The sequence below is a fragment of the Puma concolor genome, chromosome D1 (assembly GCF_028749965.1).
Source record: "Puma concolor isolate L17-30 chromosome D1, mPumCon1.1.hap2, whole genome shotgun sequence".
Taxonomy (NCBI): domain Eukaryota; kingdom Metazoa; phylum Chordata; class Mammalia; order Carnivora; family Felidae; genus Puma; species Puma concolor.
In genome coordinates this window covers 115,771,361-115,913,746 of record NC_141676.1, presented here as the reverse complement: position 1 = coordinate 115,913,746, position 142,386 = coordinate 115,771,361, and the positions used below count along the sequence as shown (strand labels likewise).

The 142,386-nt window shown below is 47.6% G+C and overlaps 3 protein-coding genes and 3 long non-coding RNA genes across 7 annotated transcripts; 3 read left to right on the top strand and 3 right to left on the bottom strand.

Annotated features, from left to right (window-relative positions):
- Window positions 1–151: 151 nt before the first annotated feature.
- Window positions 152–27,407, top strand: BIRC2 (baculoviral IAP repeat containing 2). Of its 2 annotated transcripts, none has more exons than XM_025928940.2 (9): window positions 152–290; window positions 1,772–3,918; window positions 4,010–4,109; window positions 7,671–7,749; window positions 8,348–8,396; window positions 23,611–23,853; window positions 25,892–26,146; window positions 26,421–26,462; window positions 26,572–27,407. In XM_025928940.2, the coding sequence occupies exons 2-9, from the start codon at window positions 3,021–3,023 to the stop codon at window positions 26,763–26,765; spliced, it is 1,860 nt and encodes a 619-aa protein (XP_025784725.1). In that variant the 5' UTR covers window positions 152–290; window positions 1,772–3,020; the 3' UTR covers window positions 26,766–27,407. The 2 variants fall into 2 exon arrangements, with proteins under 2 accessions (XP_025784725.1, XP_086535399.1); XM_086679273.1 differs by lacking the exon at window positions 152–290 and adding an exon at window positions 979–1,299.
- Window positions 27,408–32,733: 5,326 nt separating this feature from the next.
- TMEM123 (transmembrane protein 123) lies at window positions 32,734–89,865 on the bottom strand. Its single transcript, XM_086679274.1, has 6 exons — window positions 89,674–89,865; window positions 84,359–84,415; window positions 37,185–37,445; window positions 36,141–36,294; window positions 34,503–34,622; window positions 32,734–34,465 (listed from the first exon to the last, which is right to left on the bottom strand). Exons 1-5 carry the CDS (start codon window positions 89,771–89,773, stop codon window positions 34,598–34,600), a joined length of 597 nt encoding a protein of 198 aa, XP_086535400.1. The 5' UTR covers window positions 89,774–89,865; the 3' UTR covers window positions 32,734–34,465; window positions 34,503–34,597.
- Window positions 89,866–92,970: 3,105 nt separating this feature from the next.
- Window positions 92,971–95,105, top strand: LOC147577013 (uncharacterized). The gene is made up of 2 exons (XR_015241392.1): window positions 92,971–94,807; window positions 94,886–95,105. It is a non-coding gene; the product is annotated as an uncharacterized LOC147577013 (long non-coding RNA).
- A 9,321-nt stretch (window positions 95,106–104,426) lies between these two features.
- On the bottom strand, window positions 104,427–111,931 carry LOC147577012 (uncharacterized). Its single transcript, XR_015240606.1, has 3 exons — window positions 111,504–111,931; window positions 104,763–104,855; window positions 104,427–104,567 (listed from the first exon to the last, which is right to left on the bottom strand). It is a non-coding gene; the product is annotated as an uncharacterized LOC147577012 (long non-coding RNA).
- On the top strand, window positions 111,586–113,167 carry LOC147577011 (uncharacterized). The gene is made up of 3 exons (XR_015240605.1): window positions 111,586–112,100; window positions 112,619–112,699; window positions 112,984–113,167. It is a non-coding gene; the product is annotated as an uncharacterized LOC147577011 (long non-coding RNA).
- An 8,895-nt stretch (window positions 113,168–122,062) lies between these two features.
- Window positions 122,063–130,129, bottom strand: MMP7 (matrix metallopeptidase 7). Its single transcript, XM_025928587.2, has 6 exons — window positions 130,006–130,129; window positions 127,583–127,809; window positions 127,348–127,496; window positions 125,814–125,942; window positions 123,939–124,100; window positions 122,063–122,381 (listed from the first exon to the last, which is right to left on the bottom strand). Exons 1-6 carry the CDS (start codon window positions 130,111–130,113, stop codon window positions 122,353–122,355), a joined length of 804 nt encoding a protein of 267 aa, XP_025784372.2. The 5' UTR covers window positions 130,114–130,129; the 3' UTR covers window positions 122,063–122,352.
- Window positions 130,130–142,386: the final 12,257 nt, after the last annotated feature.

Genomic DNA, 142,386 nt, shown 5'->3' with positions numbered 1-142,386 from the left:
CGGGCTCCCACAGCGCAAGCGCAAGCGCAGGCGCAGACGCAGGCGCCGACGCAGCTCCGGAGGAATTCCGCGGGGCGTGCCCCGCCCCTCGGGAGGAAGTGAGTCCGGGGCGCCAGCTGGCGTGAGGCCCCGCCCTCTCACGCGAACCCCGGCGTCGCGCTGACGTCAGCGTGCGTCAGCGCGTGCCCCGCCTGGGCGGGGGCTCGGGACGCCGGAGCGGTGCCGGCCGGCCGCATCTCCGGTGGACGCCGCCGCTCGGGCCCTCTGGAGGCCGGCGCGCCGTGTCCGCGGTGAGGGCGGCCCCGGTCTGGGTGCGGGGCGGGTTCGGGGCGGTCGGGGCGCGCAGGCTGGGTGGGGGGAGGGGAAGGCTGCGGGTCCCTCGGCCAGGCGCCTGGGCTCTGTGCTCTCGGTCGCCGACGCTCCCGTGCGGCTCGAGAGCCCGGCCCCGAGGCTCGCGGGCGGGGGGAGTCAGAGCCGAGCTGCCGGGAGGTGCGCTCCGGCCGCCGCCCCCGCATCGTCGGTCGGACTCCGGCAGAGCCGCGCGCTCAGCGTCCCCGCGGGGGCTGGTCGGCTGCAGCCTCTGGAGGGCGGGGTTCCGGGCGCGAGACCTGAGGTGCGGGGTCCTTCGGTTGCGGTCTCCGGAGGGCGGGGTCCGGGTCGCGGGATCTGGGGTGCGGGGGGCCGGGCCGCCGGGTCCCTCGGCTGCGGCCTCGGGAGGGCGGGGTCCGGGGCGCTGGGGGCGGGCCGCCGGGTCCCTCGGCTGCGGCCTGCGGAGGGCGGGGTCCCTCGGCTGCGGCCTCAGGAGAGCGGGGTCCGGGGCGTGCGGGGTCCCTCGGTCGCGGCCTCGGGAGGGCGGGGGCGGGCCGCAGGGCGTCTCTCGGCTGCGGCCTCGGGAGGGCGGGGTCTGGGGCGCGCGGGGTCCCTCGGCCGCGGCCTCCGGAGGGCGGCGCGGCGGGGGGGGGGGGGTCCTTCGCCCGCGGCCTCGGGAGGGCGGGGTCCGAGGTGAGGGAAGCCTCTCGCGGGCTGCGGTGTGTGCGGGTTTTCTGGCTGCTCTGTGCGCGCGGGTGAGGTGTTGAGAGGGGCGCGCTCTCGCTGCCTCTCTTCTTAACTGCCAGTCGCCTGGCCCTGCAGGTTAGCACAGCGTGACTGTGAGGTTACTGCTGTTCGTGTGCCTCTTAGGGACCGCAGGCTCCCTCCTCCGCTGCCGTCTTTTGCGTCCAGCAAACTGCCAGACGTGTCCTGAAGCTGTTAGAAGTGGTCACCAGAAGTGGGGGGACCAACAGCAGCGTAGCTTTCGAGGTGCTAATGTCTGTCCTCATCACTGTTTGTGGTTTACAAATCATCCTAGTGCTGGGGCGCCTGGGTGGCTCCGTCGGTTAGGCGCGGGACTCTTGATTGCTCAGGTGGTGCTCCCGGGGTCGTGGCATCCAGCCCTGCCTCGGGCTCTGCTGGGGTGGAGCCTGCTGGAGATTCTGGCCTTCTCTCCGCCCCTCCCCTGCTCGTCTGTGTCTCCCTCTCAAAATAAACATTTTTAAAAAAGGAACAGAGAAATAAATACTAAAATTATTTTTAAAAAAGGTATAATCAGTGCTCATGGGGTATGTTGCATTTTTTTTAATTAAGAGTTTTTCTAGTTGGAAAATTTTGGTGACTGTTTCTGGAGTTATCTGAAGTGTAAATCGTTTTTAGACTTAGTGAATGCCCTGAACAGCCTATTAGTTGTTTACCATGAAAGTACAGTTTTCTAAAATAGCTTTTTTCTTCTTTCCAGATTTTCAGCCTTGAAGAGTCGACTCCTCCCCCCCCCCCCCCCCCATTTCTTTCCCCTGCAGTAATCCCGTTATGGAGACTCCCATTAGGGAGGAACTTTATAAAGGGATATAGTTTGAATTCTATAGAGTGTAATTTTGTGTGTGAATTACAGTTTTAAAACATTAAGCGTTTTCAGACAATAGCCTAGTAGGGTCAGTTACTGGTACATGTGCACAAATAGTAATTCTGTTTATGATGTTTTGTTAAGCATTTGTGGTAACACTAGAAACAATAAGCTGTTATCTTCGTAAGTTGATTTATCTCTACAAAATGAATATATACATGATTTCTAAATGAAAGATAGTTTATTGGCTTTTTAAATGCAGTGTAGAAGTTTCTCTTGTGGGAATTTTATGGTTAAGTAGTTGATGAAGAAAATACCTTCAACTGGTCAAGTATAATAAATTGGTAGGCAGAGTTAGGAAGAAAGACAACATAAGGATGCTGCAGGAAGTAGAAACAGATATAGACAATATTTAACCAAGGTGGAAGAGTTCGCTTTAGGGAGATTTCGTTTCGTTTGACATCATACACGCTAAACAGGCTATAGGTTCAATAAAGCTTGTGGGTGTTGATATCCCCAGAAGTAGGTACTGAAGTTAATGTAACCCACTTAAATGAATATTGTGATAACCTATGTGAAATTAGCTTTTAGATAATATGACTCTATGAAGACTTTAATTCTTGTTTATTAGAATAAAACAAGTTTTTAAAAAAAAATGTTAAAGTGCTTGAAAGAAATCTGAGTATAGGTTTTCCCTCTTGAGGCATAATCAGTAATTGTCTTGATAAACAGGCTTTGTCCCTTATAACTAAGAGTAAATTAAAGGCATAATTAAGGTACGTTGTTAATTTAGAATTTTGGGAATATCAGCCTCCTTGCAGAATCCAGCAGTTTTAACATACTTTCATTCGTGTATCAGCTTCTTTGAGGCCTTTATGTTAGTATAACACCAAATGATGTTATAATCTTAAACAGTACTAAATAGTACCTTGATACTTAAGGAAAGATATTCATCCCACCTGAGTGTAAACTCAGGTATAAATCCTGTAAAGAGGGTGTGGTGAACTTCACATAAGTAGGACCTTACTTGATTCTTTTTTACGGTAAAAAAAAACAAAAAAACCAAAAAAAAAAACCTAATATAGGGCGAAGAGTTGAGAAATTTCATGTGAAGGTTTTTAGCCATCAAAAAGTGAAATCACTCATGCACAAAACTACTTCCCAGAGACTCGTGCCAGGTTCTTCTTGTCAGAGAATTAAGAGTACAATGGAAGATAGCACGATCTTCGCAAATCGGACAGTCGGCAGCAAGCAAAGAATACAGTATGACCTTTCATGTGAACTGTATAGGATGTCCACGTATTCGACGTTTCCCGCCGGTGTTCCTGTCTCGGAAAGGAGTCTCGCGCGTGCTGGGTTTTACTACACTGGTGTGAAGGACAAGGTTAGATGCTTCTGCTGTGGCCTGATGCTGGACAACTGGAAGCATGGAGACAGTCCTATTGAAAAGCATAAACAGCTGTATCCCAGCTGTAGTTTTATTCACAGTCTGGTTTCTCTTACTAGTCTGGAATCCACCTCTAAGAATGCTTCTCCAATGAGAAACAGTTTTCCACATTTGCTGTCTCCCACTTTGGAACACGGTGGCACATTCAGTGGTTCTCATTCCAACCTTTCACCAAACCCTGTGAATTCTAGAGCACTCGAAGACTTCTCCCCATTGAGGACTAACCCCTACAGTTACGCGATGAGTACTGAGGAAGCTCGATTTCTGACTTACCACATGTGGCCATTAACCTTCTTGTCACCCTCAGAGTTGGCGAGAGCCGGCTTCTATTACATAGGGCCTGGGGACAAGGTGGCCTGCTTTGCTTGCGGTGGCACTCTCAGTAACTGGGAGCCGAAGGATGACGCTCTGTCAGAGCATCGGAGACATTTTCCCAACTGCCCGTTTCTGGAAAATTCTCTGGAGACGTTGAGGTTTAGCATTTCAAACCTGAGCATGCAGACGCACGCAGCTCGGCTGAGAACGTTCGTGTGCTGGCCGTTGAGCGTCCCGGTCCAACCCGAGCAGCTCGCCAGTGCCGGCTTCTATTACGTGGGTGAGAGCCTAGCACAGCTGTGTGTTTTCTCCCGTTCACTTCTGTTTACGTATTAGAACCTGCATGTTGAACTTCGGTCTGTTTTCTTTAGGTCGCAATGATGACGTCAAATGCTTTTGTTGTGATGGTGGCTTAAGGTGTTGGGAATCTGGAGACGACCCGTGGGTGGAGCACGCCAAGTGGTTTCCAAGGTAATTCTTCTGAAAGGTATTTCTGCACAAAACCCTGGGCTTACAAGGGGTAGACGTCCTTGAGTGGTTTATGTTTACGTTTCAGTATATCAAAGCTGCTTTTATGCCATTGGGGAACATTTTAAAACCCCGAATGTTAGCGTTAATTATTTTGATGAAAAGTGTTTCAGAATGTTCTCTTCTTTTGTAAGCCATGTATTCAGGATGTAGTTTAACTTACTCTTGATGATTGGTTTACCATTTTGGCCCTGCGTTTTATTTATGAGGTTCCCATTTTGCTTTAAAGAAATCTTAAGGATTACAAGGACATGTAAAATAGCACGAAAGAACATACATAGGAAAAAAGGAAAAAGAATAAGAAGGGACATAAAATGATTTAGAGAAGACCTACAAATACATAGAATAAAAGCTGATTAAGTTTGGTTATGATTGTAAATTATTTTTTTCTCTACGGTTTATCTTCTTTTTTTTTTTTAACTGTATTTATTTATTTTTAGAGAATATGCTGGTCAGGGGCAGAGAGGGATGGGGATAGAGGATCTGAAGCAGGCTTTGTGCTGACAGCAGAGAGCCCAGTGTGGGACCTCGAACTCCGGAACCGTGGGAGCATGACCTGAACTGACATTGGATGCTTTACTGACTGAGCCCCCCGGGTGCCCCCTTTACGGGTTATCTGTGATCTGTTGCTCATCTCCTGTTAGTCACGGTGTCTCTAGTGGTGTCTCTTGTTTTATACTGTCGCCTACAAAGAATTGAGAGGCCCTGTTGTTAGTGGAAATAGAACTAGAAATTTTTCGTTTTTGAGGAGCTGTGTGAACTTGGATGGACGGCGTGTGACCCATTTGAAACTCTGTCCTCATCTCTATAATGGGGGCGTTGGATTAGACAATTTTTTTACATTGTGGTTAAGAACAGATAACAAAATTTATCACTTTTACCATTTTTGCCATTTTTAAGTCTGTAGTTCTGTGGCATTAAGTGCGTTCACATCGTTCCTCGTCATTATCACCCTCCATTTCCAGATTTTCTCACCTTCCCAAGCTGTCACCTGTACCCATTGCTCCCACCAGGACTCTCCTTCCTGTCTCTGAATCTGACTGAGCTAGTTACCTCATGTAGGTGGGATTGCACAGCACAGTGTTGTGACCTGTGAGTGCCTTTCACAGTAATGAGTCGTCTCTTGAACCCCTTGAAGAAATTGAAACATCCTTTTGTCATTTTTGTGTGATACAGTAAAAAAGAAACCTGAAGTAAGAAATATTTTATTATGGATCAGTACATTGTTAAAAGTTATGTTTTAAAATTTTATCTTTAAATTCATAATAGAACATTTGACTTTTTAACTCTCAAAGTGACCTATATCTTGGTTATTATTTAGGAAAAAGCATATTGTCAGAATTTTAAATGATTTGATTATGCCTAGCTCCAGGGGGTTGTGTACACGTAAGTTGAAATTTAATACTGTATGAAAAAAACAAAAACAGCTTTCCTGTTCCAGTGTTTGAATTACTGCATTTTGTCCTTTATAAAGTAAAACCAAACCAAACCTTGGTTTATTTCTGTCATTTGTGTTTTTAGATGGCTAAATAAGGGAAAAGGGTGCTTTTAGTAAACCGTCTGAAAACAGCAAATTTCAATTGGGGATAACCTTTAATCTCAGTAAATGAGAAACCAAAATGGATTAATTGCTAATCACTGTATTGTAACAGTTCATTCGTCAAATATTTGAGTGCCTGCTGGATGCTATTGTAGATACCGGAGACATAGCAGTGACTAAGACAAATCTGTCTTTATCAGATTTTTTTAAAAATTTTTTTTTTTTTTAACGTTTATTTATTTTTTTGGGACAGAGAGAGACAGAGCATGAACGGGGGAGGGGCAGAGAGAGAGGGAGACACAGAATCGGAAACAGGCTCCAGGCTCTGAGCCATCAGCCCAGAGCCAGACGCGGGGCTCGAACTCACGGACCGCGAGATCGTGACCTGGCTGAAGTCGGGCGCTTAACCGACTGCGCCACCCAGGCGCCCCTTTATCAGATTTATTAGAGGAGGGGAGATATATTAACCAGGGTTCATTTTACTTCCTGCTCTAATCATCAGGAATATAAATTGATTGGTCCCAGAATAAAAATAAATTAAAACCGTGTGAAGACCGAGAACATAGTGACAACCAGCTGTTTTATCTCGTTGACAATAAACTTAAGTTTTGAGCAAGCCTTGGATGATGTCTGTTGATTTTACCCAGTCACCAGGTGAAGGGCATTTGGGTTTTTCTCACTGTCGAGTGATACTGAATAAAGCCACTGTAAACAATTGGGAACATACGTTTTCCTTTTGCTTGGGTGGATAGTTGGGCGTGAGATTGGTGAGTTGTAAGGCAAGTTTTACATTCCTGAGAACCCCTCTATTGTTTTCGGAAGCCCGCCCGCGGTGTGGGAGATCCCCAGGCGCTCATGTTCTTCCCTGCGATTGGGATCAGCAGGTGGTTTTATTTTAGCCATTCTCGGAGGTATGTCGTGGTATTTCGCTGCGATTTCAGCGAGCATTTCCTTAATGGTTAATGATGGTGAGCTTCTTATTTGTCATCTACATATGTTTTTTGGTGAAATGTCCAAATCTTCTTGCCCATTTTAGTTTTAATTGTTAAGCTTTGAAAAGTTCTTAAATTCTGGGTACACGTTCTTTATCAAGAGTGTTTTGCCAGCTTTCGGCTTGTGGCTGGTCTTTTCATTGTTTTAACAGTGGGTTTTAAGGATGGTAGTTTTTCAGTTTTATCTGGATTATGCTTTTGATCTCTTTGCTAAGAAGTCTTAATTGACCTAGGGACAAGAGAATTTTCTACTGTTTTTCTTCTAGAAGTTACATTGCCTTAGGGTTAAAGCTTAGTTCTGTGTTTCTTTGTTAGTTGACTTTTGCCTGTAGTATGGCAAACAAAGGTGGAGGTTTTTTTTTTTTTTTTGCACATGGGTATTGAGTTGTTTAGAACCAATTTATTGAAAAACAAAAGGAACGGAATGCAGGTTACTGGGACCGTCTTTAACAAGTTGTGGTTTGTAAGCAAGAATTTGGGAGGCACTGTATGTAGCTAGAAATACTTGCGTATTTTTTGGAGGGAGGGTTTGTGCTTCACCTGTAATCACATATAATGGAAGAGTGGACCCTGGAGAAAGATCATTAGTTACTTTGTTGTGAAAGACTATATCTTAGAAATACCAAATTACAGTTTCTGAAACTATGTGAAACCCCAAAAGTGAACTGACCAGAACAGCATTTTTCAAGGTTTACCTTGTGCTCCCTTTGAGTTTCAAACCCTTCCATTGTTGTTGTGTGTTAATGTGGTTAAATAGAAAATACCAGAATGCATCAATACGTAGTAAGAGTTAGTAGTGTTATACGAGGATTTTTTTTTTCTGTTTGATATGTACAAATGCATACATATTTGTGTTGTGATGTAAAATATTTATACTCGGGGGCACAGTTTGAAAGCCACTTTTCTAGAATGATCAGGTTATATTTTTGGTATATAATACTTGTTAAAAGTAATTTTTCTCCTTTTTTTTAGGTGTGAGTTCTTGATTCGCATGAAGGGGCAGGATTTTGTTGATGAGATTCAAGCTCGATACCCTCACCTTCTTGAGCAGGTGAGTAAGTTATATTTGGCAACACTGAATTCTCTTAAATAATAATAACCAAAAATTATTATGAATAATATTTACATCTGTTTTCCTGTAAATTATGGTTAATTTATGTCCAGTTAGTGAGATCTGTAGTTTTACTTTTTGTAACTACGTTGTTCAAGGCTTTTTAGAAAAGGTTTTTTGCTTTTAGTCTTTTGAAAAATCATTCTGCCCCTGTACAGATTTGTGGTGCAATTGGAGGAGGATCTGTAGTGTTTCCTCTATCTTTTCAAGAAAAAACAAACCAAGCAACTTGTTAGGAGTTTGGAATCACTGACAGTGACCTAGTTGAAATACACCTTTTCAGTGGAATGAGAAGCCATTCATATTTGTTCCTCCTTTCCTGAAACTACAGAAATACTTGAACTTTAATTTGGAAGTAGGTGAAGTTTATGGGGATTTTTATGGCGGTTAAGGTGAAACAAAGCAAAGTAAGTTTATAAATTATCTAGTTGTCGGATGATTATGTACATTACTTAAGGTACACTGATCTTAATGGTGCGCTGTTCAAGGTTGTTTGAGAGTTCCGATTTTACCTATTAATTTTTCTTTTGTTTCATAGCTTTTGTCAACTTCAGATACTCCTGGAGATGAAAATACTGATCCACCAAGTACGTATGAAAATATTCCAAATATAGAATGGACATTTTTATAAGAATGTTAAACATGAAAGGATGTAAAGAGAATTTGATTTATGAGGACATAGGAAAAAGTGTAGGGAAGTTAACAAATACGACGTATTTACTAAGATTCATGACCCTTTTAGAGGATTCTGGCAGGTATACTAATCTTTGTTCTTAAAGTGCTGACGTTGCAACTGGGGAGACCAGACGCCTGCAGAAGAGACCTGAGCATCACAGGTAGCTCACAGGTACCAGATTAGAGGTGTGAGCAATACGCCCCCCGTAGAGGGGAAGCTTGCCACGAGCTGGTGTTTTTGAAAAGGGTCAGTTGACATGATGGAAGACTTACGCTACACGTTAGTTATTTATGAGGTATGTAGTATTCTAGTGCAAGGATAGGCATTTAGTTAACATATGTAAGTTACATACGTTAGTGTGTCCAAAATAGTGAAGGTGACAGTCCATGGTTTCTGCCCTGCACTGAGAAAGGGGTGTTCTTTTGGTGGCACGCCACTGAAAGGAATATTGTCAGAATTGCAGCAGGACCAGAACGAGGTGACCATGATGCATATGGGTCTTGGGAACCATGACATGGGAGGGTTGTTGAGGGTTTGGAATTGGTGTTTGACATAACTCCTTCCTGTATGTTAGAACTGGAAAAGCTACCGGGGCCGAGTGGTCTTGGGCCGCCCTGCCATGATTCCCTCAGAAAATGACATTGCCTCTCTCCCTAAGTTTCGACACCCTCTTCCCTGACTTCCTCGCAGCTCATAGCCTTGCTTCACGGGTGCAGAGAGAACTGCTCCGTCTCCCCTAGCAGAGTCAGCGTCCGCAGGCCATCCTAACGTCTCCTGTCCATTCCCTCTTGAAAGAACTGAGGCCAGCTCTTGCACTTGGCCTTTGTCCTCGTATCTCAGACCTGCTGCCAGTGTTAAGATCTTGGCTGGGGCAGTGACCTTCCCTTTCTGTCTCCAAGTTACTTACTTCATCGTGCAAACTTCCTGTGCCATCGCCACCCTAACAGGACCTTTTCTTGCACCTGTGTTGTCTTCTAGCTGTTGTCTCACTTCTTGGCTTCCTTTTACAACAAAGGAAGAATTTAATCTGAGCTTACGCTCTTCTTTGTCATTTTTTCTTCAGCTTACTCGACTGTAGGCTGTTCTTGTCAGGGTCACCAAGAACCGCCAGGTCAGTAAATGTACTGCTCTGTCCTCAGCCTTAGAAACAGTTCAGTGCTTCATCCCTTTCGTCCCAGCTTTATTGGGATGTAACTGACATGCAGCACCATGTAAGTCTACGGTGTGAAGTGCACAGTTGAGCCACATTAAGATGAACACATTGGTCTCCTCACGTAATTTTAGTTTTTTTGTGAGATAAGAGCATTTAAGGGTTACTTTTTTAGTGACTTCAGAGTGTGTAATACAGTGTTGTCAGCTGTCGCCAGTACACCGTACATCAGATCCTCACAGCATACTCCTCTGATAAAGTCCACCCGTGTTGCAAATGGTAGGGTTTCCTTCTTTTTTATGGGTTAATAATACTCCACTGTGTGCGTGTGCCTCCGCCTCCATTTTCTGTATTCATATCTGTTGATGGACACTTAGAGGTCGTCATGAACTGGCTATTGTGAATCCTGCTGCAGTACACACGGGAGCGCAGATAAATGTTTGAGAGAGTGATTCCATTTCCTTCAGATACATATGCCGAAGTGGGATTTCTGGATCATTGGGAAGTTCTGTTTGTAATGTTTTCAGGAATCTTCCATGATGTTATCCACAGTGGCTGCATCAATTTACATGTCCACCAACCGTGCACCAGGGTTCCCTTTTCTACATTCTTGCTAGGACTTGTTATTTCTTGTCTTTTTGATTCTAGACATTTCACCGGGTGTGAGGTGATACCTCATTGTGGTTTTGATTTGCATTTCCCATTGATTGGTGATGTTGAGCATCTTTTCATATGTCTCTTGGCCATCTGTATGTCTTTGGAAAAATACCTTCAGCTCCTCTGCCCATGTTTAAATTTTTTTTTTTTCCCTTGGAGTTCTGGGAGTTCATATACTTTTCGATATTAACCACTTCTCTCATACATGTTTGCAGATACTTTCTTTCACATACTTCCAGATACTTTCTTGCAGATACTTTTTGATACAGTGCCCTTGACTGGTTTTTGCTTTTGTTTCTTGGGCTCTTTAGCATCCTATCCAAAAAATTCTGGTCACGGCCAGTGTCTGGGAACTTTTTATCTGTATTTCCTCCTAGGAGTTGTATGGTGTCAGAACTTATATTTAACTCTTTAATCCATTTTGAGTTAATTTTTGTGGTGGTAGAAGGTTTGGGTCCAATTTCATTCTTTTGCATATGAGTCTCTCGTTTTCCCAGCACTTTGTTGAAGACTCGCTTTTCCCTGTTGAATATTTTTGGCTCCCTTGTGAAATATTAGTTAACTATATGCACGAATTTATTTTTTTTCTGAGCTCTCTGTTCTATGGACCTTATATGTCTCTCTTTCATCCAATACCATACTGTTCTGATTCCTGTAGCTTTGTGATTAAGTTTGAAATCAGGAAGTGTGATGCCTCCAGGCTTGGTTGTTTTTTTTTTGTTTTTGTTTTTTTCCTCCGTGATGATTGCTTTGGCTGTTTGGGATGAATTTGAGAATTTTTCTTTTCTATTTCTGTGAAAAAGTAACATTGGGATTTTGATAGGGATTGCATGGACTCTATAGATGGCTTTGGGTAGTATGGATATTTTAACAGTATTTTTCCAGTTCGTGAACATGGCATATCTTTCCACTTATTTTGTCTTCCAGTTTTTTGTTTGTTTTTTTAAATCCGTGTCAGTGTACAGATCTTTAACCCCCCGGGCTAAATATTTTTCTTAAGTATTTTATTGTTTTATTGAGATACAGTTGCTTTAATGCTATTATAAATGGGATTTTTTTCTTTCAGTTACTATGTTGTTAGTGTATAGAAATGTGACTTTTTAGTTCTACGGCTTTGTGAATTTGCTTATTGTAACTTTTTTGTTGGAGTCTTTAGGATTTTGAATATATAAGATCATGTCATCTTCAAACATACACAATTAAAACTTCATTTTTATTTCTCTTGTCTAATTGCTATGGCTAGGACTTCCAGTACTAATAAAAGTGGGGAGAGTGGATACCCTTGTTTTATTCCTGATTTTAGAGGAAAAGCTTCTAGCTTTTCACCATTTAGCATGTTAGCTGCAGGTTTGTTATATATGGCTTTCATGTTGTGTCCTTCCATGTCCATGTTTGTCCTTTCTATATGCAATTTGTTGAGAACTTTTGTTGTGAAAGGGTGTTGCCTTTCACATGCAGATTTCTCAAATTTTGCATCTATTGAGTATTGAAACGATCATGCGCTTTTTATCCTTTTTTCTATTAATGTTGTTTATCGTGCTTACTGATTTGCATATGTTGAACTATCCTTGCATCCCTGGGATGAATCCCACTTCATCATATATGTGATCTTTTTTTAAAAAAAAATTTTTTTTTAATGTTTATTTATTTTTGAGACAGGGAGAGACAGAGAGCGTGAATGGGGGAGGGTCAGAGAGAGAGGGAGACACAGAATCTGAAACAGGCTCCAGGCTCTGAGCGGTCAGCACAGAGCCCGATGTGGGGCTCGAACTCACAGACCGCGAGATCGTGACCTGAGCCGAAGTCGGACGCCCAACCGACTGAGCCACCCAGGCACCCCTATGTGATCTTTTTAATAGGCTGTTGAATTCAGTTTGGTAGTATTTTGTTGATAATTTTTTTTTAAGTTTTTATTTAAATTCCCATTAACATATGTATAGTGTATTATCATACACTAGTTTCAGGTGTACAGTATAGTGATTCGACACTTCCACACATCACCCGGTGCTCATCATAGCAAGTGTCCCTCCGCTTATCCCCATTACCTGTTTTCCCCATCCCCCCACCCACCCTTACTCTGGTGACCATCAGTCTGTTCTCTGTAGTTAAGAGTCTATTTCTTGGTTGGCTGTCTATTTTCTTCCATTTTCTTGTTTGTTGCTTAAATTTCACATGAGTAAAAGCATACGATATTTGTCCTTCTGACTTACTTTGCTTAGCATAATACACTCTAGGTCTATCCATGTTGTTGCACATGGCAAGATCTCATTCTTTTTGATGGCTGAGTAATACTCTGTTACGTATACATACCACATCTTATTTCTTCATTCATCAGTTGGTGGACACTTGGGCTGTTTCCATAATTCAGCTGTTGTTGATAGTGCTGCTGTAAACATTGGGGTGCATCTGTCCCTTGGAATTAGTGTATCTGTATCCTTTGGGTAAATACCTAGTAGCACAATTGCTGGATGGTAGAATAAGTTCTATTTATAACTTTTTGAGGGACCTCCATACTGTTTTCCAGAGTGGCTGCACCAGTTTGCTTTTGCACCATCATCAGTGCAACATCTGTTGTTTTCTGTGTTAATTTTAGCCATTCTGACCAGTGTGAGGTGATACCTCATTGTGGTTTTGATTTGTATTTCTGTGATGATGAGTGCTGTTGAGCATCTTTTCATGTGTCTGTTAGCCGTCTGGATGTCTTCTTTGGAGAAGTGTCTATTCATGTCTTCTGCCCATTAAAAAAATTTTTTTTAATGTTTATTTTTGAGAGACAGAGTGTGAGCAGGGGAGGGACAGAGAGAGAAGGAGACACAGAATCTGAAGCAGGCTCCAGGCTCTGAGCTGTCAGCACAGAGCCTGATTTGGGGCTCGAACCCCCAAGCCACCAGATCATGACCTGAGCCAAAGTCGGACGCTTCACCAACTGAGCCACCCAGGTGTCTTCTGCCCTTTTTTTTTTTTTTTTACAAGTTTTTTTTATATGTTTTGGACACTAAAGCTTTATTAGATAACGTCATTTGCAAATATTTTCTCTTTAGGTTGCCTATTAGTTTTTTTGATTGCTTCCTTTGCAGAAGCCTTTTGATGATGTCCCCATAGATTATTTTTGCTTTTATTTTCCTTGCCTCAGGAGACATATCTAACAAGTTGGTATAGCAGATGTCAGAGGTTGTTGCGTGTGTTCTCTAGAATTTTCATGGTTTCCTGTCTCACTTTAGTCTTTCATCCATTTTGAATTTAGTTTGGCCGAAAAGTGGTCCAGTTTCATTCTTTTGCATGTTGCCATCCAGTTTTCCCAACACCATTTGTTGAAGGGACATTCTTCGTCCCATTGGATATTCTTTCCTGCTTTGACACAGATTAATTGACCATATCGTGGTGGGTCCATTTCTGGGTTTTCGATTTGTTTCATTGTGCGATGTGTCTACTTTCGTGCCAGTTCCATAGTGTTTCCATTACTACAGCTGTGTTATAGAACTTGAAGTCCGGAATTGTGATGTTTCCAGCATTGTTTTTTTGTGTTTTTTTGTTTGTTTGTTTGTTTGTTTTGTTTTCTAAGGTTGCTTTTGCTATTGGGGGTCTCTTGTGGTTAGAGATTGCAAATGTTCAGATTGCTTTGGGTAGTATTGACGTTTTCACAATATTTGTTTTTATGATCCTTGAGTATGGAATGTTTTCCCATTTTTTTTGTCTCATCTTCGGTTTGTTTCATCAGTATTTTATAGTTTTCAGAGTACAGATAGTTCATCTCTTTGGTTAGGTTTATTCTTAGGTAACTTATTCTTGATGCAATTTTAAATGGGATTGATTCCTGAATTTTTCTTTCTTTTTAATTATTGATGTATAGAAATGCAACAGATTTCTGTACATTGATTTTGTATCCTGTGACTTCACTGAACTTGTGTATCAGTTCTAGCAGTTGTTTGCTGGAGTCTTTTGGGTTTTCTATCTAGAGTGTCATGGTATCTGCACATAGTGAAAATTTGACCTCTTCATTGCTGATCTGGATGACTTATTTCTTTTTGTTGATTAATTGCTGTGGCTAGGACTTCTAGTACTGTATTAAATAACAAGGTGAGAGTGGACATCCCTGTCTTCCTGACAATAGAGGGAAAGCTCTCAGTTTTTCTTCCTTGATTATGATAGTAGCTGTGGGATTTGCATATATGGCCTTGATGATGTTGAGTTGTATTGCTTCCAAACGTACTTTATTGAGGCTTTTTTCATGAATGGATGTTATAATTTGTCAGATGCTTTTTCTGTGTCTGTTGAAAAGATCATATTGTTCTTACCTTTTATTAATGTGGTGTATCAAATTGAGTGATTTGTGAATATTGAACTATCGTTGCAACCCAGGAATAAATCTCACTTGATCATGGTGAATGATTGTTTTAATGTATTGTTGGATTTGATTTGCTCATATTTTGTGGAGAATTTTGCAACCATGTTCATCAGGCGTATTGGCTTGTAATTGTCTTTAGTGGATATTTTTGTCTGATTTTGGTATCAGGGTAAAGCTGGACTAATAAAAGGAATTTGGAAATTTTCCTTCCCCTTTTATTTTTTGGAATAGTTTGAGAAGAATAGTATTCACTCATCTTCAAATGTTGGTAAGAACTCACCTGGGAAGCCATCCGGCCCTGGACTTGTGTTTGTGGGGAGTTTTCTGATTACTGATTGAATTCCTTTGCTGGTTATTGGTCTCTTCAAGTATTCTATTCTTCCTGTTTCAGTTTAGGTAGTTTATATGTTCCTAGGAATTTATCCATTTCTTTCAGGGTTGTCCAATTTGTTGCATATAGTTGTTCATCATATTCTGTTACACTTGTTTGTATTTCTGTGGTGTTGGTTCTTTTTCCTCTCTCATTTGTGATTTTATTTATTTTTAGGTCCTCTTTCTTTTCTTTTTTTGATAAGTCTGGCTGGGGGGTTATCACTTTTAACTAAGTTTTTCAAAGAACCAGCTCCTGGTTTCATTGATCTGTTCAATTTTTTTAGTTTCTATATCATTTATTTCTGCTCTGGTCTTTATTTCCCTTTTTGTGCTGCCTTTAGACTTTGTCGTTCTTTTTCTAGCTCCTTTAGGTGTAATGTTTGGTTGTGTATTGGAGATTTTTCTTGCTTCTTGAGCATGTTCTTTTTTTTTTTTTTTTAACGTTTATTTAATTTTATAGAGAGGAAGAGTGCACGAGCATGAGCAGAGGGGAGGGGCAGAGACAGGGGAGACTGAGAATCCCAAGCAGGCACAGGCCTCCATCTCAAGAATTGTGAGCTCATGACCTGAGCTGAAATCAAAGTTGGGTGCTTAACTGACTGAGCCCACCCAGGTACCCCTGGTAGCATGTTCTTTAACCTCCGTGTATTTGTGGTCTTTTAGTTTTTTCTTGCGGTTGACTTCTAATTTCATAGCAGTGTTGTCAGAACACATGCATGATGATCTCACTTTTTTGTGCTTGTTGATTTGTGACCTAATATCTCATCTCTTCTGGAGAATGTCCCATGTGCACTTGAAAAGTATGTGTGTTTTAAGAGACTCTTAAATACTGAGAACAAACTGAGGGTTGACGGGGGGTGGGGAAGAGGGGAAAGTGGTGATGGGCATTGAGGAGGGCACCTGTTGGGATGAGGTCTGGGTGTTGTATGGAAACCAGTTTGACATTAAATAATATTTAACATATAATTCTGTTTAGGTGATGTGTCCATTGATGTAAGTGGGGTGTTAAAGTCCTCTACTATTATAGAACTATAATCAATGAGTCCCTTTCTGTTATTAAGAGTTTTATATATTTGGGTGCTCCCGTGTTGGGGACATAAATATATAGTTGTTATCTTGTTGATTGTCTCCTTTGTTGTGATATAATGCCTTTCTTCATCTGTTGTTACAGTCTTCTGTTAAAAATCTAGTTTTATATAAGTAGTGCTACCATTTCTTTAGACGTTTAGACCGTTTTCTTTAGACGCCATTTGCATGATAAATGTTTCTCTATCCCCACTTTTTCAAAAAAAATTTTAAATGTTTTTTTGTTTATTTTTGAGAGTCAACGAGAGTGAGAGCGAGCACAAGCAGGAGAGGGGCAGAGAGGGGGGGAGACACACAGTCCAAAGCAGGCGCCAGGCTCCGAGCTGTCAGCACAGAGCCTGTCCGTGGGACTTGAACTCATGAACCATGAGATCATGATCTCAGCCAAGTAACCAACTGAGCCACCCAGTCGCCCCTCTATCCTGCTTTGAATCTGCAGGTGTCTTTAGGTCCAAAAGTCTTATAGTCAGCATATAGATAAATCTTGTGTGTTGTTGTTGTTGTTTTTTAATCCATTCTGATACCTTTTTTTTTTTTTTTTACTGGAGACTTTAGTACATTTACATTCAGAATAATTGTCAATAGATAGGAATTCAGTGCTTTTTTATTACTTTGTTTCTGGAGGTTTTCTCTATTCCTTTGTTATCTTTGTCACTTTTGGTCTCTCCTTTCCACTCAGAGTCCCCTTTAATATTTCTTGCAGGGCTGTGGGCAGTGTTTGGTCCCTGGCCTGAGTGTAGCGAGTTTTAACGATGTTTACTCTGGTCTGCTTGTGAAGTGAGACCTGTCACCACCTCCATTGGAACTAAAGCTCTGCAGAGCTCTCTGGTTCGGAGATGTGGTGTGGGTGGGTGTTTTCTATGTGGTGTGGGCAGGTGTTTCTGTCTGTCTTCTGAGGAAGGAGTCGCCCACACTGGGATTGAGGCAAACCTGACTGAGAAGGGTAGTACTGGTAGAGCGCAGGGGCGTGGGATCTGGTGTAAGCAGGTTAGGCAGCCAGTGTGGGCGCTGTGCTGTTTACTGCAGGTGGCTCTCTGTTGACGCTGAGAGGCAGGGGAGGGAAATGGCAGCAGCTGGCTGCTTTTTCCCCTGGGAGGGAGCTGGCTGCTTTTTCCCCTGTCTCCCAGAATGCTGCCTCACAGGCAAGCCACGTGTGCCCCAGGCATTTTTCAGATCCTGTTTCCATGCTGTCTGCCTCCAGGTTGTTTGCCTGCCTTTTCCCCAGGTAACTCTTAGGGGCTCCATCTCAGTCAAGCCCTCTGACCTTTGAAACTCCAGGCTTTAAGCCCTCCTGGTGGTAAGAATTCATGAAAATCAGCCCCTCTCATTTTCCAAGCCAATGGCTTTGGGGAAACATTCTCCTTGTGCATTCACCTGTGTGTTCCTCTCTCTCTCTCCCTTCTCTGCGACCATGCCCAACCCCCCCCCCCCCATCCACAGCACCTGTGATCCATTTCCCCCCCAAACCACGTCTGTACACTTGTTACCTTCCTCAGTGGTGATTTCTTCTCTCCCTTGAGTTGTGGAGTTTGTTCTGTTAGTCTTCAGGTTGATTTCTGGATATGGAGGATAATTTGATAGTTACCGAGTTGTGTTGGAGGGATGAGATGAGCCTGGGGTCCTCCTACTCCACTGCCATTTTAGCCCTCACCGTCCCCAAGAATTTTAGTGTCTGTGTTCATTAAGGATATTGGCCTGTGGTTCCTATTCATGTAGTGTCCTCATCTGTCTTTAGTGTCTTGCTGCCTCATGAAATGAGTCTAGGATTGTTCCCTCGCTTCATCTTTTTGAAAGAGTTTGAGAAGGATTGGTGTTAATCCTTTTTAAAATATTTGGTAGAATTCATGAATTCAGTCATCTAATATTTGGCTTTTCTTTGTTGTGAGGTTTTTATTACTGCTTCAGTCATCTTAGTTGTTATTGGTCGGTTCAGATATTTTATGTTTTCCTGATTTCAGTCGTGGTTACGTTGTAGGTTTTTAGGGATTTGTCCATTTCATATAGATTGTTTAGTTTGTAATGTTCACAGTAGTCTCTTAGGATCTTCTGCATTTTTGGATGTGTTTTAATGTGTTCTCTTTCATTTATAATTTTGTATGAGTCTTTTTTTCTAGGTTAGTCTTGCTAGAGGTTTGTCATGTTTTTGTATATCTTTTCAAAAAAACCCAACTGTTAGTGTCACTGTTTTTTCCTATGGTCTTTACAGTTTCTGTGTCACTTACTTCTGCTCTAATCTTTAATATTATCTTCTTTCTGCCCACCATGGGCTTAGTTCATTCTTTTTTTGCATTCTTTTTTGTTTTTTGTTTTTTAAAAAATATTCAAGTGTTCTGTGTCTTTTAATTAGAGAACTTAGTTCATTTACGTTTTAAAGTCATTACTGGTAATGTAAAGACATTTGAATTCCTTTGTTCATTTCTTCCTCTCTGGCTGCAGTTCTTTTTAATTTATTTTTTGTAGTGGTATGGTTTTAATTAATTTTTCTTTACATTTTGTGTATCTATTCTAGGTTTTTTCTTTGTGTTCACATGAGGTTTAACCTAAAACAAAGTATAGATGTAAGTCTGTTTTAAGCTGGTAACAACTTCCACTTTTATTATCTTTACGGTACATTTTACACTGTTGATGCCATACTTTATATCTTTTCCTATTTTGTATCTATTCAAGTTATTTTAGCTATAGGTATTATTTACTTAGTTATTTTTTAAGTAGGCTCCACACTCATCATGGAACTTGAACTCACAACCCTGAGATTAAGACCAGAGCTGAGGTCAAGAGTCGGGTGCTTAACCGACTGAGCCACTCAGGTGCTCCTAGCTGTACTTATTATTACTACTGTCCTTTAGCTTTTATACCAGAGGAATGGTTACATGGTAGGGAATCCTGAATTTGGCTGACTGTCTACCTTCACCAGTAAATTGTGTGCTTGTCTATGTTTTCATGTTACTGAGTGTCCCTTCAGCTTGCCCAACTCCCTTTAGCATTACTTGTGGGGCAGGTCTAGGGTGAAGAACTCCTTCAACTTTTGTCTGGAATGTTTTTACCTTTTCTTATTTTCTGAAGGACAGTTTTGCAGTTATTCCTAGTGTGGTTCTTGTCTTTTCATTCTTTAATGTATCCTGTCAGTCTCACCTGGCCTGCAGGGTTTCTCCAGAGTCTGCAGGTAGCCTGAGGGTGCCCCTTGTATACAAGGAATCTTTTTTTCCCTCAGTTTTCAAAGTTCCCTCTTTATCTTTGACTCTCAACATTTTGATTATTGCCTATCTAGAGGAATGTTTGGGTTGATCATGTTTAGGGTTCTCGGATTTTACTGTTGCTGGGTATCCATATCTGTCTCCTGATTTGGGACTTTTTAGTTCTTATTTCTTTAAATAAGTTTTCTCCTGCTTTTTCTCTTCTGGAACCCCTGTGATGGGATATTCACTTGTTCGGTGGTGTCCTGTAATTCACATAGGCTCTCTTCACTTTTTTGTTCCTATAACCGGCTAATTTCAGATAATCTCCCTTCACTCTCAGATTCTTTCTTCTCTGTGGTCAAGGCAGTTACTTAAAGACCTGTGCTGAATTTTTCAGTGTATTTTTCAGCCCTAGGATTTTTTTTTGTGTGTGGTTTCTGTTTATTAAATTTCTAATTTTGTTCACGTATTATTTCATTTAGTTGCCTTCCTTTGTTCTCTTAAATTTCATTAAGTGTAAGATGATAACAAATTGTAGATCTCTATTCATTTCTTTGGGGTAAATTCCTGGACCTTTATTGGTTTTCTTTGGTGTTGTCCTTTTGCCTGTTTTGCATGATCCGAGTAGCATTTCGGTGGTGTCCGCATTTGAAGGAAGAACCATCTTTTCTGGTCTTTACACTGGTTTTTGGCAGATAAAGACCTTTTCCTGTCTTTTCCCTTGGCCGATGCTTGGTTGGAGCCAGTTTCAAAGCTGTTGCTAGGTCTGTGGTGGAATCCGTGGTTGGTCTTGTTTCCAGCGGCTGGGGTTGGCATGGATCCTGTCTGGTCCATCCCTTGTTGGGCGGTACTGCCTCCAGTGCCAGTACATTCTTCTGTAGGATGTTGGGATAAGGGTCTGCTTCAGTGTCCACAGTTGGGTCCTCAGACAGCACGACCGTTACCATATACACAGATGGGCGTGGCTCCCTCTGGGTCCTCGGGAGGGCTCCTGTTTGGTCACTGATGGGTTCCTGGGTTGGCGGGACTGGCCCTGGACAATGGCTGAGAGGGGTTGGAACTGAGTCCCAGGGCTGTTTCAGGTCCTACAGCCAAGATTGAGGTCTGTAGACCTGGCTGTGGAGACACGGGTGGCCTTGTCTCCCGCTAGATGGCTTGGGGGGCAGGACTGTTTCCTGATGGCATTTGGAGGCTGGAGCCGTTTCAGGATCTTCTGAGGTGGAGACAGGAGTGTCCTATGCCAGTTGTATTGCTGTGGACCGAGACTAGGGGAGCTGGAGCCAAGTACAGGGGTCCCTCAGGCACTCTAGGTGTGTACTGGGGATGTCTCTTGCTGGGTCCCGGGGCTAGCAGGCCTGTCTGCAGATTGCAGCTGGGATAGGTTGGAGCCTCTTTACGAGGTCCTTTCATAGTCTGCATTTTGACTGAATTTGGTGTGTTTATCTCTCGTGGCTCCCACACTATGCCAGATCCAGTTCACAGGCAGTTTCAGTGTCTACAGACCTGTCTCTATGCCACAGCGTGGGTAGGCCTAGCTCCTCCTCATTCTGTGTGTGGTGGGATGCTGGTGCAGGGTCAGGCCGTGTGGGGTGCTGGTGCAGGACCAAGACGTGGGGGGTGCTGGTGCAGGGTCAGGCCGTGTGGGGTGCTGGTGTAGGACCAGGACGTGGGGGGTGCTGGTGCAGGGTCAGGCCGTGTGGGATGCTGGTGCAGGGTCAGACCGTGTGGGGTGCTGGAGTAGGACCAAGACGTGGGGGGTGCTGGTGCAGGGTCAGGTCATGTGGGATGCTGGTTCATGGTCAGGCCGTGTGGGGTGCTGGTGTAGGACCAAGACGTGGGGGGTGCTGGTGCAGGGTCAGGCCGTGTGGGATGCTGGTGCAGGGTCAGGCCATGTGGGGTGCTGGAGTAGGACCAAGACGTGGGGGGTGCTGGTGTAGGACCAAGACGTGGGGGGTGCTGGTGCAGGGTCAGGTCATGTGGGATGCTGGTTCATGGTCAGGCCGTGTGGGGTGCTGGTGTAGGACCAAGACGTGGGGGGTGCTGGTGCAGGGTCAGGCCGTGTGGGATGCTGGTGCAGGGTCAGGCCATGTGGGGTGCTGGAGTAGGACCAAGACGTGGGGGGTGCTGGTGTAGGACCAAGACGTGGGGGGTGCTGGTGCAGGGTCAGGTCATGTGGGATGCTGGTTCATGGTCAGGCCGTGTGGGGTGGTGGTGTAGGACCAAGACGTGGGGGGTGCTGGTGCAGGGTCAGGCCGTGTGGGGTGCTGGAGTAGGACCAAGACGGGGGGGGGGTGCTGGTGTAGGACCAAGACGTGGGGGGTGCTGGTGCAGGGTCAGGTCATGTGGGATACTGGTTCATGGTCAGGCTGTGTGGGGTGCTGGTGTAGGACCAAGACGTGGGGGGTGCTGGTGCAGGACCAAGCCAGATGGCCTGTATCCACGTCCTGAAGGGTATGGAGTTGTGCGTGGGTCTGTAGCCAGGACTGTCAGCCCTGTGGGTGCCCGCCCGTCTTGTGAAAACAGTTCTTGGTTTTGTACTCCACTGGGGTTTCAAAATCTGCCTGCATCTCAAAGCTTGCTCAGAAGTGCTGTTGTTGACAGGTGGATTCCAAGTTGCTGTTGAGTCAAGATACATGTGGGGGGACATCTTACTCAGAACTGTTGCTGACATGATTGTTCTGCATCCTTCTTAAGACATCTTCTCTGCTTGGCTTCCTGGACACCACATTCTTGGTTTTCCGCTATTTCTCTGTTTAATCATGAACAGTCTCCTTTGTGGCTCCTTTTTCAAACCACAAATGATAGAGTATCCCTCAACACTTGGCCCAAATTTATTTCTTCATTTTATGAGCTTCAGGCTGGCATGTCCACCTACATGTTTGAATCTCTACTTGACTATAGTGGGTATTTCAGGGTTAATATGACCAAAGTAAATCTTTTCTCTTGTCCATCATCCCTTGGATTTGTTCCTTGTCTGGTCTTCCCTAGCTCTGTTAACGGCCCCCACCTGTTAAGGTCAAAAAGTTGACTCTGGGTAGGCATCATCCCAGTTTTTCTCTTTACTTTGTATATTTAATCCATGGAGGTCTTTCCATCTCCTGCCTTCATACTGTGCCGCAGAGCTCGGCGCCCCTGCCCAGCACGACCGTCCACGTGCCTTCATTGCCTGTGCCCCACCCAGATCTCAGTGCCCCCGTCCACCTGATGGAGACCTGTCATCATTGTCTGTCATAGTGTCCTGATTGGTCTCCTCATCCCATCCTACCTCATGAGAGTTGATCACAGAGCTGCCAGAGTCACCTTTGGGAAAAACAAATCAAATTTCATCTTTCTTCTGCTTAAAGTGTTTGCATAACATTCTAGCACATAGTAAAATACAAATGTGCAAGGCTCTACATGATCTGGGGATCATTGTATCTCTTGACTACTTGTCACTTATACACTTCTTGTATACATTGAGATGATTTTTGTCTTGTTTAGGGCTTTTACGGTTGCTTTTCTGTTTGCCTAGAGATTTTTTTCCAATACTCCTGGAGCTCCTTCTTCTGGTTCCCATGTGTGTTCTGGTGTTACCTTCAGACAGCTTTTCCCCAGATGTTTGAACAAGGGAGTTGTTATTATGCCAGTTCTCCAGTAGGTGGCAGTCAGGTTTCTTTGTAATTTTCACGCAAGTGTCCCTGTAATGCTTTCCTGGCCACCCCCCCCCCCCCCATCATTTCCATTGTCTACCTGCCTCCTAGTTTATCTTACTCGTTTTCTTGTTTTCCACACCTGTCACTGTCTGATATCACATTACTTCTTCACCCACATTTTACATCTTGAGACATATTTTGCACAAACTGGTCTCCCATGTCACTCTCCTTCCCATATTGTTCTGATTCGTCTGTTCACCTCTGTAGATGCTGTTTATCCTTCAAGTCCAAACTCTGATGCCATCTTTAATGAAGTCTTTGTTGATCCCCCCCGCTTTCCTGGACTGTACCTACGTTTGTATAGTGTATTGTTCCCTAAAATGGCCGTGCCTCAGAATCATTTCGGGGATTTAAAAAAGACATGAATTCCTGAGTGCTGTCCTTAGCGAGTCTCTCATCAAGTAGGTTCCAGGACACAGCCCAGGAAGTGATATTTTGGAAAAGTGTATTACACTTGTTATAGTCTCACTTGTTATTACAGTCTCACTTGAACCTTCTTGAGTTGATACTTTTGTTGGAATTATAGGTAATTGGTGCATATAGCTCATATCCCGTACCAGGATATATGCCTGGTAAGGGACATACTGTTTTTCTCCGTATTTTTATGTTTGTGGAACTTACGATTGGTAACCTGTCTTTTCAAATAGTTGTTCATTTTGGGCCTGGAGAAAATTCCTCCGAAGATGCCGTCATGATGAACACACCCGTGGTGAAAGCGGCCTTGGAGATGGGCTTCAGTAGAAACCTGGTGAAGCAGACCGTTCAGAGCAAGATCCTGACGAGCGGGGAGAATTACAAAACAGTCAGTGATATTGTGTTGGCACTTCTTGATGCTGAAGATGAGACCAGAGAAGAAGAGAAGGAAAGACAAACTGAAGAGTTGGCATCAGGTATTGGGGAGTGTTAGTCACCTGCCTTATTGCCATGAGGATCCTGGGACTGGGTGACCCGATGCAGGCCTACCCGCCTCTGCTCACTGCTGGCGGCCGCGCGTCGTCTCCTTCTGCCCTGTGGGCTGTGCTGACGATCATTGACTGTGGCTTTCTAGGCTTTCTAAAATATGTTTATCTTTCAGTAACACCTGAGACTTATGCTAATCAGAGGATCTTAGCATCACTTTTCTTGAGCCGTATTGCTTTTCTTCTTGATATAGAACAATTTTAAATTGAGAAAGGAAGATTTTAAAGTTGAGTGCAGGTTGTGTTTTTGTTTTTTTTTAAGATCACCATCTTCAAATCGTATTCTTAAAGCAGTATTTTTTTTTTTTAATTTTTTTTTCAACGTTTTTTATTTATTTTTGGGACAGAGAGAAACAGAGCATGAACGGGGGAGGGGCAGAGAGAGAGGGAGACACAGCATCGGAAACAGGCTCCAGGCTCCGAGCCATCAGCCCAGAGCCTGACGCGGGGCTCGAACTCACGGACCGCGAGATCGTGACCTGGCTGAAGTCGGACGCTTAACCGACTGCGCCACCCAGGCGCCCCTTAAAGCAGTATTTTAACTCTCTGATCCTTGCTGAGTGGTCCTTATACAGAAAATAGAGCTAGTGATGAAGTCCTAGGACTTGGTGAGCAGCCCCGGTGCAAGGGCACTATCTTGGTGTCCGTCCAGGTCAGGCTAAGCCCCCCGAGTGATCGCTCCTTCTGCAGTGTTAACTGAGCGCGAGCACCTGTGTCAAGTACTGTGCCGACTGTGGTGCTTGCTCGGGGCTCCCAGACTCGGTGTGGGGTCTAGGGGAGGCCCCGAGTTGAGCCGGCAGAGGGGAGGGAGGTGATGTCTGTAGTGTCCACTGGGGTTTGGGCTGGAGCTTTCGAGGAACCACAGGAGGATTTGAGGACCTTACTCTGTCACGTAGGAAAGTATTTCAGGTCTGGTTTCTCAGTTGGTACAGATTTGTGTTTAAATCTGGGCTCTGTCAGCACGCTGCAGTTTCCGTAACCAGACGTCGGCCGTGTCCCCTGTGGAGTGGAGAGGACAGTGGCACACGCTGTGTGGGTCGCTCTAGGATGAAGGGAGAAGCTGCAAGCACCTGAAGACGCCTTGTGTTCACTTGATTGACCCGGAAGGGGTTGCGCTCAGGGCAGGCAGCCAGGGGGCCTGGGGGGGGGGGGGAGGCTCCGCGGTAGCCATGGACTCGGAGGGAGGAGCACTCTGCTGGGATGCTGGCTCTGCTACCGGTGCTTTCTCTGACCGCAGGGATGGCAGTCGTTGCTGAGGCGGTGGTGTCCGTATTTGAAAGTGAGAACCGTCATACCTGCCTTGTTTACCTGACGGGATCTTTTTATCAAATAAGGCAGTTGATATGAAAGTGCTAATGAAATTAAAGTGATATAATGCAAATAGAAGTCAGTATTATTAGGGGCGCCTGCGTGGCTCAGTCGGTAAAGTGTCCAACTTCAGCTCAGGTCATGGTCCCACAGTTCTTGGGTTCGAGTCCCACTTCAGGCTGTGTGCTGACAGCTCGGAGCTTGGAACCTGCTTCGGATTCTGTGTCTCCCTCCCTCTGTGCCCTTCCTCCACTTGCGTGTGTGCGATCTCTCAAAAATAAACGTTAAAAAAACTTAAGTCAGTATTATCAGTTTCGCTGAGGGGTGGAGAAGTAGAGGTGGGAAGTTTCTACTGTCCTTTAAAATTCTCTTAGGTAGCAGGGTCATGAGACATGTAAGTATGTAGACTTTTAGAAGTGACAGGAACAGACACTGTGTGTTGTGTGCGCTACACAATATGCCCTAGCTGTATCTTCCAGAAGTTTTCTAGATGATAGGCATTAAATCGCAAACAGGTAATTTTGTGCTTCTTTTTCAAGCTCCTGTGTATTTACTGCCTGAACTGTTTGTAGGCTTGGTTGTTAGTGACTGTGTGTGTGCACACGGTTGGAACGTTTTAAAATCTAACGGATTTTTTTCCTTTTTTCTTTTTTAAATGAAGATGATCTGTCATTAATTCGGAGGAACAGAATGGCTCTTTTTCAACAGTTGACGTGTGTGCTTCCTATCCTGGATAATCTTTTAAAGGCCAATGTCATTAATAAACAGGAACATGAAATTATTAAGCAAAAAACACAGATACCTTTGCAAGCAAGAGAACTGATTGATACCGTTTTGGTCAAAGGAAATGCTGCTGCCAACATCTTCAAAAGCTGCTTAAAAGAAATTGACCCTACATTATATAAGAACTTATTTGGTGAGTTTTTGGTAAAATTATTTTAGAAACCTTTCAGATGATGTTCACTTTTAAGTTTGACAAACAAGATAAATGTAATTCACAAACTGTAGTCGATAAATGTAACTCGCTCTAAGAAAAGGAAGATTTCATCACGGACGTAGTAGGGCTACGTGCTTCTTGACAGTCTGTAGGTAGAACCTGTGTTCACTAGACAGCGGGTGGGGCAGAACGAGCAGGTGAAGCCACCTTCTGTTTGGTAGAATAATGCTTTTTGTTGTTTTTCTTTCCTTAGTGGACAAGAATATGAAGTATATTCCAACAGAAGATGTTTCAGGTAAAACAAAATTCAGACCCAAGACCAACCTGAAATACTACCGTGGTTAAAATTTCTAACGGGAATTAAGTAGGAACTGAATTTCACTCAAGTGTTCTGTTCGTCTCAGGTCTGTCGCTGGAAGAGCAGCTGAGGAGGCTGCAGGAGGAAAGAACCTGCAAAGTGTGCCTGGACCGAGAAGTGTCCATAGTGTTCATTCCCTGCGGCCACCTGGTGGTGTGCCAAGACTGCGCCCCTTCCCTCAGAAAATGCCCCATTTGCAGGGGTATAATCAAGGGCACCGTCCGGACCTTTCTCTCATAAAAGAAAAACCGTATGTTTGCTTATGTAGAAAAGTGTCGAAAACATTGTTGAACATTTGAAGCCATCCGGAGTATAGAAAGAATGATTGTTCTTTAATTATGACACTTGTAATCTGCTTTGGTACTAGTGGTCTTGTTTCAAAAAATAGTATCATTTATCCTATTTAATGCTAGTCTTTATTGCTACAAAAGGGGAGGTTTCCGTTTGACGGGCCCTAGTGCCATACGTGTGTGAGCACAGGCGTAGCCTCAGCGCTGGGGAGTCACTGCAGCAGTGCCTGGTGTTGGAATTCTTTCTGGAGGCTTTGAGTGCTGCATTAGCATGTAGTGTAAAAGAAACGGACACCAGGAGCTCTGGACTTTCCCCAAATCCTGGTGCCAAATTCTCTCTGGTGTTTTTTCATTTGTGTTTTGAAATAAGTGTGTTTTTCTTACTGGTACATAAGCTTTTTCTTAATTTGTGAGAAACATCTTAATAAAGTTCTTTAAAAAGATTGCACCATCATTTTTTTCTCTTAAAAATTATTTTCTATATGCCTTATGAGATTTAAATGAGTTAATAATGTACATAACTGTAGTGTCTGTCACCCTGTAAGCACTCAGATGTTAGCTGTTAAATAAAAAATTGAATTCATAAAACAGATTACTAAGAAGTGTTTAATGTGATCTATGAAATTCTTTTAGATGACAGTATCTAGTTGCTTTTATATTATAGATACTATTTTTTTCTTTTAATGTTTATTTTTGAGAGGGAGAGAGAGAGAGAGTGTAAGCAGGGGAGGGGCAGAGGGAGAGGGAGGCACAGAATTCAAAGCAGGCTCCAGGCTCCGAGCTGTCAGCACAGATCCTGACGGGCTCGAACCCACAAACCGTGAGGTCATGACCTGAGCCAAAGTTGGACGCTTAACCACCTGAGCCACCCAGGTGCCCTTATATTATAGAAATTATTAAAATGCATATTAAAACAAATTTGGTAAATCTGCATTGGGATTTAAAAACGACTGTGATGGCTTTGCTGCGTGGGTGTTGGTGAGCTGAGGAGGTGGGAATGCAGGCAGTGGTGGGGGACTCCTCCTTGGGCCCGGCTTACTGTCCCAGATCTGGTCGATGGCTGAGGTCCCATGGAAAGCTCAGATACTTTAGATGCTCCGTATTTCTTCTTACCCTGTAACTCCTTAGAGCCCTTAGAGACTGGGAAGAGTCCAGATTTCTCCATCCTCCAGTCTCTTCCCACCTTTGTTTCCAGCAGGAGGTGCTGATGGAGTTGGTAGGTCCGCGTGCGTGTGTCTGCAGGTAAGTCGGTCCCTGCCCTTCCAGAAGGAGTTGAGAGCACATTAAATCATTTTAGAAACTGTTCTGTTTCTTTTGCTTGATCGCTGCTGTATATGTTGAGGATCCACTGTGTGCCAGGCTCAGTGCTGTATTCTTTAAACAATTAGGATGCGGTCCCGGGCTGTTATGCTCCCCATCCTTCTCTCCCTAGTACCTGGGAATGGAAGTGTATTTCTAGGTGGGGCCTTTAAAGAGGTAATGATGGCAAAGTGAGGTCCGGTGAGCCCAAGTGTAGGAGGATTGGTGTCTTCACAAGAGATCTGAATGCAGACACACCCAGAGATAGCAGAGGAACGTGGCCATCAGCAGTCTCGGTGAGAAGCCTCCGAAGAAACCAGATCTTGTAGCCTGTTGACTCCAGAAACGGTGAGAAAGTAAGTTTCTGTTTAAGTCACTCAGTCTGGCGCTCTGTTACGGTGGCCCTCGAAGACAAAGCAATGTGCGAGAAGCACGTTAGCCCGAATCCTGTCAACAGCCATAAAGGAAAATTTGAACATGGGTCTGCCTGGCTCCTTAGCCTGTGCTTTTTGGACAAATTATTCTAGTAAGTTGCGTTAATATTTTTAAAAATTGCACGGACTGTGATCCAGCATAAGAACCAAGTGTTTAAATTTGAATTCTGTGTATTTGAAAGTTTATCTGTCTTGGCTTTGTTCAGCTAGCCCATTGTAATGTGTAAGAACGTCTTGTGTTCGGTAAAAATATTAAGTGGTAACGTGATTCACATTTTATCTACTTGCTGAGTCCTGTCCGCCTAGATCAGGGTGAGTCGGTTTTAGTCGCTTCCTTTTTGCTCTCCTAACAATGATAATCATAACAGGTGTACTTGAACCAAGAGGCAAATGTCAGATGCTTTGTTAATTGCTTTAATTAATGCTTAAAACCCTAGGAGACTTGTAAACGGTGCAAATTTAGGCTCAGTGAAGTGTAGATTGTTGGAGGCCTGGGTGGCGGTCTACACATGGTACGGATGAGCCTTGAACAGCACACACATACTGTGTGAGACCAGTATATGCGGATTTTTTTTTTTTTTTTATGTTGATGTTTGAGTGCACGCGAGTTGGGGAGGGGCAGAGAGAGAGGGAGACACAGAATCTGAAGCAGGCTCCAGGCTGTCAGCACAGAGCCTGATGCTGGGCTCTAACTCATGAACTAACTGTGAAATCAAGACCTGAGCCGAAGTCTGATGCTTAAGCACGTGAGCCACCCAGGGGCCCCTATGCAGATTTTTAAAGTAAGTCACTTGAGGGGTGCCTGGGAGGTTGTTGGTTGAGCGTCGGACTCTTGATTTCAGCTCAGGTCATGATCTCACAGTTCATGGACTCAGGCCCCACATGTCAGGATCTGTGCTGACAGCGTGGCTCCTGCTTGGGATTCTCTGTCTCCCTCAAGATAAATACACTTAAAAAAAATATATATATATGTAAGTGTATATATATATAAAATATGTAAGTATATATATATAGGACACTTTTTTTGAGATGTGTGACATCTGTTAGCCATCTGGATATCTTCTTTGGAAAAAGGTCTATTCATGTCTTCTGCCCGTTTGATTAGTTCTTTATAGAGTTAGGATACTATCCCTTTATTGGGTCTGTCTTTTGCAAACATCTTCTAACATTTAGTAGGTCGTCTTTTAGTTTTGTTGATTGTTTCCTTCACTAGGCAGAAGGTCTTTGTCTTGATGAGGTCCCAATAGTTCACGTTTGCTTTTGTTTCCCTGCCTTTGGAGACACGTCTACTAAGAAGTTGCTACAGCTGATGTCAAAGAGGTTGCTGCCTGTGTTCTCTAGGATTTTGGTGGTTTCTTGTCTCACATTTAGGCCTTTCAACCATTTTGAATTTATTTTTGTATATGGTGTAAGGAAGTGGTACAGGGGGTGCCTGGGTGGCTCAGTTAAGTGTCCGCCTTTGGTTAATGTCATGTTCTCACAGCTCGTTGGTTCCAGCCTGGAGCCTGCTTCGAATTCTGTGTCTTCCTCTCTCTGCCCCTCCCCCACTCGCGTTCTGTCTCTCAGAAACAAACATTAAAAAAAAAGAGGTGGTACGGTTTCATTCTCCTGCATGTCAACCATCCAGTTTTCCCGTCACTTTTTGTTGAAGAGACTTTTTTCCATTGTGTATTCTTTTCTGCTTTGCCGAAGATGAGCTGACCATATAGGTGTGGGTCCATTTCTGGGTTTTGTAGTCTGTCAATGTCATTGATTTTTGTCTACTGTTGGCTATCAAGGATTAAGTAGGATTAGAGTATGCTGAATTGGAGAACAGAGGTATTTTCCAGGCAGAGGGAGAAATATGAAGAAAGACAAAAATGGATGAGGCATTTTTGGAAAGAGAAAGTGAATACGGAGACGAGAAACAAGGCTGGACAGGCAGGATGGGTACCAGGTTTAACAGGACTACAGATTATGGGTTTTGCCAGCATTAATTCTGCCAATCCATGAACACAGGATACCTTTCTGTTTATGTTTTCCGTGTCTTTCCCCAGTGTCTTGTAGTCTTCAGTGTAGAAATCTTTGTGTTTTTTGATTAAATTTAATCGCAGGTACTTTGTTTTTGGTGTTATAAATATGGGATCATCTTTATTTTTCAGACGCTTTGTTGTCAGTATGTAGAAGTACTGCTTTTTGAGCATTGGTTTCTTATCTCGCAACTGTGTCCGTTAGCCCTAACCGGTTTTGGTGGATCTTTAGGGTTTTCTGTTTATGAGAACATTGTGTGCAAATAAAGACTATTGTACTTACTCTTTTCCAATTCTGATGCCTTTTCTTGCTTTTTAACTGCTCTGGCTCAAACTTCTCATCTTGTGTGCAAATAGTGATTACCCCGTCTTCTTTTTCTTCTTTGTTTACTTATTTTTGAGAGAGAGGGTGAGCAGGGAAAGGGCAGGGAGAGAGGGAGACACAGATTCCAAAACAGGCTCCAGGCTCTGAGCTGTCAGCACAGAGTCTGAAAGGGGGCTCGACCTCATGAACTGCGAGATCATGACCTGAGCTGAAGTCGGACGCTTAACTGGCTAAGCCGCCCAGGTGCCCCACCCCCGTCTTCCTTGTGACCCTGATAATAGCCTGTACGCTGTCCACGTATGATAGCGGAAGGACATTCCTTCCAGATCTAATTTAAGGTTTCATCGTGAACAGATGTTGAATTTTGTCAGATGCTTTTGTCTAAGAAAACCAAACCTGTATGATCGCAGTCCATTGTGGTGTATCATGTTGGTTACGTGCATGTGTCAGAAAAGCCTTGCATCCCAGGGATAAATCACAGGTGTCCCAGCAAATGATCCTTTAAATGGGCCGAATTCTCTTTGCTAGTTTTAAAGATTTTCGCATCTATATTCATCAGGGACTCTGCCTTTGGGATCAGGGTAATGCTGGCTTTTTAAAATGTGTTTGTGGGGGGTACCCGGCTTGCTCAGGCAGAACACGTGACCCTTGATCTTGGGGTTGTGAGTTCACGCCCCATGTTGGGCATGGAGATTACTTTAAAAAATGAGTTTGTGGGGGCCTGGGTGGCTCAGTCGGTGAAGCATCCGACTTCGGCTCAGGTCATGATCTCACGGTTTGTGGGTTCGAGCCCCGCGTCGGGCTCTGTGCTGACAGATCAGAGCCTGGAGCCTGCTTGGGATTCTGTTTCCCTCTCTGCCCCTCCCCCTTGCATGCTTTCTCAAAAATAAAGGTAAAAAAAATAAAAAAAAAACGAGTTTGTGAGTGTTCCCTCCTCTATTTTTTTGGAAGAGTTTGGGAAGGATTAGCATTATTTCTTCTTTGGTAAAATTTACCAGTGAAGCCACCTGGTCCCAGCTGTTGTTCATGGGGAGATTTTTGCCTGGTGATTCAGTCTTGGTAGGATGTATGTTTCTTATGTTTTTCTTGCTTTTAGAGCTCAGCTCCTCTGTCTGGGCAGGGACAGACCAGGCTTCCCGGACTGCTGACGGTCTTCTGTTGAGGATCCGAGTCGGGCAGAACTGCACCAGTCTGCTGCTTCTGCACGCGAGCAGGGATGCCTGTGAACTTGGGCATTGCAGGTAGGATGCCGTCCGACCTCTACAGACCGAAGTGCTACCCGCCACAAGACCTCCCTTCTTTTTTTCTTTAGTGTTTATTTTTGAGAGAGAATCCCAAGCAGGCTCTGCACCAAGAGCCCAACACGGGGCTCAATCTCACAAACCGTGAGATCGTGACCCAAACTGAAAATCAAGAGTCGGATGCTCAAGTGACTGAACCACGCAGGCCCCCCCAAGCTCTCCTGTGACAGGTTCCAAGTGGTCGAGACCACAATGGGGGTCTCGTAGGTGCAGGGGAGACCCCTCAGTGTATTGCTGGACTGTATATTGGGGGCAGTCATTTTTTTATTTCTAACACAAATATACCTGTTTTTATAATTCTACCCAACTGCATAAAGCAGGGGCATGAAAGGAGAATCCGGAGCAGTCCTTTGCAGAGTTTGGTGGTTGGTGGTCCTACGAGTTCCCCAGGTGGGACCGTTAACACATTGAATCAGGATGTCTGGGTGTGGGTAAGAATTTGCGCTTGTAACAGCCTTCTCAGCCAAACACACTTAAATAGTGTCTTTATTTGGGGCTTTCATTTCTCTTAAGTTTGTGGAAATGAAAGAAAACCACACACACAAACCTCTTAGATGAAGACAAAGTTTTATTCTAAAAATAGATCTCAGTAACAATGAAATACCAAAAGCTGGTCATTATAAGAAAAAGAAAAAAAAGAGGTAAAAAATTCGCTTTAAATTTTCCTCCTCAAAAATACAAAATTCTCACTGTACTATATTGCGAACTCTCATTTATCTGTACGCAAATTAACTTTATCCAAAGACATTTAAAGTCACAGATTGGATTCTAATGTATCTTCAAGTAAATACATTCTCTGAGAATGCAATCAAATATTTAAACATAATTGGGATATAAATTTATGCTCAGGGAAACAGTGGTTCATGTTACCACTTCCCTCTATGTTTGCAGATAACCAAAAAAAGCGACTGCACCCAAGTACTGGTATTTGAAGGTAGCAGAGAGAAAACATTAACTACATTATTTGTATCTTTAAAGGCATATAATGACCTGTAGTACTTAAAAAAAGTGGTTTCACATCTTCAAAGTGCTAGAGAAGTATCAGGGAAGACAAAGTTCGACCTCAAGTACTGAAGAATGCAGAAGACAAAAGGAGGAAAAGGTAAAAGGCCCCCATCACTGTATCCATCAAAGTGGTTTAAAGACCAGGTAGGCAAGTTACACAGTCAGCCCACCTCTCTGTCCTCACCACACTACCCATGGTCACCACCTCAGTTGGCTGCACAGTGACTAGGAAGGACTGTCCTGTATCAAAATTCTTGACATTCTCTGAAGGCCAAAAGCTGGTCCCAGAAGGGCCATCCTCTTCAGCGTAGACGCACGGTCATCAGGACAGCTTAGCTTGTTGGCAGAAAGTGGTGGTACTTTACTTTGCGTAGTCATTTAGTATGACTGAAACAGCTTTTTTTTCTTGTCAAAACTTGACCGTGAGTTTTGACTGCTGTAACGTAAACTCGAAAACTGAACACCCAAACTTAAGTTGACTAATACTGGTGTCCCGACAATACTGTGCTTTTTCTGTTAACCTAATACAGCCTAAAGAATAAGAGAAGTTTCTGGTCTTAAAAATTGCTTAAGGATTTGTATTTGGAATAAAGGTTTTTTAGTATATCCCCAAATCAGATAAAAGCAACAGTGCACAAAAATACAGCATCTTCCTGTAGGTCAGTAGCCTGAGGGGTGCCCTCCTATCCCTGGATCGATCCACACAGCCTTCTAGAACTCTAGAGAAATCCCACAGGGGCTTATGTTAGTATGTTTACACTACATTAAACCATCCTACAACTCAACCTACAGTTAACTGGTGCGTATGAAACAGCGCAGTTTCCAGCAGTGGCAACACTCACAGTAGGAAGGTAAGCGGACGAGATCGTGAACACGCTGCTACAACGTGCAGAAATGAGAGAGGGAAAAGACAGACTACGTGCCACAGAAGCTGTAACGATGACACAGCTCTAACAGGGCTCAGCCACACGTTCTCGTGCTGGGGGCGGGGTGGTGCATTTTGTTTCTCACCCAAGCATGAAGCTTTAAAACTAAAGTTATGTCGGAGACCTGATTTACTCGGAATTTCTGCAGTGTGGCTTTAGAGCAGAGCCGGCTCTGGGGAGCAGTGAAGGTCTGTGTCGTCATCAGTACGTGCCGTCACAGTGAGTTACTCCCCCGGCGTGACCAAGACCACAAGAAGGAGAACGGCACTGGTCTGTGTGTTTTTAGAAGTGACTGTAACCACTGCAAATGCTCATTTAAAAACCAAAACCAAACTCTTATCTTCAGTAATCCTGAGGCATCTTTACATGCGTATAACGTACAATGTACTATATAAACATGATCTGCGTATACTGTTTCCAAGGAGAATCATCCAAATTCATCGATAGGGCTGTATTGATCTTCCCATTGGTGCCCGGAGTCCCTTAAATGATGGCATCGTGTTCATCGCTGTAATCAAAAGGTAAAATTGTTTTGTATTCGTGCCAAAGCTGTTCCGGTTCATATTTTTACATAACTTCAAAGATGCAGAATGAAAATTGTCATTTACGTGAAATTTGTTCAAGTGTCCAGTGTACCATGGGGCATAAGGGTTCCCATAGTGACCCTCGAATGTCTGCTCTGCCCCTTGTGGCTTCTCGGCCGATAGCCACAGAAATCTAAAACAGGCACCCTCCTTCCTTGACCATCCCGTGTGTCGGGTGTCACATACCTCATTTTCATCCTCCCGGAAACCCTATTTACGTACTGACTTCCTTTATTCGTTTTTGCAGAGGACCTGAAGCCAAGCAAGCACGTGGGAAGGTGCCCAGAAGTGCCGCTCCTGCACCAAACCCCACCCCTGCACGCTTCTGTCACCGCGGGTAACCTTTTCATGCTCACTGCTACAACTGCTACGTGGGGAACGTCTCCAGTTTTGAGCGGGACAGACAAATCCAGCGTTCTGTAAGAACTCGAACTTCAGAGCAGCTCTTGGCTTCTAAATGTGCCGTCACGTAGCACTAAGAAAAAGGCGCTGTGGTCCGTGGACGGTAAGGTGCACCCTAACTTCGGAGACGTGCCGTAGAGGGGGAACAAAACGAAAGCAGCGCGGACTTTCACTCGAGTCCGTGAGGTACTTTCTCTGGGGCTCTGTCAACAGACTCCAGGCACAGCCCCTCCCAGGCAGCGGTGCACGGCTGTGTATGTAAAGACTGGCTCCTACTAGCTACAGCCACATGCTGTGTGCTTAAGGCAATTTAAAACGAAAACACGGTTTGCTTCACTACTTGTAGCCTCATTTACATCAATAAACACTGATGCTATAACGGAGTGGCATTTCATGTCCAATGATCAAGACGTACCTTCTGTTTAACTGGTGAAATTTATCAAGCACACATGATAAATATTTCTAGAAACACAGAATCTGGCAAAACACCTCGATGCTCTGAAAGCAGGTTTGCTAAACCAGTTTGAACTGGTTAAATCAGCTCCCGACGTGAAAGTTGGTGTGGGACACACGTGTATGACGAGTTAAAAAATTGGGAAAAGTAGCCCTTCCGTGGTATTTACAGTACATTAAGAATCAAAAGAACGAATTGGCTCTTGTATTCTAGTAAGAGCCAAAAAACCCCAAAAGGGACTTAAACCCTCCAAACAATGTAAGACCCACACAGTTATGGAAAGGGTGAACGTGGTAAGAGCTCTTAACTCACTTGATGCAATGACTTAGAAAATGAGACCGTGAAGAATTTCTTTAAAACCAGGTTTCTACCAAGGATGTTTCCTTAGTGCTACTGACGAGCACCAGCCACACCCTCCTAGTGCGGTTACAGGGGTGAGTGAAGAGGGAGAACGTCAGGAAGCGGGACATTTGTACCGGCACGTGCATCCATTTTTTGTTTGCAAGTACAATTCATAAATCTGTGGCCCCCTTTCGGTGTTTTGTCACGATCGTGAAAGAAATACAGAAATCCTATCAAAACTCACATGGTTCTGTACCGAATGCCTCTTCGTGAATAGTACGTTTTGCATCCGAAGTACAGAATCGACAGAACTCCCAGGGTTAATACGATGCCACCGAGAAAGCTGCCAATATCAAATTTCGATCCTGGGTTTTCTTTAGAATTGATAGTTGCTGTGACTAGGAGAAAAGAAAAGTAAGCTTTAGTGGTTTTTAGAAAACATTACAAAAAGCTGCCACTCGAATTTCTATCCAAGGAAGCAGAGCCGGGGGAGGAGCTCCCCAGCCCGCCTCCTGCCTGGTGGCCCCAGGGCCCCTCCAGCAGTCGCAGCGCTTCCCCCCGCCCCTCCCCCACCTGAGGGTGTTTGTGCTGGGGGACCGCAGCCTCGGACAGCACCCTCTGGGACTGTTTCCTTATTCCCTTGTCCCGGGAAGAATCGGTGCCTTAACCAGGGTGTCTGGACCGCCCGTCTGAACGAGGGCGTCTAACGGAAGTTCTCCGTTCGATAAATAGACTGTTGTATCCCATCGAGGGCCCTGGTGACATTACAGAGGATTTCAGAACACAAACTGCAGGAATAAGGCTTTAGGGTAGAAAATACAGAAATCTGCGGCGGACACGATGAAGCCTGCCGTTTGTGCTGGCCTTCAAGCGGACCTGAACTTGGAAAACCTTGAAGGGACGATGCCAAGGTTCTGAGCTCGTGGTTTCACGTTCCATCTTAAGACCAAGCACGAAGCGTGCTGGCGGACGCCATATGTGTGGCCGCGCCCGTGACACCCGGGAGCCAACACCACCATGAGCACGCTGTGGGGGTGGAGGCCCCACCCAGGCGTGCACGAGGGGCCCGGACAACCACGCGAAGGACCATCCGGGTAGGACTTCCTCCTCCAGTCACATGGCCTGGTTCAGGGGAAACCCGCTTCCTACAGGGACAAGGTTGGCGGCACCCGCACCGGTGATTTCTGTACACGACACGGTCGTCCGCACTCCCGCCAGAACGGAGCCACGCGAGTGCGGCATCTGACACCGGCTTTGAGCACGGAAGGGGCTCAGCTCCCATACGTACTTGTCACGGGTGAAGGCACAGAGGTGGCCGAACGGTTGTGGGCCGTGCTCGCGGTGGACGGCGTCTGGGACGCGCTGTGGGAGACGTGCGTGGCGGAGGTCGTATTCGGGGAGGCCCCCTGTGTTGTGAATCCGGGTGCTGCTGTGGGCGTCGAGGTGCTGACAGCGTGTGTCCTGAGGACTTGGGACAGGGCGGGCGTGAGGGCTTTCGTCGTGTTGGGGGGTGCACCCGTGTGGCTGGAGGTCACCGTGGTGGCGTTACCTGCGAGAATGAGACACATGAACATGACACAGGACCCTCATCTCTGGGAAGGGAGTTGACGGGAGGACGGAGACGGCGCGGGTGGTGGGTGGCCGGCAGTGTGCACCCCATGCCACGTGGCCGGCCGGTGAGCCTGTCAGGGGTGACGCCCCCCCTCCCCCCGCCCCCGGGGCGTGGCCGTCGGGACAACCTCCCACGGCTGGAGGCTCCAGACACCCCTCAATCCTGGAGGCCCCCGTTCGCGCCTGGGGTGGAGGCCTTCACGGGGACGATTCGGACCCGTGCGCACCGAGCACGTACCCCGGGTCCCCGCCCCGGCAGCGCCAGCTCACCCCACGCGCACGCTGCCGGGGACAGAGACATTCCGTCCTCTCTCCGCCCCTTCGCACGCCCGTGCTGATCTCCGCCTGTTCCCTGTCCTCGGGCTCACCCGCGGCGCTGCCGTCCCACGGGGCCTGTCTCCACCTCTCAGCCGGCACTCGCACGCTCCTCCCCGGGGAGAGCGACTCAGGCCGGGGGTGTCGCGCTCCGTCACTGCCGGAGGGGACTGCCGCCGACAGGAACACCCTTGCCTCCAGTCCGCTGGACTTTTTCTTCGCAGACTTCCGGACACGCCAGGCTCGCGTGTCTACCGGCTTCCCGGTTCCTCCCCCGGGGCGCGGGTCCCTACTGTGCGCTCTCGTCCGCGCCGTGTGACCCCATTTTTTTTAACAAGGCCCAAGGAACACTGCTGTGCTATGTAGACCGGTGAACCAGTAAATTCTCATGATTCCGAGCGGAGGACACAAGTGGCAAGAACCTGAGCTACTGTGGGTGCTCTGTGCTCAGACGACACGCTTCAGGACGGACACGCTCCCTTTTGTTCTAACCCGGTGCGTGCTATCGCGGTGGATTCGACACGGGGAAGAGCTCGCGTTTCTATCGCATTTTCAGCCCAGCACGATCTGTGCGCAGTCCACCAGGAGGCGCGGTGCGACCCGGGCTCCTGCCCCGCCCCTGCCCCGAAACCTGGCCCCTCGCTGCGCCAGGTCACCCAAGCAAAGACGGAGCCGCGACGGCTTAGTCTTTCCAAGCGAGAAAATCCAACCGTGTTCAAGAAACGAGCAGCTGAACATTTCTACAAATGGACACGACAGGCGCCTAGGCTTTTTAACTGTCCTGATGCCCACGAGCGTCACCGTGATCCCAGGAGGCCGGCGAGGAGCTCCCGTCCAGTGACACTACGCCCTCGTGCGCCCATGTGCACTCGCGGGTCTTCCGGCCCCCGAGGGACAGAAGCTGTGCGGGTGTGGGTGGCACCCGGGGCAGGACAGGGGCTCGCAAGGTCCAGGGCTCCGGGCACGGAGCAAGTCCCGGGACGCGGCACACTGCACGGAGCACGCACTCTTACTGCGTTTCCAAGTTGCCGAAAACAAATCTTCGAGGTCGTCATCACAAGGCAAAACCCCGTGACTGCGCTCGGTGCCAGAGCTCGGACTTCCTGTGGGGATGGCGCTGCAAAAACGCACAGCTGTTGGTGCACAGCCGGGACCGGATCTCAATAAAAGTGCCGAAACAAGACGCCGTCGAGGCACAAACGGTCGTCACGGGAGGGTGCGTGTGTCCGTCCGCTCTTCCCTCTGCTCAGGAAGGAGCAGACGAGAACGCCACCCCAGCTTCAGACCAAGCAGGAGAGCCTTCGGGGGAGCAGCCCCTGGACTTGTGAGGACACAGAGATTGAGTGACTCTGGCCTGACGAGGGCCCGGTCCCGGCGGTAAAGCTTAGAGAGCGGAGCTGGGTGTATACTGTTCACACTGACAGCAAAGGCGGTATTTCCCACGACCCTGGTCTGGCCCCCACCCCTGCCCCATGCAGCCCCCAGACCCTGCATAGTGCGCACAGCTCGCTCCCCCCGCACCCGGCTGCACCTGTCCCACGTGACTGCCTTGTGGCAACACTCCGCAGAGGGAGGAGGGTGACCGGCAGGGAGGACACAGGACCTGGGCCACGGGTGTGTGGAGTCCGAGTCGGGAGGAGTCGGGCCCCAGCCGGGGGAGGCCCAGGAGTCCACCTCGGCCCGAGGCAGGCATCCCGGCCTCCTAGCCCACCCGCGTCCAGTCCTGCGATGTGAGGACGACCAGAGCACAGCAGCCGTCGATGTCCCCTCCCCACCGCCAGCCCCGATGCTGCCGTGGCCCAGCCTGGCAGAGGGGGTTAAGCCCTAGGTTCGGATGCCCACGGCTTCATCATCTTAGGATTATTCTGGAAGGCAGAGGCACCCGAGGTCCAAGTCAGCGCTCAGTGGATACAGCTCGGGGGAAGGGCGTGTTCGACTCATGCCAGCTGCTGCTCCGTGGGGCGTGCCCAACTCAAAGGGACACCCTCACCCCAGGACCGCAGGATGTCCCACACACTGGCACACAGGATCCTTATGTGGGATCGAATCACAATGAGGTCACTGGGAGGGATCTCATAAAAGGAGATTCACCCTCTTGCCTCTAGAAAACACGGTGCCACACAAGGGTCTACGAGAGGCAACAGAGATATTTAGGTTGAGCAAGTAGCACAGTGCCTGTGACAGAGGGAACATCTGTGAGTCATTATTCCTTTTATTTTCATTTTGAGAGAGAGAGAGCAGGGGAGGGAGGGGCAGAGGGAGAGGAAGACAGAGAATCCCAAGCAGGCTCCTCGCTGACAGCACAAAGTTCCACGCGGGGCTTGAACTCACAACTAGATCATGACCTGAGCCGAAATCAAGAGTCAGACGCTTGACTGAGCTCCCCCTCCCCCAGTTGCACCAACTTTTACCCTTTTTTGAGCATGAGCTTCATGAGCTGTATGTATTTCCTGCACCGAGCTGCACCGTCACATCCCCTGTCCCCAGGGTCGCCACCAACGCCATCTGAACGTCATCCTATCAAAGAGGGTGCCGGGGTTCTTCAGTTCATCGAGACAATTGCCCAGGACAATAATGTGAAACCAGGCCAGTGTCCAGGACCACTGACAACAGGGACACCGCGTCCACCGTCTGGATTTACTTGGCTGTCTCCTTACGGCTCTGCTCAAGCCACTTCCCTCACTCCTGCAGCCTTGGGTCCAAGGGTATAGCTAGGTGCCATGTTTTCCCTTTAACCTAACAATTTCAAGGTTGAGGGTGACCATGTGTTTTCATCAGGGCATCAAATACACACTTAAAGTGCAGTGGAAAATACACATGAAGACTTTACAATCACATTTAGTTTTAAATGGGACACTAGTGCCTTTTCACTTCGTGTCTCTGAGTGGAGCTCACCCAAAGACAAGGACTGAAGGCGAAGGGACGGGAAAAGGTATTCCGTGCAAATGGAAACTAGAAGAAAGCTGGGGTAAGCACACTTAAATCAGATAAAACAGACTTTATTATTATTATTTTTTTTTAATTTTAAGTAGCCTCCCTATCCAATGTGGGGCTTGAATTTACAACTCTGAGATTAAGAGTCACATGCCCTACACACTAAGCCACTCGGGTGCCCCCAAAATGGACTTTAAAACAAACAATGTAATAAGACAAAAAAGGGCACTGAATAAAGATGTCAGTTCAACAAGAGAATAAGATATTTGTGTGTATTTAATGTACCCAACATAGAGAAGTGAAATGTATAAAGCGGCCATTAATAGACCAAAAGGGAGTAAGAAAACCAATAAGAGCAACCCTATAGTCAGATCAACTAGGCAGGGAAATAAGAAAAATACTGACCTTAAACAATGTTAGACCAGGTGGACTTCACAGATAGACACACTCTTCTCAAGCGCACGTGGGACATTCCCCAGAATAGATACTATGTTAGGCCATAAAACAAGTCTTATTAAAAACAAAAACAAAAACAAAAAAACATACCAAGCATTATCAGCCACAACAGTATGCAACTAGAAATCAATTAGGAGAAAACCTGAAAATTCACGACTACGTGAAGTTTAAGCGACATGCTACTTAACAACGCTTCAAAGAAGAAATCAAAAGGGAAATCAAAGTATACCTGAAGACAAATGAAAATGCAAGTACGACACACCAAAACGAATGGGATACAGCAACAACGGCTCTACGAGGAAAATTTACAGAGATGAACGTCTACTCAAGAGACAAAGTTCCAAAAGCAACAACCTACCATTATAGCTCAAGGAACCAGAGAAAGAACAAAGGCCAAGGTTAGGTGAAGAAAGGAAGCAACGAAAATCACAGCGGAAATAAAAATGGGAGAGAATGAAAAGCCCAGTGAAACAAAGAACTGATTCTTTGAAAGGATGAACACGATTAACAAACTTTTAGCTACAATCACCTAGACAGAAAGGACTGAAATAAAATCAGAAATCAAAGAGATACACGGATACCACAAAATCAGCAAGAACCGTAAGAGACTGCCAGGAGCAATTATCTGCCAAAAAATCGGTCAACCTACAATAAACGGATAAGTTCCTAAAAACACACAACTTTCTAAGAGAATCCGAACAGACCAGACCAGACCTATCACTACTAAGGAGATCGAATCAGTAAAGAAAACCTCCCAACAAACCACAGTCCAGGGCCAGACGGCTTCACAGGCTGAGTTCTGCTCAACATTCAAAGAAATAACAACACTCCTTCTCAAACACTTTCGGAAATATAAGAGAAGGCGATACTTCTCAACACATTTTACCAGGCCGGCATTACCCAGATCCCCAGACCAGATCAGGATGCCACAAGCAAGGAAATGTAATACCATTATCTCTGATGAAAATAAATGCAAAGATCTCCAACAAAGTATTAGCGACCCATATTCATCAATATATTAAAAGGATCCTACACCATGATCGAGTGGGATTTTTTCCAAGGATGCAAGGGATGCTTCAGCATCTCTGAATCAATTATACACCACATGAACAAAATAAAGGTTAGAAATCTTATGATCATCTCAACAAATGCAGCAAATGTACTTGATAAAATACAACATCTGTTAATGATAAAAACTCTCAAAAAAGTGGGTATAGAGGGAACATAACTCACACAATAAAGGCCATATGTAACAAACCCAGAGCAAACTTCATACTCAATGAAAACTTCTATAAGCTCAGGAACAAGACAAGGATGCCCCTCTTGCCACTTTTATTCAACTAGCCAGAGCCATTAGGCAGAAAAATAAAAGGCAAATTGGCAAAGAAAAAGTAAAACTGTCGCCATCTACAGATGGCACATTACATACAGAAAACCCTAAAGACACCACCAAAACAAGTGTTGGAACGAATAAACAAATTCAGTTAAGTTGCAGGATACAGACATCACTATGCAAAATCGGCAGCATTTCTAAACACTGACCAAGAACCTGCAAAAAGGCAAGTTAAAAAAACAATCGTAGTTACAACTGCATCAAGAAAATAAAATACCCGGGAATAAATGTAACCGGGAAGGTGAATGACAGTAAACTGTAAAACACTGATAAAAGAAACTGAAGGTGACGCCAATAAATGGGAAACTATTCCATGCTCATGTATTGTTAGAATTACTATCGCTAAAAAATCCATTCTGCCCAAAGCTGTCTATAACCCAACGCAGTCCCAATCAAAATTCCAATGCCATGTTTCACACAAAGAGGAAATCCATAAGTTTGTATGGAATCAACAAAAGACCTCAAGTAGCCCAAGTAATCTTGACAAAAAAGAACAAAGCTGGAGACATCAATTTCAAACTGTACTACAAATCTGTACTGATCCAGGCAGCGTGTATTGGCATAAAAACAGACATCTAGATCAAGAGAACAGAAGAGCCCCAGTAAACCCATACACCTGTGGTCAATTTCTAACAAAAGATAAAAAAATATACCATGGGGAAAACAGCGTCTTCCCCAAATGACGCTGGGTGAGCGGAAACACCAGCTTACACCACACATACAAATTAACGTGAAACGGATTAAGGACTTAAATGTTAAGACTTAAGCCACAAACTCCTAGCAGAAAACATAGGCAGTACACTCCTTGACGTCCGCCATAGCTATTGTTTTTTTTTTTTGATCGGATACCAAAAGCAAAGGCGACAAAAAAGCAAAAAATAAACAAATGGGACACCGAACTAAAAAGGTTCTGCGCAGCAAAGCAAACCGTCAACAAAATGAAAAGGCAACCTATGGAATGAGAGAAGATATTTGCAAATCATTGCATAAGGGGTTAATATTCAAAATACATAAAGAAGTCATTCAACTCAACAGCAAAAGAAAAACAATCCAATTAAAAAAAAACAGGTAGAGGATCTGAAGAGAAATTTTTCCACAGACATGAAGATGGCCACCAGACATGAAAAAAAAAATGCTCAACGTCACTCGTCAGGGAAATACAAATCAAAACCAAAATGAGATACCCCCTCGCCCCTGTCAGAATGGCTCACGTTAACAACATAAGAAACAACAGGTGTTAGCGAGGATGTGGCTGAAGGGGAACGCAAACTGGCGTAGTTGTTCTGGAAAACGATATGGAGGTTCCTCAAAATATTAACAATAGAAATACCAGGGGCACCTGGGTGGCTCAGTCAGTTGAGCATCCGACTTTGGCTCAGGTCACGATCTCACGGTTCACGAGTTCGAGCCCCACATCAGGTTCTCTGCTGAGAGCACAGAGCCTGCTTCGGATCCTCTCTCCCTCTCCCCCCCCCCCCCTCTCTCTCTCAAAAATCAACAAACATAAAAAAATAAAAATAGAAATACCATATGATCCAGAAATTCCATTTCTGATTACTCTAAGATAACAAAAACACTAATGTAAAAATGTATATACACTCCCATATTTATTGCAGCATTACCTGCAATAGTCAGGATATGGAGGCAACCTGAGTGTGTGTTGACAAGTAAAAAGATAAATACGACGTGGTGTACGTATACAATGGAATACTATTCAGTGATTAAAAAAAAAATCTTGCCATTTGGGACGATGCGGATGGACCTTAAGGGTACTTTGCCATATGAAATAATTCAGAGAAAGACAAATACTGTATGATTTTCACTTATATGTGAAATTAAAAACACTAAGCTCATAGACACGATACATTGGTGGTTCTAAGAGGTGGGCTGGGGTTGGGGAGGGAAGGGGAGCAAAATGAATCTAGAGGGTCAAAGGTACAAACTTCCAGTTATAAAGTCAGTCAGTCAAGGGAATGTGAAGCACAGCAGGGCGACCATACTTAATAATACCAAATTGCATACTTGAGACATGCTAAGAGTACGTCTTAAGAAAGTTTCTTCTTATGATGCCAGCTTCTTTTTTTTTTTTTTTTTTTAAATTTTTTTTTTTCAAAGTTTATTTATTTCTGGGACAGAGAGAGACAGAGCATGAACGGGGGAGGGGCAGAGAGAGAGGGAGACACAGAATCGGAAACAGGCTCCAGGCTCCGAGCCATCAGCCCAGAGCCTGACGCGGGGCTCGAACTCACGGACCGCGAGATCGTGACCTGGTTGAAGTCGGACGCTTAACCGAGTGCGCCACCCAGGCGCCCCATGATGCCAGCTTCTAACTATGTATGGTGGCAAAGGTTAACCAGACTCACTGCGATCATTTCGCCATGCAAATATCGAGTCATTATATGTTGTACATCTGTAATTAAATGTTCACCGATTATACTCAAAAAACAGTGCTGAAACTATAAATAATCATATGCAATGGTGTTTAAGACAAAAGTCATAACCAGAAACGTTTTAAGAAAGGACATTTCACAGGGCGCCCGGGTGGCTCAGCTGGTTAAGTGTTCGGCTCTCGACTTCGGCTCAGGTCATGATCTCGTGGTTTGTGGGTTCGAGCTCATGCTGGGCTTTTTACTGAGTGTGGAGCCTGCCCGGGATTTTCTCTCTCTCTGCCCCTCCCCTGCTCACGCTGTCTCTCTCTCAAAACAAATAAACATTTAAAAAGAGAGAGAGAGGGGCGCCTTGGGTGGCTCAGTCAGTTGAGCATCCGACCTCGGCTCAGGTCATGATCTCACAGTCTGTGAGTTCGAGCCCCGCGTCGGGCTCTGTGCTGACAGGTCAGAGCCTGGAGCATCCTTCCGATTCTGTGTCTCCCTCTCTCTGTGCCCCTCCCTTGCTCATGCTCTGTCTCCGTCTCAAAAAATAAAAACATTAAAAAAAAACTAAAAAAAAAAAAAAAAAAAAGAGAGAGAGAGAGAGAGGAATGTGCCGCTTAAATCCATCTACCAGAAAGGAATCTAGGTTCGCACAGACTTCTGACGTGGTCAGCCCGGCAAACACACACCACCCCTTCCTGGGATGCAGACAGAGGTTTCCCTGGGAGGAAAGGTAAGAACTCCTGAAGGCCAGAGTCCAAAGTCTACTTTCTTTTTTTTTTTTAACGTTTATTTATTATTGAAAGACAGAGACAGTCAGAGCGTAAGCAGGGGAGGGGCAGAGAGAGAGGGAGACACAGAATCCGAAGCAGGCTCCAGGCTCTGGGCTGTTGGCACAGAGCCCGACGCGGGGCTCGAACTCACAGACCTCGAGATCATGACCTGAGCGAAGTCGGACGCTCAACCGACTGAGCCACCCAGGCGCCCCAAACTCTACTTTCAGAGGCTCCCTTCAAGGGACAGCTCGTGCACATGGAGAACGAGCCCAGGAGCACCGGGCTTGGCCCCAGCTCTGCTGAAACCGGCATCTCGAGGTGGCTCTTCCATGTACGGGTTCCATTCTAAGTTCATGCATTCTGGGACTTCTTCAGCGTTCACGCTCACCGTTCTTAAAAATTAAAGTACACATCTCACTAAAAAACCCACTGATCATCCATTCATTGCTACATGATTCGAACCACCCCCGGATTCACTCAACATTGAGCACCCTGTGTGCCAGGCTCTGAGATTCGGTACCGAATACACCTCCCAGCCCTCAAGTACCGGTCTAGGGGGAGGAAAGCAGCGACAGATCAGCCTTGCACGGCGAGCCCTAAACACGGATGAGCAAAGTGCCGGGTGAGGCCGAATTCACTTAAACCCACCAATTGTTTGAGTCTACAAATCTGGCGTAACTTATCCTGGAGTAAATACACACACTCGCTGCCCGTTTACAGACGACGCGCTGTTACCAATGATGTGAGGAGAAAGCACTCCAAGGGCATCCAAGCTGCTGTGGCGCAGGGGACGTGCACGGCCTAGTATTCAAGTGTGGCACGGGCGACTCATGCCACAGAGGGCGGACGCGGTGAGGACGGAAGGAAGCTCAAGCGTGAAGGCAGGAGGAGCGTGGCGAGGAGGGGTGCCGCCGGGGGCGACGCGGCACAGGGTCACCCGCGTGCGGGGCGGCGTGAGAAGACAGCGGGTGCGCGTGGACTCACGAGGACTCCCCGGCGGTAGCACACGTGCCTCCGCGACGAGCTCTTCCCGCGGCCCCCCCCTTCCAGCTTGCAGGGGGACTGGGGGGTGGGGGGGGGAGACACACAGGCCAGGAGGAGCGGGAGGCCAGGACCCACCGCAGGGACCTGAGCTACGCGAGGCAGTGACGACGCCTGGAGTGAGGGGCTGGGCGACGAGGGCTCGGGAGGAGTGGCTGCAGCCCCCCCGGCCGCCAGCGCTCCCCGACGTGGCGCCCTGCCGCTCGCCGCGATTTAGACGACTTGAATTCCCCGTCAAAGACCCCAGGCGCGAGGATCGGCAAGGCCCGACTCGCGGGCCTTCGTGAGTCAAGTGTTTTTGGAACGTGGCCACTTGTTTACCTGCGGTCCACGCCGCTGCCACGTGGGGGCGGAGCGGGGCTGGGAGAGAGGCCACGTGGCTCTTCGTGACAGAAACTCTGGCGGTCTGTCGGGTGTTAGTCTGTAAAGACTAACAGAGGAGTTCAGGGTCACCACGCTGTCCCTCAGGCACCAGGCGCACACGGCTTACGGGAGCGGAACCCCAGAACCGCCCGGGACGAGCTGCTCGCACGGCGTACATCTGGGCCCCTCGACGTGGAGACTTCGTGCACGGCAGGGGCTGTTCGTCCGGCCGGGGGTCCCCTGGGGCCCACCTGCCCAGGGAGGAGCCCGGGACACGCGGGCACATCAGCTGGTACACGGGGCGCACGCAGAAGCGATGGCTCTGCTCTCACGACGGCTCACAGGCAGGTGCTCACCGGGGCAGAACCGCCGCGGAAGGCCAAAAGGACGCCGGCCGCCTACAAGCCGCCCTCACCTGCTTCCCCTAACAGGAAGGGCGCCTCCAGTCCTCCCACGAGCCCAGATGAGGAAGAAACAAGTTAAACGGAGACCAGAGGTGGGGACGGGCAAGAGGCAGGCCTGTTTCCCTCAACGGCACGCTCTGGTGGGAGCCAGGAGACGGCCTCCGAGTCTGCCTCCCGCGTTAGTGCACAGACTAAGCCAGCACCTCGGGTGCTTCAGCCCGGAGCGTCCCTCCTCGCCAACGTCATACGATCTGTCAGCGGTCCGCACGGTTCCCGTCACGGGTGATGACCACGGTCGAGGAGGAACAGTGCTTGAGGTCTGTCTCCTCGTGGGCGAAAACCTTCGTGGGAAAGGCCTCTAAGAAATGGGCCCACATTTTATCGCCATCTTTTTAAATGTTTGTTTATTTTGGGGCCGAGGGCCAGACAGAGAGACACAGGCTTTGAATCAGGCTCCAGGCTGAGCTGTCAGCACAGAGTCCGATGTGGGGCTCGAACTCACAAACCGTGAGATCATGAGCTGAGCCGAAGGCGGATTCTTGACTGAGCCACGCAGGCGCCCCGACACGGGCACACACTTTAGATGGACTCTACTTCGTGAAAGTAAAGGTCTATAATTTAGAGAAGTGTTGCTCTTTTAAAAGCCGGGGTGCACAGTGATCCAAGACCAGCCACACCCACCAAGAGACAAGGCAGCCGCGCCCCCCTCCGCAGTTGTGAGCGGGACACACAGGAGTTCCCTACGAAGACGAGGTTTGACATCCAGCGCCTCATGAAAGAGCCCGGGACCCAGACACGACCGTCCTGCGCTGCCGGGTGAACACGTCCACGTGTTCAGAAGCGTCCACACCACCCTGGATTAGCCCCTGGCTGTGGATGTTCCAGCAAGTTCCAGCGGAAGGGCTCAGCCAGGTTTCCGAGCCGAGCTCTTCTCCGCAGGCTGCTGGAGGAAGCCAGGTCCCCGAGCCTGTGGCTCCGAGCCCCCTCTCGCTCCAGGGGCCGCCCACGTTCCTGCAGCCCCTCTGCCTTCAAAGCCAGCATCAGCAGGTCCGCCACGCGCCTGCCATCTCCCCACCCCCCTGCCGCCGGCCACAGACACCTGGTGGCTTTAGGTCAGGCCCACCTGACCAGGGGCCGAAAGGTCAACGGATTGGTAACTAATCGCATCTGCAAGATCCTTTTTTCCATGGGAATGAGGGCTCACCGTCCCCGAAGAGAAGGAATTACACGGTGTGAGCGGCCCTGGGGATCATCTACAACTGTGTCCACCACCGGGTTCCGAGAAAGGCGATCTCGCTTCGTCTGGCGGGACGACACCCCGGTTGTCGGAGGCGACACGGCACGGCATCCACAGACTCTCCCTGAACGCAGCGCACAGCGGTCAGGCCGACGGAGCCCCCGCCCACGCTGGGCACTAGACGTCTTCCGGAAGGCCTGCAACGGAGGAAGAACGTGCTTCCTCACGTCGAGAGCAGCCACTTACTGGCTGCCAGCAGCTTAGCGTGAAACCAGGAGACCCCGCCCCTCGTGCGCTTGGGCGCGGGATTAATGCAAGGGTGTAAGCAGGACAGCCCCCGGCCGGAGGCTGGGGTGGGGCTGGGGCTGGACACGGTCCAGTCACCCACCCACACGACTGGACAGTGCCATCCGCCATCGCAGCCTCGACCCACCTCCCCCTCCCCCGACGACCGTTGTGTCCAGTCCCCAGAGAGTGGCCGCTCACCTCCCCTTTCTGTCCATTCCATCCCCGCACGTCAGCAGAGGGGCTCGACAGGACTCCATTAGTAGAGGAGGGGACAGATTCAGGGGTAGAGCCGTTCATCAAAAAACAGAATTCGACTTATTTACGAACAGAAGTTAGCGGCACAGAGTAGAAGCATTTGGTATAAAGACAGGCCGCTTTGCTGGTACTCCCACTTTAGAAGTAGGGTTCTCACCTCCGCCATTGGCTCTGTCTGCTCCTCCCGGGCCTGGAGTAGCTTTTCTGGATTAGCTAGAACATCAATGGTTTCTCCCTTGTTTTAAGTCCAGAAAGAGTGATGCTGGAAGTACATTTTAAGTGGCTTTGATCATTTCTATCTTTCCTCCCAATTAAATGCTGAAACTACACCGTTCTCTGTAGTAACTTAGAAAATGTATTGGAAGAGAATGGAAAAGGATAATTTGGGTGTAGAAATAGGCGCACGAATACGTATTACACGTGCACCGGACATAAATGTGCACAAAGACACTGGCTTAGCACCTGTGTGTCCCTGCAAACCCCTCCCCACCCTGTCCTGCCTGCTCTCTGCCCTGACAGGGACTCTTGGGAGCTGCACTGAGGCCCCTTGCTCCGTGGCTCTGGTCTGGTCCGAGGGACACAAGTGCCATTTGCCAATAAGTGTTAGTCCTCCTTACCGTTATTAGCCTGTGCGACTCACACGACCGGAAGGACATGGCCTTTACTACCGGGGGATGGTCGGGATGGACCTGACCCGGAATGAGCTCAGTGGACAGGCTCTACAGAAATCTGTCTACCCCTCACACACATACTGGATAAGTAAACGGTATTCACTGCAAGCTAGACCCTGTTCAAAATATTCCATAAACGTTAGCAATTTTCATAACCACCTCTGGAGGCAGATCCTACGGTCATCCCCACTTTGCAGGTACGACTGAGGCAGGCAGGGGTTCAACGTGAGCTCTAACTAGTAAGAGAAACCAGGGTTTGAACTTGGGCAGGCGACTCAAGACCCCGTTCTCAGGCACCGTGTTTGGCCGCCAGTCACGAAAAGTAGTACAAGCAAGTGGCGAAGCTTCGTTCAGGGACAGTGACTGCGTCGTCGCCTCACTGCTGCCTTCAACAAGCAGCTGGCTGAGAAGGTGCCAGTCACCAGATTCTAGACAGAGACAACAGCTCTCGGAACTGCTCTGCGTGTGTAATAAACCCGAGCTGGGTGTGTACCAAACAGTCCTGCTCTCCCACACGTCCTACAAGCCTACACGCAGGACACACACCAGCGCGTCTCCGTTGAGAAATACACACACGACAGTCCCAAACGCTCACTCCCTTGTATTGTCTCGTTGTCCCAGCAGGGCTAAAACGTGTGAGGAAACACGTCCCGACTGTTCTGCAACACCACCATTAGGTGTCCGATTAGGGCTGTTATTTGCAATGTCAAAAGCCTGTGCAGGTGGTGCTGTCGTTCAGTTACGAAGATTGTTGGTCTAAACACGGACAAGAAGCAAGTGTGAGGAGCAGCTACCACAGGAGAATTCGGTCATTAAAGGGCTCAGAGTGCCACCAAAGACGCTCGCTCGGAGCGTCACCACAGAGAGGTGGTCGCTCAGCAAAAAACCTGCTCAAATGTCAGCAAAATCTTCAGAGATGACAACCATATTAGTCCAGTATCCGTTAGCAAACGGTATTTCACTGTATGAAGGCGTTAGAAGGTATTTGATACTGAGCGTTTTTTTTCTTGTAAGACTAAAGAAAAACATCAACTTTGCAGTTGCGAAAGACCCGTGTCTGTTTAAGTGCTGGGAGTGGTATCGGAACCAGGGGGGCAGGTGCCCGTGGGAGCCCACACCAGTCACTGTGCATAGGTGCCTCTCCAAGTCAGGGCTGTCCCCTGCCACCCACAGGCGAGAACACAGAACCCAACGCCAGAGAAATGCCCCACGTCACTGCAGGAGGTGGTGAGCAAATCTCACCGCGTCACCAGACTCCAAGCCTGGGGACCTTTTCACGTGTTTGCTTGCTGTCTCCCGGTGAAGGTTCGCTGGATATACCTTAGTTGTTTTATCACTCACCACCTTCACTGCACTAAACCACTATCAATGAACAAATACTTGGGGGCGCCTGGGTGGCTCGGTCGGTTTAGCGTCCAACTTTGGCTCAGGTCGTGATCTCAGAGTTTGTGGGTCAGAGCCTGTGTCAGGCTCGGTGCTGGCTGCTGGGAGCCTGGGGCCTGCTTTGGATTCTGTGTCTCCCTCTCTCTCTGCCCCTTTCCTGCTTGCACTGTCTCTGTCTCTCTCTCAAAACAAAACAAAACAAAACAAAACAAAACAAATATTGGTAGTTAACACCAAAAGTTGTAGCTAAAATAAGAGGATCGCTGGAGTGCCTGGGGGGCTCAGCTGGTTAAGTGGCCAACTCTTCACTTTGGCTCAGGTCATGATCTCAGGTTCATGGGTTCGAGCCCCGTGTCGGGTTCTGTGCTAACAGCTTGGAGCCTGATTGGAATTCACTCTCTCCCCTTTCTCTTTGTCCCTCCCCCCTAGTTGTTCTATCTCAAAATAAATACATCTAAAAAAAAAAAAAAAGATCATAGATTTTTAAAAATTTAAATATTGAAACTCTCAATTTTTTTAAGCCAAAAAAAAAAAAAACCCTAAGTAACTAAAACTGAAAGACGTACAAAAAGGTACAAAGAATTATATGACCACTGTGTTCTCACTATCCTGATTAATAAAAATTTGCTGATTAAGAAACTCCTGGAAGCTGTGGTCCCCAGAGTAAACACAATCCTGAATTCACCCGATTTCTTTGTAATTTTACTTCTAAGTGATACAGTAGTATCACACGCTCAAATTTTATGCGAGTAACTCGGCACGGGAGGTGTTTTCCGTTCCTGTTTTCTGTATCTAACGTTATGTTCATCAATTTCGTCACGCTGCCATCTGCCCCTCCACCTCCCTTCTCACAACATTTAACTACGTTATTGTGAGAGCTGTTTCACGATGCTGCTTCCATGCTGCGATGACCTGTAACGGCTGACTCCAAGGCTCACAGGTGAAATGTGTTCGGACGCGTTCCGGCCCGTGGGTGTTAGGAGATCCATCCTCCTGGGCCTTCGCGGGGAAGCCAGCACCGACCAACATCCCACGTCCAGGAAAGGCGCACGGGGGAAAGGGGTGTGTGTGCGCGGCACTTGTTACAAGACGATACGCACCGATGAGGGAAGGGCTAAGAAAATCACGGTGCGTCCGTTCCGTGAAACGTAACCAAGGAGGGGACGGAGCCACACACAGTGATGTGATTAATGCACATCCGTGGGTTCTCTGATCCCTTTGCAAGGTGAACCCTAACCCATCCTCCCCCCATGGAGGCCTGACACTGACCTCCTTCTAAGCAAGCAGAGGGCAGAGTGAGCGGCGCTCTGTGACTTCTCGGGCTAGGTCTTAGGAAGGTCAGCTCCTGCCTGGTGCTCCAGGATTTAGTGACCGCTGGGACTGCTCGCTTCGGGGAAGCAGGCACCCCCTCTTGTGAGGGCGCTGGAGCTACACCAGGAGAAACAGAGGCCTGGAGGCCAGCGGAGGAGTCACCTGGGAAGTGGGCCCTTGAGCCCGGCCCCCAGCCTCCTGAAGCTAACTCGTCAGCACCGGCTGTGCTAGTGCCCAGCTCCTAACCCACGGAGCCCGGAGACGAGCCTCCCGTCATCACGTTCCGGGGCTCGGTCACACGGCAGATGCAACACTGTGCCGACGCAGAAACATCAGTGTTTCCCAGCAAGCTGCAGAACAGCACGTATATACCCATTTGGTGCATTCACACCAGAAATATTTCTAGGGAATTACTGGGAGGGGAAGATGGGGGGGGGCAGATCCTCTTTTAGATGGTCTAAGTAAGCGCACCCACATTAACTTGAACGGTTTTTTTCAAAGCCCATAGTGACAAAATAAAAATAAAAAAACTTGCATCAGTTGATATTAAAAAGACTCTCAGTCCCTATAAAAGAAAAGAAAACTGCTTTAATTTTAGACCCTGCTAACAAGTTTCTGTTACGTGCTTTTCTGGCCAACTGCTGATTCAAAGCCACAGACAGAGAGAGGCGTGGGCCCCGGGAAGGCGGCCGACACCAAGGCAAGGCTGACGGTCGGGTCTCTGCACAAGGCAGAGGCTGAAACAGGCATGTGAACCACTCGAGGGCACAAACAAAGACCCCGTGTATCTAGAAGCCCTGAGGACGTGACTACAAAAACAGTGAGCGGTTTAAGTATTCCCTAAGTATTTGTTCCCGCCATCTCACAGACGGGGAGACGCCAGGGAGTGGAGCCGGGACCCACAGCACCCTGAATCCCACACTAATGACGCTCACTGGGTCACCCGGGTCCCCGATGTGATACAGAAAAGGGCGAGGGGGCCGCTCGCGGGGCTCCCTCCTGACCGTGCAGCTCTGCTCCGACCCGCGTTCACCTTCACGGGCAGGCACGTCTCAGAACGGGCTTCCGGCAAACGCCGGAGGTGGCAGAGAACCTGCGTGTTGGAAACGCAGCAGTGGGAAGAAGGACAATTGTGACGCATCTGACCCTCTGTCCATCGAGCACTCGAGACGTTGCGGAGGCAGCCGAGCGTCACAGGCTCGTGCGCTTAACGCCTCCGGCGCTCAAACGGCCACACACTTTCCAACCCGTGTACCCCGCCTCTAAAGCAGGGCCACGCTCCTCATCTCACCCGGTTACCGTGCAGAATTCGGGGACAGGGGAGATACCTGTACCAAGCCCGGCCTGAGAGCCCAGCTGCTGCCATGGTTACGGCCTCCATCCCCACAGGGTACGCGCACACAGACACGGCCGCGGCACAGACCCGCTTCCTCCCGACCGCCGTGCTCACCTCTTCCCACGGGAGGCGTCTCTGACGGGCACGTCCGCTCGCCAGTTCAGGGGCGACCACCTTCCAGACCCTCTACCTGGAAGCCACCTCTCCTGTTCCGAGCACTCCCTGTGGGGCTGCACTTCGCCCACTCACCTTTCGGTAGGGCGATTTCTTTCCTGCCTTTTCATTTACATTTCAAGCAGGGTAAGGGCACTGCCTGCATCAGGTACTGGGCTCCCGCCGTATCTCGCACCCTGCCCGGCGCACGGAGGACACGGTGAGGGAACGTCATGGGCCTATCAGGGGCCGCAGAACCGTCGGGTGGCTCGGATCCAAGACCAGCCGGGTTCGCGAGGCAGAGTCTGAGGATCCGCAGTGACCTCTGAGAGCTCGGACCCGCCCCCCCACCCCCACCCCGGCCCCCGACTGCCGTGTGTGTGTCAGAACAAGAGCCAGCACTTACACGAACAGTCACCCACGTAATCCGCACTACAACCCCATTAAGTAGAGGGAAACTGAGGCACACAGATGCGTCAGGTCACATCGTAATTCTTCTGCTTTGAACTAAGGTGAGAAAAAGCAAGGCCAATGGATCAGTCAACAGGAGGCAACAGTTCAAAAATGCTATTGTGGGGGCACCTGGGGGTGAAGCTCTGATTTTGGCTCAGGTCACGATCTCACAGTTGGCGAGTTTGGGCTCTGCATCGGGCTCTAATGACAGCACCGAGCCTGCCTGGGACCCTCTGTCCCCCTAGCTCTCTGCCCCTCCCCCACTTGTGCTCTCTCGCTCAAAAAATGGTTAAACATTTAAAAAATTAAGTACAAATGCATTCGTGAACACAAGAGTTTCCCAAGCATCACTACACTCTTGACAGTTTGCCTCCGTCAATTTTCACAGAACCCCTGCAGGTTAAAATCAGATGCCTGTTTTATTTCCCATTCTCCCATTCTTATCTTAAGGGCTACTAACACTTATGCCCTCCCCCCCACCAAGGCAGAAGTTTCTACCAGCTATAATCTATTCCCACCGATCTGCTGAGTTGGTTGGTTGCCCGCCTGCCGTCAGCTGCTCTGCAGGGAACCACATTAACAAAGGGCAAACAGTCAGATTTTTTACAAACAGGAAAACCTATCTAAGTGAAACCATCATCTTGGGTGCAAGTTTCCCCAGGATCAAGTTCTTTCCACTTTTTCCCTGAAGGGGTGACTTCAGGAGTCTTAGCTGTCTCCAGGAAGTTACCGAGATGGTCTTTAACTTCATAGGAATGGAAAAAAGCAGCAGGTTCACAACAAATAATGCACGCCACGATCTGGGATCCCTTCTGTCACTGCTGTGTAACAGCAAGGGCCAATTTCCTGCAGCGTGAGAAATGAGACCCAATGAGCTTGCGGCATCGTGTGTCAAAGGCCGTTTGATCCCCATGTCTCGATGGGCGTCCTTCACCTCTGAAGATGGACACGGGGAGAAAACTTCTATCGGTCTGGGGACACCCCGTCCATCACGCGGTGGCAGGTGGCTCCAGCCTGGGCCAAGACATCGGGTTTCACCACGGGAGTAGCCAACTGTGGACCAGCAGGCGTGTGTCAGGGGCCGTGCATCTGCGGTCTGATGCCACACCAGCCCGTGCGCGGGGGAGGGAGCCCCAGAAAAGGTTGTGTCCTGGTCCCCTTGAGGCCTCCGGGCTGCGGTGGGAACACAGGGGCATCCTTCCATCCTCTCCACCGATGACACGGCTCCCTGCTCTCCCTGTGCAGCTCGCTGCCCGCTCCCCCTCTTCCTCGGGGCAGGATGTGTGTTCCCACTTCTTCCCGGTGAACTTGGGTGCACACCTGTCCCTGGAGACCTTGGCGGCTCCCCGGGGCGCGCATGGCGTGCACCTCTGGGACCGTCCTGCGCTTGGGGACACCGGTGACAGAGTAGGCATGTCCGCTCCCCCACTTTCTTGGTCACCGTGCCCGTGGGCGGCGCGGGGCAGGACAACGTCTGGTGTCCAGTGTGGCCGTGCTCACTGCACACACTTCAGCTGTTGTTCCCTGGCCTCTGCCGATTAGGGCGAGCGTCAGGCGGGCCCAGGCCCCCATGGCCCGGGAGCGAGGGGACAGGGTGGCTGCCGCAGGGGAGGGGCAGGGAGGGCATCGGTTTTCAGGAAACATCCTGCCGAGAGGACGGGACGTCCTATCTGCGAAGACTGGAGAAGGCGCACAGCTGCACCTGCGAGAAGCCGCAGGAAGAGCTCACGGGGAAGCCTCTCCAGGGTAACTGACACCCTGGAGATGCTCCTACTGAGCAGGACCGACACCGCGCGGGTCACAGGTGTGACCACTCACCGACTCCAAGGGACACAGCGCATTTGCCGCAGCTCACGGGTGAGCACAGAGCCGATGGAGGGTCCTGGAGGGACCGAAGGCCAGCACCGTCCACGACCATCCGCGACAGGGGCCACCGGCTCCCCCTGTGGGGCTGAGGGACGGCGGACGGACAAGTGACCAGACCAGCCTGTCCCTCTCCCCGGATGGAACACAATCCACACAGACACCCTGGTGGCAACACTGTAAGAGATCTTCTGTTCATTCCAGCCCTAAAGTAGTAATAACTCAGGTGAGGCCACTTCCTTCTTGGTTTTATTCTGGTTCTTCATAATAGTGTTTATGGTTTATCCTTTTCAAAAATTGTCTTTCTACAAGAATGCACTTTTTTTTTAATGTTGATTTTTGACAGAGGGTCTGAGGGGGGGAGGGGGAGAGAGAGAGAGAGAGAGAGAGAAAGAGAGAGAGAGAGAGAGAAAAGAGAGAGAATCCCAAACAGGTTCTGAGCTGTCAGCACAGAGCCCCATGTGGGGCTCAAACCCATGAACCATGAGATCATGACCTGAGCCGAAGCTGGACCCTTAACCGACCCGGGCACCCCCAGAATGCACTTTTCAGTTTGTGCCTGTGGGACAGTTACAGGAAGTGTTCTGTTACACGGTAAGTTCTGGAGAATCAAGTGGAAGCTTCTACAATTAGACTTTTCTCTTGGAGATGGTCTTCAGCACCCCTCTCTGAATCTTCCACTCCAGCCTTGAGAAAAACATTTCCTAAAACGAACAAACACAGAAACAGAAACTCCTGTCCTGTTTGCCACATGTCACCATACTTAAGCCAAGCCGACTGCTGCCATCAGAGCACTGCACTAAGCACAAGTTTTACATCTTACAGCACGTTTCGGTGGTAAGCCGGCATAGGTTTCGGACGCGGCCAGAATCCCTGAATTCACAGGGATTTAGCACCTGAAGCACTTAGCCTAAGAAGTTTAACCTGGAGCCTCGATTAGGAGCAGCAACTCCGGGAGACCCAGCAGGAAGGGAGGCTACGCTCTTTGCAGAGACAGTGACACACGGACCACATGTGTGGTGCCAAGTCTCACCAACATGATGACGCTTACACAGTGTCCTGGGTACAGAATCACTCCAGACTGTTCGACCCTGAAACAGGAGCTCTGTGGACGGAAAGAACGAAGTCACGCCAAATTTGGATCACACAGCGACACTTCCAAGGAAAGCAAATGCGTAGAATAGTCCATTTAACTGCCAACAAGCACCACTCAACACTTTCTCCTCGTTCAGTCTGAGGGTTCAGGCAAGAGCTGTAGGGTGCTCGTGAGCTTACACAGTGACTATCACACAGCTGAGCATCAGGAGAGGGCTTAACACATGGAAAGATAAATCCTACGAATAAGGCAAAGTGACGTTTCCTGCCGACATCTTTTCCTAAATCTTGTGGTCTCCCCAGAACGATACCCCGAGGAGTCCCTTGCATTTTGCCTGTTAGGACACTTGATGGGCACTGTCCAGATTAAGTCTATACCATCTGTCTCTAAGTAGCAGGGTGTAAGTGTTTACTTTCCCGGGGGTTGAGGGTGCAGATTCCACAGTGTTCTTCAGTTTCCACCCCGCCCTGTGTCATCCGCTGGAGGGGCTGTTCCGGTCTGGCAAAGGTAGTGCCTTATTCTGGGGTCTCACTGACCCTGGAGACCACACATCACATGGTACTGGCCAGTCCTTCCTGAGTTTCTCATGACCACAGGGTATGACTGTGGAAAGGTCAAGGATCCCGTCTGGCAGCTGTATCACGAGCCCATCCGATTCCTTGGACACAGGAGTCGCGTGTTCTTTTACTCAGTGAAAAAGGAGATTCTCATCGATAAAAGGAGGTAGGTCAACAAGGTCCACATTTTAAACACATTAGAAATCCACAGTTTTACTTAAAAAATACTTGTACGAGTCCTTTTCCTAAACTACGTAGCAGTACATGTTGATGAGGAAAAATTCCAACAGCAGGGACTGCACGTCGGCATTTGGTAAGAAATCCTCGAGAGTGAGGGCACCGGACGGCGACACAGGACGCTTCTGTGCCCCCCACCCCGAGAACCACCACTATTCACACGCTCAACAACTACTCACACCCGAGACAGCGGCGACAGAGTCCCAGACCGTGAGGCAGAGGCCGAAGACAGAGCACATCAGGAGGTAGGAGACGGCCACGGGTGATCGCAGTGCCCCTCCCCCAGGCCAGCGCTGCACCGGGCAGATGCCCCTGTACCTGTGGTCCCTCCAGGCAGGAGAGGACCCGGGACACATATCCAGCTCCCCCATCCTGCAGGTGCCTCTTTGGGAGCCCCCACTCAGGTTGTGCCCAACGGGGATCTTAGCAAACAGATGTCCCCCTCGCAGGGCCCAGCCGGCCGGCCCAGCAGCAACCCTGCTCATCTGCAGCGCCCAGGCAGGGGTGAGCCGAGGGAGTGTGTGCCCCGCAGCCCTGCCTTCTGCGGGTCCTCAAATGAAGACACTTGCTGGCCCTGCAGCCTGGCCTGCCCCCGCCCAGGCCGGTCAACCGTGGGGTGCAGCCTCGGGCCCCTTCCTGCCCAGACAGCCTGCCGGGAAGCTCGCCCCGGCCCTGTCCCGGTGGGAAAGCAGAGCCACAGCCCCGCCCCGCCCCACCAGGGAGGCCCGCAAAACGCTTGGAGCATGCAGAGCAGCACACACGGGGGTCAGCCCGCAGGACAGAGCCGGTGGCCCACTTCAGCCAGAGAGTCACCCCGAATCCAGACACGAGCCCTGTGGGCCCCAGAGCTCGTTCTGCTCACGCGCCCTCGCAACCCCTTCCAGCGCTGTTCCCCCTGCAGCCCGCTCAGCAGTGGAGACAAACCGCACACGGCACGCATCACGGGCCGTCCTCAGGGCTGCTCACGGCGCACGGCGGGTGGGTCAACGGACCTGCAGAAAAGCTGGCAGCCCCCCACGGCAGAGACACTGGCTCAGAGCCCAGCCCCCGGCTGCTCAGGAGCTGGTGCGGATGGCCCCGACAGTGTGGACAGCCCGGACGGCCAGCCCCACCCAAGTCCAGGCAGCCACAGTGCCCACCATGCCGCCTCGCCCAGGCAGGGAACCCAGCCACCAGTCCCGCCCATCTCTCTGCGGCCGACCGCACAGACCCCAAGAGCAAGCCCACCTGCCCGCGTCCACAAACCCAGACACATCGGGTGAAGACCTGACTCTCTAGAAGAAGACAACTGCTTGCTTACACACGCAGACTCATGAACAACTGAGTGAGCGTCACACCAAAGGAACAAATTACTAGCTTCCAACTTCCCAAACCCCAGGAGACAGACGTCCAGGTTCATGAGGCCACAAGGAGCCCTGAAAGGTCAAACACGAATAGGGCTGTGCCAAGACACCCTATGACTAAGTTGCCAAAGTCTAAGACAAAGAACGATTTTTCTTTTTTTTTCTTAAAAAACAAAACAAAACAAAACGATGTCATTAAAGCAGTAAGATAAAAGAAAATCAGATATGAGGGAATGCCCATGGGGTTACAGGCAGGCTTCTCAACAAGAGTATTCCAGGCAGGGAAGGAAGGGGAGGATACACTCAAATACTGATGGGGAAAAAAGTTGTCGGGGCACCTGGGTGGCTCAGCCGCTTGAGCATCTGACAGGCTCAGGTCATGATCTCGTGGTTTGTGAGTTCAAGCCCCACGGTACGTTCTGCTGTCATGCAGAGCCTGCTTTGGATCCCCGTCTCCCTCTCTCTCTGCCCCTCCCCTGCTCATCCTCTCTCTCTCTCTCAAAAATAAACGTTTAAAAAAAAATAAAAACAAAAGTTATCACAAAAACATACAAAGGTAGTGTAAAACTCACTGATACTGTTGTGGTAACGGTGGTACAGAATTCATTTAGAACTCTACAAGTTCGATAAGAAAATACCCATATGTTCAAATATGTGTTACAAGTTACACGACATAAAAAAACCATAAACTACCATTAATTATCTAAAGTGTAAGGGGGACCAGAGGTAGAAGTGTCAACCTTAGGAATTCTATTGAAGTTGTTATTAGCTTAAAACAGGGTGTTAAATTTTAAAATATTTTATGTAAGCTTCATAATAACCACGAGATAAAATCTACAATTACACAAAAGAACATGATGAAGAAGTCAAAGCATTCAAACACCAAAAAACATCAAACAGAAAAGCAGGATATGAAAAAAGTAACAACGGATCTACAAAACAGTCAGAAATCAACAAAAATGCGAAAGTAAATCCTTACCTACGAACAATTACTTTTGATATAAATGCATTAAATTCTCCAATCAGAAGACATAGAATGGCCAAATAGATTAAAAACAAACACACAAAAAAACAAGATCTAGGACATGCCGCCTACAAGAGACTCACTATAGCCCTGAAGACACACACCGACTGAAAGTGAACGAATGGGAGAGATTTCAAGCCAATGGTAAACAGAAGAATTCGTAGTAGCTACACTTAGGTGACACAAAAATACACTTTAAACTGAAAGTGCCAAGAATACACAGACAAGGCCATGATGTAATCATAAAGGAGCCAATCCCTCAAAAAGATGTCACAATCGTTGGGGTGCCTGGGTGGCTCAGCGGTTCAGCGCCTGACTCTTGATTTCGGCTCAGGCCATGGGATCGAGCCCCAAGTCGAGCTACTTGCTGAGAGCATGGAGCCTGCGTGGGATTCTCTCTCTCTCCTTCTGCGCCTCTCCTCTGCTCTTGCTCTCTCAAAAGCAGTAACAATTATAATTATTTATGTACCCAAACGCTGCAGAATATGTAAAGCAAAAACTAAGGGGCAAAAGGAGAAACAGTAATTACTAAGGTAGCAGCAGGTTTGAATGTCCCACAGCAGATGGACCCAAGAGACATACGCAAATCAGTCTGACAACAAAATACACATTCTTCTCAAGAGCACGGGGAACGTGTTCTAGCATAGACCGTATGTTCCACAGGCCGCAAGACAAGTCGTACCAAGTCCAAGCACGGGCATCTTCGTGGGAGTTTCTCCGGGAACAGAAGGGCCAGCAGAGGACCTTTTCTCACTCTCCTTCTGCCTAGCTGACCCAACACCAGTTGCTGACACTTCCGACACCCCCCACCCACCGTGTGAGCGTCACTCCTGTAACCCCAGTGTTCCCGCAGAGCCCCCTTGCCCAAACTGCCCACCCTGGCAGGCACCCACACCACACCCGGGGTGCAGCTTCAGCTGGGACCGGGGCCCCTCCAAAGCACCCCCCTGCCATACTCAGTGGGCCGCCTCAGACAGGACCAGCCCCCGCCCCCCTCCAAAGCAGCTCCGGCCGGGGGGATGGGGAAGTCCCGCCCCACCAGTTCACCAGCAGCAGTCATGACTCAGCCACAAGAGGGGCAGTGCATAAGGCCCACAGGGGACATCCCTGGAGTGCCCAGTTGTGGTGGCCCGGGGAGACTGTGCCTCAGAGCCCTGCAGGACGCCTTCTGTAGAAGGCCACTCCCTCGAGATCAGGAGACATACCTGATCTACCTAACAGAAGAGATGAATGCAAAGGCAAAATTAGGACACACAGGAATACGTTCTAAGCAAAAGAATGAGGCAAAGCCTCAAGAAAAATAACTAAATGAAACAGATGAACAATTTGAGAAAGGGTTCAAAGTGAGAGTCAAAAGGTAATCCCCCAAATTAGGAGAATGGATGAACATATGGAGAACTTCAAAGAATTAGAAACTATAAGAACCAATCAGAACTAAAAACTACAATAACTGAAACAAGAAATACACTAGAGGAATCAACAGCAAAGCAGAGGCAGCAGAGAAATGATCCGAGATCTGGAAAACTGGGTGGTGGGAATCACCCAAGCTCAGCAGCAGAAAGGAATTTTATCTAATTTGTAGCAAAAAGGAATTAAATTTTTTTTCAATGTTTATTATTTATTTTTGAGAGGGAGAAAGAGAGAATGAGCGGGTGAGGGGCAGAGAGAGAGGGAAACACAATTGAAAGCAGGCTCCAGGCGCTGAGGTGTCAGCACAGAGCCTGACGCGGGGCTCAAACCCATGAGCCGTGAGATCATGACCTGAGCTGAAGGCGGACGCTTAGGACGCTTAACCGACTGAGCCCCCAGGTGCCCCGACAAAAAGGAATTTTTAAAATACAGAAAGCTGACGTGGTATCTGGAATGACACGAAGCATACTAACATTCACATTACAGGGGAACCAGGAGGAGAAGAGAGGAAGGGCTGAAAAGGTACGTGAAGGGATAATGTTTTCTATCCTGGGGAAGGACAGAGATGTCCAGGCCCAGGAAGCACAGAGAGTCCCAAACAAGAAAAACCCAAAGAGGTCCACAAAGACAGACAGAGCTGCAAAGTAGCAACAGTAAAGCAACCAGTCACATAAAAGGGAAGCCTTCAAAGACCACCAGCTGATTTTTCAGCACAACCTTTTCAGGTCACAAGGGAGAGGCATCTATTCAAAGTGCCTTAAGGAAAAAAAACCTACAGGAGCACCTGGGTGGCTCAGTAGTTTAGTGTCTGACTTCGGCTCAGGCCATCATCTTGCAGTTCATGAGTTCGAGCCCCGTATAGGGCTCTCCACTCTCAGTGCGGAGCCTGCTCTGGATCTCTATCTCCCTCTCTCTCTGCCCCTCCCCTGCTTGTGCACTCTTTCTCTCTTTCTCTGTCAAAAATAAGTAGCTTTAAAAAAAGGCTAATATAAAAAAAAAAAAAGTAAAAAGAACAAAACCTACAACCAAGAACACTCCACCCAGCAATATTATCGCTTAGCACTGAGGGAAAGATCAGGAGTTTCCCATACAAGGAAAACTTAAAGGAGTTAAAGGTCCCTCTGTTAAAGGGACCTTTTAAAGGAGAAATGAAAAGGCCATAACTAGAGGAAAATTAAGAAAAAACACCTCACTGGCAAAAGCACACATATAATAAAGGCAGCGAATGACCCACTTCTAAAGCTGGCATGAGGGGCGCCTGGGTGGCTCAGTCAATTAAGCGTCCCACTTCGGCTCAGGTCATGGTCTCACGGTCCGTGGGTTCGAGCCCCGCGTTAGGCTCCATGCTGACAGCTCGGAGCCTGGAGCCTGCTTCGGAGTCTGTGTCCCCCTCTCTCTGCCCCTCCCCCACTCACGCTCTGTCTCTAAAAAATAAATAAATATTTAAAAAAAAATAAAGCTGGCATGAAAGTTAGAAAACAAAAGGGGTAAAAATAAACCGTATCTGTAATAGTTAGAAGGCAGACGAAATAAAAAGACATACAATATGATGTCAAATATATAAAACGTGGAGGGGAGAGTAAAAACGTAGTGCTTTTAGGATGTGTTCTAACCTCAGGGACCACCAACCGAAGAGACTGTTAAGATACATGGTGTTCTATACGAACTCCCAAAACCTGTAAGGGATGCAGGCTGACCTCTTCTCGTGCTTCCCTTTATTGTACCTTACAACTGCTTTATTTTTTTTAAAACAAATTCAAGGTTTATGGCAATCCTGCATCGAACGAGCACCGTTTCCCCCACACCATTTGCTCACTTCGTGTCTGTGCCACATTTTGGTGATTGTGGCAACGTGTCCTGCTTTTACGTTATCACACTTGTTATGGCGACCAGTCATCTTTGGTGTTCCTATTTTAATTCTTTTGGGGCGCCACAAACCACACCTGTGTGTGTGTTCTGACTGCCGCCCTGACCCGCCGTTGTGGTCTCTCCCTCTTCCCGGAGACACAACGGTATGGGAAGCAGACCGACAGCCTTGCAGGGGCCCAGGGCAGGCTGCACCACGGGGGACCACTTCGGCATGAAGACCATTTTGAGCTAAAAGCCATCAGGAACCAGCAGATTTAGCAGAGGCTCTTCCACCCCCACCAGCCCTCAACTACCTCAAACAACCTCCATGAGGGGCCGGGCCTGCCCCAGGAAGCCAGCGGTCACCACAGAGAGCCGCCAGTACGAATGAGGGATGGAGGACAGGGAGGAGCCTCGCAAGGCCCATCGTGTGGGTGGCCCGGCAAACGCCTCCTTCTCCCTGAGGACTCATTCCTTCAAGACTCAGACCCCCACCCCCTTGGTTCAGGATGACGGACACACCTCACTGTGTGTGTTGCTGGAATCTGTATGTTTGTGTGGCTTCCTCATACATATGTTATTAAATGTGATCTTCTGCTCACGTTTCATGTCCACTTGACTCTCAGTCCGGCTGGAACGACCTCAAGGGGACAGGATATTCTTGCTCGTAACAGCCGCTAAGCGCTCAAGTGCAAAGAAGGGTCTCAGGCCTCCACTCGCCTCGAACGCTACAAGTGACTGGGCCTAGTGAGGAAAGCCTCACTTGCGGCCTAACGGCGAGCTGTGAGCAGAGAAGTTCCACACAGACGTGGAAGGCGCGGCTCCGGTGAGCACACGAGTAAGAGAGCGAGTGAGGCGGCCTTACTGCCAGTGTGGACAACGATCTAAAGGTCCCAATACAGGATCAGACCAGCCACGACGCTCCCTTATGCCAAAGTGTCACCCAGGGCACTCGTGAGGAAGCCGCAGAGCTCAAGACTGGCCAGGTGGGTGCGTGAGGCCTCGGGAAAGAGGCCGTCTCCACAACGCCCCAGCGCAGCCACCCGGTGGAGAGGCCGCCGACTCACTTGGATGGCCCACCTGAGGGAGCTACACTAAATGACAGATTTTCAGCATGGACAAGACGGCCCCCGCTGAAGGGCCCGCCCAGGATGTCCTAGCTGGAGACGGGTCAGCGCCTGGCTTCCCAGGACAGGCTGACCCTCCCGCTAGGGCCAGGGTGGCGACGACCGCGCGGGGGGCCCGGGGCCCAGGGGCCACTCTGCAGGTGCCGCCCCGGCTACCCCACCCGGGCCCCGGTTGGAACAACAAAGCCCGATGACCGCACTGTTATTTACGGCAGCGCTCGAGCTTTTCATTTTTAATATTTTAACAGTCCAGAGGTTTTTGTTTTTTTCACACCGCCCGCGCGGGGACTCCCAGGGCCCGGGCCCCAGCAGCTCAGGCCCTCCCACGGGGTCCCCGGCCAGGCCGGCGCCCCCGCTGAGCCCCAGCACCTCGCTGCGTGGCTTCCTTCCTTCCCAGTCACGTTCCTTCCCGCGCTTCGGGAAGCCGGCGGCTCGCCACGTGCCCTAGTTCTCGGCCGAATCCTGCCCTTCACCGGCCTGCTTGCCACGGTACCAAGAGCATGCTGGGAGCCTCTGCAGACACTTCCGGTGTGGCCACCGCGGCACCTGCAGGGGGCGCTCCTTTCACTGGAGCCCGTTCCCTCCGCGTCGACAGCGTCCCCTGGGTTCACAGATATGTGGCTACAGGGACACGGCCACGTTTTGTAGGAGGCCAGAGAACACGCAGTGGGCTCCTCTCTTCTTTCCCTCTGTGTTGGTCATTTTGGTGAATTACTGGCCCAAAGGCCACGCTGTATTATTTTAAGCCTGAGGTTGAGAGCTTGTGCTCAGAAGGATAGTTTCCTTTAAAAATATCAGTGCTAGGGCACCTGACTGGCTCAGTGGGTAGGGCGTGTGACTCTTGAACTTGGGGTTGTGAGTTCAAGCCCCACGCTGGGTATAAAGACTACTTAAAAATGGCATCTTAAAAAAAAAATAAAATAAAAACATCAGGGCTCACTGACAAGATATCTGGTCATCTGAGAGCTGTGATGCACATGTCCAAGGAGGTCAATGTTCTCATGTCTGCCAACACTATACCCACCCTGCAACCCACACACCAAGGAGTAATTTCTACGTTCAAGTGTTATTTAAGCAATACCTTTCATTACGTCAAGGGGATCAAGAGTATGCTCATGTTGCGCACTGAGTCATATATGGACATGCTGAATCACTATGTTGTACACCTGAAACTAATATAACACCGTGCAGTAACTACAGTGGAATTAAAAAAGGAAAGAAATATATTTCCTAAGGCTGTAGCTGCCACAGACAGTGATTCCTCTGATGGATGGGAGCAGAGTCAATGAAAAACCTTGTGGAAAGGATTCCCCATTTGAGATGCCATTAAGAACATGAGCGATTCATGGGAAGTGGTCAAAACATCAACATTAAAAAGGGTTTCACGGTGGGGCTGGGGGCGCCAGAGTGACTCAGTCAGTTAAGCATCTGACCTCAGCTCAGGTCATGATCTCGTGGTTCAGGTTCGAGCCTCATGTCCAACTCTGTGCTGACAGCTAGAAACCTGGAGCCTGCTTCCGATCCTTTGTCTCTCTCTGCCCCTGCCCTGCTCATGCTCTGTCTCTTTCTCTCAAATATAAATAAATGTTAAAAAAAAAAAAGGGGGGGGGCAGGGCTTCATAACAGTTGATTCCAGCCCTCAGGGAGGACTGTGGGGGGGGTTCAAAAGCAAAGTGGAGGAAGTTGCTGCAGATGTGGAGGAAACAGCCAGAGGGCTCAAGTCAGAAGTGGAGCCTGAAGACAGACCGGATCCATCTACAATCTCGTGATCAAACGTACACGGATGAAGAGATGGTTGTTACGGATGAGCAAAGGAAGTGGTTTCTTGAGATGGAATCTACTCCTGGTGGAGATGCTGTGAAGACTGTTGAGATGACAACACAGGATTCAGAACAGGACACGAACTTAGTTCATAAAGCAGCAGAGGGTTTCAGACGATGGACTCCAGTTTTGAAAGAAGTTCTACTCTGGGTAAAATGTTATCTCATGGCATCGCGTGACACAGAAGGAATCGTTCATGGGAAAAAAAGGTCACACAATGTGGCAAGATTTGTTTTCTTATTTTAATAAATCCACAGCCTTCAGCAACCACACCCTGATCAGTCAACAGCCAACAACAGAGGCAAGACCTTCCACCAGGAGAAATATTAGGACTCACTTCAAGCTGAGGTGACGATGAGCATTTTGTAAGCAATAAACTTTTAAAAATTAAGATATGTACTTTTTTAGATAGAATGCTATTGCACATTTAATACGCTATAGTGTGAACCTAAGTTTTAAATGCACTGGGAAACCAAAAAATTCATTTAACTCTCTTTACTGTGGTGGTCTGGAACTGAAACCACTGTATCTTCAAGCTGTGCCTGTGCACAAAAACTAAACAAAAAGAAATCCAAACATTGAAGAAATTTTTATCACATCACAAGTGAAGAATGAGAAGAAATAAAGAACTACAAAACCAGGAATCAACACAATGGCAATAAGTGCAAATGTATTAATAATTATGTTAAATGTAAATGCTCTAATTCCAAGACAGGGATTAAAGGGATTAAAAGAGACCCAGAGGCACCTGGGTGGCTCAGTCAGTTGAGCGCCCGACTTCGGCGCAGGTCATGATCTCACAGTTTGTGAGTTCGAGCCCCGCATCGGGCTCTGTGCTGATAGCTCGGAACCTGCTTCGGATTCTGCGTCTCCCTCTCTCTCTGCCCCTTCCTCGCTCATGCTCTGTCTCTGTCTCTCAAAAATGAATAAACATTAAAAAAAAAAAAATTAAAAGAGACCCATCCACAGGCTGCATTTAAGAGCCTCATTCAGGTTTAAAGACACACACAGAGTGAAAGCAAGGAAACGGAAACAGACATTCCCTGCATTGGAAAGCAAGTCAAAAGAAACCTGGGGAAGCAATACTCACACCAGACAAAATAGACTGTGCAAGATAAATGTGACAAGAGAAAGGTGTTATATAATGATAAAGGCAGCTATTCAACAAGGGGACACCACAATTCTAATGGCTACGTACTTGAGACAGGAGCACCCAAATATAGGAGAAAATGGCAGTAACAGCCAGGGACTTTTTTTTTTTTTTTAAATTTTTTTTTTTTTTTTTCAATGTTTATTTATTTTGGGGACAGAGAGAGACAGAGCGTGAATGGGGGAGGGGCAGAGAGAGAGGGAGACACAGAATCGGAAACAGGCTCCAGGCTCTGAGCCATCAGCCCAGAGCCCGACGCGGGGCTCGAACTCACGGAGCGCGAGATCGTGACCTGGCTGAAGTCGGACGCTTAACCGACTGCGCCACCCAGGCGCCCCGGGACTTTTTTTTTTTAATTTAAATTCTAGTTAACACACAGTACACTCTTGGTTCCTAGGCTGCCTTTTAGGTTTGTTGACTATTTCCTTCTCTGTGCAGAAACTTCTTATCTTGATGAGGTCCCAATAGTTCATTTTTGCTTTTGTTTCCCTTGCCTCCGGCAACGTCTCTGGTAAGAAGTTGCTCTGGCCAAGATCCAAGAGGTTACTGCCTGTGTTCTCCTCTAGGATTTTGATGGTTTCGTGTCTCCCACTTAGGTCTTTCATCCATTTTGAATTTATTTTTGTGTATGGTGTAAGAAAGTTGAAAGCATCTATGCTTCAACAGGGGACGTTCAAACCTCATTTATATTAATCATCCAGACAGATCACCGTAAGGAAATAGTGGCTTTAAACGACACATTAGACCAGATGGACCTAAGAGATATATATATACAACATTCCATCCAAAACCAGGATACACATTGTCTTCTGGGTGTACACAGAACACTGTGCAGAAAAGAGGACATGATGGGCCATAAAACGAGTCTAAAAAATTTAAGACTGAAATCATATCGAGCATCTTTTCCAACCACAAGTATTAAAACCAAAAGTCAATTACAAGAAACAAACTGGAACAGACACAGGTGGATGTTCAGCAATATGTTACTACAACCAGTGGGTCAAGGAAGACAACCAAGAGGCAATGAAAAAATGCCTTGGGGCGCCTGGATGGATCAGTCTGTTAAATGTCCCACTTCGGCTGAGGTCATGATCTCATGGTTCCTGAGTTCCCCCCATCTGTGGCACAGCAAAAACCATTCTAAGAGGGAAGCTTATAGTGATCAGGCCTACCTCAAGAAACAAGAAAATTGCCCATCAACACTGATACTTAAAGAAACTGAAAAATGAAACAGACTAATAAAAAAAAAATCAATAAAACCAAGAGCTGATTCTTTAAAGACATAAAATTGACAAACCCTTAGCCAGATTCATCAAGGAAAAGGGAGAAGTCGGAATCAGAAACTCAGGACAAATTACAACCGACAGCACAAAAACACAAGGGGTAAGAGTAACTGCTATGCATAATTACACCAACAATCTGGACAACCTGGAAGAAATGAATTCCTAGAAACATACGACCTTCCAAAAGTGAATCAGGAAAAAATGAAAAATTTGAACAGACCAATTACTAGAAAAGAAGTTGAATTGGTAATGAAAAAACTCCTAACAAAAGTCCAGGACCAGATGGATTCACAAATTCCCCCAAACGTTTGAAAAAGAGTTAATACCTATCCTAGTCAAACTATTCCAAAAACTGAAGAGGAAGGAATGTTTGTAAATTCATTCCATGAGGCCAGCATTACCCTGAAACCAAAACCAGACAGAGACACTAAAAAGAAAATTATAGACCGATATCTCTGATGAACAAGGATGCAACAATCCTCAACAAAATATTAGCAAACTGCATTCAACACTACATTAAAAGGATCATTCACCACAACAAAATGGGATATATTCCAGGGATACAAGAATGTTTTCCTATCTACAAATCAACGTGCTATACAATATTAACAAAATGATGAATAAAAATATCATCTCCATAGACGCAGGAAAAGCAATGGACAAAAATCAACATCCATTCACGATAAAAACTCCCAATGAAGTGCCATGTGGGAACATACCTCAACATAATATTGGCCATATATGACAAATCCACAGTTAACATCATACTCAATGGTAAAAAGCTGAAGATCTGGAAAAAGATAAAGACATCCACTCTCACCACATTTATTCAACACAGTACAGTCAACACAAGTTGGTCCTATAGCCAAACTGTATATACAAAATCCTCAACAATCTATCCAAGAACTAGTAGAATAAATGAATTCAACAAAGTTTCAGGACACAAAATTTATATTCATCAACTGGTTGCATTTCCATCCACGAGTAACAAACACAAAAGCAAATAAAACAATCCTATTTATAAAAAAGGATAAAACATCACTTTAACCAAGTCACTATACTCTGAAAACAGTAAGGCAATGATGAAAGAAACTGAAGATGACAGAAATAAATGGAAAGAGACGCCATGTTCATGGAATTTATACAGGCTGACCTCGTTTTGTTGTACTTTGCTTTACTGTGCTTCACAGATAATGAGGTGTTTGTTTTGTGTGTGTGTGGTTTTTTTTTTTTTTTTTTTTTTACAGAGTCAAGGTTGTAGCAGTACTACATCAAGCAATTTCACTGGTGCCATTTTTCCAACAGCATTTGCTCACCTCGTGTCTGTCACATTTTGGTTATTCTCAAGGTAGTTAAAATACTCTCATTTTATTTGTTACGGTGAGCTACGATCAGTGATTAAAACTCCTGAAAGCTCAGATAATGGTTAGCATTTTTTTGTAATAAAGTATTTTTAAGTTCAGGTATATACATTTTTAGTGACATAATCCTATTGCACACTTAGCAGACTATAGTGTAAACATAACTTCACATGCACTGGGAACCCATGAGAGTCATTTGACTCACTTTATTGCAGTGGTCTGGAACCAAGCCTGTTATTTTTTTGATGTGTGCCTGCATTGTTAGGGCATCCGTACTACCTGGAGCAGATTCAACGCAATCCCTATCAAATGCCAGTAGCATTTTCCACAGAACGAACAATCCGACAACTCATAGGGAACCACAAAAGACACAGAAAAGTGAAAGCAATCCTAAGAAGAGCAAATCTAGAGGTAGCACATTCAGGTGTCGATCTACACTACAAAGCTATAGTAATCAAAATAGTATGGCCCTATACAAAAGTAGACATACATATAGATCAGTGGAACCCAACAGAGAGCCCAGAAAAAAAAAACCCATGTTCAAATGGTCAATTAATCTAAGATAAAGCAGGGAAAAGTATACAATGGAGAAAAGACATCTCTTCAGTGGAGAAAAGACATCTCATCAGTGGAGAAAAGACATCTCTTCAGTAAATGGTCCTGGGGAAACTGGACAGCTCCATGCAGAAAAATCAAACTGGACCACGTTCTTAAACACACAAAAATAAACTCAAACTGGATTAAAGACCTAAACGTAAGACCTGAGATCATAAAACTCCCAAGAGAAAACAGAGGCATAAACTTGTGGATAGCAGTCATAGTAGTTTTATCCTCAGGCAAAGACAAAACAAGCAAAAATAAACAAATGCGACTACCTCACACTAAAAAGCTTTTGCACAGCAAAGAAACTCATCAACAAAACAAAAAGAAACCTACAGAATGGGAGAAGACATTTGCAAATGATGTATCTCATAAGGGGTTCATGTCCAACATATACAAAGAACATATACAACTCAACACAAAAAAAATCTGATTAAAAAATGGGCAGAAGACCTGAGTATACTTTCTTCCCCAAGGAGGACATACAAATGGCCAACACACACATGAAAAGATGCTCAACATCACCAATCACCACGGAAATGCAAATCAAAACCACAATGAGCTATCGTCTCACACTTGTCAGGATGGCTATCATCAAAAAGAAATAAAAAGTGTGTGGGAATGTAAATGGATACAGCCACTATGGAAAACAGTACAGAGGTTTCTCAAAACACTAAAAATAAAACTACCATACGGGGCACCTGGGTGGCTCACTCAGTTAAGTGCCCAACTTCGCTCCAGTCACAATCTTACCATTCTGGAGTTCCGGCCCCACGTCAGGCTCTGTGCTGACAGCTCAGAGCCTGGAGCCTGTTTCAGATTCTCTGTCTCCCTCTCTCTCTGTCCTTCCCCTGCTTGCCCTCTCTCTCTTTCTCAAAAAGTAAATAAACATTTAAAAAATAAAAAAAATTAAAATTAAACTACCATATGATCCGGCAATTCCACTCACAGGTACTTAACTGAAGAAAATGCAAACACTAATTAAAAAACAAACAAACACACACATCTCTATGTTTACCACAGTTTTACAACAGCCAAGATATGGAAGGAACCCTAGTGCCCATGAATAGATCAATGGATAAAGAACACATAATGTGTGTGCATCGTACAACGGAATATGACTTCACCGTAAAGAATGAGATCTTGCCATTTGCAACATCACAGATGGACTTGGTGGTATTATGCTAAATGAAATGCAAGGAAAGAGAAATGAAGTACCACATGATCTCACTCACACGTGAAATCTAAAGAAAACAAATGAACAAACACAAAGAGACTCAAATACAAGAACTTGTGGCTGTGAGCAGGGTGGACGATGGGAAGATGGGTAAAACAGGAAAAGGGGATTAAAGACACCAATTTCCAGTTAGAAACGAGTCACAGGGATTTAAAGTACAACATGGGGAGTATAGTCCGTTCTGTAATACCTCTGATGACGGACAGTAGCTAGACTTACTGTGCTGAGCAATTTGTAATGTACGCACATGTTGAATCACAACGTCGTACAGCCGAAACTAAACCTGTATGTCCACTACAGTTCCAAAAAGACAACGAAAAGGAGTCCTCCAACTCCACGGCAACACATCACTAATCCAATTAATATGGGCAAAGGACCTCAACAGACATTTTTCCAGAGAAGATACGCAAGTGGTCAACGAGTACATTAAAAGATGCTCACTGTCGCTCGGTACCAGTAAAATGCAAACCAAAGCTGTGCTGACGCATCAACTCATGCTTGTTAGCACGGGTAAGATCAAGACCACTGATAAATGCTGGCGAGGATGTGGATGAAAGGGAAACCTCGAGGGCCGTTGGTAGAACTGTCAAGTGGCACAGCCATTGGAGACACCAGCATGGAGGTCCCTCCGAAAATCAACAGCAATACCCTATGATTCAACAATTCTACTTCTGGGCATTTGCCCAAAGGAAACAAGGAAACTGTGTCGAAGAGATCCCTGCACCCCCACGTTAACAGCAGCTTATCTACAACAGCCAGACAAGCATGGAAACCTATGGGTCCATGAGGGGACGGGTGGGTTAGGAAGTTCTGATACGTGATACATACACAACGGATATTATTCAACTACAAAAAAGGACGAAACCCCACCACTTTCAACACCATGAGTGACCCCCGAGGGCATCGCGTTAAGCAAAGTAAATCAGACACAGGCAAATACTCCATGATCTCACTTACCTCCGGGATTTAAAATAAAGAAACAAACCAAGCTCACAGGAAAAGAAATCAGAGGTGTGGTCACCGGAGGCAGGGGTTGGGGAGGGGAAGCGAATGAAGGTGGTCAAAAGGAACAAGTTTCCAGCTGTAGGATAAGTACTAGGGCTGTGATGTGGAACAGTACCATGGTTAACACTGCAGTATGATATACAGGAAAACTAGGAGTAAATCCTCAAAGGCCACATACATCACAAGAACCAAAAAACCCTTTTTTCGTTTGTCTTGTTTTCTGGGTGTTTCTACCTATGAGATGATGGATGTTAACTTACTATGGTCTTCACAATCTAAATCAAATCATTACAGTTATACCTTAAACTTATACAATGCTGTATGTCAACTATCCTCATTGAAACCGTAAAAAATGTTAAGTCTAACGGTGGCATTACGATGGTTTAAAAAAAGAGCGTCCTCTTGTTTATAGGTGAAACAAGCCATCTCAATACACACACCTTCATGATAAATGCCAAACTACTCCTTAGGGGGTTTTCAGCCAGTTTCCTGTGGAGAAAATCACAAATGATTCATGTTTTCATTATCTGTAAAGTTAGCTGCTGTTTGCTCCTTCCGTTTTCTCATCACACTAAACAGACTTGATGGGACTAAGTAACTCAGGAGGACAGTTTGCTTTAACACCTTCGGGAATTTTCACCAGGCACGATTGTGAAGAACAGGTGTGTTAAGGGTGACAAGCAAAAAAGTCTTATGAATGGGCTGCAACTATTCTGTGCAGCTTTTCAGGTAAATAAGTCTTTCGGTTATGAGACTTCTCTCAAGGCATTTGTCCCTACCCTTCCTTGATAACTACTGGGCTCCTATCCAATCAAAACAATGGGAATAAAAATAACGAAATCAGGGGCGCCTGGGTGGCTCAGTCAGTTAAACGCCCGGCTCTTGGTTTCAGCTCAGGTCACGACCTCGCAGTCGTGAGCTCAAGCCCTGCATCGGGCTCTGCGCAGACGGTGAGGAGCCTGCTTGGGATTCTCTCTGCACCTCCCCCCGCGCTCTCTCGCTCTCTCAAAGTAAGTAAACTGGACAAAAAAATAACAAAATCACGGTAGTACTAAGAGCACCCCGTGTCCCCCTCCCCGACCTCATGGGGGTGAGCCCAAGAGGAGGACCCCTGGATTGCCTGCCTTTCTCCCCACGTAAGATCTTATCGTTCTTTCCCAAGGCGGTCAGTTTTAAAAGGGCACCCCTGTGGCAAACAACGCCGACTCAGCAGGGGCTCCCTGGAAAGGCTGGCGCCCACCTGCCCACGTCCCGTTGTGACCGTCACCCTCACTCCGCGCCGCAGCCCTGGCCACGTGCTCCGCTCCCCACTCAGGTCTCACGGCTCGCGGGTGCCCCCAGACCAGTATTTGTAACGTTGCAGGCAATTCTAATGTGCTGACACGCGAGGAGCCTGCTCTAAGGCTTTGCAGGTTTCCGACATGCCGAGGGGATAACATAACGACAGAGGACGTCTCTGAGGTTTACCCCGCAAGAAACCGCTTCAATGTGAGGTCACCCACCCAGTTCACACTGCGTACTTCCCACACCGTCCCCCCGTCTTTCTCCAAGACCAGGGGCCGCTTCACCCCCCCCCCCCCACAGCATCTCCCGGCAGCGCCTGGTCCTGACCCCTTCCCGCGGGCCGAGGCCGCCGCTCCTGGGACCCGCCCCTCAGCCCGCCAGCCCGCAGCTGTTCTCAGCCGTGACCCGTGACAACCCCCGAGATCCGCGGGCCCAGCTGTGGGGACCGGACCGGGCCAATAAGCCCCCTGAGCTCACACCCTGAGCCCGCGGCTGGCCGTCCCCTCGCCACGATCCAGCACCACCTGTCTCCAGCTCCACCACGGCCATCCAGGCAGGGTATCCGTTTGGGCTGATTTGTTTAAAATCCTGCAGTGCCTCCCACCTCATGGCCGGCAAATCCGAACTCCCTGAGGGGCTTCGGCGACCCCACCCCTCTCCTCCCAGCCCCGCCTTCACCCGCAGGAAGCTCCTTCAGATCAGGGCAGAGCTCAGATGTTCCTGCCTGGCCACAAGGTCACTGGCCTGACCGCTGTTGGGGGGGGGGTGGGCACCTGACTCAGCAGGAAGACGGCCTGGGGCACAACCCTGGTGAGCCGGGGCACATCCCCACTGACCTCCTGGATTCTCAAATCCCCGCCCTCTTTGGAGACTTCACCTGAACCTAAGAACACACACAGCCCTGCCCCCCCCCCCCAACACGACCGCCAACCCTCCCGCTAACATTTAAGGCCGCTCTTCACAACCGTAAAGTGAAAGGCCCTGTATCCAGTTCAAGGAATGCCAGACAGGGAAGGGTTCGCGTTGACAAAGGAGCTCCCAGCTCATCTCACAAGTAAGACTGGGGTAGCAAGCATTAAAACCGGCTTCTCCTGTTTCAACGGAAACGTACAAGAGGTGTTGTGCTGAGCACTGAGGAAGAAGTGGTGAGTGACAGAACGGACTTGTGGGCTGGCGAGGCCGACTTAAACCCTCAACCAGATGCAGTCGGTCAGAGACTGTTCCCCTGAGGAAGGGAAGTTTCAGCTGAGATTGGAAAGCTGAATGGGTGTTAACCAGGCAAAGGCAGGAGGGAAGAGTTCTTCAGGGAGTGAGAACAGTACATGCAAAGGCACGGTGGCAGAGAAGGCGAACACAGGAGGGACCAAAAAAGGGTCACTATGGCCAAATAGCAACCAGGAACACATTTAGTTTTTCATCTGTGCCAGGTGCCATTTTATTTTATTTAAAAAAATTTTTTTTAACGTTTATTTATTTTTGAGACAGGGAGAGACAGCATGAACAGGGGAGGGTCAGAGAGAGAGGGAGACACAAAATTTGAAACAAGCTCCAGGCTCTGAGCTGTCAGCACAGAGCCTGATGCGGGGCTTGAACTCATGGACCGCGAGATCATGACCTGAGCCGAAGTCGGACGCTTAACCGACTGAGCCACCCAGGCGCCCCCCCAGGTGCCATTTTAAAGGCAGCTGATTCACATGTTACCTCACCTAACCCATGATTGCACCTGAACTTGACAGAAAGCACTGAGGCACCAGGACAGTACCTAACTAACCCAAGCTCACTTCAAAGCAAAGCAATTATTTCTTCTTTTTATCTTCCCTGAAACAAGGGCATGCATACTGGCTGGGGGAGGGGGGGAGACACGAAAAACTCGTGAATCAAATTCACTGTGGAGTGAAAGTAGTCAAGCCAGTTCTCACTACAGTCAGTTGAGAGACTAAAACCATCACTTTCCAACTAGGTGTTTTCATGCTGTAAGACTGTAACCACAGTGCAATGTTTTGCAGGAGACGATTAATTCCCTTTTTAAGAATCGGTGCCCATGTAGTTAAGTTCAAGTTGAAAAGAACTAAAAATACTTAGTGGAAGTCATTTGAATAATGGTTAAAAAAAAAAAAACTTTTCCCAAATTCCCACAGGAATACACTATTTTTATAGGTAGAAAAAAAAATAAGGCAGAAACAAGCTAATACAATGACAACCTAATCAACAAATGGGCAAAGGACTTGAGACATTTCTCCAACATGAACCAATGGCCAATAAACACAGAACAGATTCGTGCCTTCGTGAGTCAACAAAGAAATGAGACACTGTCTCATGCTAGACTGGGGCTCCCCAACCCCATTTCAATGTGAGAGGGATTCCCCCCACCCCCCTGGACCACCACGCAGTTCTTGGGACCCTAGCAGGGTATCCGGAAACTGAGTTCTGACTTACCCACCTGGACACAGCGTGGGATCCTACAGGCGAGGGCTGGGTCCCACAAGACCACCCCCAGGCCGCTGGCTGTGCTTCTAACCACCCGCTACGGTTTGGAGGTTCCAATGACCCCTTAGGCTCTTTTAATTTGCCAGAGCGGCTCACAGAACCTGGGGAATAAAGGACACAAGGCAGCATCCAGACGCACAGAGACAGGGGACGAGGTCTGGCAAGAGGCACGGAGCTCTGATGCCCTTGCCAGGTGACACTCTCCCGGTATCTCTCCCTGTTCACCACCAGGAAGCTCTCCAAACGCCCTCTTCTGGGTTTCCCAGGAGGCTTCATACTTGGTCATGTCTAAGTCATTGGCCTAGGCCAACTGAGCCTCCTGCTCCCAACCTCCCCTCCCAGAATTGGAGACTGAAAGTTCTAACCAACCAACCAACCAACCAACCACAGGGTAGGGCCGGCCCCACCTCTGGGTGGGGTCTCAGAGTCACCTCATTACGGTAACAAAAGACACCTTTAGCACTCTTAACACTTGGGAAATTCCTAGAGTTTAGCTGTGAGCCCGAACCATGGAGGAAGACGGAAAGCACAGGAGGAATATACTTGGGTAATCCGAATGACGCGTATGTATTTCTTACAAATCTCAGGACCGCACGTACCCCTGGGGAAAGGTAGAATCCGAACGTGACAGCATCCTCATGTACCGCCCGTCGGAATGTAAAGGGTGCAGATGATGCGGGAAGCAGGCTGGCAGGTCACTGAGCACGGCGTTTCCACAGGACCCAGAGATTCTCCTCGGTAGTACAGCCAAGCACACACATCCACACAAAAACGTGTACGCGAATGTTCACAGCCGCGTGATTCCCAACAGCCAAAAGGTAGAAACGGCCTAAGCGTCCATCAACAAATGGACGGAGGAGCAGACTGTCGTCTATGCATCCAGGGGAACAGTACTCAGCCATAAAAGGGAACGAACCGCTGGCCACACCACCACTCGCATGAACCTATAAACACTGCTAACGCCAAGACGCCAGTCTCCAGAGAGCACGTACTTCACGACTCCACTCCTATCAAAGTCTGGAAGGACATCCACAGAGACAAAGTGCATGGGTGCCTGCCTGGGGCTGGGGGCAGGTGGGCAGGATGGACACAGTGGGTAACAGCTCAAAGGCAAAGTGTTTTTTTTTTCCTGAGATGATGAAAATGGTCTACAACGGACCGCGGGGACGGTTGTACGTATCCGTGAGTACACGGAGAACCACTCCACTGTATGGCATGCAAAATTTACGTCAAGAGAGGGGTTTTTAAAAAAGAATCATAAATCGGGGCGCCTGGGTGGCTCAGTCGGTTAAGCGGCCGACTTCGGCTCAGGTCACGATCTCGCGGTCCGTGAGTTCGAGCCCCGCGTCGGGCTCTGGGCTGACGGCTCGAAGCCTGGAGCCTGTTTCCGATTCTGTGTCTCCCTCTCTCTCTGACCCTCCCCCGTTCACGCTCTGTCTCTCTCTGTCTCAAAAATAAATAAATGTTAAAAAAAAAAAAATACATTAAAAAAAATAAATAAAAAAGAACGATAAAAAGCCCCCGAAACCAGTATGAAAATAGTCCCCACTCAGTTGAAGGAATTTAGCTCCTAACAGACTCTATGAATCACATCTCAGATTAGCAAGCAGCAGAATGTCTACTACCTGGAGTCTGTAGGAAGCAGGCCCCTTTTACTGCCAGTGGGAGGAAACAAACGTGACATTCTTGGAAGAAAATTTAGCAAAAGTCACCAATTAAAGTAATACACCATTTGCCTCGGTGGCTCCGCCGGCAGGAAAGAACCCACGGGTGCCCTCGCACGGGCGTGCACCAAGATAGGCCAGGAGAGGCGCTCGCCACAGCCCTGCTTAAAACCGAACTGCAGATGACCTACATGTGCATCACCAGGGGGCGCGTGAGTGAGTTGGGCTGCGTCTGTCCTGTGGGCCAGCACGCGGCCGTGAGGAAGGACGAGGTTTAAGTGAGACCAGCTGGGCGGCCAACAGCGTGCCTGGCGTCACCCACCCATGTTGATGGCAAACGTGTACACCACAGACAGATCACGCGTATGCGATTTTTTGCAAGGATACCTGCGGAAATGTAGACCTTTCCGGCTCCAGACCCTACACGAATGGCTATTCCCTAACTGGGATACACCAGGAGAAGATGTCTGGGTGGGCAAGGAGTCTAGCTCTGAGCCGGTCCAGTCCATTTGGGAAAGGACGTGGCGGGGCTCGGTGCAGGAAGGAGACTGGAGCCACGTTCGGCATACTTCCAAGCACTGCTGAAATTTCTTATCGTGCACGTGCCTTGTGTGTTGAAATTAGTTGTAAATAAGTTACACGGTAAGAAAAAAGATACAGAGGACCCCAACCCTGAGCACCTGAAGCCCATCAGTGCGCAACTCTGGCCGCTGTAGCATGCACTGCTGCACACTGGGGTGGGTCACGAGTCCAGAGCAAGCCCGCCAGCTTTCTATGGAAAAGGAGTATTTGCCAAAAAACAGACATAAAGCAAGAAGTGCTGTGGATTTGGTCCCAGCTGAGTCCCAGCTCCGACTCGCACTGGCCTTCAGATTCGGGGGGGGGGGGGCGCGCTCCTGCACCCCGTGTGTGCCGGACCCCAGCCCTTGGCATGCATCGCCCAACCCCACCCAGAGGTCTGGGTGCTGGCTCTTCTGCCCCGGGTCTTCCCTTGGTGCCCAATTTCACCCCCACCGTGTTTGGCTGTGCCTGTCTCTGAAAGGCAAGAGTGTGTAACAACTCCCCCACTTGGACTTTTCTCATTTCCTTTTCTGTGGAGTTCTTGTCAGCCCTGCTGGATCCCTGCACGCCTTCTTCGTCCATGTCCCTCACGCGGTTTCTCCCGCCAAGCCCCCCGCCCGGCCCCCGGAACCGCAGCCGACAGGCACTGCTCCCGGGTTCTCCCCCACCTTGCGGACTGGTGGGTCCCCCAGCCCTGCAGCCGCGAGCCTGGAAACGGTGGCAGAGGCCTGAGGCTGCGGCCACCTCCCCGTGGCTCACAGGACAACATCTGTGGCAGCAGCTCGCTCCGTGAACCGGGGCCCTGACTCCAGCCCGATGCATGCTTCTAGCAGGTGCTTCGGGAAACAGAACACCAAGCCAGTTCCACCGTGACGCCTGCCATCGCGGGGCCCACAGCAGCTCAGAAACGCCGCAGCTCGAAACCCCTGGACGGCTGACTTCCCCCGCCCAGGAAAGGCCCAGAGAAGTTAGCACAGTTGCCTCAATCCACATTTCTGGTCTCTTCTTCTTACAAGCCTGCTCTTTTTTGAGGTCTCCAAATAAAACCTCACTTCTTAAATACTATTTCCATGCCCTGATCTCCTACATGCGGCGATGTGACCACAGTGTCGTCGCCTCACCGTGCCAGCCAGGACCCGCCTGTGCCCCTGCCACATAAGAGGCTCAGTCCCGTTCCAGGCCCCTGTGCCAACAAGTCCCTCTGGCCAGAGCGCCCCTCCCCCAGACTTACGGGGCTGCCCCCCTCCAACAGGCAGGTCTCCCAGACCACACCACCTCTGGGAAGTCCTCCCTGACCGCCTAATCTGAAGCAGCCCTTCCGGGGCTCCCCCACCTCATTTTCTGGTTCACTTCTGTGTATGTTCATTCCATCCTGTTTACTCTTTAAATCACCACCCGAAAACACCTTCCTCAGCCTTTTATCTCCATGGCGTCTACACCCGCTGTGAGATCCTTCGTGCGGGCAGGGCTGTCCTGTTGACAACCCCATGCCGGAGCCGGCCACGGGCGGCTGGCACACGAGACGAACACCTGTTCACTGAGCACGAGTGGACACAGTACGCGTGACGTTCCCGCCCTACATTCCCGAAGACAGCATCTGATGATGTTAAAAATCACCATCGGTTTTGAAATGCAATCTTGAAAACAGGAGTTGAACACGACAAAAAGTCTCAGAAACGGACACGGTTCTGTAAGAGCAAGCGAGCTCCTCGGGGCAGTTTGGGAAACTCTGCCGCCCTCGTGTGCAGAAATCGGAGCCCGAGCCAGGTCCGTGTGCTCGGAATTGCTCTGGTCCTGCCACATCTGTGGACAAAACCACGCCAACTACAGACGTGGGAAGGGCCGGACCCGGGATGTGGCACCAGGCCCCAGGCAAGTCTGTGTGCACCGCACGTGAAGGGAGACGAACTCGAAGCAAATGAGGCCCAAGGAAAGAGCTTCAGCCTAGATGGTAATCCCCTGTCCTGGGGAAGCATCAGTGATAAGGGGTCACCGGTGAGAAATGCTGTCCCTTCTGAACCATGTCCAGCTCCCTTGTATCTCTGCCCAAACCTGTTGCTAACAGGTAACCTGGGCATGTGGCATCCCTGCACCGTCAACAATAAATTCATCCAGACTCTAAAATAGAAGCCCTCTGACCGTATGTAAAATGAGAAGAACGGTTTTCTCTACAGGCTGAAAACGTGTCCCAAGATCTGATAAAATACATTTTTTTAAAAAGCGCTCTCATAATTGCCCAACAATAATCATTATTACATTTTAGGTAATGTATCTTTCCCCCTCCAATTAAAAATTTCTGTAGAATCACTAAAACGAAGTAAGACCCTCTAGAAAAGAGTGTCAAAAATATAGCTAGTACTCATCAGACGACGATGGGGGCGTATGAAAATACAACGCTTACATATAACTGAGTGGCACAACCCCAAAGGGACCTCAACTTCTGATTCTCTGACCTCAGGCACGGACATTATTCTACGAACAACAACAAAGCAGCTATAATAATAGAGAACACTGGAGCACGGACCAGTCACGTCTGCAAAACACATACAGTGGTTCTTTGATGAGGTCAGTCAGCAGTGACAAAACACATATTTGGTTCCACAATTCAGTTCAACCCGCGTGTTACCTCCTATGCACTGGGCACAGAGCTGGGATGATTAAGTCATAGACACCACTCTCAACGAACTTAGATGGAGACTAAAAACAAACCAAACAGAGAAAAAAGATTTGCTGAATCTAATGTGTGGAGTCCTTTTTAAAAAACGGACAGGCACCAATGTCTCCGGGAGTGTTGCTGGCACTTTGCACTTTTTCCAAGAACACCATCCTGCAGTTCACAAAAGACAGCAGTGTGCTAGAGAAAAGTGTTCTTTTCCTTTTGGAATCGATGCCAGATAAACCATGCTGGACAAATAGCATCAAGTAAATTGGTGATGTTTAAAAACAATGTTTCCAATATAGAAGGGTTTGCCTTACTACAGAAGACAAAATAGTAAGCATGACGTCCTATAAAAATACACAACTGCAACACGTTATGTGTTTCAAGATCCAAAGAGGCTGTAATAAGAACAAGTTAACAGTTACGGAAAGGGTTACACAATGAACAACCAAAAAATTTTTACAGCAGCTGTATTATCCGATGTCTTAAGAAAAACCTTTTGAGGCCATGCCTCTTTTTCACTCCACAAATTTCCTGGTGCCAGAGTTGAGGGTGTGTGAAATCATCCCACTGACTAGAGGCACTGATCTTTAACAACTTGTCCACAAGTGTCAGCGGTGGTATTTCTTCACTGAACAGGGTTTTTAAAGGTAAGACCACACCATGGTTTCAGGAAATGCCGTAAGGGCGCCCAGGTTTCAAATCCCAGGAAGTGAGTTTCAAATCTGGGCTGTGCCATGGGACCTCGGGCAAGCTTCTAAACCACCCTGGGCCTCAGTTTCCTCCTGTGTGACAGAGAACCACAACCCCCCCCCCCCCCCATCTGCACTTAGATCAGCAAACGTGTGACAAGTTTCTTAGGCATTGCAGGCATTCTGTAAATGCTGGCAATTAACACGGTTGTTACTGCTATCTTTCCTCTACCTCCTGGGTTTGTGCAAAGTCGATGCTCAGCGGTACTCAATTAGATTCAGTAAAGGCCAACAGGAAAAGTCACCTAATAATCTAGTTAAGATATTCTAAAAAAAACCCTCATATAACTGTCCGGCAATAATCGTTATGACATCTGGGGGTAATCTATCTAGTCTTTTTCCCCAGACGAAGAATTGCCTACAGAATTACTAAAGCTAACATAGAAGAGTGCTCTCTATTCAGCCAGAAGCCAGTCGGGGAGGAGACACGATGAGAAGCACAGAGGTAACTGAGAACACGACATACGCAAAGCACGGAGACGCTGACGGCAGTCGGCACTCCACAAAGCCACGCAACAATGCGAACGTACGTAAAGCTGCTCAACCGTTCACTTAGAAATGGTTGACATTCCGGGTTTCACATGATGTGTATTTTTCCACAACGAGATAAAATAAAACAACCACAAGAACTCCAAGAAGTCAGGGCTTGGACAACCTTGTGTCCTGGGCACCCAGAATGCCTCCGCACATTCCAGACCCTCTGTAAATACTCGGTGGATGAAAAGTGGAGACCACGGGTCTGGTAAGAGGACCTTCGTACCTGTTCTGGTTTCGACCTCAGTGCAAGCAATGTGCCGTGATGGTTTACTGCTGACGCCCAGGACATCAGCGTGGTTCCCAGATCCCTCCACGCCGGTGGGCTCTCAGTGCCAACCAAGACACCCGTGTGTCAACGGGAAGCAAGTCGGGGGGCTGCGACCTGACCGGCGCTGGAAACGTAAGCAGGGTCTCCCTGGAGTCACCCACGGCGGACGGGCCCGGAGCGGCTCGTCGCACCGGCGACACGGGCAGACTCAAGTACTCAGGTTTCCCATCAACAGCACGGTGCCAGACCTTCACGTCTCAAAATGGGCTTCGAAGCTCAGTACGAAATTCCAGTAAGACACAAAGTGTCAGCATTCATTCAGGTCCTTGCCGGCCCGAGAAAGAATATGACCTGGCGGGCTGTCCGTTATTGCTGCCCACTAAGCGCAGCCCTGGGAGGAGGGTGCGGGGACCTATGAATCAGGGACTCGTGGCCCAAACAGGTCACCGTCCCAGGTCCTCGTGCTCCCCTGCCGATCTCACTTTCCGTCCCCGAGACAGATGAAAACCAATGCTTTCCAACCTGTCTCAACTCACCTGTTGAGTCAGCACTGCCGTTTCCTGGAGACACCAACTTCCTTGCGTCTGGAGGTCCTGTAAAAGTAAAAACATGTCCTGTGATGAAAAACCATCTGATATTTATCTGAGGCCCCTGGCATCGGGTGGTGGTGCTGCGGGGGGAAGGCGGATGTCCACAGCAGGGTCCACTTTTGCCACTGTTGCTCTGAAACGTACCTTTCAAATAAGTGTCAGTAAATGCGGGGCCGTGTGACTGGAGTCCTTCAAGACAGAAAACACGCAGCTTACGTAACCAACACTCATACGGTACTTGCTATGGGCCAGTACCGAAAAATCCGTCCACCTGCCCGTGGACACGGTGAGGCGTGAGACAGAAACCAATCTTTGCTACTGACCCCTCTGCTCGGCCGAGCGCCGTGGACCGCCCGCCCGGGAGGTCCTGCACCACCAAGACCCCCAACTTTGGACAGCAGAGAGCAGACGACCTGGGTAGGATTTTCCTTTTTTCCCCCATCTCACCTCTGGCAAACAGCAGTCTGTTCTCTGTGTTTTAGACTTTGTCGTTTTTTGCTTTGTTCATTTGTTTCTTAAACTCCACACGTGAGTGAAATCATATACTTTTCTGACTTCCTTCACTTAACGTCATACTCTCTAGGCCCATCTACGTGGTTGCCAAAGGCAAGATTTCACTCTTTTACAGCTGAGGAACATTTCATCACACACGCGTGCGCACATCTTCTCTGTCACCTGCCGAGGGACACTTGGGCTGCTTCCGTATTTGGGCTACTGCAAATAATGCTGCAGTAAACATAGGGGTGCATGCACCTTTTCAAGTAAGTGTCATTTTCTTCTGATAGACATTCAGAAGTGGAATTGCTGGCCATGGGGTAGTTCTATTTTTAACTTTTTGAGGAGCCGCCATACTGTTTTTTTCCACAGTGGCTGTTCCAGTTTGCCTTCCCATCAACAGTGCATGAGGGTTCCTTTCTCTCCACATCCTCACCGGCACCTGTGCTTTTTTACCTTTTGCTAGCCATGCTGACAGGTGTGATGTGGTTTTTACTTGTGGTTTTGATTTGCATCTGACGAGTGACGTTGAGCATCTTTTCGTGTGTCTGCTGGCCATCTGGATGTCTTCTTTGGGGAAATATATATTCAGGTCCTCTGCCCATTTTTTAATTGTATTGTTTTGGTATTGAGTTAACTTAAGGTCTTCATCTATTTTGGATATTAGCCCCTTAGGATTTTCATTTTTAATTGCAAGCCTTCTCACAGAAGTAGGATTCTTTTAATTTCTAACTAGTACTCTGAGATTTGGAAAAAGTTTAGAAGAATTCTATGCCCCAGTTAAGCAACTTTTCAGAGCGGTTTATTCAACCGGGCTCTTGGTATCATGGAGTATAAAATATGTACATCACATAGGAAGAGAGCAAGTATATTACCCACGAAGATAGCCCTCCCCGACCCAAACACCCCTCACAGCACAAGGTACGCAGTAATGAGTCTGAAGGATCTATTGTCACTGTGTGCACACATTTCTTTCTCTTAATGAACTATCCCATTTGGTGTGAAGGTAAATCGGATGATCAAGGCCTGCAGACCGTCCTTCTCCCGGTCTGCTAAGAGCAGCCTTGAGGGGGGCGCTAGCATTCACGGACGAGTGACTCCTGGTGAAAACGAGGCAGTGTCCCAGAGGCGCGTGTTCGCCTCACTGTACCGTCCTCACGTATCCGGCAGCTGGTATCGAATGCTGGCCGATATTGGGAAGAACCTTCTGCACGCCAGGACTGCGGGGGAGCACGTGACTGGCACTGGCTCACCCAGCCCTGCCGACAGGTCCTAGACAGGAATACCGTCGTCAGGGCCAGGAAGGGAGGTCCAGAGAAGGCCACCCTGCTAGAAAGGGGCAGAGCGTGGATGGGGACCAGGCTGCTGGACCGCAAAGCCCCTGCGTGGGAGCGCCGAAAACCAACGGTTGATTTTCTGCTATAAACCTGCTTCCTTCCCAGGCTTCTCGGCTGTTGTGTTTCCAGTTGTTCAAACCCAGACCAAGAGGTCACGCCTGGACGACACCTCTTCCCCACTCCCTCACCCAGTCCTCCGTTAGCAAGGCGTTTCAGTTCCACCCCCAAACAGATAAGCAACACACGCACTGTCTACACTCCCAACACGCCACTGTCTTTCTCCTAGGCTACTGTTTCTGTGTCCCTGCCATTGTCACTCTTAGGAGGCATCATTTCCTGGCGACCTTTTTTGCTTGAAAAAGAGACAAAAGCAGATGATCTTTGCAGCTCGAGGACCTTCCTCCTTTTTGCAGTCAATTACTTATGAAGCAGGTACCGTGGGTAGGCAGGTTTTGTATCCTAGGAGACAAAGATACCGAGCACCTAACTACAAAGAGGCTGATGCTTTCTGTGACGGAAACCAAACATTAACATACAATAATGTGCTGAATGGTAGAAAGTTACATTCATCAAGTGGTTCAGACTCACTGGGGATTAATTTAATCCCCTAACTGGCTGCCCAGTAGGGTGGTGTTTGGTGCCTGGGACTCACTTTAGAAACTCCCAGTTACTAGGAGTCCCTCCCTGAGACTCGCCTGGGCTGAGAACATGTGAACTATGGCTTTCCTGAGAGTGGACACATGTCAGCAAGAGAGCCGCAAGTGGCCATCTCCGGGCAACCTGTTTGAACTCTTGACTCCCGCATTTCTGGAGCCACCTGTGTTCTTGGACTTTTCTGTCCAAGACTCAACAAAGTCCCTTCTTTGCACTAAGGCTGTTCAAAATGGGTTTCTGTGACTTACCACCAAGGGTCCTGATGGACGCCGCCCCCAACTATCCTGCTTGCCGCTTCACTAGCATGTTCACAGCCTTCCCCACACCTCCAACTGAAGATATTTACGAAACTACACGGCACACTGAAGGAGATTTTAAACAAGAATTTCAATGTTTTGATCTTCTCCTGCAATATTCCAGGTAATAGCACATTGGAGACTGAAGCATTATTTACCAGCACAGCCAACACCACCTAAAGTGACCTAATGGCAAAATGGTTAATTAAGAGTTTGGATTTTAATCTCTGAAATCAAACATGTTTGAGCTGTTTTACTTTGAATATATTAAGTAAGGTCTAAGCCTCCGTTTTTTTCATCTATAAAATGGGAAGAATACTGTGAAGATTCATCAGGATGAGGATTATCCTATTAGCATAATAGGACGTACACAGGAAACTGCCAACTGAAAACACTGTAAAAGCCCTAGTATGGTTGTTGTTTTTTTAAGTTTATTTATTTTTGACAGAGACAGAGTGCAAGCATGAGCTAGGGGAGGGCAAAGAGAGAGGGAGACAGAATCTGAAGCAGGCTCCAGGCTCCGAGCTGTCAGCACAGAGCTCGACGTGGGGCTTGAACTCACGAACTGTGTGACAGGGCCAAAGTCAGACACCTAACTGACTAAGCCACCCAGGCGCCCCGTGCCCTAGTATGATTGTTAAAAATTACCGTACTTCACAAAGATACTTCATACACATTACACACTCCACAGGAAGGCCAGGAAACATTTCCTTGTTTTGAGAAGTTCTCTACAGAACCGTCTTTTAGTCTAATTTCACAGCGACATTAGCCTCTGTAGACGTGGATTCCAGCTCCTGTTTGCTGTACTGGTTCATGAAATGAAGGCTCTCCTGCAGCAGAGATTCGTTCCCAGATTTCCAAACAGCGCTCACCTCTAGTGAGACGTTAAGTAATAAACAGAACAGTCCAACAGTGAGTATTAAAACAAGGCAATCTGGGGCGCCTGGGTGGCTCAGTCGGTTAAGCGTCCGACTTCAGCTCAGGTCACGATCTCACACTCCGGGAGTTCGAGCTCCGCGTCGGGCTCTGGGCTGATGGCTCAGAGCCTGGAGCCTGCTTCCAGTTCTGTGTCTCCCTCTCTCTCTGCCCCTCCCCCGTTCATGCTCTATCTCTCTCTGTCTCAAAAATAAATAAACGTCGGGGCACCTGGGTGGCGCAGTCGGTTAAGCGTCCGACTTCAGCCAGGTCACGATCTCGCGGTCCGTGAGTTCGAGCCCCGCGTCGGGCTCTGGGCTGATGGCTCTAAGCCTGGAGCCTGTTTCCGATTCTGTCTCCCTCTCTCTCTGCCCCTCCCCCATTCATGCTCTGTCTCTCTCTGTCCCAAAAATGAATAAACGTTGGAAAAAAAAAAATAAATAAACGTTAAAAAAAAATTAAAAAAAAAATAAAACAAGGCCATCTGTTATTAGGGCAAAAAAAAAAAAAAAAAAAAAGCAAGGACACTCTAACCAGTTTCTCTGACCAGAAATTCACCGCAGAAACAATAAAGTTTACTTTCACAAAATAACAAATAAAAAAAATGGAGATCTGCCCTTATTGATATTGGTATAAAATTAGCACCAAAACAGACTGTTTCATTCCAGATTGTTCACCTTACAGTGAAACATCTCATTAATATGGAAAATAGGATGGACGTGATTTACTGATCATCAAACTCAGGGCTGCAAAGCCGGCTCGGGACATGCACAATTCAGCACAGCAAACCAACAAAACAACCAGCCAAACAAAGTATTATTGTCTTAACTTCACCCAGATAATTCTAGCCAAAGCAGGTGTTGCGCCTGAACTGCAGCCTTCATCCCTCGCTAAACACACAGCAGGTGGACGGAATTTAAAACTACGGAGGACTTGGGTCACTGAAAAGAACTTACCCTAGCTTCCCGACCACTGCCCGGTGACCGGACCGCGACAGTGGCTGACAAAGGGAACACGGAAAGCACGCGGCGAACCCCAGCTTCCCGGCCCTTCCCCAAAAGGACCCCCTCACCACCCCCACCCCGAGAACGACGAGGGCCCTGCGCCGGGGGCGCGCACAGCTGGCGGTGGCACGAGGGCTGCGCGGCAGGTGCGCGCCGGGGCAGGTGCCCACCGCGCGGGGCTGGGCGCATCCGCGGGGGCGCCCGGGGGGCAGCGCGCCCCCCCCGCGACGTCCCCCCTCGCGTCTGGGGGCCTCAGTCCGCGGCCGCGCAGCCCGGCGCTAAAGGACTCCCCATACCCGCCGGGCACGTGTGCGCAGGAACCCGACCCAGCTTCCAGAAGGGGGGGGGCCCAGGGGCACTTATCCCCCCCCCCCGGGACACACCAACTTCGGGGCGCGGGAGGGGGACAGGAAACCGCGAGCCCGCGCCTGGGTCACTCAACAGGTTACGCGCCCCTCCGGGCCTGCTACGGCGGCCGGCCCGAGCCTCAGTTTCCCCGGCCACGTCCGGGGGGCCCCCCGCGCGCACAACCTTCCCGGGGAGCCCGCGCCGCCACCTACCGTCCAGGCCCGCGCTGTCCACGGCGGCCTTCAGCAGCGCCAGCACCAGCAGCGCGCATAGGACCAGCGCGGCCCAGCCGCCGCGCGCGCCCGCTCCCATTGTTCCGAGGGCGGGACGCGCCGGCCCCGCGGCTCCCGACCGAGCGTCCGCCGCGCCGCACAGCCGCCCCGCTGCGCACGGGCGCCGGCCCCCCAGATGCCCAAATAGGGCGCGGGAGCCGGCTGGGGGCGGGACGGGCGCGCAGGGGCGGGGCTTGGCGGAGGGAGGGGCAGGGCCTGGTGGGGAGGCGGGGCGGGGGTCGGCGAGGGCGGGGTTTGGAGGAGGGGCGGGGCAGGGCCGGCGCGCGAGAGAGGGGCTGGGGCTCGAGGTGGGGCGGGGCCGGGAGGGGAGGCGGGAAGGGGCAGGGGCGCGGGGGCGGGGCTTGGCTCGGGCAGCGGGCCCAGCAGGGCGCGCAGGGACGGGGCGGGGCGGGGTCGAGGGCGGGGCCTGCGAGGCAAAGCAGAGCGCGGGGCGGGACCTGGAGGAGGCGGAGGAGCGGGCCCAGGCCGAGTAGGAGGTGGAGCTCTGCTGGGGCGGGGCTTGTCGGGGGCGCGGCCCGGACACCCGGACGCTGAGGCGCCGGGCCCCCCTGCCTCGCGGGCGAGCCCCAGAAGCTTCAGCGGTTTCCTTTCTTCTCGGAAGTGGCGGTGTTGTTGTCGGGGACCGGAGCGGGCGCTGGGCCTCTCGGGCCCGGAAGGAGTTGTCGGGTGGTGGTCGGTGGGGCCCGGGCCACGTGGCCCAGCGGCACCGGGGAAGCTGCAGACTGGCTGAGCTGCGCGCCCCGGGGGAGGCCTCTTGTTGGGGTCGTGACCCGCTGGACTTTCTCTTCGGGGGACCTAGTCTCAGCTGTGGTGGGGGCTCTACAAATTCCTAGTTTAAGTCCACACATAAAACAGCCACGATCTCTGGACAGGTGCACCCCCCTTTACACCACTGGGCTTTCGGGAAGGATCTGCATCAGTACCCGTTGTAACAAATCCCAGGAGGAGCTTGCTTTTAGGACAGAAGCCATTATGTTCTGGGCCGCTCTTCCCCGACACCATTTCGGCATTTCGGTCTTGTAGGAACGATGCACTTTCCATGGGGGTCCTGTACCCCACGCTGTACCTCATCCTTGGCCGCCCGTGCCCTCCAGCTCTGTGCCTGCAGAGCCCAGTGGAGAGGGGAACGAAGCCAAAGCCGGGGAGTGGAGCCACCCAGGCCCTGCTCCTCCCTTCTTTCCCTCGGGGCTGCTGCCCAGTTCTCATGGAATAACCTGTTCAGAATAGTTTGGGGCCGAGTCCCTCTTAAGCCGACGGAGCCGATTCCACTCACTTGTCTTGACTTGCAGTGACTCTAAAGTCAGCTTTTTGTTCCTGCTAAGAGCCCTGAAGGGACCTGTAGGCGCTGGTAGCTGATGCAGGACAACGACAAAGATTGAGTAGGACCCCTCAGCTGAGATGGAAAACAGCAGGATCCAGGACACTTAAAATCCCTATCAATCCCCAAGCTACCACTCTCTACACGCTGCAGATCTTTGATATCTGACCCAGATTTCATGTCATAAAGGCCACATCGTTGCCTTGAAATGTTAAGTTCCCAAAACTATGTTAGGAGGGATATACTTACTGATCTCACAAAGTCCATCAATATGGACTTGACTGATCAGAGACTGAAGAGGGCAATCTATCCCAGCAAGCACTCCCTGGCCTCCACCCTGCAGCAAGCTCCACTGGGGAGTCTGGGTTAGGAATAAATTGTTCTGGCAACTGCTTAGCCCACTGACCAAGCATTTCACAGCCCAGGTTCAACGTGCCTCTCCAGCCTTGGTTTGGCCACCCACGGACACGGGAGGTTTCCAGTTCCTTGGCATTGGGACACATTGTTTTCTCCTTCTGAAATGCCCCCCTCTGTTCTCTCGACCATCCTATATGTGAGTCTTCCTCTCAGGCTCGGTGTACATGTGCCTGGGAATCTGGGGTAGAATGGAAGATGCCCCCAGAAGAGAAATGAGAAAGTCTGGAAGACAAAATGTGAATATGACAGTTTCTTCTGGAACTGACCTTGACCTGAATGACCTCCATCCTGTTGTCTGATTTCCGCACCACCAGCTTTGCTTTGGTAGTCACGGCACAGAACTGTGGGTGGACCCACAGTTTCCTCCAGTGTGAGGGGGCTGCGGAAGGAAGGGACCATGTCCTTCCTGTCCTCCTGCAAAGTCCTAGGGGAGGTCTGCCCTCCCCGGGGAGATCTGCTTCTGCTCCCACCACTGCACCATTAGACCCTGCTGATGTGAAAAGTTCAAACAGCACAGGAGCCCTTGGCGATCTAGCTGTCCCCCACCTTCCCAGCCTCACGTCCAGCCTCCCTCTCTGCAACCTCACTGGACTCCTCGAAGTTCTCCAAATGTTCCGGGGCCTTCTGTGCCCTGCGTGTTTGCTCTTGCTCTTCCTCTTGCCAGGATGCCTTCTGACGTCCTCTCCTGGTCAGTTTTCAGTCACCTTTCGAGATTCCCTTCCTACCTCTTCTTCTCCTCAGTCACCCAGGCAGGTTTTGGTGCTCACATCTCCCCACTCATACTTTGACCAGCTTGGTCAGCCTACTTCTACCCTCTTCCCACAGCAGCCAGAGTGATCCTTCTAGAATGTAAGTCAGATGATGCTGTTCCCCTGCCTGCCACTTTCCAGAGTCCAAAATCATGGCCCTGCGCAACATGGTCCTTGGCTGCTCTTCGAGCCCCATTTCCTGCCCTCTCCCCCTTCACTTCCTCAGCCCCAGCCTCCTTTTAGTTTTTTAGAAATGCCGCATCAGTTCCCACCCCAGAGCCTTTCTGCTTACCACCCCCTCATGTCATTTAGCTCTCTGCTCATCTCAGAAAAGCTTTTCTTGGAGACTGCACCTCACAGTTTTATGTGTCTTGGTGGCACCTACCATTTTCCATCGTTACGCTCACGTATATGCTCAGTGTTTGTCTCTCCTCCAGGGATGCAGGTCCCATGAGAACCGAAGAGTGTCTCTGGATGCAGGTTTCTGGTTCGGCTCCTATCCCGTATTGCTGTAACACAGTGGACACTGGTCGTACTTATGGCCACTCATCATCATTTGAATAGCTTGTCTGCTTTTCTATCTCAAATCCTCAGCCTCCTTTGCAGCTGGGCTCCAGAATGTGTCAGAGGCTGTGCCAATCCGACTCGTGCACGTGAAGCTTCAGTCCCCGTGTGAGCAGGCAGAGGCACCAGGCCGGCCTGGAGCGCCCAGCTCTGCGGATTCCAACAGCAGCAGACGCAGGGGGCTGTGAGGCCAGCACTCACAGCAACATCCCTTCCCCGGGGGACGGGGACATAAGACGCAGTGTCTGATGCAGATGTGGTACTGGTGGGGAGCTGCAGGGGAAAGTTTCTCATGGGACCAGTTCTGCAGGGTTTGGGGCATTATTCCTGGAGGCTTAGCCTCCGTCATGATTCTCTACACCATCCACCAATCCTGAGAGCCACCCAGCATCTTCAATGTCCTCCTTTCCTGCCAGGTCAGCAGGGGCAGCTTTCCTTCTCCCGTCTAAGGACGCTGGCTCTATCCAGTTGTACACGCCTTTCCCCCCACCCCCAGATGGCTATAATCTCCATTAGATGCTTTGTCAATGCTGCGTGCTTACAGTATGATGGACAGTGTCCTGATGGACTTGGCAGTCTCGTGGGAGGACAGACGCACGGGCAGAGTCTAGTCACTGACACAGAGGGTGGTGGATGCCATGATGTGATACTGGACCAGCACGCACTGGAATGAGGGTCTGTGTCTCGGCATTTGTACCTGGGAGTGTAACACACTTTCTGTCATAGAGAAGGCATTCAGTGTGTGTGTATTTGTGCAACGAACGTGGGCTGGACATAAAGAGAGCAAACTACGGTACTTTTCTCCCTCAGTCATGTTTTCCCCCACCCATTCTGTATTTCCCATACATCTGTGTCTTAGACTTAAGGTCACCTGAGGATGAAGTAGAGACTGGGACCATCATTCGTTCATTCATTCATTCAATCAGTCAATATGCAAAAATTTACTGAACTCATGTCATATACCAAGCACGGTGCTGGGTGCTGGGAAACAGCAGCAAATAGCACAGATCTACCTGCCTCCTAAAATGACAGACCCCATGAGTGGTTGGAAAGGGCAATGGTCTCCAGATAGGAATGACAGAAGCTGCTTGTTAAGTCTGCACAAAAGACACGGGGATTTCATTTTCCATCACTGCAATTCCTTACATCCCACGGTCAATTTTTATTCATTCAAAGAAAAAGAGGTAATAAAGGAAGGCTCGTCCGGTTAGGTGTGCACAGGTAATTACCTTCTAACTGCATATAAGCCAATCTGTTGATAAATCAGTATTTGCATGAGGAATGAGCCCGAGTTTTCCAGACTTTGAGACCGTGAGGGAGCAGCTAATAAGACAAGGCAGTGGGAGGACTGAACAAAAGAGTGTGGGTTGGTCTGTGGCCATCTCCCTGCCGCTGCCAATTTCCTGTCAACTTCCATGTTAGCAGATCGACAGCACGTGAGCATCCACTGTGATTAAGTCTTCACAGGGCGTGCGGATTCTCTGGGCCTCCTCCCTCTCCTGTACTCTGCTGCCTTCCCCTGTGTTCTGGAGCCCCTGCTCTACTCACACCTTCTTCCTCCCTCTGCTTTTCGTTCTTCCTTCATGCTTCTTCCCCCAGAGTACAATTAATTCAAAAGGATCTACTGGGTGTCTATTTTGTATTCAATGCTCTGCAGGATTCGTGCGTTAAGAGCAAAAGAAAGAACAGAAGAAGCAAAAACCAAGTAAAGGTGAAGATCCAATGGCAGAGACCATACACTCCTACACAACTGGGTTTTGCTCTCCAAACCAGGAGGTCAGAGAAGAAAGTTCCGGGCAGACGACAGTTTAGAAGGAATGACTTCTCCAAAAGGGAGGGGGGAGCTCTGTCTGAAACCACAGCACTTGTCTGGGGGAGAGGAGGGGGTGGGAGTTTTCGGTGTGCGATCTGGGCAGGATCATGTCGTGAGGATGGGAGGAAGAGGAGATCCGAGATCAGAGGTTTCTGGCGGTGGACGCGGGGAAGCCCCCTGAGCTCTTTCACGGTTAGTCCCTGCTTGTTTGTCAGACCTTCTCTGGAGGAGGCCACAGGGATTCGGCTCACTTTCCTTTCCTCGTTCAAGTCACAGATGACCACCCTGGCTCTTCGGTGCCCTTCCTTCCTCGAGCCTGCATACGGACATGGTCGCGAGTCCCCAGGCCACTGCTGCCAGCTGCACAGATCATAAGCACTTTCTATGGCCAGAGTTTCAGGGCTAATCATGATGAAGAAATTGACAAAAGATAAAATAGCTATGATGAGGAAGTTAAAAAAAATCTGAAATAAAGTTATTACAGTTTTTTATTTAATGTTTATTTATTTTGAGAGAGAGAGGGAGGGAGAGAGGGAGGGAGCGAGAGAGAGGGAGACGGGGAGAGAGAGAATCCCAAGCAGACTCCGAGCTGTCAGCACAGGGCACAATGTGGGGCCAGAGCCCACAACCATGAGATCATGACCTGAGCCAAAATCCGGAGTCAGATGCCTCACCGACTGAGCCACCGTGCACCCCACAAAGTTCTGACAGTCTTGACCCCTGCTCAGTAGTTCCTGTCTCCCACCGGGGAGATGGAAGAATAGGCCTTAGCTTTCATCCACTCCACAAAAGTTTGAGACTGAAGGCACACACATACACACAAGGACCCGCCAGAGGTAAGCGCTGTGCTGAGGAAACAGCAGTGTGATGGAACTGGGTGGTTACTTCAGGACAGGTACTCAGGGGAGTTTTCTCTAAGAAGGTAACTGTCAAGCTGAGTCCTTAAAAGGAGGCCTGTGAAAAAACCAGGGGAAGTACATTTCAACCAAGCCTGGGGTGTTGGGAGAGCAGAGAGGAAGCCACTGTGGCCAGAGCTTGGTGAGTAAGGGCAGAGAGGCACAAGATGAGGGTTGGGGTTATTCAGGCGAGAAGTGTGGATTTTAATTTACATATGATGGAGAGCCATTCGAGAATTGGCAAAGTGATATGTTATGATTTATATTTTTAAAACAGACTATGCCACGGGCTCCCGGGTGGCTCAGTCGGTTAATTGCCCACTTCAGCACAGGTCGTGATCTCACCGGCCAGGAGTTCGAGTCCCGTGTCAGGCTCTGGGCTGACAGCTGAGGGCCTGGAGCCTGCTTCAGATTCTGTGTCTCCCTCTCTCTCTGCCCCTCCCTGGCTCTCTTTCTTGCAAAAATAAATAAACATTTTTAAAAATTTAAAAAATACAAAAATAAAAAAGACTACACCAGCTCTCTAAAGGAACAAGAGTAGAAACGGGGAATCTTGTCCGAGGCCTACTGTGTGGTGTCTCCAACCACCATAGAAGTGGCGACAACGGAAGCCGCAGATGGGTTTGGGATGTGGACTGGGTGTGGAGTCGGTTGCACGTGGCGGGTGACAGAAAGAGAGATTAAGGCTGACCCCTCGGTTTGTGGCTTGAGCACCTGGGTGGACGATAGTTCCACGTCCCATTCCTTGGAATGGGCCACTCTCAGAACTTGGCCTCAATGTCCCTCTGTCATCTCTGAGTCCCGCAAGACAGCCTCTCTCCAGAACGCGGGCAGAGCGAGCCACGGTAGAACCAAGTTTCCATGATCGTGTGTTGGTGTCTCCGTGGTCAGCGGTGCTCCGTCTGGGCAGTGCTGGGCGTTACCGAAGTCCACTGTCACCCAGGAGAGGTGCACGTGGGGTTATCACCTGCAGTGACAGCAGACGGGAAGTAAGAACCATAGCTGAAGAGACGAAACTGGTTGTTGGAGGATCATTGCAATGCTGGGGAAATAGAACAGAAAGATTCCAACAAAAGCCCCCTCTGTAACAACATAGAAGAGAAAGAGAACATGATTTCAATGCTGGGTAAGCATGATCAGCGATAGCATGGGTGTAAGCTACAAGTGACTACAGAGTCTGGAGAGATTTTCACGTAAATTTATACAGAAAGTGGGGGAGAGGCAGGAGAGACGAGAGGATAGACCCTGTGATGGTCTCATCATACCCGAGGGAGACTGTGAGCTGACTCAGTAAGTGTTTACACTTTCAGGGGACAGGAGGCCCAAGACTTTGCTTTGTGAGATCACAAGCTCAGGCCACTTTTACCAGGTCTGCTGTGTCCTCAAGGTGACATCCTAAAGAGGGGACGGTAGGGAGGCAGTGGCCTCCATCGTCAAAGAAAACTCATCACTGTACCTTTTCAAGTGGCCATGTAATTTTTCCCAAGACCTTTTATGTAGCCCACCCCAAATAAATAATACATGATATATGAGAATTTCATCATGTAATAAAAGCAAGGTAATACATTATAGGCATTTGTGATTTCTCCCAGGCCTTTCCCCCAGTCCTAACTCCTAAGTCCCCCTTCCAGGAGAGGGGGGAGTGTGCCAGCCCCATCCTGAACCTTTGTTAAGCAGAATCAGTGGCCCAGGAGAGACGGGCTGAGCCAAAGAAGCAAGAACGGATGCCAAGATGATGCAAAGGGCTATAATTTATTGGTCGGAAGAAGCAAAAGAAATCCAAGGAAGGGGAAAGAAAAGCAAAACAAAACAAAGAAACACAGGGATGACATTTAGAGGGAGTTTTCGGTGATGCTTTTGAGACCGGGGCTTTGAGTCACCTGTGGGCTGAAGACTCCGAGAGAGATGGATGGGGCCAAGTGGACGAAGCGCTATTACGTTACATGTGGAATTACACTCAGTATTCTTCAAGTTAGGCAAAGATTCGGATGACGTTTAAACGGCCTGTGATTACTGAACTAATTTCTTACACAGAACGGGAAGCCCTTCAGGGACTGGGTTGGGTCACCCCTTATCTGAGACTCAGGGGAGTATTAACCTCGAAGGTGATGTGAAGTCAGTAGAAATCATCCACAAGTTCTCTGAGGGGCACCTACTGTAATGACATCATGGAGGAAGGAACAGATTGGTATAAGCTGTGGCCAAACTCTTGAGGCTCTTATATTTGGATAAATCAAAGTTTTCCATAGGACACATAAGTAATAACATACCACCAAAAGGGATGTCATAAGACTATGAGGGCTGCTGAGTTGGTAGGAGGGTTTGCCTGTGGTTTGCTGGGTATGAATAGCTATTTTTCCTGTTCTATTTTTTAAGTTTGCCTCTCCCAAACTGTAATAATTTTTTTAAACTTGAAGATTCTACAATTCCACCATATATACCAAACAAAAAACACCATTCTTAGAAAAAAAAAAAAAAAAGCATGGGGAAAAAGCACTCAGGGGTGATAGTTCTCCAGATAATCTTTTTTTTTTTTTTTCTCCTTTCCACTTTTGTTAATTTTCCCATTTTTCTAAAGTTAAAATTTTTACATATAACGTAATACTTTTAAGCCTTAATTTTAGAACTGTAAGTGTAATAATGATAAAAAATGTGTTGGGCACCTAGTTGGGCACTAGATGAAAGATAAGCATGATTTAATCTTCTCTTGAGTTTAGACCCGAGGAAGAAAAGAATAAAACAAAATTCTATGATGGAGAGCAAAATCCAGAACTTATTCAAATTCTTTCCCCCAGATATATTAAGGAGACTCTTTCCAATGGTCCAGTCTTTGTGCAGACATCGCTGCCATTTGCCTGATCATATGACTCGTATCTTGGTGAGGTTAACCTCGGAAAGAAGATTGTCCTGGGACCTCAGTATTTGTTTCTGATTTCAGCCCTGCAGCTGACTTACCGTGTATGAGGTCAAGCTATCTAACCAGTTTTACTCTTGACTTCTTCATCGTAAAAATAAGGGATTTACATGCGTTGCTGGTGGTAATGTAAAATGCTGCAGATGGCGTGGAAAACAGATTGGCAGTTCCCCAGAGTCCAATACAGAATCATCCTATTACCCAACAATTTTACTCCCAGGTATCTACTCAAAGGAATGAAAAATGGACTCAGACATTGTAAATCCAGTATTTACAGCATTTTTCACAATATTGACAAAGGGAAACGAGCGTCCATCAGCAAAGGAAGAGATAAACCGAATGTGGTAAACGCATGGAAAATGTTCGACACTCAGTTCCCTACACCAACAAGCAATGCTCAGGCACCAGCTGTATGCGCTACAGTTTAATTCACCTCTGACACTACCTACCTGGAGAGAGCTTCAGATGGCACAGGTGAAGGGTTCAATTCTCCCACGCCCAATACACACACACTTCGGTGGCCAGCTGCCAGTCACCCCGGTTGTTAGTCATGCTTCTGACCGACTGGCCATAAATCAGAGGTTCCAAGGGCCTGTCCTTGGGTTCGATTTACTGGAGTGGCTCACTGAACTCAGAAAACCCCTTTAGTCACTGGAATACTGGCTTACTATAAAAGGACAGAACTCAGGAACCACCAGACAGGCTTACTATAAAAGGACAGAGCAAGGAATGGGGATAGGGCACGGGGCTTCGCCTGCTCCAGGGAGCCACTGGCCGCCAGATCTCCACAGTGTTTACCAACCGGGATGCTCTCTGAACCCTGTCCTTTCTGGGTATTAATGGAGGCTTCATTACATAGGTACGGTGATGTAATCATCACCTGTGGGCCGAATTTTTACCTACAGCCCCTCTCCCCTCCCTGGAGGTCTCCCCTTCTGTGAGTCACCTGGCTGGTCCCCCTGGCTACGAGTTATCTTGCTTTAGTGTCTGAGGGACTTTCCAAAAACCACCTCATTAACACAACAAAAGACACCTTGAACTTTCTCAGACTTCGGAAATTCCACGAGTTTTATTTAGATGCTGTCCTGCTGGAAAGGGAAATGAGGACCAGTATGCATTTCTTATAAAAGACGGGGCACCTGGCTGGCTCAGTCCGTAGAGTGTGCGCTCTTGATTTTGGGTTGGGCGTGGAGCCTGCTTCAAAAAACAATCCCACTATACACCATACCATGGAATATTCTTCAGCCACAAAAGGGAACAAAGTTCTGAAACGTGGATGGGCTCTGGAAACATGCTAAGTGAAATATGCCAGATGTAGAAGACAAATACTATGTGATTGCAGTTAGTGATTTAGAAATATCTAAACTATCTTTGAACCCATGTTCTAGAACACCATGGCCGAAGGGCTCATGAAAGAGCAAGCCTATGTGGGCCATGAAGGATGTGTTGTAACTAGTCCCCTAGACTCCGCGAGGACAGTGGAGCCCAAGTATGGCAAGTGGGAGACTGTGGGCCAAGTCCAGTGGGGAGAGGTGTTTTGTTTGGCTTTTGCAGTTTACCAACATAGCACTTAAGATTTTAAATAATTTGTTGCTAAAATGTAAAACCCAGGGGTATTGCGATAAAAAATTCTCATGTCTAATTCCTCTTAAAATATTGAAAGATGCAGTCCCAACTAGCTAGAGACAGTGCTCGCCCCAAACATCCCTCCCTCTTTACTTACTCCCAGCTGGCCTCACTGATGTTGCTACCTGACTTGCCTGTCCTGTGGCATTTGAATTTGGGGCCCCTCACATCAACCAATGATTGGGTGAATTGTTTCTGAGAGCCCTACACTTGGGTTGTCAATGCTTTAAAAGCAAAGTGTCAGAGAAATTTCTTTTTCTTAATTTAGTTCCTTTCACCTCATCTACCACACGGAAGGGACTGTTCTGGGCTGCCACACAGGGTTTCAGTTTTCTGTAACGGACACAAATATATGTGAATAATTTTGTGAGCACAGAGTTCTAAAGAATGCTTAAAATAGATTTTTCATGCATGAAGTCTCTGAAGTTTGATCACTGCTTCCTTGAATATTCAAACATTTTATAACAACGTTTAAAAGCCTCTACTTTTACTAGGTTTATTTCCTATTTCAAAAGAAGTCATAAGTATCACATGAAAGTTGAAAGACAATTTAAACAATACACAGAAGTCTGTAAGAAAAAAAGTCCTTCCTGTTTGACCTCCCTAGGGGTAACCACAGGTGTTAGGTTTTTATCTCTCCAGACCTCTGTTTTTGTTTGTATGTGTGTTTTTGCACATACAGTTATGCAGAGATTTGTACGTGCAATTATATGAACATGGAAACATACAACAGGTCTTTTTTTTCCACAAAAAAGAATTACACTGTAGTTATTGTTTCACAACTTGCTTTTTTAATTGGACAATATATTGTGATCATGTTTCCATAGCTACACAGAGAGATATGCTTCCTCCTTTGCGATGACAGCGTGGCATCAGTGCATGGGTATAGTTTATTTAAAATTAATTATTTTGACAGATATTTAGGTTACCTCTGATTTCTCCTAATTTAAATTTACGGCACTGCACGCATCCCTCAGCCAATATCCTGGCGACACGGAAAAAGTGATTTTGAGGAGTGTATTCTTAGCAAGGAGATTATTCAGTCAGAGCATGTGTGTTTTAAAAATTCTGATCAGCATTGTGAAATGTACTTTCAAATTTATATTCCCACTCTTGCTGACACTGAACATTACCGCTTTGTCTTTTGCCAACGTGATAGGCAAGTGATGGAGTCTCATTTTGTTCAATTTGCATTTCTCTTTTTATTAACTGAGACAGCACACCTTTGGTTATTTTATTAGGCATTTGCATTTCCTCTTCTGGGAACGACGTGTTTACATCCTTAGTTGCTTAACTCTTATTTATGTACATGAAAATATATCTACAGACCTATAAACTAAGAGATGTTGCAAAACCCAGCTCCTGGCTCGGTGAGAATGTTTGCTCTTGTTCCCGGCCAGTGTATCAGCTTCCTCTTGTCGTGGCTTGTAGATGTCTGAATCAACGGTAAGATAAGTAACTTCTGTTCTTCTCCCAGAACAACTAGCTTGGTGTGGTGTGTAATTTAAAAAGAAAGAAATGACAAAGGTCTCTCACTGGCCTTTAGAAGATCGTCATTGAATGCTATGAAATGCACATGGGAGCAAGTACAACAAAAATAATAAAAATCAATTGCCTTTGATCAGTGCTCTGCAGTTTGTGTTCTTTTGATAAATAAGGTGTAAATAAATAATGAAAAAATTAGGTAAAAAAGATAAGCACCGTAACGTAACAGGGCTTTAGGGGAAAGAGAAATAAATTGGTACTGCGGGGAGTGGTATTGTGGAACAGGAGAGAATTCTGAGGACAATGGAGAGATGGAAGATAGGATGAGAAGGATTTTTGTGGGTAGAAGAGACAGAACAAGAGGGTGAGGGTCTATCTGGGAAAGAAAGATCATTGCCCTCTGAATTGAGCATCGCATTTGGAATGTCTGGGAAGTGGCCACAGCAGTGAAGAATCCTCTACCAACTTTTCTTCCTTTGAGCACCATGCTACCGTTAACTCAATCTTGAGGTTATATTATACTTTTTTTTTTCAACGTTTATTTATTTTTGGGACAGAGAGAGACAGAGCATGAACGGGGGAGGGGCAGAGAGAGAGGGAGACACAGAATCGGAAACAGGCTCCAGGCTCCGAGCCATCAGCCCAGAGCCCGACACGGGGCTCGAACTCACGGACCGCGAGACCGTGACCTGGCTGAAGTCGGACGCTTAACCGACTGCGCCACCCAGGTGCCCCAGTATATTATACTTTTTTTAAAAAATTGGGTTAGCAATACTTATGTTGGTCAAAATAGACCTTAAAACAAAGACCGTAACAAGAAACAAAGAAAGTCACTACATGATGATAAAGGGAACAATCCAACAAGAGGATGTAGCAATAGTAAATACGTATGCACCCAACATGAAAGCATCTAAATACATAAAGCAAATATTAACAGACATAAAGGAAGAAATTGACAGTAATACAGTAATAGTAGGATCCTTTCATGCCCCACTTACATCAATAGATACATCATCCAGACAGAAAATCAGTGTGGAAATAGTGGCTTTGAATGACACACTGGGCCAGATGGACCTAACAGATATATCCAGAACATGCCCGTCCCCAAACAACAGAATACACATTTTTTTCAAGTGCACGTGGGACATTCTCCAGAAGAGACTGCATTTTAGGCTACAAAAGAAGTCTCAATAATTCAAAAAGACTGAAGTCATACCATGCACCTTTTCTGACCACAATGCTATGAAATTTGAAGTCAACCACAAGAAAAACTCTGGAAATACACAAATACAGGCAGAGCAAACAGCATGCTACTAAGAATGAATGGGTCAACCAAGAAATCAAAGAAGAAATTAAAAAATACATGTAAACAAATGAAAATGAAAATACAACAGTCCAAAATCTCTGAAATGCAGCAAGAGTGGTTCCAGGAGGGAAGTTTATAATAATGCAGGCCTGCTCAAGAAATAAGAAAAGTCTCAAATAAACACCATAACCTTACACCTAAAGGAGCTAGAAAGAGAGGACCAAACAAAGCTGCAAGCCAGTGGAAGAAAAGAAGACAGAACAACGGGGAGAGTGTCTATCTGGGAAAGAAAGATCACTCCCCTTTGAATTGAGCACGGCATTTGGAACATTTGGAAGTGACTGTAGAGGGAAGAATGCCCTATTAACTTTCTCCCTTTTGAGCACCATACTCCAGTTAACTCAACTGCAAGTTATTTCATAATTTTTTATCAGCCACATCTCATATGACTGGTTCATATTGAGTTTGAGGTGAACAGAAATCTTCTGGTGTTTGCACATGGACCTTGTCTGTGACCACAGGAAGAAGATGCCACGTCTGAACCATCCTGTCCCTGACACAGTCACACAGTCACAGCAACATCCATGAACTCACTGATTCCTTCGTTCATCTGTTACAACATTCCAAAGACAGGTATCCCTGCCCACTCTGCATTAGGGCTCTGTGCCCGGTCCTGGGGACACGAAGATGAGAACGTCAAGTTCCCTTCCTTGTGGAACACGAGGACCCCCACAGGCTGGGGTAAGGGAAGGCTTAGCTGCTCAGCTAGCTGCGACACTCCAGTCTCCAAGTGTCAGAGATAACACGTCGGAATCTGAGTTGCTTGAGGGCCTCCGGGTCTTGTGCACTCTTGTTACCGAGCGCTGGCCTCGCTGGGTGCCTGGAGCTCAGGGACTGGTGACGTGAGCTCCTGAGGAGGTGGTGACCCACGGTCTCATTCAGGGTGGCCTTGGTCTTAATTTATACTGTATTTTGTATTCTATCTGTTCACAGGTGAGTAGGCTTCAGTGGAAGAAGGAAGTTGTACTGAGGCTTAAAATATTATTTCTTATTAACCAGATGGCTTAGGTGACCCTCTAGCATATTAGAAAGGTGCTATGGCTGTAAGGACAGTGGCATTATAATCTAACATAGTTAGACACCGGTTACTTCTTCGAAGATACTTATGTTCAGATTGTCTGGTTTTGAATTGTCTTGTTGCTTGTTGTAAAAGGTAAGTTTAACAATAATAAAGTATCTAATTTTCAACTCCCTGGGTTTCTGTATTAACAAAACAATTTGTATTTTCCCCATATCAAATAAATCAGATACTGTATTTATAAAACACCAATGAAAAAAGCCTGACTTCAGGGTTAAGACAGGCATAGTGAATGACACTGCCGTTAAGTGTTAGAAGACTGAACTTCTGGCCTCATTTCTGCCACTTCTAATTGTGGAGCCCAAGCCACAGACGTATAGCTCTAGTTTCCTCTTTGGTGAAATGAGAATGAGGAGTACTGATAAATATGTGTGTATACACACACACACACACACACACACACACACACACATACACACACACGTTTTGGAAACAGCTTATTTTTTTTAAGTTTAGTTATTTATTTTGAGAGAGAACGAGGAGGGGAAGGGCAGACAGGGAGGGAGAGAGAGAATACCAAGCAGGCTCTGCATTGTCAGTGCGAGGTCCGACGTGGGGCTCAAACTCACGAACCGTGAGATCATCACCTGAGCCAAAAATCAAGAGTCGGACACTTAATCGAATGAGCCATGCAGGAGCCCCAGGAGGACTTATTTGACAAAGGAGTGTCTTATGTCCCATCCAACAGCAATGTGGAACCGTACCCATGAATTCAGAGGACATGAGCATGTGCTGACTCCAGAGATGTGAGGCTGGGCATCTGCCCCGCTAAACATACTCACTGTGGCGTCCAAAACCCGATTCTCCATCCGTCCTTGCCTCATCTGCAAGCATCAGGGAAGCCCCTTAGTTTCTCAGAACTTCCATTTCTTCAGCTGGGATATGAGAATAATAAGAGCACCTCTGTCAAAGTGATGTTAGAAAGAAGACATGAGACAATTCATAGAAAACCCCTACTGTAGCATCTGGCTCAGCATGTGGTCAATGTTACTTCTGTCTTCGTCTAAAATACTTAGGTCTAGCTTCCCTATGCTTCCTAGGAGCATGGTTTCATACAGTTTCTCCAGCCAGTAAGGCTCAAGCCTCTAGGATTATGCAAAAATGTTACTGATTTATAAATATTGTCACTGACAGGTGCTGGATAGCAGTAATAATTTTAATAATTTGGTCAGAATTATAATTTGAATGAAATCAACACAATATAGCTCTTATGAGCGGCAGGCCATGTTCTAAGAACATTACATATATTAACTAACTCAGTCCCCAACAAGGAGGGGTACTATTATTATCATCCCCTTTTTATACACGAGGAAGTCCAAGGGACAGGCCACACAGCTAAGTGGCAAAGGGTATTTAAAGCCAGGACGTTTGCGTCCAGAACTCATGCTCTTAACTACTTTGTTTGACTGATTATTTTATTTTTAAAATTATTAGTTTTTTTTAATGTTTATTTATTTTTGAGAGAAAGAGAAAGAGTGCACACGTGAATCGGGGAGGGGCAGAGAGAGAGGGAGGACAGAAGATCTGAAGTGGGCTCTGTGCTGACAGCAGTGAGCCTGACATGAGGCTCAAATTCACTAACCGTGACTTGGTGACCTGAGCTGAAGTTGGATGCTCGACTGACTGAGCCACGCAGGTGCCCCTACTTTGCTGACTGTTTCATAAAAACTGTATACACTCCTGAGCACGTATTTGCTTTAAACATCAGAAAGTTTTAAGAAGTCTGGGAAACCCTAGAATTAATGATGAAATATGAGAGGAAAGACCAGGTAGACTAAAACATTAAGATTTTCTGTGATAATAAAGAGAGAAAACACTAAATAAAGGGAACCTTTTTGAAATGAAATCAGTGAAACTCTGTGAGAATGGTCAAGTAGAATTACCACGGTCACTGGCAATACAACATCCTAGACACCTCAGTTGACTTTCACAGTGAAAACGCATACAAATGCTGGATAAAGGATAAAGGGACATTTAGAAAACTAGACTTCAACAAATTGATGAAGTTAGGAATCTTCAAAGGCTAAACGGGAAGTGAGAAAAGCAAAAATACAAACAGGCCGAAGAGCTGGCTTTCTCCATGAGGACCTTTGCTAAACCAACCTCTGGTTTTCAAGTGACGGGGTTCAGGACACACTACCCTGAAAGATGAGGGACAGCATTAGAAGAGGGCAGAAGCGGGCGGTCTCTCTGGCCTCCCCTGATCCTTCTCCCCAGTGCAGGTCATGAGACCCTCCAGTGAGAGGGGTCCTCCCTATACGAGGAGAGAAGGGAGCAGCCTCACCTCCGGGGTGAGGGAGAAGAATCCCAACAGGCAGGCCTGGCTAGGCCTCCTCCAGCTCACCCCCTCATCCCCTTTGTCCTATCCCATTTGTCTATCCTGTCCCCTCACCATCAAACCTGGTGTAAAAACGCTGGTCATTTCCCTATGAAAGTTCTCAGGTCACGTAAAACTTCTATTAAACAAATTTGTACTGTTTGCTCCTATTAATCTGTCCTTGTCGGTTTACTTTCCGGATCCAACCAGGGACCCTGAGAGGGATGGAAAACTTTTTCCTCCCCTGCAGGAGCCCTTGAGGGACACAGGGGCCAGGGCCTGGGAGAGCAAAGAGCAAAGGCCTGGAGATTCCAGTGTCCTCTTAGTTTTCTTCCTCTCTCTTTCCTTCTGGAAGCTGGTCACATACCAGTCATCATTCCTGGCCCTCGTCTTTCAGCCATGCCTCTTCCTCAGTGGGTAGGAAGTGTAGTCGCAGGAGTCTCCTGGCGGCCTGGGACCTCCCTCCCTCTAGCTGCCTCTGCAGCCTCGACTCTCCCAGCTGCCCTTTCCCAGGCACTGTGCCTGGGGGGAAATGGTGAGTCAGAAGTTTCTACTAGGGACGAGTGACAAGCAGATCCGAGTAGAGACAGATTCTTTTCTGTCTTCCCACGGAAGAGAAAAGTGAGTCTCCCATGCGCTCGCCATCCTTGGTAGGAGCGTTAGCGCTCTGGCATTTACCTCCCAATTTAAGCTTTCATTTGTTGTTTCATTCGATAAATATTTATGAAGGGCCCAGTCTGTGACAATTGGTTAAGTGCTGGGGACATAGGAAGGGAAGTGAGACGTATTCCCTGCCCTTCCAGAACTTGAGTGGAACTCTCAGGAGTGGGCTGTTTCTAACCCCAGCTTGCAAACAAAGCGCGTGAAGCTCGGAGAGGCCAAGGGAAGAGTGGTCACAGGATTAAGGCTGCACCTGTCCCTTCTCTGGCCCTCGCTCCTTCTACCACACCCGCCGCTCACTGAGGATCTGTGCAGGCGAAGGCTTTTGGGTGGAAAATGACAGAAAAGGAAATCGAACTACCTTAAACTAAAACGGGAATTTGGGAATTAGGAATGAAACCAAGCCCTAGGAAGGGGAAGGGAGGGTGCGGGCGCCAGGGGAGACCCGGCCTCAGGGAACCCTACGGACAGTGTTGAGAGTCTCTCCCTTGCTCTTGTACCTTTTGCATCCCCATAGTTTGGACTGACCTGTTACCTACTATGTCAGACAGATTCTCTCCAGGCACGGGGAGGTGGGGGGGTGCAGCTTACCGGCAGTCTGTCCCGCATCCTAATGACTCACGACAAAGGAAAAAAGGCTACTTCCCTGCTACCTACAGTTAGAACAATTCTGGGGAAAGTGGATTTATTCTACGTGTACCATAAGCACACCTCTGGAGCCGCCCTTGACTCCAGAGGGGTGAGGAGTTCTGATCGCCTCTACCTGTGTCCCCCTACTTCTGTAGCCAAGGATGACGATGCTTATAATGGAAAGAAGGGGTGGTGGCCCCAATGCAGCCGCTGCATGCTGAGAACAGTGCCAACACTCAGTAGGTACCTGATGACATCGGCCAAAAAAGAAGCAGCAATCCCAATAAGGGTCTGGCACAGCACCTTTACGTCAATACTAATGGTACCATCTTCTAATATTCAAATGCTGTATTGATGAGCTTTGTTCTACTAGACAGGCTCTAAAAAATTAATTAGGAAGCCTGTCCTGCTTTATTCTTGTCTAAATAACATTCGATATATATGTTCCTTGATGTTTAAAAAAAAAATTCACCCATAAAAACATTGGGAACTAGGTTTTGGAAAAGGATGCTGATACTTATTTAAAATTCTTTCCTGGCCAGGGGGGGCGCCTGGCTGGCTCAATCGGTAAAGCATGCGACTCTTAATCTTGGGGTTGTGACTTCAAGCCCCACGTTGGGTGTAGAGATTACTTAAAAATAAATAAAAATTAAAAACAATAGAATAAAATAAAAATTCTTTCCTGGGTATTGAGTGTATTTAAATTTGTATAATTAGTAACATATGATAGATATTCAAGCTACGTTAGTTTCCTCTCCAACTGGAAAACAGAGGAGATTGTAATGCTAAAGATGACTGAGAAAGGGTATAACTTTAAGGTGACTTAAGAATTTTAAGAAGGGGGCGCCTGGGTGGCGCAGTCGGTTAAGCGTCCGACTTCAGCCAGGTCACGATCTCGCGGTCCGGGAGTTCGAGCCCCGCGTCAGGCTCTGGGCTGATGGCTCAGAGCCTGGAGCCTGTTTCCGATTCTGTGTCTCCCTCTCTCTCTGCCCCTCCCCCGTTCATGCTCCGTCTCTCTCTGTCTCAAAAGTAAATAAACGTTAAAAAAAATTTAAAAAAAAAAAAAAAAAAAAAAGAATTTTAAGAAGACTGGGGCGCCTGGGTGGCGCAGTCGGTTAAGCGTCCGACTTCAGCCAGGTCACGATCTCGCGGTCCGTGAGTTCGAGCCCCGCGTCGGGCTCTGGGCTGATGGCTCAGAGCCTGGAGCCTGTTTCCGATTCTGTGTCTCCCTCTCTCTCTGCCCCTCCCCCGTTCATGCTCTGTCTCTCTCTGTTCCAAAAATAAATAAACGTTGAAAAAAAAAAATTAAAAAAAAAAAAAAGAATTTTAAGAAGATTAATATGAGAGCAGTGCTGAAAAAGAAAAGTATCAGAGAACGTTTTGGGACCGTGCTTCTCAAACAACTGGTGATGAAGAACCAATTGCTTTTCTCTTTTAAAAACTGAATGCTGATCACTTCTAAGACACTATTATGAGGAGCAGGAAAATAAAACTGGTATACAAAACGCAGCCCGATGCCCTACTTTTAGATTCAATAAAATCACTCTCTCACATTACTGTAAATGTTTCTAAAGAGTATCTCCGTTTCTTCCCTGCCTTGGGTTGGACTGGGAATCACCTTCTCAGGGAGGGGAACTAGCAGCAAGGTTGTGCATTAACGCCCGTGTCGGCACCGTCAAAGACCAGCAGGCACGCACCTGCTCCTGAGCAAGCAGGGTTGTTGCTCAGTGTATCCAGGGAGACAGCGCACCCTGCAACACGTTAGCAAGAAGTGACTGAAAAGGACTTTTTGGGGAGGATCTCGGCTTCTGTTAGGTCATACTGAGACATGGTTGGATGCTGTCCTCAAGCAGGGGCAATTCTATGAGTGGGTACAGGACGAGGACAGGGATGAACAGAATCCAAAGCTTTCACTGGCCCAGAGACAACGGCAGTCATTTCCGCTAGGATGGAAAACATTTTGGTTATTTTTGTGGCTTGGACGTGTTCCTGTTTTTGTCTGTGTTCAGACAAGCTCACGGAGCCGCCCGGTCTCAGGATGTTCTGCGAAACTGTTTGTGCACTCACTAGTGGTGAGGGCCGGGCCAGAGGCAGGGTGACTTTCTCTCTCCCACGGCTGTGAGGGGACACGTGGGACACACTGTAAAAGGTTAAAAACATTTGAAGGTAAAGGAACCGGATGTGGGGAGTCGCTCACATGCAGGGTTTGTGCCCCCGCAGGCCTGGGCTGGAACTCAAGAGTCTGCATTTCTAACCAGTCACCAGGCCCAGGCGTTGCTGATGATGCCAGGGCCAGGCCATACTCGGAAAACCAGTGAGGTTGGTGAAGGATTTCAAAGGTGGGGATGTTTACAGGAAGGAAAGACCTATTGTAGTTAGCCGTGTTCCCAGGATAAGGTCTAGGGCTTTCTGGAAATACTCTGGTGTGGTTCTGACCCTGGGCTGCACTGTGCCTGTTCCTGGTTTAAATTACCACTCTCTGAGGGGCATGTTCACAAAGGAAGATTCTGTCCAAAGTAATGGGTGCAGATGGTTGACAGATAAGCTTGTCATTAACGTGAAAATAAGTTATGTGCTTATGGTCCACATTCCAGGAAGTTCCCAGTTACAAAAAAGCAGATCCATTTTAGGAAAATGGGTTTGAAAACCAGCGATTCAACTGGATTATCTGCAAACTGACTTATTCACAAGTAGATGTTGAACAAAATGCAAAGTAACTCTCACAATCCCCTTTTTACCTATTTTATTCTGTGGCCTTAAGACACAATTCCTTTTGTAAGGAAGATGTAATTGCTTATCCTTTTGAAACATACACATGTCTGTACCCAAAAAATTGACTTTCTGCCTGACTTTGTTTATTCTTTCCTGAGACATCTGGTGAAGAGAGGAAGTGGTAAATACGGTGGAAACGGCGGGATTTCTAATTGTTCTGAATAAAGGTTTTGACTTTCCTCTACATTTGGCTGCAGAGGGGATAAAAGAAACCAAGTGTGACCGATTATGTGCTGGCTACTTTATTATGTTGACTGGGTTACAGAAGAACTTTGACCAAGTCCTTGTCCTCAAGGAGGCTCCAGTCCATTGGAGGGACACAGCCACAATCAGCTAGAGAGAATAAAGTGTCACGGGTGTTGTGACAGACATTTGGATAAGGACGTTGAGACTGGCAACCTCAGATACTAAGTGGGGAGGGAAGATGGGAGATGACAGGGGAGAGCGGAGGCAAAGTTCACAGCGGAGCTGACCTTGGGGTTGAGCCTTGAAGTGGAGGAAGGACTGAAGGAGGGCGAATCCCGGAGGGAGGCGGCGGGGTCAGCCTGTCCGGAGGGCGGGGGGCGGGGAATACCAGACCTGTCCCCAGCGAGCCGGTGCTAACCCTCGCGGGGCCGGGGCAGGGACACAGGTACCGCGGCCTGGCTGGTGGCCCTGCTGTGACCCCGAGGTCCTCGCACACGCGTGAGCAATGCCGTCCCCGTCCCACCGGCACCCCTGGAGAGTAAGACGGAAGAGGGGACTCCCTTCCGTCCCGCACGGGTCTCCTTCCCGAGATAAAGCGCACCAAGACGAGATGGGAGAGAAGGCACCTCCCGGCCGGCCGGGTCACCGGTGAGCGGTGCGGGGTCGGGGCCCGCGGCGGGTGGAAGGGCGGGGAAGACCGGTGCGGAAGGGCCACCGAGAGACCCGCAGATACAAGCCTGAGCCCCGAGCCCGGATCCGCTGCAGGTTTGCAGCTAAGACCGCAAACCTGGGGACGCGAGAATCATGACCTCTCTTCGTGGCCCTCACCCGTGGGGCAGCGTCACGTGGCCTCCAAACTGGCGGCACCTCGGGCCAAAGAGGGCCAGCGTCCGCCGCCCCAGCAGCTCGCACCCCCTCCAGTCACGCCCTGGGGCCGCTCGGGCCCACGTGGCCTCACCTGCCTGTGGTCCTCGTCGGCACCGTGCTGTCGGCTCCGCCGCTTCTGGCAGTTTCCCTGACACATTTTGGACTCTGGAATATTGGCCCAAGCTCTGAAACCCCGGCGCTGAAGGAGGTGCTCCCGGGGGAACCCCTCGCGTTGCGTCTGGAGGCCTGCAGCGTCCTGGGTCCCGCCGGCCCGTGCGCATGCGCACCTCTCCCTGCCCGCCTGCCGCCGTCAGCTCCCCGCCCGCCGGTGCGCATGCCCACGCGCGTTTCTGACACCGGTTCTCCCCAACGTCCAGCTACGTGTCCCACGTTTTCGCTCAGCCCCACGCTGTGTCCCTGAGGAGGCCTCAGATCCCACCCGGTCGGGGCTCAGTCCCGGGACTCTGTTCCTCAACCCCCATTTCAGTTGTGGGTCATGAGGGGTGGGTCCCCAGGGTCCTCGCGACTTCTGTCCACCTTGGCTGGACATCTCGCGATCGCACGCTCGCCCTCGTCAGAGTAAAGCATTTGCTAGGGCAGCTCTCAGAACTCAGGGAAACACGTTTACCCGCTTATTGAAGGACACGACAAAGGTGCAGATGAACAGCCAGACGAAGAGTCGCGTGGGGTGAGTTCTGGGAGGCCCCAGAACAGGAGCTTCTGGAGTTGGGGTGTCACCCTCCCTGAATGTGGATGTGTTCACCGACATGGGAGCCCTCTGAGCCCCTTGCTTTAGGCATGATCAGTCCATTTTCAGCCCCTCTCCTTTCCCGAGAGAATGGAAGGTGAGGGTGCTGAAATTTCAAGCTCCTAATCCTGGCTTGGTCTTTGTGGTGAAAGGACACCCCCTGGGGTCACCTCATACAAGAAAAAGACACTCCGATCAGCCAGGACATTACCAGGGTATCAGGAGGCCTGTGCCAGGAATTGGGGGAAGGAGAGCAACACGTGTCTTTTCTGTCACTTCGTGGTGGTGTGGCCTCACACGGAGTCCCCTGCCTCTGGTCAAAATGGCTTTGGGATTCTTCTGTTGAGTCTGGGCGCTGGGATCCTGGCTCCACTTGGTGGGTCGCAGGGACGGCAGTCACTGGTGCTGGAGTCAACTTACTTTTGTGTAGATGTTGACAGTTTACTTGCTTTATTTAGGGTGCACTTCCAGCTTCCCAGTGAGGTGAATGTTACGATTTCTACACTGCCAGTGAGAAGCCTACAACCCAGACAGACCAGGTAAGTTTACCCTGTGATTCGGCTCATGCACAGCATCAAACCCACGTCCGTCGTGGCAGGTCCACCCCGTGGGTAAGGTATTGTGGGTGACAGGGGCTGCTGTTACTAACTACCAGGACAGCGAGTGTCACGTGGAGCCCTCCAGGGCAGACTGGGGAGTGTGGGCAACTGGTTATCTGTCTCTTTTTAAAAGAACAAATTATAATTTGGGTAATCGTTTTTACTTTTGAAAATTCTCCATCTTACTGATTTGTAAACTTAGTTTTATTATTTCTTTTCTTTAGGAAGGATACGATTGCCATTTCCTTTCATGAAGCCAATTTACCTCTCGTATGAAAACTTGATGAAAGACAGTACACTAAAAGTAGGTTACAGTCCAGTCTCACTGGTGAATTCCGATGCAAAGATCCTAATGTGTACTAGCTCACTGAATTCAATGATTAAAAGAATATACTGTATTGTGATAAATTATGGTTAACGTTTAGGAACGTAAGGAGAAAAATACTACATTAGAAAAAAACTATTAATGTCATTTCATATACTAACAAGCTAAAGAAGGAAATACTTAGGAACATTTCAACAGATGCACAAAAAGCATCTTATTTACTATGTAAGTAGAAAACTAGAAACAAAAAGAAACTTCCTCAATGGGATAGAAAAGTGTTTATCCTTTTACCTGGAAACACTTGAAAAGCATTCCCTTTAAGATCTGGAACAATGCAAGACGCATGCTATCGTAATGTTCTACATAACACTGGAGGTTCAGGCCAATGTAATAAGACAGGAAAGAATACTAAGAAATACAAGGATTGGATGGAAAGAGATGAGATCATCACAATCGTTAAGTATTGTGATCATTTACACGAAGACTAAAAACCAACAGACTTTGAGAAATAATAAGAAAGTTCAATATTATAAGCCCAATGCACAAAAATCAGTAGCACCCCTCAATATCAGCCATAATAAAGTCCAGAAGATAGTAGACAATAAAATACCAAAACAACAACAACCAAACCGCAAAATATCAAGGACTTAAGAGACAAAAATTCACAGGCTCATTACAGAAGAAAATTTAAAACTCCAGCAAAGGGCATAAAGAAAGAGTTGAATTAATAGTGAGATGAATCGTCTTCAATATTTAAAGGTAACAATTTTTCCCTAATTTAATGCTGTTTCAAGCAAAGTCACGGTCACCTTTGGGGAGATCCTGCCCTGCTCATATTTGGAATGAGTCCTCCACTGAGTGAGTCTTGGTAGAAGGCAGGAACCCCTCTGTGGAAGTGGAAGAAGGGCCAGACACCCCTTCTTGCTCTTTGGAAACTAGCATATGAGTACGTGATCCGAGCTCAGACATGAAATTCTCTTTCTCAGGGTTCTGAATCCTGAGTGGTGCAGGGATGCGGGGAGGGTTCAGAGGACTTTTCACTGTGGCAGCCTCCATGTTGGCATCCCAGCAGGTGCTCCCTTCTATCTGTCTGTCCTGCTGCCACCTGCTCTTCCTTGGTTCACACCCAGATTTTGAGCCTGTTTCTCTGGGCCTTTTCCCAAGATCTCCGGTGAACTCCGATGTCTTCTGCAGTAAATTCATTTCTACATTACATCAGATAGAACCAGTTTCTGTTGCTTGTAATCAAGAACCTGGAGCTGGGAACCTTGCCAAAATATTTCTGATCTTCATGTGGAAGAATTCAAGTCTGTGAATAACTAAGACCAGGAGTTGGCAAACTTTTTCTGTAACAAATACTAACCATTTCAAGCTTTGGTGGCTGGATGCAACTACTCAACTCTACTGTCACGGGGCTCAAAAGGAGCCATTGGCAGTATGTAAGCAAATGGGCATGGTTGTGTTCCAATAAAACTTTAATGACAAATAGTTGGTGGGCAGAGTTTGGCCCAGGGGCTGTAGTTCCCTGATATCTGATTAAGACAGTCATAAAGAGGTACCTGGGTGGCTCAGTTGGTTAAGCATCCAACTTCAACTCAGGTCATGATCTCGTGGTTCATGGGTTCGAACCCCACGTTGGGCTCTGTGCTGACAGGTCAGAGCCTGGAGCCTGCTTTGGATTCCGTGTCTCCTTCTCTCTCTGCCCTCTCCCACTTGTGCTCTGTCTCTCAAAAATGAATACATTGTTAAAAATTTTTTTTAAATAAAAATAAATTAAAAAAATAAAAAAGTCCTGAAAAAGAAAAGAGGAGACAGACTCACCCTACTAACCAGTCAGACACATCACCCAGCCATAGGAAAAATAATGCGGTAACAGTATGGAAACATACAAACAGCTCACGGAACAGAACAGAACCCAGAAACAGGCCTATGAGAGTTTGGGTTACTTAAACGTTTTGTAGGAAAAATTGGTTCACTATATGGAAAAAGATAAATTAGGTCCCTACTTCAGGAAAAATATAAAAATAAGCTCAAAATGTAGGTACAAAGTGGGGCGCCTGAGTGGCTCAGTCGGTTGTGTCTGACTCTTGATTTTAGCTCCGGTCATGATCTCACAGTTTGTGGGACCGAACCCTGTGTCAGCCTCAGCACTGACAGCACAGAGCCTGCTTGGGGTTCTTTCTCCCTCTTTGCCCCTCTCCGGTTCATGCTCCCTCTCTCTCAAAATAAAACAAAATAAAATAAAATAAAATAAATAAGTATGTACATACATACATACACATGTACATAAATAAAAATAAGCTAAATACAGTAGAATAAAATTGCTAGAAGAAAATATGAAATATCTTCAGGACTTCGGGGTACAGGAGGATTATGATTGCTAGGCCACTATTAAACTATTTTGCATTCTCAGCGGACACATCAGCAGAGAAAGTGGTTGTTTTATTAGGGCTAGTTAACCTTGAGCTGAAATCCGTGGGGTTAACTCAGGTGAGCACAGCCTTATTCAAAGACCAGAACACAGGAGGTAAACCATTCACTGGGCTGTGGAAAGAAAGGAAAGCCAGGCTGCATAAGGAATGGGTGCTTTTTGTGTGGACAACAATGATGGCCAACCCTGAAGGGACAGTATTTGGAACCAAAAGCAATCCAAGGCTCCGATAATTCTATAAATACTATGGCTTTCAGGCCCAAGAAAGGGACAAGCAAGACAGAAAGTAGATCCTTACCATTATCTTACTGGAGAGGCAATAACAAAGACTGGAAACACACAGCCATGGCTTCAACCCCAAGTGTCATCACAGAGAAGCTGTGAGGGTTCCCTCTTCTATGAAATGGGTGAAATACTACCCTCATTTCAGGGTTGCTGTGATTCCTGGAACCTAAGCAGGTAAGGTGGACAGAGATGGTTACACAGTCTTTGTCATACCCTCCTGTTGAGAAGTGGACTTTGTTTTGCCTCACATTGAATCCGGGCTGCCTGGCATGATGCGACAGGGCAGAAGTGATGCTTCTGCACCCTGCTTCTTGGAATCCGTAGGTTTGGGCATCGGCCACGGTGTAAAGAGGCCATTTGGAGAGAGAAAGAGGTACTATCCCTCCAGCCATCTGTGCCAAGGCACCAGACCTGTGAATGAAGCAATCTTGGACATTCGAGCCCAGCCACTTCCTGAGGAGACCCTGATCAAGGCCCCCAGGACCATCGAGTCCATCCACAGATTTATGAGTGAGAATAAATGGTTGTAGTAGTTTCAAGACATTAGGTTTGGGGTTTATTTGCTAGATAGCCATGGACAGCCAAGAGGAAAATTAAGCAACTATTAAGCACCAGAGTGCTTGGAATATGGACTATCCCAAATCATTATTCCAAGCTTTCACATGGTGGCAATTTTGCCAGTGAGCCCAGGAAATGGGGTATCATTCAGGAAAAAGTCTATTTCTATTCAATGCTTTTCCAGACCACTCATTTATATATCAGTTAATTAATTTCTTCTTTCAACAAATGTTAAATGGGTGCCTACTCTATGTCATATGCTCTTTTATTTTTTTTATTTTTTTTTATTTTTTAATTTTTTTTTTCAACGTTTTTTATTTATTTTTGGGACAGAGAGAGACAGAGCATGAACGGGGGAGGGGCAGAGAGAGAGGGAGACACAGAATCGGAAACAGGCTCCAGGCTCTGAGCCGTCAGCCCAGAGCCTGACGCGGGGCTCGAACTCACGGACCGCGAGATCGTGACCTGGCTGAAGTCGGACGCTTAACCGACTGCGCCACCCAGGCGCCCCATATGCTCTTTTAGATACTGAACAAAACAGATAAATTCCCTGTCTGAAAGTAATTAACACGATACCCTTTAGTCTTTGTTGGCGATGTGACAGTTATTTAGATAATCAGAATAATAAGGTTTAGCTAAAAAGGCTATATTTGTCTGATCTGGATATGTAAGAAATGGCGTTCAAAGGAAATTTATCCTAGTAAATTATAATGAATATCTTTCTAAGTATTAATACTTAAGCTGAATGGAAACCATTTAGCTATTTCAGATTTAAAGTACTCTGTATTCTGCCTATCATTCTCAATTTATATCATCATCTCCTGAAAGATATCTAAAATGAAAATTTTAATTGAGCAAGTTAACTCAAATTAATATTCATTAATGCATTCAACCATTCGACAAATATTTATTAGATGACTTCTATGCCAGTGATAATGCTAATCACTAAGTTTCTAATTCTGAACAGTTCAGACATAGACACTGTCTTTTCTGCCCAGAACTCCACCGTTCCTACCAATGTCACAGAAGCTTAAAGAAGTATTAGATTGAGCATGGTGTCTGTACTAGAATGATTCCATAGGTTAAGAAGTTGTGGTCTAGGTACTTTGAGGTGGATTCTTCCCTGTGTGTGATCTAGTTACAGGTAAACTGAGGAAGTAGAGTAAGTGTTAAGTTCAAACAGAACTTCAACCCATTATGTAAGGTTCTCAACTTTTCTATAGAGTTGCTTGTTTTTATTCGGGGCTAGGCAAGTTTGCTAATCTGAGAGGCAAGAGAAAGAAGCCTGTCAAATGCAACTGAATAAGCTGAGGTTGTTCTCAAGGTCTCTTCCAGGCGAATGTGTAACCCATACACCTGCATACAGAACAAACTCAACAGTCATCATCATCCAAGTCAGAGACAGCAAGTCCACCATTACTTTGTAATCAGGGACAGTCTCTGGTCCTGGGTTCCAAAGTCTAGAATCCTCAGGAAAATGCCTCAGCAAAAGACAGCAGGGATAAAACCCTGTGCTGTTCCCTCAACTTGGACCTATCACCCTTTGGTAATCATGACACCGTGTTTCTCCTCACCCACTGACATTGCCACAGATCACAGCTGTCCCTTAGCTGGAGCTCGGGCCAAAGTGCGGTTCACCGTCCTCTTCCCGCGTGCTGGTATTCAGAGTTACTCTTTCACACACGTAGAAAGATCAGTGAATAAGTGTCCAGGGTCATGTTGCACGACAGCCTTCCATACCTGAAGAAAATATAACATCTGTCCCCAAAGACACAGCCATGGTCACCACAGTCTATAGATTCATCTGTCTCCAGAACAGTAAAGCACCAACACTGAAAGAGAGGTGTTTGTTGGTTGGGGCATTGATGACTGGGCTGTGGTGGCAAAAAGGGTACAAACTAGGACTTACCTTTGCCGATCCTTACAACATTTAATTGCAGCAAGCGCACTTGTGTTAGAATGAAATCTCCAGTGTGAGTGGTAGATGGTTTCATAAGAGGAAGGATGACCCCATGTGGCAGTTTTAAAGCATAACCTCAATTTTTTTTGGCGCTTGGTGTATCAAGGTGGCATGCGTGTCCCCTGTCTTTACCCTGGGCGGGCTTGTGGTTGCTTTGACCAGCGGACTCCAGCACCCGTGACTTCCGAGGCTATCCAGCTCCTTGCTTGTGGGAACACCTGCCCTTCGAGCCCTGAACCACAGTGTGTGAAGTCCTATCACCTTCCCATCTCATGGTGGAGAGACCACGTGTATGCAATAGGGCTGACCATCTCTGCTGAGCCCTGATCTCCAGCCACCTGCAACAAGGTGGCAGACGTGTGAGTGAAGCCATCTCGGACCCTCACAAACAGCCCATCTGCCCCATGAGACCAAAGAATTACCCTGTGGAGACTCACCCAAATTCCTGATCCACAAGATCATGAAATGTAATAAAGTGACTGTTTAGGGTAGTATTTTAGTGCAGTGATAGGTTACTGAGATACCCCTTGTGTTAGTTGAGGTCCTCCAAAGAGCAGATGCCAGGACGACATTAGACATGCAAGATTTATCGCTGGGTATCCTTCCTGCATCTAGGAGGGATAAAGGGGACACAGCAGAGTGGTGGGGGTGGAGGAGGTGGGGAGTCTTCAGACTAGGATGCGGGTCTGGAGTCTGTGAAGTCTTGGTTACATCATCGTTGTGAGACAGTCTTGACCGGGCTGATGGGGACTCCCAAGCCTGTTAGAGACGTCCTACTTGTCCAGACTATTTTACAATCACACTGGAGTTTTGGACTTGCATGTGAGTTGTGGTACGCTAGAGTTTGTAGATGTAGCTCAGAAACACATTACACATCACACAGCCCTTTATGATGGCAATTAACATGGTGTGTTATAATAATTTCCTGAATGTCTGCTGTGTTCACCAGACGTGGAGATTCTGGACGGTATGTGTGTGTGTCTTTCACCTTTGTAGGCTTCTTCATCCCTAAGTTCCTGACTCAGTGAATGTTTGTTGAATGGCTGAGACTACTGATCAAAGTATGTTTTCGGTGTAGTCACAGAAAGGATTATGTAGTCATAATCCTTTGACTATGTATGTGAGGGCTCATTCTGGACTCTCTCTTCTATTCCACTAGTCTCTATGTCTCTCCTTATGCCAGTAGCATCCGGTTTTGATTACTGTAGCTTTGTAGTGATTTTGAAATCAGGAATTTTCCAGCTCTGTTCTTCTTTCTCAGGATTGTTTTGGCTATTCAGGGTCCCTTGAAATTCCATATGAATTTTAGCATAAGCTTTCCTCTTTCTGCATTAAATCTGTAGATCACTTTGGGTGGACAATCTTAAGTCCTCCAGTCCATGAACATGGGATCTCCCCACTAATTTGTCTTCTTTGACGTCTTTCAGAAATGTTTTATGGTTTTTAGCGTACAAGTCTTTCGCCTCCTTTGTTAATTCCCAAGTATGTTTTTCTTTTTGATCGAATTGTTAACGGAATTGTTGTCTTAATTTCCTTTTCGGGTTGCTTATTGTTCATGTGCAGAAATGCAACCGACTTTTGCTTGTAGACTTTGTATCCTGCTACCTTGCTGGATTTATTAGTTCATTATTATTAATTATCGAGTGTGTGTGTGTGCACGTGCACACGTGTAATCTTTAGGGTTTTTTACGTGTAAGATCTTATCATCTGTGAACAGAGATAGTTTTACTTCTTTCTTTTCATTCTGGATGTCTTCTATTTCTGTCTGTTGTCTACCTGCTGTGCTTAGGACTTCCGGGGCAATGTTGGGTAGCAGCGGCAAAAGAAGGCATCCCTGTCACGTTCCTGATCTTAGGGGGAAAGACTTAAGTCTTTCACCGCCGAGTATGATGTTTATTGTGGGTTTTTCATATTTTTATCATGTTGTAGGCGCTTCCTTCGATTCCTAGTGTGTTGAGTGTTTTTAAGATAAAAGGGTTTGAGTTTTGTCAAATGCCTGTCCACATCAATTGAGACGATTATGGGCTTTTCCCCCTTGTTCCGTTAATGTGGTGTATGACACTGATCGATTTGCATATCACTGTATCATGTTTGCATCCCAGGAATAAGTCCTACCTGCTTGGCGTATAATCTTTTTCCTATGCTGCCGAATTTGGGTTGCTAATTTGGTTGAATTTGGTTGAGGATTTCTGCATCCATTTCATAAGGACTATTGGTCTGTAGTTTTCTTGTCCTGTTTTTGTCTAGCTTTGATACAAGGGTAATGTTGGCTTTATAGAATGAGTAAAGGAGTGTTCCTTTCTCTTTAAACTTTTGGAAAAGTTTGAGAAGAGGTGACTTCAGTTCTCCTTTAAATGTTTGTTGGATTCACTGGTGAAGCCTTCAGTCCTGGGCTTTCCTTTGTCAGGAGACTTTTGATTACTGATTTAATCTCCTTACTAATTATAGGTCTATTTAGGTTTTCTATTTCTTCATGATTTAATCTTGGTAGGTTTTGTGTTTCTAAGAATTTGTCCATTTAGTCTACGTTATCCAATTTCTTGGCATCTAATTGCTTACAGTGTTCTCTTATTTTTAAATTTTATTTCTGTAAAATCAGTAGCAATGTCCCCACGTTCATAGCCGATGTTTAGTAATTTGAGCCTCCTCTCTTTTTTTCCTCAGTCTATCCAGGTAAAAGTTTGTGAATTTTGTTGATTTAAAAAAAAATCCAGATTGTAATTTAATTTTTAATCTATAAGATTAAATTTTAATCTAGAATTGTTTTTCTAAACTGAAGACTTTCTTTTTTAGGACAGTTTTAAATTCACACCAAAATCAAGTGGAAGGTACGGCCATTTTCCACAGACCACCCCCCTTCTCTCACATGCGGAGAGCAACCCCGTTATCAGCAACCCCGTCGTGGGGACTCGATGGTGCCCCATGGGTATGTTAAGCTACTCTCACTTTTCTTTGACCCTTTTTCCTTTTCTTCCTCAGATTTGATCATTTCCATTGCCCTATTACCAAGTTTACTGATCCTTTCTTCTCGGAGAGTGCTTCTCCCACAGAAACACATTTCTGCGTGAGACTGTTTCGCGGTCTCTGTGCTGCAGAGTGGGCTGTGTGGACATCGGGAAAATGAGTTTCTGGGAGACGTCGGAAGGGACGGGGGTATAGACCTGAGGATAAGAAGTTGGGGTCTGGGGAGGTGGGCGGCCGGTGAGAAGCTACTGATGCTGGGGCAGGTGAAGGATTGAGGGAGGGGGATCACGTCCAATTTTGGGTGTGTTTGATGTCGCGGTCCTGGTGGGGAGTGAACCCCACTGTTGATGCATCTTCAGCATCTCTGGAGACTCACGGAGGTGCCGCTGGGAGTCAGGTTAAGAGAAGAGGATGGGACTGATGTCGGGTGGGCCCTGAGGAGCAGTTGTATCAGGAGAGATGCAGGGAAATTGGGTTGGGGGTAGGAATTCAGCCACAAGTGACTATGGGAGTGGAAATCCTTGGGAATTCACACATTTTGCGGGAAGACCTGGGCTCACCAGAAGACTCAGAGTGAGAGTAGGCCAAGACAATAAGGGAAACTTAGTGCGCCTTCGGGGCCACACGAGCGAATGAGAGGGGCTGGACCTCCCTCCTTGCCCACACAGTGATGGGGTGAGTGCAGCTGAAGACCCAGAATGATGTGGTGGGATTGCTGTTGGTCTGTTTGCTTGTTTCAGTCTTTGATCTCGCTGTACAGAGTACTTCCTGGGAGAAATCTTTTACCATGGAATACAAACTTTATTTATCTGTGTATTTAACATTTATTAATATCTACCAAGTGCAAGTTGCTCGAGGAAAGTCATCAATGAATGAGACACTCAGGCCACAAGGGGGCTCATCCCCAGAAGGAGAGAGAGGGAGAGAGAGAGAGACACGTGAAAACCAACCACGATACAGGCAAGAGCCAAGTCAGTGCTCAGAGACATTCAAGGACTGTGTGCATTAGTTCTGGTTGGAGAAGAGCTACAAGGAATCCCATGAATGAACGTGTGCTCTCCCCGAAGTTCCTACTTCTTTCTTGATTTACTTCTCTTTCCTGTTCAGAGAGAAAATAGGAACATCTCACCTGGTATAAAACACATAAAACCCATCCTAGGACCCTAAGAACAGAAGATGTGTTGCAGAAAGTACAGCGTATCATTCATGTGGCTGGTTTTCTGTGTCTGCAACAAAGGTTCTGAAGAACAATCTCAGAAGGCTAAGAAGGTGGTGCTGGGCTGAGGGGCAGGCCTTGGGGGCCGATGTGTCCCCTCCCTGTCTCTGCTGGTGTCACCACCGTGTGGTCTTGGATATGATTCCACTTAATCTCTCTCAGTGCTAGATCAAGTGCACGAGGAGGACCCCAGCCGCTCATCAGATTGTTGCCTCAAATGAACTAATGCTCGTGAAATGCTGGGTATGCTAAATGCTAGATTTATTTTTATTATTCTGAAAAGAACATCGAGAATTTCACATCCATGAGGTTAATCATATTCTTTTGAGTTTATATTTTCTGTGCGTATGACTTCTTGGATTAATGAACTCACTCCATTTAAAACCTGTATAATTAAGTCTTGCTTTCATTTGTCCAAAAGTGACCTCTTTCCAATTTTGACTCAGGGACACCTCAGTGTCTAACATGTAAGAATTTAATGCCTTGGTCTGTCTTCTTCTGAAATCTAATCTGTCCCTTTTTTGTTCCCTTTCTACTTTTCTTAAGGTTCTAACACAATAACCCATGCCATTGAGTGCTCCATGAATCTCACAGGTGTATAAGGGGAGGCACCATTTTCTGTTTTGTTGGTGATAACTTTATCGACAGTTGTCAGTGGTTTATGAATTTTTCTGACAGCAGCAGCAATGTGAGCCAGAACTTTAAGGTACAGTTACATGGTATTTTCCAAAATGTGCTCTCTGCAGCACTGTTCTGTGAGGGCTCACTCGAGCATTGCGTTAAAAGGATTCTCCCTTAGGAAGTGCTGAGTTTAACAAGCACAGGAGGGACTCCTGAATATCCTGTGCACCTGAAATACAGTAGGTTGTGTTTCCTGAACTGGTTTTTCCATAGGGAATTGTCTTGTAGGACTACTTAGTGTTCTGGGAACACAGTTTAGGAAATGCCGATTGATAGTACGTTGTAGGTGCCACTGAGAGCTTAAATGCACTTTATTCTAGGGGTAATTTTCTCCTGAGGACATCACCCCATCTGATGGAAGCATTTTTATGGCTTCTCTGATCTTTCAGACCCTTAGGCAGCTAGGGAGGAAGATGCTCTATTCCTCAGGGTGTCCCCTCAGGGGGACACTCTATGAAAGTATCTGAACTGAGCTAGAAAGAACAGCGAGTGGCAGCTTGGAGGGGGGGGAAAACACCTTAGTAGTGTCATTTTCAGGATTTTACTAAACGATACCATGTTACTGAAAACTTGAAATCAATGATCTCATCGTATGAAATAGCCTGGTTACCCTCGGAGTGTCTAAGTTCTTCAATTTCTTTCCTCAGTAGGCTTGAGATGTGAGGTGCAGGGTGTTTTTCTGTTTCCCAGGGTTTCCTGTTCAAGTCCTCCCCGAGCAGACAATGTGAAAGCCCCCTTATGGGAGATCATAAATATTACCATACAATTCCTGGATTTCTCTGATATCGCCCGGCGAGAGCTTGAAATTCTCAGAGTCCCTGGCTCCGTAGGTGGGGTACATGACAGAGTCGGGATCAGACGAATGTCTCAGGCCCAGAGAATGGCCAAGTTCATGGGTTGCAACAGCCAGGAAGTTAATTCCTACGACAGAAGAGCGGCACATGTTAATGACAGAAGCAGCCATGTATATAGAGACATAAAAGATTCGTAACAGAAAACAGAAAACACCATCTGGGGAGGACTCGCAGGCGGGGATGGCTGAGAAGGACAGTCACAGGAGCTTCAGTGTCACCCCCTTGCTGCCATTGGAGAAATGACAGCTGTTCTGTCCCTGTGGCCCCCCCACCCTAGGTCACTTGGCAGTTTTCTGGAGGGAACGCAGAGGCATGTGGATGCGGGCTTGAGCCCCCCCGAGACGCGGACAGATGGACAGACACGTCAGTTCCTCCCCTGCTGCTCAGAGGCAATTGCTTCTGCTGTGTGGGGCTGTCACGGGTGTGAACCCCCCGGTACCTGGGGACAGGGGCTAGTCGCTCACAGATGGGGGTGCGGAGTGTCGGGAGAGGGAGGCTGCTATGAGGACGCCCACACTAAGGGCAGCATATCCAGGCGGCATCAGCTGTGTTCCATTGACTTCCTTGTCCTCCCGTCTGTCCTTCCTTCCTCACATTCACAGAGGGGCGGCCGCGGGTCGTTCGCAAAGGGGACGCAGTGGCCAGTGTCCCCGCATCAGGCACCTCCATGCTGTGACCTCCCTTCGCACAGGCCCGACCTCCCTCTCCAGGACGCTTGGCAGCCGTGTGATTTCGTGTAACATATTTACTTATGGAATCATCTCCACTTCATATCATTTACCCCAGAGATTTTCTCCATTAGTGTCCTGGGGGGGTCTGTGGTCTCCCATGACGGGCTGGGCCATGGCGTGGGCTCCTCTTGGACAGTGAACGATCTCAGAATGGTCTCCCGCTCCCAAGTATCACAGTCTCTGCTTCCCTTTCTCCTCCAGGAAAACAAACTTACTGCAGTGCCTGGGAGGTTCAGGCAGCTGAGTGTATATCTCTTGATTTTAGCTCAGGTCACGGGCTCATGGTTCGTGGGATCAAGCCCCACGTAGGGCTTTGTGCTGACAGCACGGAACCTGCTACAGATTCTCTCTCTTTCCTTCTCTTTCTCTCAAAATAAATAAATAAAACTGAAAAAAAGAGAGAGAGACTCAGAGTCCTTTTAAATGCTTTCTTTTCGTGGGGCGCCTGGGTGACTCAAGTCAGTTAAGCGTCAGACTCTTGACTTCGGCTCAGGTCATGATCTCATGGTTCATGAGTTTGAGCCTCTGCATCAGGCTCTGCACTGACTGCACAGAACCTGCTTCGGATTCTCTGTCTCTGTCTCTCTCTCTGTCTCTCAAAATTAAAAAAAAAAAAAAACCCTGAAAAACACCTTACTTTTGGGAAATATAAAGAACTCTAATTTATCAAATTATTAAGGTATCCCAAACACTATGCTAAGCGCTATATAAACATTATCTCATTTAATTTAAACAACAATCCCATGAGGTGGGAATTATTTATAGTACCATTTCATAGGTGGAAACTGAGACTCAGAGAAATCAAATAACTTGGCTAGAGACACACAGGGAGTGGCTGGTAGAGGCCCAGCAGGGTGAACCAGGTGTGGTTTGCACTCCCAGCTCCCATCCACACAGCATTATAAGCACGTGAAATGAAATAATGCATTTAGAGCACAGGGTACAGTCATCGGCAGCTAACGATGGGTCAATACTTATTACTGCTTAGAGCAGTGATCAAGTTCAGATGTTTGCAAGTACGTGCAGGGGAAGAGTGATGAGGTGCTGACCTAGACCCCTGCCGTCGGCCCAGCGCTCGTCCTCATCGAAGTGGGCGTCTCCTCCCAGGCCCGGCCCAGGTTCGTAGGCATGGGCCAGTGTGCCTCCTGGTCCGTCAAATGGGTAGAAGTCCCCGTGAGCTGAAACAAAGAGGGCGGTTGCCTTTAGTGACTGTGGTTGATACAGTGACAGCAGCTATGAAGCTCGGCCCCATCCACAAAGTCCACGTGGGGTTACCAGCAGGGCGGTGTGCGTGTTTATGGGTCTCAGGAACATTCTGTTTCAGAAAACCACTGCTCAGCCCCGATAACCATCCGAGACTGAAAGCTTGGCATGTGGGTGTCACATTTGGTCCTGGGCAGGATGGAGAATGGGTGGGGTATTACGTTTGGGAACTTACGTGTGTACCATTTAGTACCTTTTCCTTGAAAGCCTAGCTAGTTCTCTGTGGGCAGAACAGATGGTCTCTAAGAGAACCGTGCACCAGGTGTCAAAATGAATTTTGCCAGCGCTTTTATTTGTGATGTAGGGATGTTTGTTTTTGAATTGGTATAAGGCTGTATCCAGTTTATCCATTTCCTGAAAGCCCGGGAGCACCATGAGCAATGATTTCTTTCTGCAGTGTTCTCTTTGACGTTGTCAGTACTGTGCCGGAATTCAAATTTCAGCTACAGTCACAGCTCCCGGGCAGTTCAACATTAGGACAGACTAGAAAGAACAGTATTTTTCTCTAAATTGGCATCATAAAACAGTAGCCATTAACAGCCGTTTTTGTATATTTTTGAGAGAGAGAGAGAGAGAGCAAGCTTGCAAGTGGGGAGGGGCAGAGAGAGAGGGAGACACAGAATCTGAAGCAGGCTCCAGGCTCTGAGCTGTCAGCACAGAGCCCTATGTGGGGTTTGAACCCGTGAACTGTGAGATCATGACCTGAGCAAGCCAGACGCTTAACCAGCTGAGCCACCCAGGTGCCCTGACCGTCACTGTGTTCTAATAAATATTTATTTATAAAATCCTGGAACTGCCCAACAGAGAAAAAAAGGATAAAAATGTATTTACAAAAATGGATGGCAGGCCAGGTTCAGCTCATGGGCGATGCTTTGGCACCCCTCTGGTGGCTCTGGAGGCACCTGGGTGGTTTAATCTGTTAAGCGTCCAACTCGTGATTTCATCTCAGGTCACGATCTCAGGGTTCATGGGATTGAGCTCTGTGTGGGGCTCTGTGCTGACCGTTCTGAGCCTGCTTGGGATTCTCTCTCCTTCTCTCTCTGTCCCCCCCTCCCCCACTCATTCTCTCTCTCAAAATAAACTTATTAAACTTATTAAAAAATAGTGGCTCTACATTAACAAACTAGAAAAAGTACAGTGACATATATACATCATTATATATGTCTATATATAGATCATTATCTATTATATATGTCATACATATATCATATTGAAAGATCGTATGTATATAAAAGATGTTAAATCCTGAAAAGAGGAAGGTGCTGCTATAAATAACAAGCAAAACAGCACCCAGGAGTAGCCTGCGGGAACCCTCCTTACCTCCTCTTGCAAAGCCAATCACGATATCGGCAGTTCCCAGCAGAACTCTCCTGAAGGATAGTGGGATCTCTTTTCTCCACATATTCAAGGCCTTTGCCACTAAATGATCCACTGTGACACGTGGTAAGTCTCGAGTGTATGATATGATCCTGGTAGCAAAAAAGAAGACAACGTTTGACCTCCTAGGAAGAGGGTTTTACTGGTCTCTGCCCGAATGAACCGAAGGAAAACTAACCTGTAGGTGACCACTCTGGAAGTCCACTTTGGCCTGTTTCTGGATGGCAAGTCTTCTCCGGTGTCCGGAAGTCCGCATCTGGGCTGTTGCATTACCACTATCACGCGGGAGTCCAGCATTCCAGTCACGGGCAGGCGGAAGAACTTCTGCATTTCCTTGAGCTGGGCTCCGAAGCTGTCGGCATCCCTCGATTTGGCGTCAGATGGGTAAAATCTCTTGAGATACTCCTGTCGGAAAGAAGAAATTGTTCTCTTATCGTATTTACTGTCTTTTTCTTATGTCTCCGAGGTCTATCCATCATCTTTGCCTCTGGCTCCTGTGGACTCCAGCAGTGGTTTGAAGACAGAGTCCCATGGTCATTAAATGAAATAAATGTGCATTAATGAGATAAAAATTTAATATTGATAATGACACATAGTCATTCCATTTCGTGAGCAAAAGAGTCCATCCATTTTCCTTTTACCCCATTAGATGTTTTGAGGGGAGACCCACTGTACCCTTCAGAAACCACAGGCTGGCTTGTACTGGCCCATCAGGAAGAGCACCCCGTGTGTCCCCACGGGGCACAGCAGAGATGCTGTGGGGAGGTCTGAAGTCAGCAGCCATGCCTGAGATTCTGGCCCTCGCGGAGGTTAAAGGGTCTTTAAGTTTTAGTCCTGGGAAGGATATTGTGAAAGTATTTTGTTGAATGTGCATATTCTCTGGGGGAAGATAACAAAGCTCCTAACAGCTGAATGATGTGCTCGGGGTCACCTATTACATTAGTACCGGACTGGCCCTGTCCCCTCACTGCCCGTGCTGGGTTCTTTTCATTGCTAAAGCTCCAGCAGAGCCCACACCTCGAGGCTGCAGGACAGGGCAGGTCTGCCAGGTGTATTCCATGTACAGTTGGGGCCTTGGCACTTTCTTAAGGGACCCGAGTGTCTGGATAGGAGCATGGCAGTCCAGCAGCCTGAGTAGGAAAAAGTAAACAGTGAATGCAATAGCGCCAGCGGCTTCATGAGAGCTTGTACTGAGCACCTGTCACTGGCAGGGACAAGACCAGGGTCCTCACATACATTTAAACTCGAGCCACCCCAGGAAGTAGGGACAGCTTTGTCGTGATGAGTCATGGCTCAGAGAAGGAAATCAGCACAGGGTCACCCCATGAGGAACCAAAGGAGGCACATTTTGTTTTCTTTTTTCTTTTTCTTTTTTTAAAGTGTATTTATTTATTTTGATGGGGAGAGAGAGAGAGAGAGGGAGTGAGCAGGGGAGGGGCGGGGGACAGAGGATCTGAAGCGGGCTCCGTGCTGACAGCAGACAGCCTGACATGGGGCTCGAACCCATGAACCCTGAGATCATAACCTGAGCTGAAGTTGGACACTTAACTGACTAAGCCCCCCAGGTGCTCCGCAAAGAAGTCCTTTTATCCCTCCCTGAACTACAGGCTTTAGAAAGACACTCTTTTGGAAGAAATCTTTTTGCATCCTTGATAGGAATTTTCCTGCTTTCTCTGGTTTATTGGCAACCGGCGCACAAGTACAGGGGCTCAGTGTTCTTGCAAATGTACTGCTTCGGGGGAACCAGTAATATTAACCTTGTGAAATCGCTGCTTTGCAGGTAAAAAACAGTCAAATGTTAGGATTTTTGCACGGTACGGGGAGTTTCTCAAAGTCAGAGTTAACGTGAGACACAAGTAGACTTTTCTTATGCTTAAGTTTATGAACAGTACTCGGGAGGAAACAATACCGAAAATTAACTACTTATACTTATTAGTTTGCTTGTGAAGTAGTATATTGGAAAGACCATGGTTTTTGAACCAGCAAGACTTGCCCTTGACTCCTGTCGCTACCATGACCAAGTACGGGAATCCGCGTGACTTTCCGTCCGTGTCCTGGGATACAGCTGCACGTTCCTTGACACACAGCACAGTGCAGCCCGTATGATCAGAAATGGCCTGCACGACAGTTGGCATTGTTATCACTCACTTCTTCACTACAACAATCCCATGAGCCGAGTATCTGTGTCCCCCTTGGGCGAAGTCACCAGTGCGTGCCCGCCCGCCGTCCCCGTCGGCTTGTAAGCGGACAGCTGCCAACTCTACCCTTGTTTTCTGATTTCAAGCCACCACCAGAGTCCTTAAGAGTGACACTCAGCTCTCTATGGAAAGAATCTCCAGCCACAAGAAGTAATATCAACAACTTCAATTTGTTGAGGGGGCACCCCCGTGGGTCGACTGCACCGCTGTCCCCGGTTTGCACGGGGAATACCAGAGCTGACAGAAGGGCACTAACCTTCTCATGTCGTCTGTGTGGTGAGGGAGGAGGGGCGGGAGCGGGAGCCCAGTTTGGGCAGCACTCCCTGATTGAAACCCATATTTTGTACATAATCAGAAAAACTACCCCAACTGAAAAACGCGCTTCCGAGCGGCAGGGACATACCTGAGCCTGCTTCCACTGTGACTCACTGTGGCCGCCCGCCTCCCGGGGGAGCGGCAGGGCTGGGCTTTGGGGCAGCAGACACAGGACACACAGCACCACCAGCCGCATGGTCGCTCCGCATTCTCTGCCGGCCGCCGCAGAGATTTATATAGTTGTCAGCCCTGCATGTGGAAACCGGTGACTCATTTGAGTGTTTTCTTTCTTTTCGGTGTCTACAGAACTTTGGAAGCGTGTGTGAGTTTTCATTAATGGCAACAGGGAAGTTTTATGTCCTTATTGGCAGGAAGCCCACAATGTATTTGCCTTTTTTCAAAGGATCCCCCTTCCCCCCCCCGCCCCCCCGGCCGCCTTTGGTGTATAAATTTAACCATGAGAAAACATACTTTATTTGCCAAAATGAAATTGCTACTTAGACTCGTCTTTTCAACTTAAAATGTTGGGGAGCATCATTTAGGACTTACCGTAGCAGGATGCATCTTAAAAGAATTTTTTAAGAGTGTGAAATGCAAGGAAAATTACCAAAAAACATACAACTAATCAACTAATAATTAAGCAAATGTTCTTTAATAAACACCAAAGTCAAGGTTGGAGTCCAACTTCTTTATTTTTATCAAAGATGAAATGGAAGCCAAAAATGACAGATTAACTCACTTCCCCAAGGTCACAGGGTTACTTGCTAGTGGTCCTGACGGCCAGCCCAGAGCTGTTTCTATCACACCACCCATCAGCTCATTTTGTCATTATAGTAGACATTTCTTGGGAGAGCCCCATGGCTTTTGACTAGAATACATCATGGAAAACCCCTCAGATATGCTGGAGCTGAAAAATTTAATTCTTCAAACATCCCCCAAATCATCCGGAGGTTGGGTGTGGTGAGTCAGCAAAAGGAAACTTTCCAGATGAATAAATTAAGTTTTCAGGGCACCTGGGTGGCTCAGTTGGCTAAGGGTCTGACTCTCGATCTCAGCTCAGGTCTTGATCTCAGGGTCGTGAGTTCAAGCCCCATGCTGGGCTCTGCACTGGGCATGAAGCCTACTTAAAAAAAAAAAATTAAATACGCTGTCTTTATGTAGATGCGTTAATTCTGTGTCATCACAGTTCAACTATACTTGAGAACCTGGTGTCTTTAGTCAGTGTGTGGCATGTAATGGGTGCATAATATGTGGTTATAAAGATAAATATTTGCGTGTGGATTTGGATCAGCTAGTATGGGGATATGAGGTTTTCTGTGATCTTTGCTTGGAATTAAAGTTCAAAGCATTCCCTATATATTATATTTTCTATTTCTGTTTATTTTTAGTAATTCAAAGAGCATTTGAGGTTACAAATATTTTAAACAAATTTTAGTAACTCCCTTGAATACTCACTTTTGGGTTGCAAGAAAGATGTCTTTTCTTCTCTTGTTCCTTTGAATTATAATTTGTGAAAAAATGAACAAGTGGGATCAAGTCCCAGTCCCTGCCCAGAGTGTATGCTCTAGGGTAGGGGTGCAGGGAGGGAAGTACTCTTAAAACAGTGGGACAAACGCTTGCAGTAGGCAATGCTACCAGCCAGAGGGAGCAGCTAATCCTTCCCATGGGGACTGAGGATCAATCCATGCATTCGAGCTGGATTTGGGAGGGTAGCCATTGTAGGAAGAGCACATCGAAGGAAGAAGACAGCACGAAGAGCAAGCCGCCAGTGTTGCTGGAAGGTGAGTGGCTGGGAAGGGAGGGGGGTCCAGTTGTGAAGGGCCAGTCTTGCGTGCTAGGGGCTTCTGACTTTTTCCTAAATGGTGTCAAGGAACATTTCAGAGGAAGAAAGTGGCATTCTCAGATTTGTGATGTTGCAAGCAAATGTTGGTGGTTGTTCTGAGGATGGGCCGGGGACGACAGATGATTCTCCGTAGAGGGATATTAGAGAGGCGGAAAGGTCAAGAAAAAGTTATCCAATAATCCAGGTGAGAGAGGAAAGAAGAAGTCCTGAACCAGGACCGACTGCTGGGAGGAGAAGGAGGAAGGCGGTTCCAGATCCATCTGGAAGGTGGCACCGATGAAGAGAAAGCCAATCAAAAGCCGAGTTGCTGACTGGTGGCAGGAGTGAGGAAGAGAGAATTAAAGACTGATGGATTTAGTGGAGGGCAGTGCTGTCATTACAGGACAAGGCTTTCGGGAGAAAGAACAAGAAGTAAATTTTTCAAGGGAAGCAGGGACTTGGCTGTGGTTAAGCAATGACATCAATTTTGGATATTGAGTTTGGGTGTCTTCAGTGGGAACCTCACATCTGGAGCTCATGGGGGTGATCTGGTCTGCAGATATAGGTTGTGAGTGACTTATTTCAAAAGAAGGAAAACCATGCACTTTTTAGTATAGTAAAATTTGCGTAATATAAAATTTGCCATCTTAACCATTTTTTAAAATTTTATTCTTTATTTTTTAAAATTTACATCTAAATTAGTTAGCATATAGTGCAGCAATGATTTCAGGAGTAGATTCCTTAATGCCCCTTCCCCATTTAGCCCATCCCTCCTCCCACAACCCCTCCAGTAACCCTCAGTTTGTTCTCCATATTTCTGAGTCTCTTCTGTTTTGCCCCCCTCCCTGTTTTTATATCCTTTTTGCTTCCCTTCCCTTATGTTCATCTGTTTTGTCTCTTAAAGTCCTCATATGAGTGAAGTCATATGATATTTGTCTTTTTTGACTGATTTCGCTTAGCATAATACCCTCCAGTTCCATCCATGTAGTTGCAAATGGCAAGATTTCATTCTTTTTGATTGCCGGGTAATACTCCATTGTTTATATACCACATCTTCTTTATCCATTCATCCATCGATGGACATTTGGGCTTTTTCTATACTTTGGCTATTGTCGATAGTGCTGCTATAAACATGGGGGTGCATGTGTCCCTTCAAAACAGCACACCTGTATCCCTTGGATAAATGCCTACTAGTGCAATTGCTGGGTCGTAGGGTAGTTCTATTTTTAGTTTTTTGAGGACCCTCCATACTGTTTTCCAGAGTGGCTGCACCAGCTTGCATTCCCGCCAACAATGCAAAAGAGATCCTCTTTCTCCGCATCCTCGCCAACGTCTGTTGTTGCCTGAGTTGTTAATGTTAGCCATTCTGACAGGTGTGAGGTGGTATCTCCTTGTGGTTTTGATTTGTATTTCCCTGATGATGAGTGACGTGGAGCATTTTTTCATGTGTCGGTTGGCCATCTGGATGTCTTCTTTGGAGAAGCGTCTTTTCATGTCTTTTGCCCATTTCTTCACGGGATTATTTGTTTTTTGGGTGTTGAGTTTGATAAATTCTTTGTAGATTTTGGATACTAACCCTTTATCTGATATGTCATTTGCAAATATCTTCTCCCATTCTGTCGGTTGCCTTTCAGTTTTGCTGATTGGCCATCTTAACCATTTTAAGGGTGCAGTTCACTGCACTAAGTCCGTTCACTATATTTTATGATCATCACCAATATCTACTTCCAGAACCACTTCGTCATCCCAAGCAGAAATTCTATACCATTCATATGATAAGTCTCTGCTTCCCCATCTTCCTAGCCCCTGGTGATCTCTGAATATGACTATTCCAGGCAACTCGTACAAGAGTGTTCATCTCATGGTGGTCCTATTTTTTAAATTTATTTTTTATTTTATATATATATATATATATATATATATATATATATAGAAAGAGAGCATGAACAAGAGAGAGAGGGACAGAGAGAGAGGGAGAAAGAGAGACAGAGAATCCCAAGCAGGCTCCATGCTCAGCGTGGAGCCCAACACGGGGCTCGATCCCATGACCCTGGGATCATGGCCTGAGCCGAAATCAAGAGTCAGATGCTCTGCCCACTGAGTCGCGGTTGTCCACTCTCATTTGCATTATTTCCTTCAGCACAATGTCTTCTAGGTTCATCCACGTTGTAGCTGGTGTCAGAACTTCCTTTTTATGGCTGCATAATATCCCATCCTATGAATGTATCACATTTTATTTATCAATGTATCTGTCAACATCTTGGGTTGCTTCCTGCTTGGCTGTTATAAGCAATTGTGCAATGATCTTCAGCATACACATATCTGTTTGAATCCCTGCTTTCAATCAGTTCAGGCATGTACCTGTGAAAGGGACTGCGGAGACGACACCAAACCATTTTCTACAGAGACGGCACATTTTGCATTCCAAGCTCTCCACATCCTCACCAGCATTTGTTATTTTCTGGGTTTACAAACTTGTCTTTTTGAAAACCACAAACTGGTATCTCTTTATGGTTTTGATTTGTATTTCTTTTTTTTTCAACGTTTATTTATTTTTGGGACAGAGAGAGACAGAGCATGAACAGGGGAGGGGCAGAGAGAGAGGGAGACACAGAATCGGAAACAGGCTCCAGGCTCTGAGCCATCAGCCCAGAGCCCGACGCGGGGCTCGAACTCACAGACCGCGAGATCGCGACCTGGCTGAAGTCGGACGCTTAACCGACTGCGCCACCCAGGCGCCCCTGATTTGTATTTCTAATGACTGATGAATGACGTTGAGCATCTTTTTATGTGCTTGTGGTCCATTTGTAAGTCTTCCTTAGATGGTTATCTATTCAAGCTTTTTGACCATATTTTTAATTGGGTTGTCTTTTTGTTGTTGAGCTGTAGGACTTCTTTGTATATTGTGGATGTTATGCCATTATTAGATGTGTGATTTGCAAGTATTCTCCTCCTCTCTGTAGGTTGTCTTTTCACATTCTTGATATTGTCCTTTGATGCCCTTGTATCCAAAAATCCACCACCACGTCCAAAGTTGTGAAGACTCTTGCCTATGTTTTAAGAGTTTTATGGTTTTAGCTCTAATATGTAGGTCATTGATCCACATGCTTTACAATTTTTTTCTTTTCTTAAAGTTTTTATTTTAGGGGTGCCTGGGTGGCTCAGTTGGTTAAGTGTCCGACTTCGGCTCAGGTCACGATCTTGCGGTTTGTGAGTTCGAGCCCCACATCGGGCTCTGAGCTGACAGCTCGGAGCCTGGAGCCTGCTTCGGATTCTGTGTGTCTCCCTCTCTCTGCCCCTCCCCTGCTCATGGTCTGCTTCTCTGTCGATAATAAATGAATTAAAAAAAATTTTTTTTTAAGTTTTTATTTTAATTCTAGTTAGTTAACATGCATATAATTACCATATTTGTTTCTGGTGTTCAATGTAGGGATTCAACCCTTCCACACATCACCCCATGTTCCTCACAAGGAGTACTCCCTTAATCCCCATCATCTGTTTCACCCATCTCCCCACCCACCAGTCTGGTGACCATCAGTGTGTTCTCTGTAGTTCAGAGTCTATTTAAGAGGCACCTGGTTGGCTCAGTCGGTTAGGCGTTGGACTCCTGATCTCAGCTCGGGTCTTGACTTCAGGTTTGTGAGTTCAAGCCCCACAGTAGGTTCCAGGAAGGGGGTGGAGCCTTCTTAAAAAAAGTCTGTTTCTTGGTTTGTCTCTTTCTTTTCCCCCCACTATGTTCATCTGTTTTGTTCCTTAAGTTCTACCTATGAGTGAAAGCCTATGGTATTTGTCTTTCTCTGACTGACTCATTTCACTTACTTTCTAGCTTATCTAACTTCATCTAAGTTGTTGCAAATGCCAAGATCTCATTCTTTGGGTGGCTGAGTAATACTCCATTGTGTATATATCCCACATCTTCTTTATCTGTTTATTTATGGAAGGACATTTGGGTGGCTTCCAGACCTTGGATTGTGGATCCAGATTTATCCTGGACAAATAGAGGGGTGCAGGTACCCCTTTGAATCAGTATTTTTGTATCCTTTGGGTAAATACCTAGTAGTGCAATTGCTGGGTCGTAGGGTAGCTCTATTTTTAATTTTTTGAGGAACCTCCATCCTGTTTTCCAGAGTGGCTGCACCAGTTTGCATTCCCACCAGCAGTGCATGAGGGTTCCCCTTTCTCTGCATCCTTGCCAACATCCATTGTTTCCTGAGTGGTTGATTTTAGCCGTTCTGACCCTGACCGGTGTGCATGGGCTTTCCTTTTCACACCCCTGCTGTCCTCCTGCTGTGGTGTGATTTTCTGCTTTGATGCTCCGACCAGACTGACTTCTCAGATTACAGGTGGTCATTCAGTCCTGGTCAGTTTCCTCGTGTCTGTGACAATGGAGTAATCCGTCTGTGCCTCAGACTTGTTACCTAAAAAGCAGGGATGGTGGCTTCCTCATGTGGTTGTAGTGGGGACAGAGTGAGGGGATTAAGTGTATGAGCGTGGGAAGAGCTTTATAACTGCTAGGTAGGATCATTGTCACCGTCCTTACCTACGGGGAGTTTTTATGTCCTGTGACACCCTTTTTCCTCCACCTCTATGAACTCAGCAGGATCATCAGATAATTAGGTTTAAAAAAGAAATAGAAGGTTTAAGTGGTTTTGTTAAAAAATTTGATGCTGAAAACGCCGATGTTTTCTGAGACACAAGAAAGTAACCATTTTAAATATTACGCCGATGTTTTCTGAGACACAAGAAAGTAACTATTTTAAATATTACGCCGATGTTTTCTGAGACACAAGAAAGTAACTATTTTAAATATTACAGTGTGGCGAGTTATAATAACCAACTAATGAAATTGTCTTGGGGCACCTGGGTGGCTCAGTAGGTTAAGCGTCTAATTTCAGCTCAGGTCATGATCTCACAGTTCATGAGTTCTAGCCCCACGTTGGACTTTGTGCTGACAGCTCAGAGCCTGGAGCCTGCTTCAGATTCTGTGTCTCCCTCTCTGTCTGCCCTTACCCTGCTTTTGCTCTGTCTCTCTCTCTCTCTCTCTCTCTCTCTCTCTCTCTCAAAAATAAACATTAAAAACAAAAGACATCGTCTTATCATAGATGGTGTTGAGTTTAAATAAGGAAAGCATTTGTGTTATTTGTCAATGAAATCTCTAGGTGCACGGTCTGAACAACGAAACATCCAGAAGAAACAGTCACAGAGATAGAGAGTAAATCAGATGCCAGGACAAGGGACACAAGTTTAATTTCAGATTCAGGAAACACTCGTGTGCAGGGCGTGGTGGGGTTCTGCAGAGCAGGAAGGCACTGTGGCACCTCAGTGGGTGCAGCTGCGGGCGCGGGGCTCCTGCTGTGCCTGGGTGACAAGTGACCGCACAAGGGGCCATGCAAGCCTGTTCTGAATGCCATGTGTGCTGCTGTGGGAGCACCGCCTCTCTGTGAGGTCGCCGGGCCCGGAGGCCCACGCATCGGCTGACAGAAAGTTCTAGAACTGGGAAACAGGAGAGGCAGGAGGTGCTGAGTGACTGCAGCCTCTGCCCTTCCTCTCTACCCCTTCCTTTCATCTCAGACCGGAGCCCGCAGAGATGGGGACCTGGCCTAACCAAGCCCGGCTCCCTGCTTGTGCAAGGCGGTCCCCATCAGGGCCCATCTTCACAAGTGACACTTGTCCTCATCCAGCCCAGCCCTGCGGGAGGACGGAGCCACGCACCTGACCTCCTCGAGGGCCCCGGGTCTGCACAGCGATGGGAGGACGGGCAGCACCCGGCGTGGCCCAGCAGGTCACGTAGAACTCAGCGCTGACCTTCTTGTTCTTACAGAAACCCTCACCAGCCACGCCTTCTGCCTCCTGTCCTGCTGCTGAGTCTCCTGGCTTCCGCCCCGACACTGGGGTTTTACCTTATTCTGTGTTCCAAATTACGCACCTTCTAGTAACATCCACGCTGTCTTCTGTCCATCAAGGGCTTGGGGCCTCTCTCCCCTCAGGGACTCGCTCGTCGCGGTGTTTCTCTGGGCACACTTACTCGTGTCCAGCTGCCCCCCGGCCTCAGCAGGTGACGGGAGCCACCTGAGAGTGTCTGTGTGTCCGTGGGGAGACCCTGCCTGCACTTCTGTTGCTTCTGTGACTTTCAGAAATAGTAGCAAGTGACTTACCCCAGGTTGTGCCTAGAATGGCCCTGGATGTCGTGGGCGGGGGGCGGGGGGTTCCTTCTGGCTTCAGTCGGTTCCTCTGGGAGTATATGCCCTCCTCCGTCCTTCTTCTGCATGTTCGGGTCCACCTGGAAAATCCATTAGATGGGGTTTTAGAGCCCGAACGGCAACTGGGACTTCCTCCTGGGTCGTTTCACGTCTGGACCTTGACGTGTCTGTACAACTAACACTAGCACTAGTTTCCGAAGAAGCCGAGTGTCCCGGCCGGGGCTGTGCCCTCTGACCTGCCTGTGTCGGGGGGGGCCGGCCCCAGGGTAGCTCCTGGCTGGGCCGCACCTGCTGGGCTGTGCCCCTGCCCGAGGGGACACTGAGCCTGGGTTCGCCAGGGGCGTCTTCACTCGGCCTCTTCTGTGGTTGCGGCTGAGGGAACTGGCTGGTTTAAATCCAGATTGGAGCCGCTTCCACGACGGGCCACGGCCATGTCTCTCCCTTCCCTGCCACTGATTGTTCCTGCCTTTGGGTCTCCCCGCCTCTGCTGCCCCTCCCTCGTTCACTAGCTCTCAGGGGGTTCCTGGGGCCATCAGTGCCATTTTCACCTCCATTCATGGCCTCAGGTTACTTGCATTTTCTTTTCATTCTTTTTAAAGTTTTTATTTATTTTGGGAGAGGGAAAGAGAGCAGGGGAGGGACAGAGAGACAGAGGGAGAGAGAGAGAGAGAGAGGGAGAGGGAGAGGAAGAGGGGGAGAGAGAGAGAGAGAGAGAGAGAGAGAGAGAGAGAGAGAATCCCAAGCAGGCTCCACACTGTCAGCACAGAGCCTCACATGGGGCTTGAACTCATGAACGGGGATATCGTGACCTGAACCGAAATCAAGAGCTGACGCTAAATCGACTGAGCCCCCCAGGTGTCCTGGGTTACTTGCATTTCAGTCCTGGTCTCTCACTGAGGAGGGTCATTCCCTTTTGGAGAAACCACGGACGTGAGTGGATAGCGAGGGGCCCTGCCCGCCAGTCCTGCCTCCTTCACTCCTTGCTTCTGGGCCTCCGTCACCTGAGAAGAGGTTTGTAACTAGCTCCTTACTGCCTCCACCTGTGCTTCCCAAATCTCTCTGTTCAAGTTCCCCCGGGGGCTCTCAGGGGGCGGTCTGAAGTGGCCCACAGGAAGGGCCGTTTCTCTGAAGCTTTACGTTTCCTTTCATACCCGATGGTTTGGTTACACGCTCCCCGAGCCTCCATAGTCTACGCAGACGTAGGAACTGTATTTAGCGGTTTTTCCAAGAACAGAAAAGTGCAGGACTCGCACTGATGTGACCAGGAAACACAGTGTGGCAAAGGCACTCTGGGAAAGAAGACATCAGCGTTTTGCTTACTGGAGGGTTCCCTGGCGACTCCAACATGCAAATCTGTATCTGCATCTGTGATTGTAGATTCCTTTTTTGTATTTCCCCAACGTATCTGACCAAGGATTTCCTTGTAATTAATTGGGCATGTCTGAGCCGTGAGGTTCTGTGGAAGACGGGAAGGGTGAAAGTGTCCCGCTGACCAGTGCTATTTCTCTTCTAGACGTTCACAAGATGAGCGTCCCCCCCCCCCCCCCCCGCCGTGGGAGTGGGGTCACGCGCTCCCTTTTCTGGCTCAGCAGGTTTCCTTCATTTTTTCTTTCTTCTGAAGTCATTAAGTTCTCCTCAAACATGTCCTCAGTGTTTTGCTATTTGCTTCCTTATTTTGGACGCTGTTTCAGTCGAACTATCGTTTTGCTGCTCCCACGATGTGGTGACTTGGCAGGGATGCAGAACCGCGCCCAGAATTACAGCATGGTCCAGAGTTGCCGGGTCACTGCACCTGGTCTAGACCATTGCTTTGCCAACGGAATGCACCTGCTCTCGTTGACCTGGGGCCACAGCTTCCATGATTTGCTTTCAAAAGGAGTGTCGCACAGACTAGGTGAATATCGGTGAGGGCAAGGGGCAACAGGGAGGGGACTTTTCCCAAACCAGCTAGGATTGCTTCCTAAAACGTTGTGGTAACTCGTTCTTTGTGGATATATTTTTCTTTCTTTTTTTAACGTTTATTTTGAGAGAGAGAGAGACAGAGACGGAGTGCGAGTGGGAGAGGGGCAAAGGGAGAGGGAGACACCGGGACAAATCTAGACCCTCGCCTACCCAGAGCGGCACCAGAGGACTAAACTCTACTAACTAGATCCTGTCCTCCACGGGTTCCTGTGTATCCTTACTTCCCCACAATGTGCTGCCCCCGCACACTCAGATTTCTTTTCCTTCTCCTGTTCCTTCTCTGAAAAGCTATGTTTTTGTTACGGTGTCATGTTAGCCCAAGTTCTAACCACTCCTGACTCATCAGTCGGGGTGCCCATGGGTATGCTTCATGCACATGTCAATAAACTTCTGTTTTTTTCTCATTAATCTGTCTTTTGTTAGTCTAATTTACAGGCCCCCCGGCGGCAGAACCCAGAGGACACAGGAAGATTTCTTTCTGCCTCTGCGGTTCTCACAGAGAAGCCCACAAGGTTAGGAGTAGGAGCTGGGGAAAGGCGTTGGTTTAAAGGCTGCACGGGCTGTGGGAGTTCTGGCCGTCTGTCCGTGTCCCAGGCCAGGCTGGGCCGTCACAACGCGTTTTCCCCGCAGGGAACAGGTATCTGCTACTCTTCTCCCCAGATCCCGGGCTCTGCACTGTGACTGTCTTTCTGGGGGCTTGTTAGGTCTCACAGCTCGAACCTGTAATGAAATCATCCCTCTATTTAAATCTGGCCCTATTTAAATCTGGTAACATTGTCATCCTTCCAATAAATAGGTCAGAACGATACCTGCTATCTCAAAAACGTAAAGATTGTTGTTCTTACGTCTTAGTATGGGGGGCAGAAGACTCAGCAGCTTGTCCATCACCCGAGAGGGTATTTTGTGTGGCCCAGGACACCGCACCCAACCTACGGTGAACAGAACCATAGGGTAGAAAAGATAATCTGTTGTACTAACACCTTTAATTAAGTAACTCCCCTCTCCCACTGAATCAGACCATCATCTTTACCCTAAATTAAATCATCTTTATGCCCTGTCATATAAATGTCTCCAAATATGCAAGTTAAAAGCAAGTGGCTGAACAGTATGGTTGATATTTACAGACGTTCCATTTACACAAATAAATACATGTTCAAATATAAAATACGTGTGTCATGGTGGTTTCTTTCAGGGAGGGGAGGGCAGTGGGATACAGATAAAGGGAGATTTTCACCCTTTGCCTCATAATAATTAATAAAAGCTCACACTGATTGCCTGTTTCAGGCCCTGTTCTAAAGCTTTGAGATTCCAGGGTTCAAACCATGTACATCAGCTGACAAACGGGCCAGCTGTGTGACTGTCACTGTAAAACTCGTTACTTAAATCCTCTGTGCCTCAGTTTCCTCATCTGCGAAATGTAAATAAAAGCGGTCCCTAAGTAGTGGGGTTTTTGCAAGAGTTAAATGAGATACACAGTAGTCCCCTTAACTGTGGCTAAGCTCTCCGTGGCTTGTCATGTGTGGTCAACCGCAGTCCAGAAATGGGTGACCTTCCCCCGCCATGTGGGCAGAGAGTCAACAGTGGCCTCAGTCAGTGTGTTATTGTCGCCCTATTTTATTATTACTTATTGTTGTTAATCTCCTGTGCCTAACTTACAGAGTAAATGTTATTGAGGGCAAGTACGCACAGAGAAACTCGGTACACATAGGGTTCGGTACCGTTTGTGGTCTCAGGCAGGCACTGGGGGTCTCAGAACGCCTCCCCTGCGGACAAGGGACAACGCCTCCCCTGCCCTCACATGGCTCATTAGAACAGCCCTTGACCCTGATGGAACCGCTCTTATTGTTAGGGTCCCACCATTCCATTTTACAGATGAGGAAAGTGAGGCCCAAAGGTTGTATGTGACTCGTGAGTAAGTGATAGGGCCAAGTTTTAGACCCAGCCTGACACCAAAGCTGTGTCTTCTCACTTCTCCTGCATTATTGAGGGTTTTGCGAGCCTGCTTCCGAATGAACACGTCACTCACAAGTCTTGGAGAAACTTAAAACTGTCATAAGAAATGTGAATGGAAAGTAAGTTATTTTCTACGTGATGGAGAAATTTTAACTATCATCTGTGTGATTTTTAAGAAAGCCTTGTAGATAGAGTGTTGTTGTTTTTTAAACAGCTTTATTGAGGGGCGCCTGGGTGGTGCAGTCGGTTAAGCGTCCGACTTCAGCCAGGTCACGATCTCACCGTCCGTGAATTCGAGCCCCGCGTCAGGCTCTGGGCTGATGGCTCAGAGCCTGAAGCCTGTTTCCGATTCTGTGTCTCCCTCTCTCTCTGCCCCTCCCCCGTTCATGCTCTGTCTCTCTCTGTCCCAAAAATAAATAAACGTTGAAAAAAAAATTTAAACAGCTTTATTGAGCTATAATTTCCATACCATAAAATTTACCTGTCAATGGTGGTCTTTTTTTTTTTTTTAATTTTTTTAATGTTTATTTAT

Coding starts and splice junctions, on each gene's coding strand:
- BIRC2 (XM_025928940.2), top strand. CDS start 3,021: ATGCACAAAACTACTTCCCAGAGACTCGTGCCAGGTTCTTCTTGTCAG. Junction 8,397..23,610: donor TGAAAATACTGATCCACCAA/GTACGTATGAAA, acceptor CTTTTCAAATAG/TTGTTCATTTTGGGCCTGGA. Junction 26,147..26,420: donor ATTATATAAGAACTTATTTG/GTGAGTTTTTGG, acceptor TTCTTTCCTTAG/TGGACAAGAATATGAAGTAT.
- MMP7 (XM_025928587.2), bottom strand. CDS start 130,113: ATGCGGCTGGTGGTGCTGTGTGTCCTGTGTCTGCTGCCCCAAAGCCCA. Junction 127,497..127,582: donor TCCAGAGTGGTCACCTACAG/GTTAGTTTTCCT, acceptor TTTTGCTACCAG/GATCATATCATACACTCGAG. Junction 124,101..125,813: donor GGCCGACGGCAGGGGTCTAG/GTCAGCACCTCA, acceptor CTTCTGTCGTAG/GAATTAACTTCCTGGCTGTT.
- TMEM123 (XM_086679274.1), bottom strand. CDS start 89,773: ATGGGAGCGGGCGCGCGCGGCGGCTGGGCCGCGCTGGTCCTATGCGCG. Junction 37,446..84,358: donor CGGCAGTGCTGACTCAACAG/GTGAGTTGAGAC, acceptor TCATTCTCGCAG/GTAACGCCACCACGGTGACC. Junction 34,623..36,140: donor GGCATTCGGTACAGAACCAT/GTGAGTTTTGAT, acceptor TTTTGATTACAG/CGATGAACACGATGCCATCA.